This window comes from Panthera tigris, chromosome B4, assembly GCF_018350195.1.
Source record: "Panthera tigris isolate Pti1 chromosome B4, P.tigris_Pti1_mat1.1, whole genome shotgun sequence".
NCBI classification, from domain to species: Eukaryota; Metazoa; Chordata; class Mammalia; order Carnivora; family Felidae; genus Panthera; species Panthera tigris.
The window spans coordinates 47693134-47837312 of NC_056666.1; the positions used below are offsets into that span (position 1 = coordinate 47693134).

General features: G+C 38.1%; 2 protein-coding genes and 1 pseudogene across 2 annotated transcripts; 1 reads left to right on the plus strand and 2 right to left on the minus strand.

Annotated features, from left to right (window-relative positions):
- Positions 1–525: 525 nt before the first annotated feature.
- On the minus strand, positions 526–69165 carry GUCY2C (guanylate cyclase 2C). The gene is made up of 27 exons (XM_007082767.3): positions 68949–69165; positions 62369–62481; positions 60944–61008; positions 58170–58385; positions 56956–57077; positions 55173–55269; positions 53034–53151; positions 50720–50855; positions 44056–44141; positions 41509–41620; positions 34984–35065; positions 31527–31632; positions 28605–28667; positions 27962–28033; positions 27391–27495; positions 22751–22837; positions 21543–21675; positions 19358–19495; positions 18506–18594; positions 16726–16817; positions 13828–13986; positions 9705–9897; positions 8041–8215; positions 5468–5566; positions 3724–3818; positions 2209–2285; positions 526–1108 (listed from the first exon to the last, which is right to left on the minus strand). Exons 1-27 carry the CDS (start codon positions 69163–69165, stop codon positions 934–936), a joined length of 3222 nt encoding a protein of 1073 aa, XP_007082829.1. The 3' UTR covers positions 526–933.
- LOC122240688 lies at positions 11771–11887 on the plus strand (annotated as a pseudogene).
- A 74001-nt stretch (positions 69166–143166) lies between the features above and the next one.
- LOC102962813 (histone H4) lies at positions 143167–143496 on the minus strand. The gene has a single exon (XM_042991806.1). It carries the CDS (start codon positions 143476–143478, stop codon positions 143167–143169), a length of 312 nt encoding a protein of 103 aa, XP_042847740.1. The 5' UTR covers positions 143479–143496.
- Between the last annotated feature and the right edge of the window lie 683 nt (positions 143497–144179).

Consider the following 144179-nt stretch of genomic DNA (forward strand, 5'->3'; position numbering starts at 1 on the left):
AATCCTGCAATGAGAGAGAGAGAGAAAAGAACCGTTGGCTCAGTTGTGATCAGGTGACATTGGGTGTCACGTACTACTTGTATTGCAAGACATCTCTTGTTTATCAAGTTAAAACTTATTAGAAATGCTTGCTCATCTGGTAGAACACATGCAGAACAAGTTAGTCACAATCCAAGGTTTTACTGGACTTTGTGTTTACCGGGAAGTAACATTTGATCTTTGTCTCAGACCGGAGACAACTGTAGGTCCCGCCTCCCGTGGTAGAAGGCTAGATGTAAAATCACCTCATGTGGAGCAGGTGATACTAACATCAAGGTTTTTGGCCCCGAGCAACAGTGCTGGTTTTGCCTGACTTCAGTGCTGGGGAATTTAGCAAGCACAGTTTTTCAGCAAGCACAAGACGATGGCTGCAGCATTTCAGGGAAATGGCTGGAGCAGGTGGAAACACATTCACAGACTCAGTAAATTTTTAACTTTTATTCCTGCCTAACATGTAGCATACTTTCTGCAAAAATTATGAGTTAAATATAGTTTAATGGAGAAAAGTTATTTAAGATATAATTGTGACAATTTAAAAAACTTCTCTCATGAATACAGAAGGAAAATGAGTCAGTAAACAAAACAAAAACGAAAACAAAACAGATGAAGAACACAATCTCTTCAACCTAGAGATAGTACATCCATTCCTCTTCTTTCCCAGGTGGAAGCTCCCTGGAGTCACTGTTGAGGTCAGACTCCAGAGTAAAAGGTAATTTTTGTGCTGAGAGCGCACATCTGATTCATAGAGGCAAGTCTGTGTTCCAGACAGGGCAGCCAAGGCGAAGCAGAGTGTAGTATCTAAGTCTTCTATTGCATTAGGTCTCTGGGACACTTGAGGCCGCTGTCTAAGTGAGGCTGTACTTAATTTGCGGAGTCCTGGGACTTCATTTTGGTTTAAAAATGGGTGCTCTCCTTGTCTGTTGTGTTCAGCTGCAAGTATTCCAGAGTGCCTTTTTTGTAGCTGGCCACCCGTGTTGGTTTTCGGCTTCTTATCCCCGCCGCCTGTCTTTTCTGCAAAGAGTTGGCAATCATGTCGGAAAATTCGGCTTGCAAGCGCTGCTGATTCTCCCTGGAAAGAGAGTGGGGAGAAAAAATGGCACTTCTCAGCAATTCACACAGAATATTCCTTAGCTCCAGAACAATCAGTTCAGTTTACACAAAAGAATGCTTATTTTATCGAATTCTTATTCGGAATGCTTATTCTGCACCAAACACCGGGAGTCCGGAGAATACAGAATGAGCCTTGCTTTTGACAAGTTTAAAAGAGCTGCCATCCCTGCTCTGTGTAATTGGAGAAAGAGCAGAATATATTTTGAGCGGAAAATTATATTTCACCTTCAAACTGAAACAACACGCTGCTTGATTTGGAAGTGCAGTGAGGTTTACGCAAGCCACCGCAGGGAGGAGAAAAGAAGCCACGACAATGCAAGGCCCCTGCAACATAAGCCTGAGGACTTGGTCCCACACATCCTGCAGCGTGGCTCTTGTCTGAGGAAGGCTTAGAAGGGATGGTGGGTTTCAAGACTTTGAAATGGACCTGGGGCCCAGAAAAGATCTGGGTTGTTTTGGCTTCTCTTCAGGCTGGCCGTCTATGTGGGTCCAGCATCTAGGGGTCTGCAAGACAGAGTCTCTGTGCCATAGCAAAAGCCACGGTAACAGCTGTATGACTTATTGCAGCAACGAAATGTGCAACTGGATGGTCATTTGAGTCATCTTCAAGGGAACTGAAACCTGTTCGTTAGACCTGAAACCTCATCTTCCTCCTCTCTGGGAGAACCCAAGCTCCACATGAAAACGCAGAACCGCAGTCCTGGGGCTGGGAGAGGGCCCGTTTCCAGCAGCCCAGCAGAGAGCCGTTGGCAGCCGTAGAGAATAGGGTGCCTCTTTGCCCCAGCAATGCTCCACTCATGCCCGAACCTGTCATGCAGGAGGTGAGCGGTCAACTACCCTCTGTTCTGAGCATGCCTGAAACACCCCATTTCTGGCAGCCAGAGGGGGAGGTTTCTAAACTTCTCGTGTATGTAGTCCCTGGCCTCTTGTTCAATAGATCATTGCCACTAGCCAAGCTTTTTGCCCACAGTGAAATTCCTTGTATGTGGCACAGCTGTCAAAGCCAAGACTTCCACTCGCCTGTCTCCTCCCCACCACACCCACCCCCCAGCAGCTTACACAGTAGGAGGTGTTGGCAGGTTGTACTCCCGGTCCTTCACCCCCGTCAGCCAGTAGGTAGTCTCGGTTCCTCTTCCCTAGGGAGGCAAGCAAGGTGAGTGCCACGGAGGCCAGGGAGACAGGTCAGTTCCAGCCCGCCATTCTGACAAATAGTCATTTCCAAGAGACCTTTCCCTTCCATGTTTCTTATCACTGCCTACATTTCAGCACAGCACATGTTCCCGATGTGATTCTCATCCTCTCTAGACAGATCTTCATTTCCAAGTGCCTTTTTGAAAATAAGCCTCTCACCCCCTAGACATGTTTGTTTTTTCCAAAGAAGAGTTCTCTTTTTTTCCCAAAGACATTTCAAAATGTCACTACAGGAACATCGTAAGAAGTCTAAATTAAAAAAGAAGGAAATTGAGGTACAATCCTGCTTCACCAAGAAATTCAACTGGTTTTCATCACCTACATTTTCTTCTAGCCCTTTTCGCCACAAGATTTTGTCACAAAAACTAGCCCTTTGCTAGTTACCCACCTTAAGCTTAAAAAAAATTAAAAATCACTCATCTTTCAAGCCAGTAGTTTGCTGGCTGTGTTTGGACCACAGTAATCTAGACACCGCTTCTACTTGGGTGGCAATGTTCTGTATAGAAAGTGTATTTACGGAGGACTCAAAAAGTAAGTGTGATATTAGGACACGTCTACACGAAAGGAGGCTTTTCCAAGTTGCAGTCACAGTGTAAAGGCCAGAAGCACTGTGGCTCCTGGAGACAGATCATTTTAGAGTTGGTAGTTGGCTTCAGACCAATCGTGAAAAGATTCTAAGGACCTTTGAAAAGTGGCCTGAGAGCCAAGTGGAGACATCTGGTGGCTCTGGAGGGCAGCTGTTCTGAATGTGAGGAACATCGTGGAGAGGAGAGACGGGTGGTTCTCAAACTTTGGTGTACGACCGGATCACTGAGCACACTCATTAAAAATACAGGTTCCTGATCTACATCCACAGAGGGCCTTCCGCAGCAAGCCTGGTGGAGAGTCTGGGCATCTATATTTTAGAAAGCACCCAGATGACACTGGATCAGAAGTCTGGGGACCACAGCTGGTCCACAGCTTCAGAATGGTAAAGCAATTCCTGGAGAGGTGGTTTTAGAGAGAAGCAGCATCTTGCAGTGAAAGACTGGAAGTGAGTGAGGAGATGGGGGCTTTGACTTAAGTTAAATAAGTCCCGTCCCACACCTTAGCTCTCGGCTTTGCAGGAGGACTTGGGGACAAAAGTTGGATGCATGTGGAAGAAATGATGGTGACATTTTATAACATATTGGCCCTAGTTCAAAATATTTAAAGGGTTCTGAGTTCACATTCTTTGGTGGTGGCTTCTCCTACAGGGGATCATGGGTGATCACTCTGGGGAAGGCAGAAAAGGATTCTTCATCTTCATTGAAGATGACATTATTGACCACTGGATGTCCATTCTCCAAGGAGGTGGGCCAAAGTGAGTGCTTTTTCTGGGTCTTCTGCCTGCGGATCCCTTACCTTTAAATATGTTTCCCCTCTCACTTCATATAGGAACTGGCATTCAGTTCTCTTCAGGATGGCTATTGTGGAGCCGCTCACATGAATTCTCAAGGCTGGAAATGCAAAACTGATCAATGAAAATCTCAACCATTTTAAAGAATATTATACAAACACATTTGTTTCCACTTGATTCAGGACATTTGTTACAGATGTTCTTGACAGCTGAGATGGTTTAGTGAAAGAACACTTAAAAATACAATCAGTGAGATAAATATCACACATGGGATGAAAGAGGGTCTGGCACTGCTTTTTGGGGTGCTGAGTGACAGGGTTCCTCAGGTTGTGCTCCACAGGTTCTCACTCTAGCACAGAGAGGTAGCCCCTGCACCTTGTCTTGGGTTTAGTTTGTGGTACGGAACTTGACAGCTGGAATTTGGTTTTGGGTCCCTGTGTATAAGTTCTAATAACAGCTTAAGTGTGGGCAGCAAGGTAGAGACTCAGGAGGGAATTAGAGGGTCATGATTTTCTTAAGTTTTACCCTTTGAGGACACTATTATCCTTCTCATAAATAGTTGGTGAAGACATTCCCCGTTGTGGTCCACCATTGGTGCAGCACTTTCCCTCAATGGGTGCCACAGACAATGACAATAGTACGAATAATCACAATCCTATGTTGTCTGCCATGTATCAGAGGCTTAGCATACATCACATCAACTCCTTCCAGAAACCCTTCCAGCAAGCTTGGTATCCCATCCTCGATTTATTTCTTCAGCTTTCCGATGCCTAGAAAGATGAGGTAGATTCCTCCCCAGCTTAGATAATGACTTCTGTCATTATAATTATAACCAAATCCGTCTGGCCCCAACCTTATTCTTTCCTTTACACCATGATTTTCTAGTACAAATCAGTAGCAGGCTGTCGGTGGACTGCCCAAATACCACTCTACCACCTGTGTTTTTGTAAGTTCCACCCACGCCTATCAAAGCTTTCTTTCTCTCTTTTTTTAAATTGTATTTTTGAATACTTATTTATTTTTGAGAGAGAGCATGAGTGGGGGAGGGGCAGAGAGAGAAGGAGACACAGAATCTGAAGTAGGTTCCAGGCTCCGAGCTGTCAGCCCAGAGCCCGACGTGGGGCTCGAACCCATGAACCGTGAGATCATGACCTGAACCAAAGTCGGATGCATAACTGACTGAGCCATCCGGGCACCCCTCTTTCTCTCTTGTATATGTTTCTGTTACTATCGCTGTCACCAATATTTATGGAGCATCTACTGCATGTAGCTCATGGTGTCTCTGCCCTGCCAGGCAAATGCAATATAGGCTTTTGCATATAATAAATACTTACATTTTTCTTTACGAAAACCAATTCTTGGGAAAACTAAATTGGAATAGGAAAGTGAACCAGTGTATGCTCCATATCTAGCCCATTGAATCTTTTTTTTTTAACTTGCATGGATCTATGCTAACTTTCATAACTATTCCAAGTAGCGCATACCTGAATGCATTTCAAATGAACCAAAACTAATGAAATAGCCTACCACTTAGCTAAAAAGTAAGAATACAATAATTCTCAGTATATGGTAACAACAAAAGCAAATGCAGCAAGGACGGTATTGACACAGGCTCACGTCCAGTCATTGTGAAAGGTCATTCCTTCATCTCCCTTGTACTTTGTATGTCCCTATTGTGCATTTTATTTTGTAATTCCCCTCTGCTGGAAGCCACAAGCTTCCTCTAAGAAAAGCAATCTCCTTTCTTACGGAGGCCAGTGGATTCCATCCTAGAGGCTGTGTTGACGGTATCTCCAAATAGGCAATAACGAGGCATCTTGATTCCCACAACTCCAGCAGCACAGGGACCTGAAATGCACAGAAAGCAGGAAGTGGAAGCGGCAGAAATCACAGTGTGGAGTTAAGGTGGGTAAGCCTCTTTCTCAGGCACAGTGCCGAATCCTTCATTTTACGTAGAAGTGGATGGCAGTATGAAAAAGGAGCTGTGGCTTTTGTTTTAAATGGATGTATTCAATGAGGAAAATATGGTTGGAACAAGACAAGCTTCTAGAAGGTGTTCTGCCCTAGCACAGAAAAGTACATTTGCACAACACAAGAAGATATCCAGAGATCCAGGCTGCAAATGTGGGAAGTTGTTTTTAGTATTTTCAATAGAAGGCTCTCAGGAAGAATGGAGACTCTCCCACACCACACTTCCCTGAGCTCTGAAATGCTGGAGGGCCTGGTACACTGGAAGGCTCAATGGCCAAATTTTGTTTTAGTTTATTTTTATTTACTCAGAGTAGCATTTCTTGGCCTGGTGAGCCAATGATGGAGAACCCGGAAGACAAGGACTTGGCATAATCATCTCTGAGCACTTCACACGTCATGTGAAATGCAGTGGGATGGGGGTGGGGAGGGCTGTGGCACAAGGGCATCCTGACAAGAACAGAACCCAAGGCAAGACTGGGCACAGCAGGATGTTAGGCAGGGAAGAAGGGTTGTTCATGAAGCATTTGTGTGAAATGACTGAATGCAAGGAGTTACACATTTTAGAAGTTCAAGATGAATCTAGAAACCGCAAAACTGGATTTTTGGATAACGGTAGCTATTGATTTTCTAGTTGGCTTATTGGGTTTTGATCTGTATGAGTTCCTTTGTAGATTTATCCTACAAATTCTCTGACCACACACATTGAAAAAGAATAAAAATACTGGATCTTCCTTTGAGTGCCGAGCCCTTCTTTGAGGTTCAATGCAAAACAGCACAAAATAGCCAACCGAAAAACAAACAAAAACACACAAAAACAGAACAACCTACAGAAGGCAAGGAGCAACAGAGGCTGCGACTTGGTCAGGAGATCTCTGATCTGTGCCTTCGGTGTGCTAGGTCTAATTACAGGTGACTCTTCACTTCAGAAATGGAGTAGATAAAGCTGGGGAAGGGCCTGGTAGCAGGAAATTCCTGCAGATATTAAGTCTTGTTTTCAATTATCAGTATTTAACCGCAACCTCCTAATTTCTTAGGCCTAAACCTCTCCAGGTATGTGTGCCTAATATCTATTATCATTCCAGCCCAATGTGGTGGCATGTGGGCCCAGGCGCTGAGCTCAGACATTGAGTTGGTCACAGGGGAAAAGAGATTGGGCCAGGAACCAGACTTGGTTGACTTGGTTCAGTCAGCCTCCTTGACTTGATTCAGTCAGCCTCCTTGACTTGGTTCAGTCAGCCCTGCTGCTGTCCCTCAGGCCTGGCATTTGTGATGGGTCAGAAAAGGGACCCCGTGCTGTTGCTGGCTAGGGAAATGCTCGAGAAGTCCCCTCCTGTGTACACAGAAACATCCCTAATACATGGTTGTGGACATGATTGGGGAAGAGTGAACATGGCAGAAATTTTTAACTTCCATTTACTGTTACTTTGAGAATATCACTGGTTCATTACTAAATCAAGAAATATTTACTGCCAGGCTCTGTGCTAGGCACTGTGGATACAGGATGACATTCGCAAATGCAGTGGTCTGGTTCTTGCCACAGAGTCTGGAGTGATCTTGGGTTTTCTGTAATTTGAGTCTTCTGTGAGCCTTGGAGGGCAGAAAAAAGCAATGGCAAGAAAGTATAGGGAGGTGTGATTTAACACACGGAAAGACTGTTAATCATTTTAACTATTTAATGATGGAGTGAGTTGGCTTTGGAAACTGAGTTTTGAGGGACTCCTGGGATTATTCTAAAAGTAGCTGTATTATTACTTGTCTTGGAACGTATAAAGATAATTTGTGCCCGATAAAAGATTAATCCAGATGACTTCTGAGTCCTCTCCAACTATATTTTTCTATAACATTTATAGCTCATGTTCTCAAATCTCTACATTCCTGGCTGAGTATCTTTCATGGTCTTTGAAGTGATCCATGTACTTTCAGTACTACTGAGGGGGGTGAGGCAGACATAAATGCCTTTCATTATAGGAATTTTACCAGCTATTTTTTTCCCTGTAGATAATCTAATCCATGAAAGATACTCTAAAAGTTTAGTGGGAAAAAAATGTGCAGAAGTTGGGGGCAGGAGACGGAAGGGATGGGGAGGAAATAAATAATATATATGAGGACTTAGGAAGAAATCTGGAGGCTGTTACTTCAGTCTGTGGTTGGTGTTTAGCATTCCAGGAGTCAGAGGTGCTGTAAAAGGTGGTGTTCCCTAGAACTCTCAAAGGATTGTCTCATATCGGGATATGTAACGGGATGAACTTCATGTGAAAATCAATCACATCTTAAGACCCTTTATCCTTTCTTATTTAGTTGGTGCACAGAGGTTTATATGTTCCCATTTGCTACAATGCTTAACTCCATACCAGAATGAACGCCAATGCGAATCCATATTGGGAGACCGGGAAGATGCTCCAGCTCGAAGGTCCCCATGAAGCTGAGGATATCCAAGGCCATCTTGGCAATGTCTATTGCGTGCCTATTGCCATTCCTCTTAGGCAAACCACTGGCCACCATGTAGGCATCACCAATGGTTTCCACCTGTGGAAATGGTTTCTCATTAGTGATTCTATCCCTTCAAAAGGCACAAGAAATTAAAAACAAGTAGTTGACTACGTATCAAAACAAAAGCTTTTGAGAACCCAGTCAGAGCATAGCCCTGTACACTTTTTCTGGGACTAGTTCAAGACCAGATCTATGCAAATTTCTTCACGGTTTTATAGTCCAGTTAAATGAATGATAAGTAATTTTGACCATATGAGAGTACTTTATAATAACATAAGTAATCTAGATGTGGTAACAATTCTATAAAGTTTACATTATAATCTGAATGATGGCGTATAACATTTAATTACCAGAAAAGTCACCTTTAGTACTTAACATTTTATTTTTGATATCCTTTTGGACAAAAAAAAATTAATTGTAGTTTCCTCCAAGATGTAATGCACATTCTTATAGCATGGTGATTCTAAACACTTTTCTTGTAATAAGCAAATTTGTATCAGCAGTATCCTACCAACATTATTCTTTGTAAATGACCTCTCTTTTAATGTTATTGTCATGGTCATATAGTTCACATTTGTTGACTAGTTAACTTCTCTTTGCCAACCGTCTCTGCAAGGCATAACCATTTTCTGTCCAACAAGAACTGTTGTTAATATGGCTTTCTGGCCTACATAGGGTGAAGATGGGGCTAGGACAGACCCTAAAAGGGACACCCTCTATGTGGGTAATAACCATTATGACAGACTGTCACATGAGTGACCTTTAAACTTTACTTGTAAGGATACAGTATTTCAGGCATATGGTTTATTTCAATAGTCATCACAATAACCCACTGAGTTCGGTGTTATTATCATCCCGTTTTACAGATAGGTAAAATTAAATGTATTTTATGAGGTCGCAGTTAGGTAGGGCCAAGTGGGATTTGAATGAAGAGCTCTATTTCTAAAGTTATTTGCTCCATATGCTCTGCTACTTTTCCAACATGAAAATGGGGGAATTCAATTGTCCTTTACTCTTCTGACTCAGGCAGTATTAGCCCGAAACTGGTCAGCCCACTAGTCAGGTGACAGATCCAGTTCTGAACTTACAGGGTGTTCTCCCTGTTTTCCTTTAATCTTCTTTGAATGATGCTTGTTCTTTCAACAACAGCAACAACAACAACAACAAAAACAGATTCCTATTCTACTTGTTGTAACTCCAGTGTCTTCTCCGCTTCATTTGCAATCAGTCTAAACACTGTCCATTTCTTTAAAAGGTGATTTGAGAATACTAAATTTATTAGCTAAAATTCATTCCTGATGACCTTTATGTTGTTTCCTTCACAGTGCTTCTTAAAGTCATGTGGGCATTTTGACTTCTGACCCTTCTTATTCTTTCACTTCCCTTCACTTTTAGCTCGTGTTCAACCACAAATTCATTAAACCTTAGAGAGGATAAGAGCTGAGTAATAATAGGAACCAATCAACTCGGGCTCTGCTGACATGGGGTGGTACAATCATTTCAGCCTGGGAGGTCATGTGGTTACCTTGTACACATCGTGGTGATCAAGAATGTGGTCAAAACTCTTATAGATGTCATTGAGCATGTCCACCACTTCCATGGGGGTGCTGTATTTGCAGATGGTGGTAAAACCTACAATGTCACTGAAGTAGATTGTAACTTCCTCATACAATTCAGGCTCCACAATGCCTTTCTCCTTCAGAGACTTGACCACCAGCCTAGATGAGAAAGGGAAAAAAATGCCTTCAACTTCAGTAATTTTTTTTCTTATCTCGCATAAATCTGTGAGACAGTAGTAATTGTCCACAAAGCATCCTAGGATTTGGGATTTCCACTGAAAGGAGTGACTAGGAAGCAAAGATAGGCTGCACATACTGAATATAGGAATAGAATATATACATACACATATGATACATGTATTTGAACTCAGATGTATATATGCAGGTTTAGCATTAACTTAGTACTTGGCTATTAACCCTTATATGCATGTACATATAACTCTAGTACCTATGTAACCCTCATATGTATACATACTTGTCCACTTTTTACCACTTTGTTGATTGTCAGCTTCTTCTAGATGTTGCTCTACATCCAGAAGCTGAGGAGAGTGTGTTGTTAATGTAAGAGCTTAAATCACTACAGCTGTCAGATCTGGCTTTTTCATCAGAGCCAAGGGTTTTGCATCCCAAGCATATTTAACATGGTATTGTTTCATATCACTATAAAGGAACAATGCACTTAAAAATTAACTTTGATATGTTCTGAATGAGAACTTCTTTGATATATTTTTGGGTCCTTTAAAAAGCAAAGTCAGTCACCATGTAAACACATGTTAAAATTATGGCAAAACTGCAGAAGTCAAATAAAGCAACTTAGAATACCTCTGTTGCAGAGATAGAAGGAATGGTATATCAGACTCAGAATTAAGACAGAACCATAAGAAGGAACTGCACTTCCTTGATGTGCCAATTGCCTTTTCACTGAGAAAATGGAGTAGGACCGACATGAGGCTGGGTGCTCCCTGTCTGCCCTTGGGATGGCTCTGTAAAGGACTCAAGTATGGAACCATTAGAATAGAACATGGCTGCTGGGAGGTGCCATAGAGGTCACTGATAACCCTGAGGCTTAAAAAGTATGACTTTCACAAGGTCCCACAGCCAGTAATGGCAGAAGCAGTATTAGAACTCAGCAACATCCTCCCGCCTTTCAGTCTTTTTATTGCATGGCATCTCCTCCACGACCCAGACCTTGGATATTCATGGAGATGGGGATGATCTGGAAGCATGCCAATTGTGTCCAAATAGCAATGTCTTCCATTCCCCCAGAAAACAGCTCGTTAACCACAAGGACAGGCAACATTCCTTTTGAGAACCTCCAAAGCATCAAGGGAATTTTTTTCTATTGGTGTGATGACAAAGCCTGGGACCTTTAAGAAACACCCCTTTGGTGTGGCTGATTGGATTCTCAGAGGTCACTTCTGGGGTGGTTTTTCTTGACATGCCCAATATAAGGGTGCAAATTTTTTGAAGGATACATGAATGTAATCATAAAATTGGATATTTCACCGTTTTTGCCCTTCATATTACTGCTTATATCTGAAAAGTCATATAAGCTTGGGAAATAGTACGCAAAGAGAGGAACGAATGTTGGTAGATAAATGAAGGGCTGTGACTTAACACAGTGAGTTTTGGTAACAAGCTGTTGCTGACACAGATTAGCGAACACAGTAAATGTCTTAGAAAGGCCTCCCACAAGAAGAAAAAACTTCTATTTTAACATCTCAAAAGCCAAGAGGCACTGTTTAAGTAAGCAGTTAAGTAGAGTCTGGTTCCTACGTGCAGTCTTAGTTTATTGACAATCTTGCTGTCAATATTTCTTTTTGATTCTTCTAGGTATTGTTCATGTATATTTTAATTTTCTTTTACAAATATATTTTTACATAAATTACCAGACAGTTGCACTGGAATCATGGTGTACTGCAGCTAGTGAAGAGATCTGTGTTATATAACCTGTGGCAATCCGATAAAACATCTACCCCTGGAGATGAAAAGTAGAGCATAGGGAATATAGTCAATCCTATCGTAACAATATGTCTACGGCCATACCACCCTGAACGCGCCCGATCTCGTCTGATCTCGGAAGCTAAGCAGGGTCGGGCCTGGTTAGTACTTGGATGGGAGACCTCTCGTGACAATAACGCTGTATGGTGACAGGTGGTAACTTCGCTTACTGTGGTGAGCACGGAGTACTACACAGAATCTCAAATCACTCTGTCCTACACCTGACGCTGGTATAACATTGTACGTCAACTATACTCAAAAGTTAAAACTACCATCTAGTGATCAAAGTGGCACATTACAGCAAAGGTGAGATAAAAATCTGAGGCAGCGAGCCAGCCGTTTCAAATCATTTGAGTAACAGTATTGGTTAAAACCACGGATGATGACACCCTGGGAAAGGCAGCCAGATTGTCTGGATGTTGTTTTTGTTACAACTCAGCACTGAAGGCCAGGCAAGGAATTATGCATCTTAAACCTAGCATTTATGAAGCTCTGACAGAAATTGCAATCTCTGATGGGAATATTAAGGGCTCCAGCCTATTACCAGGGCACCATTTCCAGGCTATTCTTTGGCATTCTGAGGGCACACAGGTCCTGCAGTAGGCCTCCTTCAGGCACAGATGACTGAACAGAGCATGTTGGTAACTCCTACCCTCGTCACTCGGGTTTGTCAAAGAGAAACTGTTCTATTGAGAGAACAGCTCATACACTCTCAAAATCATCCTTTTACTAACATAGAGCTGATACTCTAAATGAAGCATGGGTTCAAAATAAAACAATAATGAACACAAGTTATATTTAAAAGTCATGGCTATTATGTATGATAATAACAGCCATGGACATTCCAGACTCTGGGCTAAGTACTTTATATCCTGAGCACTATTTCAGGAAATTCTTAGGGCTAGCCTGTGAGGTACAAAAGAAACTGAGGCTTAGATCATGTAGGTAATTGTCCAAGACTGTACATTGGTAGTCAGTGGTGGGAACACAGTTTGAATTCAGGCCTAGCTGACCTCAGCTTCCATGATTTCACCCAATGCTGGACTGTCTAGCTTAGGCTTCCTCTAACAAAAGTTTATTCTACTTGAACGAGAAGAGAACATTACCGCTCACTTGTGACAGTTAAGGGCCCCTTGGCCAAAGTCTGTTTTCTAGCTCCATATTTTAACTTCTTGCTTTTCTTAACATTTCTTTGTTATTATCTGAGTACTAACACTCACAAAACTTTAAGCTGTATAGGGATTTCAACCTTACTTCCTTTCTCTTTATGTCATGGCTGTGATACTGTTTCACAAAACAGACGCCAGCCCACAGATGCCTCTGTGATGAGGCATCTGATATGTGGCCCCCACCTCCTCCACTAATGACTGTTCCTACTCCTTGTAATTTGGCTTCTACTTTGAGGTGAAAAGAAGAAAAGAAATGGGTAGTTAGTGCCTACAAGTGCCTTATGGCTCACAGAATCCAGAGGAAAATTTTAATTTCCATTTTGAGATTAGGGAGAGACAGACAGTGACCTGCCACAGGTCCCAGACTTAGTAAAAGTGGCAAAGTGTTAGAACCTTGGCCGTGCTAACTCCACTGCCCATGCTCTTTCTGGGGCAACACACAGCCGCTTGCAAATAACTTTTTTGGGGGCGCCTGTGTGGCTCAGTGGGTTGAGTGTCCAACTTTGGCTCAGGTCACGTCATGGGTTTGTGGGTTCGAGCCCTGCGTCAGGCTCTGTGCTGACAGCTCAAGAGCCTGGAGCCTGCTTCAGATTCTGTATCTCCCTCTCCCTCTGCCCCTCTCCTGCTCACACCCTCTCTCTCAAAAATCAATAAACGTTAAAAACAAAATTTAAATTTAAAATAAAATAATCTTTTTCTTCTAGATATTTACAGTACAAACCAGAACAAGTCTTAGCAAGGTATGTGTATTTTTTTTAACCGAATAATCTGTTGAAGAATGTGCAAAAGGGAACAATCTTATGTAGATACAAGGGAAACAAAACAATACTAGAAGAAAATGCTGACGCTTTCAGCTATAAGAAAGAAGGCATGGCTGTGGAATCATGAGAAACTACACCAGCAAGAGGACCTGCCTTACCTTGGAAGCAACATAAAATTGAGTCTGTCAGCTCTGTCCCTCTCTGCCTTGTACAGCTGCGTCCTTTCCTCCACCAGATGTTCCAGGTTTCGAGAATACAGCTGTAGACGTCGGATCAAGGTGTCCATATAACTTTCATTTTTTTTGTCGTGAAATAGGCTGTAGGTAGTAATAAAGAGTTGCTACAAATTATTAAAGCATAAACATCCAGTAAAATAGTGGACAAATGTGATTAAAAAGTTATAAAGCAAAAAATAAAATAAAAACGGTCAACACACGTTAAAAAAAAATTAGCCTCAGGAGAAATTAAAGAAATAGAAAGAGACATAAGATATATTTTTAAAGTTTATTTATTTATTTTGAGAGAGAGAGAATCCCAAGAAGGCTCTGTGCTGTCAATGAGGAGCCAGACGCGGGGCTCAATCTCATAAACCGTGAGATCACTACCTGAGCTGAAACCAAGTCGGTCGCTTAACCGACTGAGCCGCCAAGGCGCCCCTAGAAATAGACACAAGATTTTTAAAAAAGAAAACCAAATGTTAGAGTAATGGTAATAGTGGAGGTAAGGAGGAAAAACATCCACTATGATCTTCCTGGAGGGCAGTGTGGCAAAATGTGTCACAAGCTTTAAAAGTACACACACTGATCAGTTCACCAGCACTTCTTCTAGGAACTAGCCACAGGAAACCACAAGAATGTGCTGAAAGGTAACTTCAGAAAAGTCACAGCAGTCTCTATAACAGCAAGTGTTTGAAAGTAACCCAAACGAGTAACAAAACGTAACGAAAATATTACGACACGAGGGAATATTCATGTGTTGTATAAAATACAAATTAGAACAGTTAAAGATACAGAAAGACGCTACCTCTATATTAGGTAGAAAAGTTGATAAAACAGCAAAAATTATAATTTTAATTTTTGAAAACCAGTAGCCATCTATTGATAAATAGGTGATGTTTTTCCTTTGTTTGCTTATTCCTATTTTCTAAAATTAAAAAATTTTAATAACGATTTACAATAAAGGGAGAATCTTTTTTTTTTTAAGGCGCTAGAGGTGATAAATACAAGTATAAGAGAAGGACTGAGAAAAGCAAAGCTGAGCCTTCTGTTTTCTCCTTAGAACAGAAAGCTTGGGTCCTCTGCTTTGGATTCTGTGTCTCCCTCTGCCAATCCCCCTCTCACATTCTCTTTCTCTCAAAAATAAACAAACATTAAAAAAAAAGAAAAAAGAAATGAAAAAAAAAAAAAAAAGAAAGACTGGGTCCTAAAGCACAAAACCTAACTCTGGATGATCTTGTTAGGCCAAGGACACTTCGACAAGATGCAAGCTTTCTTCGACGCTGGGACACATTGCAAGCCTTGGTGCAGAGCTCAGTCAGGAGGTACATTGTCTGTCTGTAAGGTTGTTCAGTATCGAGATAATGTTTATACCATCTACAGCACCATAGAAGGGGTTGAATAAATACTACTATTGCATTATTACAACAACGATTTAAGTTACCACTTCTGCCCTCAAGGAGAAGGAGGTGGGGAGGGATGTTTGTTAAAATTTCAATACAATTCTGAGTCTACCTCAGACCTACATAACTGGAAACCGCTAGGTCTGGGATTATGAAACAGTATTTTTTAACAAGTTCCCCAGGGAGTTCTCCTTGAAGCCACCAGTATAGAGTCTAGTTGGGTGAGGGAGCAGGTGTAAGGAATAAAGATAGATGATCTCCCTTTGTGATGCATTGATTCAATTAAAACAGTTTTCTCAACCCTGACTGCATATTCTAATCACCCAAGGAGCTATTATCAACCCCTATGCCAGCCTGCACCCCAGACCAATTACATCAGACTCTCTGGGGCAGGACTCAGGCACTGTTGTTGTTTTTTTTAACATTCCTGCCCCACCCCCTGCTGCCTGGTGATCTCAATGGGCAGCCAAGTTTGAAAACCACCCTATTAAAGGCTATGTATCAGGGGCCCAGTTTATCTTCATGAGTTTACATTTCACTTATCACATATACAGTCTCATCGGATCTTAGTAAAATGTCTGTGAAAAAATAAAAAAATGAGCAAGAATTACATCATTTGTTATTTTCTGCTCCTTCCACACAAATGACAGATTAGATGTACCCTTCAATGACCACTTTCATGATTTCACTTGACCTCATCTCAGCCCTGGGCTTTTAGGTTCAATAAGTATCTGAATCTTTGACTTAATGAGAAGTATGGAAAATAAGAGCTGGAAGGAATTGCAGAAATCATCCTATTCAAGTCCAGTTTTAATAAAAAGAAAATTGACATCCAGTTAGGGTAAGCACTTTGCCCAATGTCCTACAGCAAGCTATTATCAGACCCTCGTCTAGAAGCTGGATCTCCTAATCTCTTCACTGTTATTTTTTTCACTCTAACTGAAAACACGGAAAATCTAGAATTCAACCTTACTGGATAACTGTGTGCTTTTTTTGTTTTTTTTTTTAATTTTGGAAGCTGAATTAAAATCTGATTCATGGCACAAGGCTTAAGCACCTAGGGCCAAAGTTTCTGATTTTAAGAGCTTCTTGATCTTAAGAATGATCTAGTGGCTTTGCAAATACTCAGGACTCGTGCTAGACTTCTAATTACCTCCAGAAGGGTCAGGGAACTAGATTTTTAACAGACATATTTATGATCAGCCAGAGTTTATATATTAATCAGGCAAGTTTTGCCCTTGACTATTTAACTTTTCAAGTGATTATTCCCTGAGAAAATGGTCTGTTGGTCTCCATCTCATTTTAATTTTTTTGAGACAGGGTTTGCAGTCTGGGGTTTTTCATTAGAACAGGCATTCCATTCTGAGGTGCCACTGGATGTCAACTATTAATAGAAAAATCTGAAATAAGTGAGGAAAAGCAAAAATTTCAGCAATACCCAAATATCTTGGCCAACGTAGACTCAATTTTCTTGAAATCTGGTCTCTTCTCTGGATCTTCCTCCCAGCAGTTTTTTACAAGTAGATAGACCTGGAAGAAAGAAGGGGTTTGCTCAGGGGGTGGTATCCTCTCCTATTCTCTACCCTTGATGGGAGTAATTGAGGTAGGGACTATTTTTTTTTTTTAAGTTTTTTTACTTTGAGAGAGTGAGAGCCTGAATCCAGGGTGAGGGGCAGAGAGAGAGAGAGAGATGGGAGAAGAGAATGTGAAGCAGGTTCTACACTGTCCGTGAGGAGCCCCACGCAGGTCCGAAACCAAGAGTAGGCCACTTAACCCGCAGAGCCACCCAGGTGCCCCGAGGTAGGGAGTATTTTTAAAACATCTCAACTCTGACAATGAGGCTGAGATTGCTTAGTTCCCCTCAGTCTGTCTCCACACCACCTTGCCTCACCCGTCCCTTGGGCCCTAAATTAATGAAAAATGTGATATGGGTTTGGATGGGGCTGGACTGTCGGCAGAAAATGCTTTACAGAAGTTTGCAGGGTTTATGTGCAATGGGTATGAGGCAGTGACTCTAATGTGAATCTCTTCCGCAAGGGCTTCCAACCACAGCGACCAGCGGAATCACCCCGAGAGGTTTCCAGTTTCCTGTGCTCACGCTCCACCCCAGAAGATTCCAATTCCCAGCAGTCCCGACTTGTCTGAGTCAACCATGGTCTGGAATCAAACGATCCTACTGCTGACAAATCGTCAGAAGGTCCATAGTAACCTAGTGAAACCTCACAAGGCCTGTGCGTGTGTCATTCACCTCACTTCATCTCGTCACGTGAGCACTTGATCATCTCACATCATCACAAGAAGGATGAGCACAGTACAAAAGGATATTTTGAGAATGAGACCATGTTCACATAACTTCTATTACAGTATATTGTTATATTGTTACAGTTGTTCTAGTTTATTATTAGTTATTCTTGTCAGTCTCTGACTGTGCCTAATTTAGAAATTAAACTCTCTCAAAGGTATGTATGTCTAGGAAAAAGCCTAGTATATAGAGGGTTCAGTACTATCTGCAGTTTCAGGTATCCACCGGGGGTCTTGGAATGTATCCCCTGTAGATAAGGGGGGACGACTATATACTTTTCTATTATTTTCAGATGTGGGCATATTCATTTTTTAATCAGTAGGTGGTATTTATAAGCCTAAGAAGTATATGACATGGACATCTTGATCTTTTAGCTCCTAAAAATTGAGAGGGCGATATGTGCTTCAGAAGCCAGATCTTGAGTTGGAAGAGGTGGAAAAGGACATGGGGCTGATGATGGTGCCCAAAGAGAATGTCTGAGTCCTGGCCCCTGGATCCAGTGCATGTCACCTTATTTGGAAAAGAGGTTTGTGCAGATGTGATTCAGTAAAGGACCTTGCAATGGGAACATTATTGTGGACCACCTTGGTAGGCTCAGTGTAGTCTCATGAATCCTCATACAGGAGGGAGGTAGAGGGAGAATAGACAGAAAAGATGAAAATGGAACCATGGAGGCAGAGATTGGAGTGTTGTGGCCACAAATCAAGGGAAGTCAGTAGCCATCAGAAGCTTCTGGAAGAAGCAAGAAATGGATTCTTCCCTAGAGCCTCTGAAGGAAGCATGACCTTGTTGACAACTTATTTCAGACTTCTGGCCTCCAGAACTATAAGGCATAAATTTCTGTTGTTTCAATCCACCAAGTTGCTGGCAATTTGTTATGGCAACACACAAAACTCATGTAGGGAAATGCACTCACTTCCAGTTCTTTCTCCTCTGCCGTTTCCAAGAACAGATCTGGGCGGAAGGGTTTTACTCCATTGGAATTCTCTACTCTGAAAATCTTCTCTGATGGGATGAGAATTATGCAAATTACAAGAAAGAATACAGCATGAACAAATTTTAGCAGCAGCCAGACCCTGAATTGGTTCACCCACCCTGGATGGGTACCCAGTGAGAATATGGCAGAGAACAGGCAAGCACTCAAAGAATGAATGACCACCAGGCGAGGGGTCTTATACCCACTTATACCCAGGGGGTTATTAGCTTAAGTTAAGGTTACTAAGTCTCTGAAACTTAACTCGAATACCACTACCTTTAGTACGTTTCCTCCAAGAGTCTAGCCTGCCCTCTTTACATCCCTTAGACCCCCACCCTCCAGAGAGTTAAGACCTGGGACATAATAATTACACAGTAAGCAAGGGTTGGATGAATGGAAGGAAGCATTTCCCCCTTGAGAAGACCTGTGACAAAAACTTCTCTCAGTAAGAACTAAAATACAGATGTTGTGCCACTAGAGTGATGTAGCTCAGGTGTTAAACAGACACACATCTTTTCTTAGAATCAGAAAGGAAGGGGGGAGACTGTAAGGCAAGAGTCTTCAACCGACAATAACACTGACAGTAACGACACCTGGTATGTTATATGCTTTTCAGAGCATTCTAACATTCTTACTGTCAACCCCTCCAATACCCCTGTGTGACGTGCAGTGGAGATATGCCATTACTTCTGCGGATGAGGGGACTGAGCTGTGGTCACAAAGAGATGAGGGTCTTGGTCAGCCTAGAATGCAGGCTCCCAGAGAGGGCAGATGGTTGAGTCCAACTCTTACCATTCTCATCCCGGCAGCTCAACGTGTAGAAGGTTTCTCTCCGCAGGATGATCTCCTGGGCAATGATCCCGTAGCTGTACACATCTCCTTTCTGGGAGATGCTGGCCTGGCGGAGGTGCTCCGGGGCTGTCCACAGGTCTGTGAGTTCAGCATTGAGATTGCAAAGTTGAGGGAGCTGAGTGGCTCGTAGGTCTCCAACCTGTTTTTGTTCTTTAAGTCCCTATCCCATGCACCCTGAATATGAGTGGCCCTGAACTTAAACGTCCCAAACTTTTGAGGGGTTTATGCTAATGCTGGTGATAGGGAGAGAATGCACACTTGCCTCTTGAGCTGACTATATAATGCCAGGATTTGGGTGAGGTCACATGGCAATGTGGTCCCTAAAACTTCTAGAATCATAGTCCTGAAAACCCTCGAGCCTACCTAGAATAGCACTTGGTGTATAGGAGTGCTCAGCAAATATTTGTAGAACGACTACAGTAGAATATGAAAGGCTGAGGATTTAATAGCTTGTGGTACATATGGCATAAACCTACGAAAGCCTTCATAAATAAAAAATACATAAATTTATATTTTTATTATAAAATGTAAAATACGTATACTATATGTATATTATGCAATATGGAACATATTATGTATAACATATATGCATACCCATTGAAACACATTTAAACAAAGAGCCTATCAGTGATATTTTGCAGGTTGGACATACTCACAGCCTCCAAATCAGCTATTGGCCACAGATGTGTTTTCTTGTGTTCCCACAGTATTCTTGAAAAAATAATGCATACAGTTTTCTCGCATTTTACTCTGTGCCTGCTACTCATTAATGCTTCACACAAGTGAAGTGCTCCTGTGTTCTGTGCTTGGTTCCTATAGACACTTGGGTTTTGGACCCTATCACCTAACTTAAATAGTAACACCAAGGACATACATTCAATTTCTCTCCATCCCTTGCAAGTTTTCTAGGATCACCTAACTCCTTCTAAACTTTCTGAGATTTTCTTTTTCAATGAAAAAAATCTTTAAATTCATGTTTGAGGTATGATACACTTATGCTGAGGCACATTTCCCTTGTTTGGTTTTCCATCCAAATGTTCATTGCCTTTTTGAATTTATGTCTTGTTAATTTGTGTGATTTGTGATTCATATACAATTGATCCTTGTTGGTTTGGGGTAGAGGACAGGTAAGTGGATGAGCTTACGTTAAAACTTCAGGTAACTGACAGCACAGATTCGTAGGTATAACTGAGTGATGTTTAAGAGGATAGCATTTGATCGGCAATTTATCTGATTTTGTGTCGTGGTGAGTCATCTATTAAAGGAGACTTGTCCCACCACAGATGAACCATGCTTGACACATGGTAGGTCTTCATCAAGCACTTATTGGATTGAGTCCAATGTCATCCTACGCTTGATGTGACTGAAGAAGTAGGGGTGGAATTGTAATTTTACTTTTATTGAGAGAAAATGAAAGGATTGCAAAGTAGAATTAGAAATCGAATTTAGGTTTTTGGATCTAGGTGGTATTTTGAGGCTTTGTGGGAGTGCTAGATTTCTGAGGCTGTTTAACCCCGAGTTATAGTAAAGAATGGGTAAATGTTCAACATGAAAAGCTCTTTATACAAGATAAATCACTTTTCTTTGTGTTTCTCTTTTGGCCCTTATAACAATCCAGAAAGGGATATGTAAGAATATATTTTACTAATAAGAGTGTTTTTTTTTCCCATTATCATAATCACAGATAAATGAATGACAATTTGGAAATAGGTCTTCTGCCTTGTATTCTATCTTCTTGGGCAAATATCAGCCTCTGAGCCTCAATTCTGACTTATACAAAGGAAGAGAGTTAGACTAGATGATTTCTAAGGTCTCTCACTACCCTCACCTTCTCTATTTTTTCACCCTGTTCTGCTTCCACAGCCAGTAAGTTCTTCATGATTTCCTCACTGATATCAAGAAACAAATGAATGAAGGAAACCCACAGAAGAGATTTGTTCAACTCAAGAAGCACTTGTTGAAAACTGACAAAAACTGACAAGGGTGTAGTGCTGGAGAATGAGCCAGCTGTTTCCTCTTGTGGCTCCAAGTGTTCATTTTCTGATCAGTATCACCACTCCCTGACCACTTGTGAGAATTTTTTTTTTTAAGTGGGGAACTAGTAGAAATGTCATTCCTTACAGACCTTTTGTTGGAGGCAAAATGGAACTGCAGCCAAAATCAGTGATCTTTACCACCATTCTACTGTCTACCACACAGTTGGTGGATTTCAGACGGCCATGGACTTCGGTCTTACTGGAGTGCAGGTATGACATGCCCTGTAATTTTTCAGATGGCAGGGAAACAAAGAGATATGACACTCTTCAGCTGCTTGATTATTTTAAAGAAAGTAATAACATTTTGAAAGCATTTCAGCATGCAGACAGGATCACACCACTAGAATTTAAATTTAGTTCCATTAATTCTACTTTTAAAATATTGTTAATGCCCTAATACTTGCCTAAGCACTGCATCTTAAAAGGCAATTGTCTAAAGACTCTGGTTAAACAGTTATGCAGAATATGAAACAAAGGGTTGATTCTAATTTTTTAAAAAGTGTTTCTGCTTACCACTTAGTCTGTGATCTTGGGTGTATTTCTGGTTTTCTACCTCAATAAAAATACAGACTTGCCCTTCTGAAGGAAGGGGTAATTGAATTATGAAAGGGCAAGCCTCCCCAACCCCGACCCTTTTTTTTTGGTGTGGGGGGGTGGGGTGTGGTGCTGCTGTGCTTCCCTCTGGTGGCCAGAGGTGTCACTGCAGAAATTGGTCTTCAGCCTGGATCACAGGAGTGAAAAGTGGCAAAGAGGGTGGGTATCGTACAATACTTTTTAAAACCGATTCTGGTCCTAGATGACTTTCAGGCTATTTAAGGCTGTATCAAACAGCTCAATCTTGGGATTGACTTGTCTTCGTTCTTGAATGAGGCCGCTGGCAGCCACTTCCTTTTTCATATACTATCTGGGAATACACATGTCCAAATTCATTAGTGCCTTGAGCAAGAGGGTTGCCTGTCCTGAACTTTTTCTCTTAAAAAGATTGTTGTCTTGCCTGAAGCGTAATATGATTTTGATTTCCAGCAAGTCTATGAAAATGTGTACCCCAAGCTCAGAGCAGGAAAAACATAATAATAAAAAGTAATAGCTTGGATATCGAACATTTATTTATACCAAATATCACATGAAGTACGTGCATTATTTATGAAATCCTCACAACAACCCTCTGACATAGGTACTATTTTTATTATCATTTTATGGATAAAGAAACCAATGCTCAGAGAGGTTGAAAACTTGCTAGACCTGTTTTCCTATGTTTAATTTTCATAAATGTCTCTTTTGTTTGTAGGTCTCTTACCTTAGCAATGTCATACAAGACCGAGATCTTAAACTCCCAATCCATGAATGTACCATCAGGGTAGGAGATGGTGTCATTTAAAACTTCCTGAACAGCAGAAAAAGAAAAGGAAGAAATTGTTGGAAGGAAGGATCCTGTGGAGATTGTTATAGGCTAATAATGATCTTCTAATCATGAGGCCTGGGGCTCAGAAACAAACTGAAATGCCATTGTCCTGTTTTTCCTGAACATGTATTTCTTTCCTTTCCTATGAAACATCAGGTGGCTGTCACCATAACAAAATGAGCAGGAGATACTCATCGTATTCCAAATCCTGGTTCTTCCGCCAGACAGGGGGAAAGGAATGAGCAGACACCTGCCTGGAGAATGGGCTATCACAGGTTGTGGGCTGCAGGTTCTGTTTCTCCGAAATCACACTGGTGATTAGCAGGAATTGCTATTAGGGAATCTCGTCCTCTTTTTTCCCTCACGGGATCAATTGCGTCCATTGGCTGACAGCTCTGAGTTTTCTTTACATTTACCAAGTACTCTGTCAATAAGAGCGAGTTCTTGGATTTTGTGTGAATTGTACCACCTAGAAATTTGAACTTACTATTTTAACACGATGATGGTTCTATGAAGATGCAGGGTTGTAGCTAAGCAATAACTATTCTTCACAGTAAAACTCTAATAACCTAATAATAGTTTCCTGTTTGGGGAAAAAGCCCAATTTGACCTTTAGTTTTAACTCAGGAACTGTATTAATGATTTCCAGTGAAGGGTGTGTAGTCATTAATCATTTCAGATAAGGCTGGTTTAGCTGCGGCTATCAGGCCCGGTTAAGGGAGGGAAATTATGGGCAGACAGTCTCTGAAGTAATTCGTTCCCTTAGCACATGATATATTTTATATTTTTTATTTATTATCTCTTCTCCCTATGGAAATGTAAACTCTGTGATACTTTTTGTTCTGTATCTTCAATACCTAGTACAGTATCTGGCATATCTAGATGTTTCATGAGTATTTGTTGCATAAATGAATCAATTGTTCCTAAACAAGGTTAGCCAAGGTTGTTATATATTTAGAAGATGGGAAGCATATTGTCTTTTATCTAGGGAAACACTTGCCCATTTGTTTCCTTACAATAGTAGGTTCTAATGGGATTTGCCAGGGACTGAAGCCTGGGGGCAGGAGGGGGATGGGACTGTAAAGTTTGCCCTGGCACAGCCTTTGCTTTGAGATTCAAGACACAAAGGAGCAGTTTCCTGTAGAAGCTTCTGTCCAACATGATGCTAGAAGGGGGCCCCAGAGCACTCAGATAAATGAAGTTTCCTGTCTTACACCAGAGAGCCCAAAACACTATCTAAACATTGACTGGGCATGTTAGGGATTAAAAGGCCATGTGAAACCCTTTGACCAGGCCCTATTAATTGGTATTCTAAAATTTCCTTTCACTGAAATCGAATGATCAGATTTGGTCTAGGCTTCATATGAAAAACATTTCTTTTTGTTGTTGTTGGTTGTTTTAAAGTTTATTGATTTTGAGAGAGAGAGAGAGAGAGAGAGAGAGAGAGAGAGCGCACGTGTGCACATGTAAGCAGGGGAGGGGCAGAAAGAGAGGGAGAGAGAATCCCAAGCAGGCTCTGCACGGTCAATGTGGAGCCCAAGGCAGGCCTCAGTCTGCAATCATGACCTGTGCTGAAATCAAGAGTTGGACACTCAACCAGCTGAGCCACCCAGATGCCCTGCCCGGAAAAACATTTCTATAGATGGCTGCTGACTTATGATGGCTTGACTTGCATTTTTTTTTTTAACTTTACAATGGTGTGAAAATGATATGCATTCAGTAGAGATAATACTTCAAATTTTGAATTGGTATCTTTTCCCAGGCCTGGCAATTATGATGCTGGGTGGGCAGTGAGGCTCAGCTCCCAGTGAGCCACTGGATCAGGAGGGTAAACAACCAATATACTTACAACCATTCTGTGTCCAAACAACCACCCTGTTTTTTACTTTCAGTACAGTGTTCAGTAAGTTACATGAGATATTCAACACTGTTGTAAATAGGCTTTGTGTTAAAAGATTTTGCCCAACTGTAAGCTAATGTAAGTGTTCTGAGTGTGTTTAAGGTAGGCCAGGCTAAACTCTGCTGTTTGGTAGGTTAGGGGGATTAAATGCATTTTTGACTTAAAGATTTTTTTAACTTATGGCTTTATGGGGACATAAGCCCATTGTAAATTGAGGAAGATCTGTAATTTTGAAAGACTTGAGATTTTTATTATTAGGAATGTGTGTTTATTTTATATCAGCACCAATTTGAATGATAATTTTCAGCATCAATTACAATGATTATGAGTTTTCTATGACCTTTTGATATGATGCATTATAGTAATATTTTTTCCTTTCATAGAATTAATCCTATATGATTATATTATGGTTTTTATATACAACTGGCTTAGAGTTACTAGTATTTTATTTATATTTTTTCCATGTAATTTCATAAATGTAGTTAGTCTTTAATCATATTTTACTATCAACTTTATGCTACCTTGTTGAATGCTAAATAAATTTAGAAGATGTTCATTTTTCATTTAACATTGCAATAGTATTTACGTAGACAGTAAGGATTATTTTTTGAGGCTTAAAACAATTAAGCTGATCTGGTATTATCTGTAATGGAAATTATAATTTCTTGTATCATTATTGTCCTATTTAAGTTTTTGGTTTTTGAGTCAAATTTTCATGATTATATTGCCTCTGAAAATATTCCTTTTTTAAGATTTTATAATTTAAGTCAAATGAAGTATTCTTTTACAGCTGAAAATATCTTTTTCACAGCTTTATTTTTTATTCTCACTTTTTTGTATTTTTGTTTTAAAAGTTTTAATTAGAAGTATGAGAGGCTTTTATTTTATATTTTAAAAACCTAATGAATAAAATTCTACATTTTTTAAAAAAAATTTTTTCATGTTTTTATTTATTTTTGAGGCGGAGAGAGACAGAGAATGAGCAGGGGAGAGGCAGAGAGAGAGGGAGACACAGAATCCGAAACAGGCTCCAGGCTCTGAGCTGTCAGCACAGAGCCCGACGCGGGGCTCGAACTCACGGACCACGAGGTCACGACCTGAGCCGAAGTAGGACGCTTAACCGACTGAGCCACCCAGGCGTCTCTACATTTTTTAATAATAATTAATTTTATAAATTTCCTTTCGTTAGGCCATCGTTATTCTTTTAAATTTTGGCATTCAATACTTAAATTATTTTTTTTTAAGAGAAAATAGCACTTAGAGCTAGTATTTTTTTTCCCCTGGAGGATACATTTGAGTTTATGCCGTACATTTTGAAAGCTACTATTCTTTTAATTGAAGGCTATTGAAAAAAAATCTAAGTGATTAATTTAAAATTTTTATTATTTTAAAATTTTATTGTATTATGAATATTTAGATTTTTGAAGTTGCTACTGCACCCAAACTTGGTAGTTTGGCTTTGTTATAGGGAGGATATGGAGGTGATTAAGAAATACTGGGTCTGAAAGTAGCCCAAAGGCAGAGTGACCACACATCCTTCTTGATTGGATCCAATTGCTTTCTATATCTGCTATTCTGACCTAATTGTTACAGTACCCCTTTCCTTCTCAAAATATCGTGATAAATTATATGCTCATTTCAAGGCATTTCAAGGACCAAAAGCTCTCATAACATATGCCCAGACCGTGCACAAGGTGAGGTGCAAACATTTCAATGCTCTTTGAAGCAGTTGCCCTGGACTCCTTTCTGCTCCTGCCCATTTCCCATTTCTAGTCCTGTTTCTGCTTGAAACCTCACTTTGTTTCTTGTACTTAATGGTTCTGTGTATGCCTGCCCTTCTGGATGACCCAGTGATTTGATATTCGTAGCTTGATGCTTGGTTCTCCCTAAGAACTCATCCCTATCTTACTTTCTCTTTCTGCTGGACTTGCTCAGCCAGAATGCCCGGCCACATCTGGCAACACCTGGGCCAGTCTCAGTCTCTCCCAAGGGAGAGAAGGGCAGGAATTTAGAATGTAGCAGAACCAGGACTATGGACAAGTCTCTAATGCTTATTTGGTGCTATCATAAGGACTATCCATTTTTCTTTTAATGTTTATTTATTTTGAGAAAGAGAGGGAGAGTGTGTGTGAGGGGCAGAAGGGCAGAGCAAAGGAGAGAGAGGGAGAGTGAGGGAAAGAGAGAGAGAGAGAGAGAGAATCCTAAGGAGACTCCATACTGTCAGCGCAGAGCCTGACATGGGGCTCGAGCTCACGAACTGTGAGATCATGACCTGAGCTGAAATCAAGAGTCGGATGCTCAACTGACTGAGCCGCCGGGTGCCCCTCCATTTTTCTCTTAACACAAAAAGAAGTGTGTGAGTAAAATAAAGTGAATTTAGAAGTTATCACTCACTTTTCCACATCTGTTCTCTGTTTTTTCAAGTCTATGCTCTTGACTATTTTTGTGTTTTTTTTTTTTTTGTAAAATTGTAGTTAAGTTTGGTTGACAAAATCTAAGTGATCTAGTTAGTAAGCATATGGACGTAATAATTCTCTGATGTTGTTTCACGGGTAAACATTTAAAATTTCTATGAAATCTTTTTTTTCCCATACGGTGACCAGTTAGGAAATTGGAAATGATCGTGGCTCCTTACCCGGAGGGATCCTCTCTCACAGTACTCGATTACCCCAAAGATCATGGTATCAAGCTTCACGGTGCCGTAGAACTTGGTTAGGTTGTAATAGTCCATCTGAAGCAACTAAGATAACATGTTTATTTACAAAGCAAGTCAGGCAGGACGGAGCCCCACAGTACAAGTAATATGCTAATAAAACATGTCATGTTTTAGGTCTTTGGGAAGATGTATTGTTCTTGATACATTTGAATGTCAGTACATTTCTTACTGACGCTACATCGTACTCAACAGTTTTGCTTTTTTCAGCGAGGAGACTGGAATATGAACCTTTGACTATGCTCAAATCCTATCAGGGCCATTTTCCAGGACATGCTAATAGATTTCTAATATGTTTTATGCCATCAAACACCATTCTTCCACTTCTGCTGGTAGAATTTTCAACCAAGAGGAGTATAGTCACCCATTTCTTGGTCTGAGGGCTTATTTGTCACCATCCCCAATAACATCTTGTGCCACTGGAGACTTTGGTGCTTAGGCAAGATGGAGTGAGGTATTTCTCACTTAAGGATTTCAAGTAGGAGACACATACCTTGTTCAATTCTATCTTCTGTTTCTCAGTGAAATTGCCATCATTGTGCTTCAGATCCTTTAGAATCACTCGCTACAAAAATCAATTGAATTAAGGAGATAATGTTGTAGCATGACCACCAATATGCATATTATAATAATTTGCCGTGGGTCTATCTTCCCAGCATACTGTAAGCTCTTGGGAGCAGTGACTATTTTATTGATATTTATATCTCAGGTGCCCAGTGCCTGCCTTAGGCTCAGGTTTGAATGTTTCTTTAAGAATAACTAAATGAAAAGGGAGGGAGGGAGAAAGGGAGGAAAGAAGATATAGAAGTCCCACATGGGACTGTTGTATTCCCACTGCAATGCGCCAAAGTAGAACACTAGGGTAGTTTGGACTGCTCTGAACTCTTCTATTTTTTCTTTTCCTTCTTACACTCTATCACCTCTTAAAAATTCTATCTGTCTTTCAATTTTCCCACCATTGTGAGTTTGGTACCCTTGAAGCAGAGCCCTGCCCATCCCTGTGATAAGCTCCAAGAAGAGCCCCTTGGGCCAGCCCCCACCATTGCACTGCTACCATCAGGAGCCAGGGGAATGCTGGGCAGCAGGCCTGGAACATAGCCTATTGAGAGTTCAGAGAAGCAGAGGAGACTAGTCACCTTCTTGTCGTATTTGCACTGTCGGAGTCTCTGAATTGTGTCTCGTCTCTTGTCATCATCGATCTGCCACAAGAAAAGGCTAATTATTATAGAAACTTCGTATCTTGTCCCATCTACTACCAAAGGCAAAGTGACTCTACCAGGTGGGCCCTATCTATTGGTTCACAGCATGCTGGGCAGGCTCCCTGTCACTACTCACATTCACTCTCCAACAGGGTCTTCTTTCCAGGGATCTGTTTCTCAAGCTTAACTCTGGGTCCTCCACCCTTTACCTCTCTGCTTGTGGCCTACTGCAGCCAGGGATTTCCTTTGCTTCCTTCTCTTCTGGCCCATTCTACTGGGAACCTTGGCCTGTAGCTATAGACAGGTGCTCTTAGGGAAGTGTGTTGTGCACTTGAGTTGCAAACTCGTGCCTCAGGCCCAATTAGCAATGCAAGTGAGGATGCTGGGCTGGGGGTCTAAGGAGGGCAGCTCTGGGTTCAGCCTAGAGTTGCCAGATCATCGATTTGTCAAAAGAAGCTGGTAATGTGGATTCTCCTGTCCCATTCCAAAATTTTTATATTTGGAAACTAATTTGAAAAAATGTTAAATATTAAATGAACACACACACACACACACACACACACACACCCCTACAGGCTAGATATGGCTCTTGATCTGCCAGACTTCTGGTCCAAGGGCAGAAAAAAGATTGAAAACTATTGCCTCTTTCAATTTGGTTTCCATAAAAACCTGTGATGTATTATAATATTGGTTACAACCTATCTCATAGGACCTTTTGAAATGTGAAATAAAGTACATCAAATTCCAAGCATGATGCCTGGCACAATGTAGATTAATAAATGTCAGTTGTCTTCTCTTCCTCTTCTTATTTTACAAATGAGCTACATAAGGGTTAAATGGCACTAAGTGTCACATACGGACAGACAGCAGTATGTGAGCTTGCTGTCTGGTGTCATATTCTTTTTACTGAGCCCTTGATTAGGTCACTCAAACTATTTGAACCTTAGTAACTTATCTGGGAAATCCTAACTGACAGGGATACTGGGTATCAAATGCAATAAAGTTCGTGAAATTGTCTTACAAGCTTAAGTGTTTTATCCTCAAATGAATTATCATCATCTTCATCTTTTTTTTTTTTTTTTCATCTGTTACTCATCCCTTTGACTTTCCTGATTTCTCTTTTTGTCTGGCTACTTTGGTTTTTTCTTCCTTTCTGTTTTAGTACAGGAATGTGCTCTTTCTCATCCCGTCCCTTGGTCTTGTTTCCTTATCCCTGCCTTCAGCGCATATACAGGATTTGAACCACTGCCTGTGTGGTGGTGTGGCATTTTCCCCTCTTGCTGACTTTGGCTGACCACCTGGGGCTTTCTCCCGGCTCCATATGACTCACGGCACTGGAAGACCTCTCCTTACAGCCAGTTCCTGGCCGCCTGCTCCCCAGCCTTCCTGAAATTCAGAGTGACTCTGACTCCCCATGCCCTGAATCACCTCTATTCTGTCCCAAAGACTTACTGTCCCAAAGACTTACTCCTTAGCCAGATGAGTGGGCTAATCTGATTGAATTAACACATAAAAAATTCTGTAATGTCTGATGAGGGATGGATGGGTTATATTTCTAGGAATACTTACGCCTCAAGAAGACAGAGACACGATATTTTAGGCTTCGTCAAAAAGAACAAACATGAAGCGTGGGGTTTGAGACAGTGGGGGAGGCTTGTGAGGAGTGGAGGCATGGCTGGATGTGTGCAGAGGTGGGCCACGTGGCAGCCTGTGCTGGTGTCATGAGAAGCAGAGGAGTACTCACTCCTTCTAGAAGTCTCCTCTCCCCTCCGGGGGTCCTGCCAATTAGTCATTTAGGTCCAAAAATTCTCTCTTGGGAAGCCCAATAGTCTTATGATCGTCTGTACCTTTCTGTGAATTACTGCAAGGTGGATTTTATCCTGACACTTGCCTGCGACAGAGTGGTCTTTGCGAATAGAAGTTTTATGTGTGAGCTTCTGAATGCAACAGGAAGGATGTTCAGAGAAGGAGCATTACTGGAGGCAAGGGAGACCTAGTCCTCGTATAGTGTGAGGGGGTCCTAGCTCTCGGAGACAACATGCAGGAGCTGGGTGGAGTGACAAGAGCTGGTAGGGTGGCTCCAAGGACAAACCTGACCCGGCCCAAGGCTGAGGGACCCCACTCATCTCTTCACGTGGAGGTTCTGGGTCTCCTTCTTCTCTTAGTATGCTTTGGTATAAAAACTCTGATAAAAATATGGTCAAAGATAGGTTTTAGGATCTCAGCCTTCACAGTAAGATAGACTAGGTTCAAACTGTGGCCATGTTCCTGAAGTTAACCTGTTAACCTCACAGGACTTGGGCGAAGATGAAACGGGTCAATGCATCTGGCACAGGAGAAGTGCTCAGCATCAGCTCTTATTGGCAGTAATCCTGCTCATTAGCTGTGTGTGTTCTTGCACCTGTTTCCTAACCCCACATCGTTCAGTTCCCTCATCAGCAAAGTTATGATAAAGTTTAACTCTTGAGTTCCTTGTCAGAAACATTGTGGATGAGATAATATGGATCCAGCATTGACAGCACTCAAGGGGAGGCATTATTACTGGCTGCTGTGATATTTCCTGGCTGAGGGAGAGGGCAGGCAAATATCAGCAGAGGCCTCATTCTTCAGCAATGAGCAAGATAAGCCATACATCCTTAGGATGGGCAGAGTAGTAGCCAAGGTTACGTGGAACTCAAATTCTCTATCCTGACGTCTATGTTAGGGCAGTGGAGGATCAATGAAAACATGGGAAGCTGAGAATTAGAAAATGTCTAAGTTCTAGACTCTCCAACAAATGATCCCTGCTTGGCCCATTTCTTACCACACTACCAGTCTTGTCAAATATCTGGCAAGTTGCACTAGCTCTAGCTTTCATACCTTCAGGCTAACATGGTTGGTTTCATTGGTCTCCAGAGGAAAGATATTTTCAGGAGGAATGTGGGACCATTTTTTCTGACGAAGTTCATATTCTTTCTTATATTTTCTGTGAAAGGAATAGAACCAGTCAATAGGTTTTTTATTAACATTCATGCCATTTAGCTTCTGAACACTAAGAGAAATTTAGAACACTGATATTCTCAGGTAGATATACAGTGAGACAGGTTAGCCCCATGGTGTGACTCCATATTCTTTAGAGTGGTGAATTCTGGCTATTAGTGGAGCTATAAGGATTTCTGATGTGTTGCTCCCTTCCCTTCCCTTCCCTTCCCTTCCCTTCCCTTCCCTTCCCTTCCCTTCCCTTCCCCATTGCCCCTTCCCCATCTTCCCTTCCCCACCTCCCCTTCCCTTCTCTCCCCTTCCCTCCCCTCCTCTCCCCTCTCCTCAGGTCCTTCACTAAGGCAGCTCTTCACTATAATGAAGAATCTGAACTGATGATATGGAAACAGTAAGGAAAAACCAAAAAAAAAAAAAAAATTAAGCTTGAAAAGCAAAAATGGTAATTTTTAAGCCACCAGAGAATATACCAGATTCCTAAACAAGCCAGTTCCTCTTATGCATTTGTGCCTTTAAAAAATAAATGTATAAAGAAAATAGAAAAGCATAGAGAAAATGCAACATGCATTTCAGCATTCAAAATGTCACCTTTTTAAAGTGTTTCTCCCAGACAGTATAGATAAAGCAGAATTCTTGGGTTATAGGAAACACAACTTTTTGTAGATATTGACAAATTATTTCCCAAAGTGGTTACACCAGCTGACCCACCCATCATTAGAATTCCTGTTTCCTCCATATTCTTAACATTTGGTATTATTAAACTTTTTTTTTTTTTACCATTATGATGTATGTGAAATGGTATTTAATTGTTGCTTTGTGCTTCATTTTTTCAAAATATAAGCTTTTCTTTTTAGAAAAAAAAGGTGTTTATTTAATTTGAGAGAGAGAGCACATGCACACATGTAATCAGGGGAGGCACAGAGAGACAGGGAGAGAGAGAATCCCAAGCAGACTCTGTGCTGTCAGCATAGAGCCTGATGTGGGGCTCAAACTCACAAACCATGAGATCATGATGTGAGCTGAAATCAAGAGTCGGACGCTTAACTGACTGAGCCACCCAGGAATTCCCATTTTTTTTTGATTACTAGAGAGATTCAATGTCTTTTCAAACACTAGTTTATTGCTTATTTTAACTTTGTTGTATAGAAAGTTTAATTTTCATTATGGCCACATTCATTTTTTTTCTTCTGTAACTTACCTTAACTGAGAAATATTTTCCTAGTTGAGATCACAAAGTCATTTTCTATTAATTTCTTCTAAGTTTTGAAGTTTGAGTTTCACATTCAGGTCTTTATTCCATTTATAATCCATATGGAATGAACTCTATATCTGTGTATAGTTTCAGGTAGGATTTTAATTTCATTTTTTTTTAGGATTTTAATTTCATTTTTTCCATGTTGCAAGCCTACTGTGCCAGTATCATTTCCCAATTGACTTGTAATATCACCTCTATCGTATTCCAAGTTCCATTGCTTGCTGTGTCTGATTCTAGAATCTGAATTTTTTCCATTGAGCTATTTGTCCTTGAGTTTGTCTTTGCTTGTGGTCATTTGACAAACTTCTACTCACCTTCTTAACCTCATCCGTGTGCCCTTATTAATGTCCCCTAAGCAGAAATGATTATTTTCTCCCTATGCTTTTCTGAGTATTCCTCTATTAAGTACATATAAAATAGTATATTACTGACCAATGATTATGATCCTAAGACCTGGAGGCAAAGTAGTCTTATAGCCTTGAAGGCTCTCATCTCTGCATTCCCAAAGACTCTTGGGACCCAAGAGAGCCAACTGTCATCCATATTGAATCAGAGGATGCCATAAATCATTCACTACTTTTCTTGTATAGGCAGCTGTAATGGAGAACTATGTGAATAACATCTGTCTACCAGATCTCATTTGGACACATCACTGCTCTGGCCATTGGGAAACCCTATCTCTGCCTCCTGTGTTTAAAGAAAATGGAAAATGCCTGTTTCTGCACGTTATTGTCTCTTACCTTGTGATTTACCCCTATCTTAAGCTGACAATCATTTGGACTTGGTTTCTGAAGGACAACTGCCACATTGTGACCTTGCTATTGACTGGATTTATTATCTTCAAATTGTGGTTTCTGGTTACCTTCAACTAAATGACCACAATACACTGTATATGTGTATATACATCTCAAATTTGGGGTAATGCAGTTACAGGACTCAAATTCTGCCTTCAGGCTGAACAGAGAAATCTATTTCCTTTCCTGGAGAAAACTTTAACTGATATGGAACAGTTTGGATGCTCTCATGAGAAAGTATAGTGACACACATATCAACATGTGTGATACACAGAGAAAAATTGTTATCTGGTTCAGTTGGGAAATGGGGGTGATTCTGACAATATAATATGATGGAAAGTTTTGTGTGTTTAACATACACAGATTAAGAGGTAGTGTGATATTCAGTCATTCATTTATATATTCAACAAATATTTCTGAGTATATATTATGCCTCTGTCACTGTGCGGGGCAATCCATATGTCCAAATTGAGTAGACAACCATGGAACTGATGGTCAGAAGGCCTGACTGCTAGTCTTGGCCCTACATACTACCTGGTGGTATGATTAAAGACGAGGGGCGCCTGGGTGGCTCAGTCGGTTGAGCGTCCGACTTCAGCTCAGGTCACGATCTCGCGGTCCGTGAGTTCGAGCCCCGCGTCAGGCTCTGGGCTGATGGCCAGAGCCTGGAGCCTGCTTCCGATTCTGTGTCTCCCTCTCTCTCTGCCCCTCCCCCGTTCATGCTCTGTCTCTCTCTGTCTCAAAAATAAATAAATGTTAAAAAAAAATTTTTAAAGAAAAAAGACGAGCCATTAGGTTTTCTGGGTCCCTTTCCCCATGCGAAAACAGGAGGAGGTAGATGATTTCAAAGGACTCTTCCAGACTGAACATATAGAGACTTTGAAATTTCCCACAAAATGCCAATAAACAGCAGAATACCTGTCTCTACCTATAGAGTGCCCATTATATGGTTGTCACTATACACACCTTATTTCAAGTTCTCACAACAGTTCAGATGAGGATACCGAATCTAAGTAACACATCATAATGCACTCAAAATCACACAACTAGTAAGTCACAGAACTGAGCTAGATAGGAGTTCAGGTCCCTCTGACACCAAGCTGTAAGTGATCTATTCAGTACCATTCTGCCCGTGATGTGGTCTTTGATGCAGAATGCCTTCATGATCTTCGATCTGTCTAGAAACCTTCTTGTGAATGTACATTATCATTGATGGCATCAGACTTCTCCCTCTCCCGCTCCCTCCCTCTCTGGATGGTGAGCACAGTGAGACAAAGAGGGTGACAGGTACCTCAGCACCAGAAGAGCAATGAGGAGGAGCAGAACCACAGCTCCTGTGAGGGTGAAGACCGCAATCAACAGGGCTTGAGGGCCTGTGGCAGAAAAGGCAGTGAAAAAATGCATTAGTAAGGATCTTTGAAGAGCGAATAAAAACATTTCAAAGACTCTAGTTGTATAATCTGATTTGAGGAAAAGGAAAGGAGAAACTTTTAAAAAATATTGATCTTTTATTAATCTCTTCATTGGTAGTTCAGGTCCTGTATCTGTGGTCTCTGAAGAAAATTATCTGGAATGTGCCAAGGAAAGTGGTTTAATTCCAGCTATCCTTATAATCTGCTCACTGTACTTCTTATGGGAATCACCAAATGTTACAAGAACATAAAATAGTTTTCAGTGCAGAGATAATTTTGGTAGGAAGCCCACCTAATATCCTTGGAACTCCTATACCTAAGGAGGACTCATAGAGAAAGAGACAACTATTTTTTAAGAACAAGCACAAATCAGAAGAAAAGTCAGTCACTGTAGAATACCAAGTGACAGTGTTGCCTGCTGGTCCTTCCCAAGCACTACCAGGTCATTGAGGGAAGTCACTGAAGAATGTAAGTGACTTTATTTATTAGAACACTAGTTGTAGGTGGAGCTGTAAGGATGGAGGGATTTAAGAGACTCACAGAAGGGTAAGTGAAACCCAGGAAAATGTGGATCTAACCCAAGGAAGCATTGAAGCAGAATCTGAATCTACAAAGGAACAAGGCTTTATTGAGAAGGACAGCAGCAATAGTAAAACTGCAAGAAAGTCATGGTTCGTATATGCCACAATGGATTCAGTTCAAGAAGGGGAAATGGAATGGATTCTAACCAATAGAGTGCTATTTAGCTTTATATAAATAATGATGAAAATGTTTACTAATTTTCAACTTTCAGAATCAAATTGTAGGTAAATGGCAGAGGGCTTCATAGAGGTACAAAACAGATATTATCAACTATGAAAAATCAAAGAGAAATACAGGAGACTCTGGGAGATAAGAAGGAGGTAGAAGGAAGGATAGGGTCACTAGTTGAGAAGCAAGAAGTTTTGTATATAGTTGATAGAATAATACTAGAAACTTACGTGTATTAATTAAAACTACAAAGGCATCCAATAAATGAATTGACAAAAAATATATAGCTATATTGAGAAAAGGTTAGAAAAAAGTAGGGCTGGTGAAGATGAACCAAATCTTTCATCAGTACAAGAAATAAACAGATAACCTCTAATATTTATAAATCAAGAAAGATATTCATATTACTTAGAAATATGCAACAAAGTCAGAAGTGATTGAGAGACCAAAGTTGACAGAGACGGGACCAGGCACACTCACTTTCCACTATGAATATCTCTACTATTGGGTTTAAAAATCACATGAATGAATTTTTCGTCACTAAAATTTTCTCCGTGCTTTTTATAAGGGGTGGTGTTGAAGAATTTATGCTTTGCTGCTAATGTAAGATGTTGCCTCTGCTTGTTATCTTGTTTTCTGCTAAGGGAAAACCTACAACAAGTGAAAATTTGAGCGCTGGATTTCTGTTCTCATCAGGGAAGAAACTGATTAGTACTCTGGATTTGGAGTTGCAGTATGGGCATGTTTGACTGTGTGAATTCTGCTTATTACTGTGATCATCACTTCCCTCACCTAGCCACCACTGCCATTGCCATCACTCTCCAATTCCACACAAAAAACGAAGTCAACACAAGAAATACAATTCTACTCATCAATGATTCTACTCATCAGTCTACTAAGATTACACATCCCCCTAGACTAGAACATGAATTGGAGGGACTAGGGGGAGCTTCCGCTGGGTCATTGCCCATCTCAATTCCTATATGCCCCCTACAGTATGAACATCTCACTGCACCATATTTAAATATACTATATACTATTTAACTATAGCAGTTGTTAATTCAACATACTTTTCAGTTTTGCTTAAGTTAGTCAAGTCACAGTATTACATTAGTTCAAAGGTCAAGCTTCTGCTGCTGTGGTTATCACATTCTATTTAATTCCATTTACAGTGAAGGTAGAATGATTTTATAAGCCCACAGTCATATGATAGTTACAAAGAATCTTAGAGTTAGTTAACAGATGTCCTGATTTGAAGGAGGAAGAAACTAACACTTGGAGAAGTAAATTGACTGAAATTAACACAGGGTGGATTAGTGCTGAGTAGAAATGAATTTATAGTTATCTCATATTGTTCCTTCTTCCTTCCTTCCTTCCTTCCTTCCTTCCTTCCTTCCCTCCCTCCCTCCCTCCCTCTCCTCCCTTCCTCCCTCCATCTCTTCTAAGGCACTAAGTTGGGCAAGCAGACATGAATAAAGAATAGACCCTACACTCACACAGTATATGGTTTAAAAAGATGTGTAAACCAATAAGTGTGATATAAATTCTATGCTAGAAGTCTGGTGGGATTTGGGAAAGATCAATGGGAAGCTAAGAAAAAGCTTAGAAAATATGAAATTCAAATTAAATGTTGAAGATGAGTGGCTGCTTACCAGTTGTATGGAGGAGTGATACATTTTAATCAGAGCGAGTAGCATCACTGAAGACACAAGGGCACGAGGTTGCAAGACCACCTCCCACCATTTTTTTAAGGAAATAGGAGGAAGTTGAGGGAGTAGGGAAGGGATTTCAGGCAAGATGAAAGAAAGATAAGTCTGGAGAAGTAAGAAGATAAATGGACATTTTGTGCTGTAATAAGTCATTTAGACTTTATTCCATGGGTAAGGTAGAGCTGCCAATTGAGTGTTAGCAATAATGCAACAATATGACTGGATCCACGCTTTCATTCTGGTGGCACTGTTGGTTAGACTAGAGGTGGGCAGGAAGCAGGACTGAAGCAGGAAGTCAGGTGGATGTTATTGTAACCCAGGAGGCAGATGATGATGGTTTAGAACATTCCCTGGCATTAAGTAAATCTTTGTAGAATGAATGAAACCATAGTGATAGTGTTATCTCAGTTGAAACATTCTGACACTTAGTTGGCAGTTGTGTACCCAGATAAAAGACCAGATGAAATCTCTTTTACTATTTGAAAGATTGAATTACTTTATTTATAAAGTTTGAAGTTAAATGTAGTAACAGTTGAGTAATGAAAAGTTCTGGCTAACTGAATTTTCTGGCTAAATGAGGATGAAGTGAAGTTGCCCAGGATGATACAATGTCCCTGTAATATGAATATTTAATGTGATGTCTCTTAGGTAAATAATGAGAGTTCTCTCAAAAATTACTTTTTGAGAAGTTGAGCATTTTATAAAGCATAGATCCTTCTATTGAATAACCCAAATACCCCAAAACTCTTAAAGAAATATATTAAAAATACAAGCTGACATTGTTACCACAGGCTATAATTAAGGGAAAAGAAAAAATAGTTGTAACTCAAAAAGTTACAAAGGAAAGAAGTAAAGAGTTGCAAAAATCCATGAGAAAAGACATACATTTTAAAAGTTAAGTGTGGTTAAACCTAGGAAGCTTGCAGATGGTTCTAGAGATAATTTTAAAAAGCTTGCTCATGAAAAGAAATCAACTTTAAAAAGCAATGATAGTATGGTTTTACTTTTTCAAGATTGCTTTGGGTATATGGGGTCTTTTCTGCTTCCACACAAATTTTAACATTGTTTGGCCTACCTCTGTAAAAAAAGCTGTTGGTATTTTGACAGCGACTGCATTAAATGTATAGACTGCTTTGGGTAGTAAAGACATTTTAACAGTATTTGTTCTTCTAATCCATGAGCATGAAATGTCTTTCCATTTCTTTGTGTCATCTTGAATTTTGTCATCAGTATTTTAGAATTTTCAGAGTACAGATCTTTCACCTCTTTGGTTAAGTTTATTCCTAGGTATCTTATCTTATTATTTTGGGTAGGATTAAAGACCTAAATGTGAGACCGGAAACCACAAGAATCCTAGAAGAGAACTCAAGCAGTAACTTCTTTGACATCAGTCATAGCAACTTCTTTCTAGATATATCTCCTGAGGCAAGGGAAACAAAAGCAAAAATAATCTATTGGGACTATATGAAAATAAAAAGCTTCTGCACAGTGAAGAAAACAATCGACAAAACTAAAAGGCAACCCTACAGAATGGGGGGTGAGTATCCAAAATATATAAAGAACTTATAAAACACCCAAAAAACAATTAATCCAATTAAAACTGGACAGAAGACACAAACAGATATTTCTCCAAAGAAGACATCCAGACGGCCAACAGACACATGAAAAGATGCTCATCATTACTTATTATCAGGGAAATGCAAATCAAAACTATAATAAGATATCACTTCACATCTGTCAGAATGACTCAAGTCAAGAGCACAAGAAACAACAAATGTTGGTGAGGATGCGGAGAAAAAGGAACACTGATGCACTGTTGGTGGGAACGCAAACAGTATGAAAACAGTATGGAGGTTCCTCAAAAAGTTAAAAATAGGACTACTTTATGATCCAGCAATCACTTTACTGGGTGTTTACCCCCCAAAATATAAGAACACTAATTCAGAGGGATACATGCAGCCTTATGTTTATTGCACCATTATTTATAAGAGCCAAGATATGAAAGCAGCCCAAATGTCCATCAATTGATGAATGGATAAAGAAGTGGTATTTTACAAAGGAATATTTAGCCATCAAAAAGAATGAAATCTTGCCATTTCAATAACATGAATGAGGCTGGAGAGTATCATGCTAAATGAAATAAGTTAAGAAAAACAAATGTCATATGCTTTCACACATATGTAGAATTTAAGAAACAAAATGAAAAAGCAAAGGGAAAAAATGAGAGAGAGAGAGAGAGAGAGAAAGAAAGAAAGAAAGAAAGAAGAAAGAAAGAGACTCTTACTTATAGAGAACGATCTGATGGTTACCAGAGGGGAGAGACTGGGGATGGGTGAAATAGGTGATGGGGATTAAGGACAGCCCTTGTCATGATGAGCACAGGGTGATGTTGGAAGTGTGGAATTATTATACGGCACACCTGAAACTAATATAACACCGTATATTAACTGGAATCAAAATAAAAACTTTAAAAAAGAGCAATGATAACAGTAAATCTGAAGTCAGTTCGGGATTGTTTATTGTTTAGAAGAATAGGATCCCCACTTCCCACATCCTTCTTTGCTTTAGTCAACTGCATATGGCTACTGAATAAAAACACAGGGATCATTTTTAACCATATACGACTCATGGAACACAAGAGGACTAAAAATATAGCAAGAACTTTAACACAAGCAAGTGCATCAAAACACAACTTTTCTCTTTAAGTCCTATTGACCTCAGTTTCTGGTTATTAGAACAGGGCTGCGAGACAAATATTTATAGTTTATTCTTTAGTATTTAAAAATGGTAAATTAATACAGAGTCATGGGAAAAATTGGAAAATTAAGAAAAACATAAAATGGTCAAAAAAAAATTCTCCTAGGATCCTACTATTCAGAAGCTATCACTGTTAACATTTTAGCATATTTCTTTACAGTCTATTTCTAACATAGTTTTACAAAGAATAGAATCTTATTAAATAAAAATTTGTTCACTTTCCTGTTAATTTACCTTGTGAGTTTTCCCATGTCATTTAAAATTCTTTGTAAATATTTTAATTGGTTTATGATGTACCATTTATGAATGTATCACTTTTTTCTAAATTATTTTATACATTTATGAATGTATCACTTTTTCTAAATTATTTTATTAATTTTATTAATTCTAAATTATTATTATATTAATAATAAATTTAATAAAAAATTTATTATTATTATTATTTTTTGCATCTTGGGCATAAATATTTGTCCAAATTTAAACTTTTTTCCCTAAAAATAGATTAGTAATGTGAAATTACTTACTATTTATTGTAGTAATCCTTGGCTAAGCCAGACTGTCCTGAGACTTTGTTGCCCAGGAGATACTTAGCTGACCCTATACAGTGATGCCCAATGTCATATGGTCACATCGGAAGTTGCACGGGTGAAGTTATAGTCATGTTAGGGCTTTCCATGATATTATAGGATCTCATCTTAAGTAGATGGGTAATCATCATTATAACCCAAGTATATATCCTGTGAGGAAATGGGGGGAGACTTTTGAAGCCATGCTCACTGATGACTGACGGCTGCTGGCATCATGTGTTTCTTGCTGAAATATGTATACTTTGAGTTTATTGCAGTAAAACGGAGTAAGTGGCATTAAGAATATATGTCTTTGTGTTCACTTTGCCAGTTGTTGCAACTAATTTTCTATAGGTTAATTTTTGTCAGTGATTAGGTAGGACACATATTAAAGAGAGGTATAGCTAAATTAGAATAGGGATAGCTTCAGCATGTAATTAGAACTGTAATATCATTCATTGGGAAGGGAAGTCCACATTTTACAAGCCTAGCAAATCTAATTCAGACAACAGACAAAATAAACAAAAAAATAAAAGCAGGCTAATTGTATAAACCATAGAATGTGCTTACCTTACCAGAAAAGCCATTTCAGGGAAAGAAAATTCACCAAAGGATATCTTACCCTCGCCTGGGATATCATTAGGAAGTTTGTGGTTCTTCCAGATGAATGTGGGGGTTTCTTCCTTTGGAGTAGTCCTATTTACATGGGTGTCATAGGTCAATAGAACGTTGTACTGTGCCAGGGCATGAAAAAGAAGAAGGATGAACAGAAAAAGACATTTTAGAATGACTTCTGATGAGACTGTCCTGCCCATTGACATTTGAATTTCATAGTAACACTTCTCAATGAAACAAGGTAATGTTTTGCAGCCAGGAGCTTAGCTAGGTAGCATCCACTTATTGGTTCACAGCATGAAGGTAGCTTTAAGCCCCATGTGGGTCAATTATTTTGTTTCTTTATGATCATACATCGTATGAGTAACTCCTACCCAATATAGAATCTTTGCATCTTTAGAGAATTAGTTCAAGCCTCTCATTTTACGAATGTTAAAAGAGAGACCAAAAGAAATTAATGGCTAACTCTAAGTCACATGACAAGTGAAGCACCAATGTTTTGCACAATATTAAGTTGCTTTGAAAACAATATATTGAGAAAATGCATCACAGGTAAAATCCATTATCTATTTTGATATAGGTCAAGGGGCTCTGAAATAATGCTACATTTAAATTCTATCAATTACATAATTTTCAAATATCTTCTATCCTTTTGCTCTAATATGCTGTCTTGTACATGATACTAATTAGACTTCTAAAAGAAAAGGTTTTTTTTTCAAGCAATCCACCAATGGGATATATTAATATATCCTTACAATATTGCTGCATATATTGAGTCGGTTTTGTAAAAGACATCTGAAAAATGACCATCTTTCTAAATTCAACACCATTCCCTCAAAACTTTCTGGACAAAAGTTTTATATCTTTAGAAATATACTTTTAATTTTTTTAATGTTTATTTATTTTTGACAGAGAGAGAGACAGAGCATGAGCAGTAGAAATATACTTTTAACTTGAAAGTATGATCTATAATTGCATATATTGAGGATAGTAAATATCCTAACATTCGGGTACAGTACATTGACTTTCTATTGAGGCTTTCTCTGGATATAGAATAGCTTATCTATATCTCTGTGTTTTGAGAATTAATCCCTGGTTGCCTGTATATACATATTATACAGCACAACTGCTGGCACTAGATTATTGGAAAATTCAACTAGATTTACCTTTATTGAAAAATTCAGCTAGATTTTCCTTCAGAGAGAGTAAGTGTACAGAATATTTTTTATACTGAAGAGCAGTTATGAGGATGATATAGGATCGTCATGTATTTGCTTCTCTCCAAAGGAATCATTAGGTGCAAATGACTTAGAGGGGAGTATAGTTATCTTTGTAGTTACTATAATAACTGGAGCATTGGTGACACTTTTCTAAAGGTACTCCCATGAAATGTATGTGAAATATAGCATTATATTAAAGGTTTATATAGTAACTGTAAACTATGGAGTAGTTTTCTGAAATGCCGCCCTCAAATTTCTGGTTTAACTTTCTCAATCTGGACATCTTTTCTCTAGCTTTCCATATTTCCCATTACAGATATCTTTTACAAGGGGGGGGGTGGTCAACATATATGCCAAATGTATGACTTAAAGATGCCATAATGATCACATTGTAAAATTACATGAAAAAATGAATAACTCTTTGTCTTAGATTCCTAGTTATGTGAGGACACAATGTCTTAAAGAAAAAAAAAATACTTTCTACTGACCATTTGGTTGGCTAGAACAGTGGCTTTCATAGTTTGCGATGGGCACAATTTTGGGTGACATACAGATAGGTGTTTTGATTTTAAATTAAATGCTGATCAGCCATTAATTATATTCCAGATAAGAAGCTAAGCAAGCACTGGAAACATGGAAAAGTAAGACCCATTCCCTTTCTTTAAAGAACCTACATGGGGGTGCCTGGGTGGCTCAGTTGGTTAAGCTTCTCACTCTTGATTTTGGCTCAGGTCATGATCTCATGGTTTGTGAGACTGAGCCCTATGCTGTGCTGACAGGGTGGAGCCTGTTTGAGATTCTTTCTATGAATCTCTCTGCTCCTTCCTCTGCTCCCTTTCAAAACAAATAAACTTTAAAAAATAAAGAACCTATATGTAGGTGAGGAGAAAAGATACATGTAATGTGAATAAAAACATGACATTATAGGATGGCTTGTGCCAGAAATATTGCACAATTAGTGATTTTTATGAGTTCAGATGGAGAGAACAGGGAATGTTTCATTGAAATTTTTAGCTGTGGAAATGAATAAACAATTCTTAGGACAGAAGTGTCATCCTATCATTGATATCCCATCAACAGTCTGGTATTTATATCAATATATTCTGGCTAAGTATCTTATATAGAGTCAATAGAGTATGGATATTCTAAATAAGGTCTATGGGTCAAAATGCTTAAAGAATAGTCTCAAGTAGGGCATAATTGTGAATTTGAAAAAAATAACTTGCAGATTTTTAAACACAACTTCTCTAATTCCTTTTCTATCACTTGCCTTGTAGTTATCCTTCCTCTCCTAGTCACTTCACCCCAAATTCCTGATAAGAAGTCAGACATACTTTGTTGGTATCCACGGAGGTATACAGAAGCATCATAGTGTTGTCAATATCCCCACAGTTGTCCAAAGTCACAGGACCCGCATGCCCTAGGGTAAAATCAGGAAAAGTTAGAGGTTATTTTTGACTTTTTGACAGAAGGTATGAAATAGGTTCAAATTGCTCTATTTTACTGAAAGATTGTCTTAATGAGCTAATCAGAAGGAATCTCCATTGGCTCCTAGCCCTGAGATCTCTGATGGATATTTATTTTAATGTTTATTGATTTGAGAGAGAGAGAGAGAGAGGCGGGGGGGGGGGAGAGAGAGAAAGAAAGCATGAACAGAGGAGGGGCAGAGAAAGAGAACCCCAGGCAGGCTCCATGCTGTCAGCACAGAGCCCAATGTGGTGCATGAACTCAAAAACCATGAGATCATGACCTGAGCTGAAATCAAGAGTTGGATGCTTAACCGACTGAGCCACCCAGGCACCCCTCTCTGATGGATATTTTTGAGAGAAATGCTAATTAGTATTTAGTTAGAAGGGAATTTTTTTTAATTGCATTTAGGATGAAATAAAATATAATCAGCCAATAAATCCTTCTAATTATTAGTGAAAAGCTTTTGCTAAGAATATTTACTAACGTAGTGAAAATTTCTCATATACCATGTGATTTCCTGTATTATCATATTATTAACTTCACATGTCCAGTTTTCAACAAAAATATCACAAGGCATAGTAGGAAACTGAAAAGTGTGGCCCAAATCAAAAGAAAAAAATAAATAAGCCAGCAGAAACTAACTCTGAAAAAGACCTGATGGTGGATTTAATAGACAAATGCTTTAAAACACTTGTCTTAAAGATGTTCAAAGAATTTAAGGAAGAGATACATAAAGCCAGGAGAATAATGTATGAACAAAATGGAAATAGCAATAAAGAGAAGGAAAACCTAAAAAGGAAACCAAAAGCAAATCCCAAAACTGAAAAGTACAATCACTGTAATGAAAAATTCACTAAGGAAATTCAAATGCAGATCTGAGCAGGTAGAAGAAAGAATCAGTGAACTTGAAGACAGGACAATGAAAATTATTAAGTCTGCAGAACAGAAAAAAAAATTGAAATGAACAGAGCCTAAGGGACCTGTGCAACACCATCAAACAGACCACCATATGCATTGTGGAAGTGCCAGAAGAAGAAGAAGAGAGAGAAAGGGGTAGAGAAAGGGGTAGAGTCTAATCAAACTGACAAAAGCCAAAGACAGAATTTCGAAAGCAGCAAGAGAGAAGTGATTTATCACATCCAAGAGATACTCAATAAGGTTTTTGGCAGACTTCTCATTAGATGCTTTGAAGGCCAGAAGGTAGTGGGCTGATCAAAATGCCAAAAGAAAACCTTTCATCCAAGAATCCTTTATCCAATGAATCTGTCTGTCAAAAGTGAGGGTGAAAGTAAGACATCCCAAGATAAACAAAAGAGTTTGTAACCACTAGAACTTGATCTGCAAGAAATGTTAAAGGGAGTCCCATAGGTTGAAATGAAAGGACACTGTACAATAACTCAAAGCCATATGAAGAAATAAAGATCTCAATAAATGCAAATGCATGGGCAATTATAACATTTAGCATTATTATAACAATGGTGTGTAATTCCACTTTTTATTTTCTACATGATTTAAGGGATGAATGTGTTTTTAAAAATTAGTCCCCAAACTAGCATTATTATAACTGGTTTATAACGCTACATTTTGTTTTTGACATAATTTAGGACACTAATGCTTAAAATATCCACAGTTTATATTTTTGGACACACATGTATAAAGATGTAATTTTGCAACATCAATGTCTGAAAAAGGTGGGGATGGAAGTATTAAAGCTATAGAGTTTTTTTCAAACTTTATGTATTTATTTTGAGAGAGAGAGAGAGAGAGCACTCAAGCTGGAGAGGGGCAGAAAGAGAGGGAGAGAGAGAATTCCAAGCAGGCTCTGTGCTGTCAGCACAGAGCCCGATGTGGGGCTCGACCCTACAAACTGTCAGATCATGACCCAAGCCGAAATCAAGAGTTAGATGCTTAACTGACTGAGCCACCCAGGTACCCCTAAAACTGTAGAGTTTTTTAAAAATGTGATTGAAGTTAAACTGGTATAAAGTCAAATTAGAATGTAATAATCTTAGAGTGTTAACCATAATACCTATGGCAACCACAAAGGAAATAGTTAAAGAATATAAATAAAAAAATAAGACAGGAATTCAAACATTTCACTACAAAATAAATCAACTAAACACAGAAGAAGAAAATAATGCAGAAAATGAGAAACAAAAAAAAAAAAACAAAAACAAATGAGAAACAAAAAAACAAACAAATCTCTTCTTCTCAGTAATTACTTTAAATATAAAATAGATTTTATTTTGATTGGAGAATCAAAGATAGAGATTTGAAGACTGTATTTTTAAAAAAATGATTCTATATGATATCTATAAAAGACTCATTTTAGATCCAAAAACATAAATAGTTTGAAAGAGAAACAATGGAAAAGGATATTCTATGCAAATAGTAACTGAAAGAGAGTGGCGGTGGATATACTAATATCAGACAAAATAGACTTTAAATTAAAAATTTTATAAGAGAAAAAGGATAGTGTATATTAATAAAGGTTTCAATACAGCAAGAAGATATAACAATTATAAACATCTATGCACTTAATAACAGACTACCAATATACATGAAGCAAAAATTGGCAGAATTGAACAAAGAAATGGACAGTTCTACAATAATAGTTGAAAATTTCAATACTCCACTTTTTAAAAAATTTGTTTATTTTGAGAGAGAGGGAAGGAGGGGCAGAGATAGAGGGAGAAAGAGAATCCCAAGCAGGCTCTGCACTGTCATCACAGAGCCCAGTGTAGGGCTTGGACACACAAACTGTGAGATCATGAACTGAAGTGAAATCAAAAGTCAGACGCTTAACTGACTGAGCCACCCAGGTGCCCCTCAATATTCCACTTTCAATGATGGATAGAATAACAAGACAAAAGAAGTTTGGAAATAGAAGACTTGAACAAATACATCAACTAGATCCAATAGACAAACACAGAACAATATAATACACATTGTCTACCCGACAATAGAATACACATTATTCTTAAATGCACATAAGGCATTTTCCAGGATAGATCATATGTTAGGCCACGATTAAGTCTGAATAGATTTAAAGCGATAGATGTTTTACAAAATATCTTCTCTGACCATAAAGTCAGACTTCAATAATAGAAGGAAAGCTGGAAAATTCACCAATTTGTGGACATAAAAAAATCACTCTCTTAAACAATTAATGGATCAAAGAAGAAATCACAAAGGAAAAGTTTGAAAACCTAAAGACAAATACAAATGAAAACATAAAATACCAAAGCTATGGGACACAGCAAGAGCAGTGCTAAGGGGGGAATTTATAGATGTAAATGTTCACACTAAAAAACAAAAACATATGCAAATCAAAAATCTAACTTTACAACTTAAGAAACCAGAAAAAGAAGAACAAACTTAACCCAAAGCTAGCAGAAGGAAGGAAATTATAAAGATTAAAGTAGAGGTAAATGAAATGCAGAAGAGAAAAACAACAGAAAAAAGTCAATGAAACTAAAAGTTGGTTCTTCAAAAACAGCAACAAAATTGACAAACTTTTAGCTAAGTAGATAAGAAAATGACTCAAATTACGAAAATAAAACATGAAAGTTGGGGACCTTATCAATTCTACAAAAAAAAATTATTATAAGCAATTCTATAGCAACAAATTGGATACCTTAGATTAAATGGGCAAATTTCTAGAAACATAAAACTTACCATGACTAAACCATGAAGAAATAGAAAATTTGAATAGATCTATAAGTAGTAAGGAGATTGAATCAGTAATCAAAAATCTCCTGACCAAACAGAAAAAAAAAAAATCTGGATCTAATTGCTTTATTGATCAATTCTACAAACATTTAAAGAATAATTAACACCAATACTTCTCAAATTCAAACTTAAAAAAAAAAACCTGAAGAGGAGGAAACATTCCCTAACTCATTCTATATGGCCAGATATCTGATATCAAAGCCAGAAAATGACACTAAGAAATGAAAACTATATCAATATTCCTAATAAACACTGATTTAAAAGTCCTCAACAAAATACTGGCAAACAGAATTCAGCAGCATATTAAAAGAAATATACACTAGGACCAAGTAAGATTTATTCCTTGAATGCAAGGATAGCTCAACATATAAAAGTTGAGAAAGTTGATATATTATATTGATAATATACCACAAATAACAGAATGAAGGAAAAAATGCATGACCTTATCAATCTGATGAAAAGAAAGCATTTTACAAAATTAAATACTTTTCATGATAAAACATAACAAACTAGGAATAGAAGGAAACTATCTCAACATAATAAAATCCATCTATGAAGAACCCATAACCACATCATACTTGATGGTGACAGACTGAAAGCTTTTCCTGTAAGATCAGGAACAAAGCAAGGATTCCCATTCTTGCCACTTTTATTAAACGTAGTACTAGAATACCTAGCCAGAGCACTTAGGCAAGAAAGAAAGAAATATAAGTATCCAAATTGGAAAGGAAGAAGTGAAGTTATCTCTAATCGCAGATGATAAGACCTTATATGTTGAAAATTTTCAATATTCCACAAAAAACTGTTAAAACTAATAAAAGAGCAAAGTAGCAGGATAAAAAGTCAACAGTCAAAACTCAGTTGCATTTTTATACAGTAACAATGAACATTCAGAAAAGGATATTAAGAATACAATTCCAGTGGCAGTTACAGGCTTCCATTTATGGAATGAATAGGTCATACCGAAAAACGTTACAGGAAATATAGTCAATGTATAGTCAAAGGTATAGAGAATATGGTCATTGGTACTGTAATAGCGTTGTATGGTAACAGATGGTAGGCATACTTGTGGCAAGCATAGCATAAAGTATAGACTTGTGGAATCACCATGTTATATGGCTGAAACTAAGGTAACATTGTGTGTCAACTATATTTCAATAAAAAAGAATACAATTCCATTTATGATAGTATCAAAAAGAATAAAATACTTAAGAATTTACTTAACCAAGGTGAAAGACTTGTACAAAAAAAAACCTCCAAAACATTTCTGCAAAAAATTAGATATTAATAAATGGAAACTTCCCATGTTTATGTAATAGAAGAATTAATATCATTAAGAAATCGGTATTACCCAAAGCAGCCTATAAATTTAATGCAATCCCTGTCAAAATCTCAATAATTTTTTTTGCAGAAATAGGAAAAGCCATCTTAAAATTCATATGGAATTTCAAGAGATGCTAAATAGCCAAAACAATTGAAAAAGAAGAACAAAGCTGAAGGACTCACGTCTTAATGTCAAAACTTACTACAAAGCTACAGTAATCAATAGTATGGTATTGGCATAAACTCGGATGTATACACAAATGGAATGGAATAGGATGTTCAGAAATAAACCCTTACATATATGGTCAAATAATTTTCACTAAGGGTGACAAGACCATTCAATGGGGGGAAAGAGTCTTTTCAGCAAATGGTGCTGGGAAAATTAGATATCCACATAGCTCAAAATCCATCCTGACTTAAATGTAAGGCCTACAACTATAAAACTTAGAAGAAAACACAGAGCAAAAGTTTCATGACATTAGATTTGGCAGTGATTTCTTAGATATGATACCAAAGGCAAAGGCAACCAGTGAAAAATTAGGCACACTGGACTTCATGAAGATTTAAAAACTTTGTGCATGAAGACATTATCAACAGAGTAAAAAGGCAACTCACAATATAGGAGAAAATATTTGCAAATCATATATCTGATTCACTATTAATAGCTAGACAAAAAAAAAAACAATTCAAAAAGGAGCAAAAAGACTGAAGAGACAATTTCTAAAGAACATATGCAAACATACACATTATCAACAGAGTAAAAAGGCAACTCACAAAATAGGAGAAAATATTTGCAAATCATACATCTGATTAGCTATTAATATCCAGACAAAAAACCCAAACAATTCAATTCAAAAAGGGGCAAAGGACTGAAGACACATTTTCTAAAGAACATATACAAATGGCCAATAAGGCCAATAAGCACATGAAAAGGTGCTTGATATTGCTAATCATTAGGGAAATGTAAATCAAAATTACAATAAGATGCTACTTCACACTCAGGAACATGTGTTGGGAGCTTTGGGATGGTGTTGTTATGAGAGGTTATGGTAGTTTGAGTGGTGACACAGGGTCCCAGATCCCTAAATGATAGAAAGGAGATATGGAAGGACCAAAATCAAATGGCAGAGATTTCTCTTCTCCCTAGTCTCTAAGCATTTTCGGGACATCACTGACCAAAATGCCCTGTGATGAGCCTGTTATAAATACAAAGTCCAAGCCATTTGCCCTTTCTTTGGGATTGAAAAATTCTGAAATCCTAAAGCATCACCTGGGGTCCAAGATATTGAGAACAGCAACCCCAAAATTTATGCAGTGATGTTTGCCTCCAAGTTCAAAGTTATTTAGCTGTTGATCCATCTATTGCCAAACCCCCTCTTTGTTTCCCTAAGTCCATCCACAAAGCCCATATTTCTCCAGCTTTCTGTAAAGTGTAAGTTTTGTTGCTGTTGTTTGCTCTTAGGAGACCAGTACCTTCAAAAGTGAGGTTCTTGAAGGCATGAGCAAATTTGGGGGTGGTAATAGCTTCTCCATTTTCAAGAAATATCTTCAGCATGTGTCCAAAGAGTAAGATTCCATTCAAGTAGGCAAGAGCAAAGCCATTTTTTGCCTGAATGAGAAAGAAAAATCTTTTGAGTCCCAAAAAAGAGATTCTGGTCTTGAACCTGGAACAAAACATTCTTGGGGTCAGCAGAGTAACCGGAAAGGTAAAGGCATATTAGGAGAATTATAGGGATGGTAGTAAAAGTAATCTTTTGGAAAATATGTCCTTGAACCAGGGTTCTTTTATTATCCTTGTGTCAAAATTTTGCATTTCCTTGGGATCAATAAACCTGAAACACTTCCTTTAGGGAGGTACTTCCTTCCCATGATGGTGAAATCTATTATTTCAACCAGGAAGAACAACAGACAACATTTTCATAATTCTTATGGGATTTTATACAGAAAAAAATGCTTGCTTGTACTTTAATGTTTTCACAGAGAGTAAAAGAGAACAACAGTAAAAACAATTCCCTGCCCTTCAGTACCCTGAATAGAACAGGAAGAGTTTTGATTGGATACCAATGAACCTGCTTTAGAAACGATTCTCGACAGTTGCGATCTTCACAGAGTTGGGCTATGGATTAAAAGTCTTGTGCCCCCTGAGACTAAGTGAATTCTGTCAGCTTGGGCATTTTGGACTGTCCACCTGTTAAGAATCACACTTTCAACAGAGCCTAGAAGCTGCGTGAGTGATATCTGAATATTACACACAGAAGTGCATTTGCTGGAAAATATAAAGAGAAAAAATAAAACGCCTCTCATTGGTTTCAGTGTCTTTTGCTGAAATCATCATTTGATGAGATAAAAAGAATCCAGTTAAGACCCAATCCCCGGGGGGTCTGGGTGGCTCAGTAGGTTAAGCATCCGACTTTGGCTCAGGTTATGATCTCGTGGTCCATGAGTTCAAGCCCTGCATCAGGCTCTGTGTTGACAGCTCAGAGTCTGGAGCCTGCTTCAGATTCTGTGTCTCCCTCTCTCTCTTCTCCCCACTCTGCTTATGCTCTGTCTCTGTCTCTCTCAAAAATTAAAATAAAGATTAAAAAAAATTAAAAAAAAAACCCCAACTTCCAAAGTGGTTGCAGCTCCAAATTTTTGCAGCATTGTGAAAAAGAGGGTTTAGAATTTCTAGTCTAGGAAAAAACCGTTGTACTCCCCAAGGTACCCAACTTCCCTTATAGCTCTTCAGGTCTGGCCCATGGCTTGCCATCCCAAGGTTGTTCAGGGTCCTCGGGACTGCTTCTTCCCTCTTCTTCCCAGTCCTAACCTGCTCTCAACTGACTCTGAGGGCAGAATACATTTGATGAATTTAATCAAGCTAAGGTATAGTGACTGACAAGGCCTAATGGAGTATTAGGGTCAGGGGCCCCTGTATTATAATAAGGTGGCCATGATTTAATGTCCAATTGGAGGTTTTCTTTTCTTTCTTTCTTCCTTTCTTTCTTTCTCTCTTTCTCTCTTTCTTTCTTTCTTTCTTTCTTTCTTTCTTTCTTTTTTTTCTGGAATCAGTGCTAAACCAGATGAAATGCTGGATAAGAGGAATAAACATGACTCTCCTGGACAAATTTAAACAATGGCCAACTTAATTATAATAGAGGACAATGTCTTAACCTAGGAATATATATCTTTAAAGGTAGAATTTTGATATTGGCCCCAGCGGAAAGTTGCTTTAGGTACATTGTTTAGTTTCTACCTTCCCTAAGTTAGTGGGGCTTCTTCCTGTCTTCCCACATTGTCACTTCCATTCCAATATTACAGAGTGTGCATTGTCGTGCTGGTCCAAAGCCCAGCACAGTGACCTATAGTAAGAGAGGTTTTTTTTTTGTTTGTTTGTTTGTTTGTTTTAATTAAAAAAATTTTTTAAAATGTTTTTATTTATTTTTGAGACAGAGAGAGGCAGAGCATGAGCAGGGGAGGGGCAGAGAGAGAGGGAGACACAGAATCCGAAACAGGCTCCAGGCTCTGCGCTGTCAGCACAGAGCCCAACGCGGGGCTTGAACTCACAGACTGTGAGATCATGACCTGAGCCGAAGCCGGACGCTTAACCGACTGAGCCACCCAGGCGCCCCTATAGTAAGAGTTTTAATATCAGTAATCCTGCTATTGCATGTAGTTGGTCTCAGTTAATATCTGTTGAGTGAATGAGAGTAAAAAAAAAAATTGCTTACTTTAGAATTTGGGTCCTGCATAGGAGAATAATATATTACCCTTGACAAAGAAAAGAATAGTATATACCCATGAAACTTACCCATGATAAACTTTTGGAGAAAGAGCTATTTGAGGTGGAATTCTCAGGATGCAATGTCAGGACAAGGACATTTTTCATATAGTCTGGGGCGGTGACATTATCCGCAAAGTATACGTTACTGTATTAAGAAGCACAAGTTCCTCATGAAAATTAGGTTCCTCCAAAACCAGATATGGAGCTTCCACAATTCCCACAAACTATAGCATCAGCCTAGAAATAGTTTAAAACATTTTTTTCCAGTAGCCTGAAAAACTTTCTGCTTTCCCCCAGATAGGTTTATTTTCTCCTAACATGCTAAGTTGAGTAAGAGGGCTTAGGCAGCTGTCATTCACATACACAAGTGGAAAGGAAGATCAGAACACAGATACCTCTTTGAAGGAGTTTTTTAGGCTCTGGACATGCGAGCTAGGGCTCACTTTCAAGGCTTACTGACCTTTGGTTTATGTGTGGAGTCTTTCTTTTCTTTAAGAAAGACTAAACATTTTCTCTAACACTGTCAGCTCCTTGATATTAGTGTATTGATCCTCGTATCCTCAGCTCCTAGGTGATATTTGGCACATTGTGGACCCTCAATACTGTCTGAGATTGTGCTGCAAGTCGTATGGTTTCTAAGCTTCCAAATCATTTGAATGTTTTAATATGCAAAGAATCTAACATGTTGGAACTGCTATAACTAAGATGACCATCATTTACTATTCAAACGGTAGGTGAACACATCTATGCACTGAGGACTAGGTTGAATATTTTCCTCATATTATCACATCTAATCCTAAGAGCACTCCTATGAAGTGAGTATCTTTATTCTCAGTTTACAAATGAGAAGATTTAATCTCAAGATTAAGTAATACCCAAGAGTCAAATGAACCACAAGTGTCAGAATTAGAATTTGAGACCAAGTTATGTCTATTTTCAAATGAAGCTCATGATCTACCAAAAACATAGCCAGGTGTCCTTAAAGACCAGTGACAAAGGAAGGCCTACACTTTTGCCCTGGGTTGAGGATTCGCTGATAGTAAAATCACACCAGCTTGGCTACATTGAGAACTCCTACCACAGAGCAAAGCAACTGCCAGAGCAGCTGTCGATGTGGTTGTAGGAGTGAAATGTTGATAACTTTGTCCTCTTTCCTGTATTTTGCAACTAAAAGGCTAAGTTGATTGATAAGACTATCTTCGTGAACAAATAGTAGTCAAACAGACCTGCAGTCCCTATGTTTCCTTCCTCTTAACACTGTGACACGTACATTTAGTGTGGGTGAAATGACTAGGCAAATATGGGAAATATGCAGTGCAGTAACATTGTCTAGGCTAAGTACAGACAGGTAATGATTAATGGTGCAGGCAGATAAGTGATGTCATACGATCTAGCTGATGGGGCAAGAAGCACAGGTGTACCGGTGACAACTTCTATAAGTTTAATCTGACTCAGATACTACCTTGGCAAGGTTTGTAGGGTCTCCAACCATATTAGAAGATGAGTGGTAAAATATAACACTGCATATTATTTATATTTGAATTTAAAAAATAAAAATTGAGAAAGAAAGAAAGAAAGAACAGTATCTCTGTACTACATTTATGTTTTAAAGAAAAAAGAAAGAAAGAAAGTATCTATCCTCCAGAATTTTCTCTCCTTTGCTCTAGAGAATTACAGAGAATAAAATTGCCACCCATGACTAAACCACACAGGGCAGAGAAGCAGTCATTTAATTGGAACTTTCCTCTTACAAAGGTGGCAAAGGATAAGTCATCTAGGATCAAAGGCCATTAGCAAAAGAAAGCAGAGATATGTCCCACATTCCTGAAAATAATGCTATTGGATTGGGTTATTAGTTGATTTATCACGGCCTGGAAAGACCTTAAAATCAGGCTGGGGACCAAGATCCTTGTAGATGAATGGACATGTAGATTTAACGGGTCATGAAATTTCTGTATTTAGACATGATAGTGATATCAAAGATATGCATATCTGCTAAGGTTACAATCAATTAAACAAAAATGAGGCTGTGATGCAAGAATGAAACTTGATCATACCGAATCCCATGTAAGTCAGTGCAAAACCAGAGAAAAGAGAATGTCTCTTCTGGAAATCCTGGGAGTATTTCCTTTCTGAAAAGAGAATTCTTTCCAATATTACACCTACTTGAATAGATCCACTAGAATAATCACAATATCTTCAGCCACTGCCCGGTCACCCTTGAGGGAGTTGATCGTGTCTGGTGTACCACACACAACAATCACTAGAGAAGAGACAGCAAAACAAGGAGAGAAATACACAATGGTCTACATTCAAACACATGGGAACCAGGCGCCTGAATCTGAACCCAGTAAGTCTGTGCTACATTTATGTTTCAAGGTTAACACCAATTCCTCAATTACTCTCTCCCTTGCTTTTTTCTGTTTACAGTCATAGAGTCTGAGTAGAGCTGCATGGAATCTTAAAAAGAATCCTCTAGTCCATTCCCTTAACTTTATTGATTTAAAGAGCCTGGAAGACAAGATGTTAAAGGGTTAAAGAACTAGTAGATGGCAGAGCTCTAATATGCAAGTTTATGAATCCAGCTCAGTGTTTATTCCATTATACCAGGTTACAGGAGTTACATAAACTATTTTCATTGATAAGTGCACCTCACCAATTGTTAAGTGCTTCAAAAAGTTATAGAAAAATTAATGGGTGAATTTATGTCATGTTCCTGAACAAGCCCATGTTCCTTGGGCTTTGCTTGTAGCTTCTTAACTCAGAACTCAGTCTTAGTGATTTCAGTGGCAGGGTTCAATCTGTTCTGTGAGCTCTCGTACTCATTGGAATCAGATTTCCCAAATGCATGACTCTATGAGAAAGAGGAGTTGGGGTACATTGGATCTTTTTATATACTATGTTGTCCAATAAACTCCTTAGAGACATGAATACTTCTTTTTAGGGACATCTATACTTCTTTCTCCCCACATCTTGCCAATGATTTGTACATGGAGGGTTCTGATTATGGCAAATACTTAAATAATGACAGTAGATGATGATTTGAGTGATGCTAGGAATTCTTACCACACAAGCACGTTCCCTCATAAGAAATGTCCACAGTTGATCCCTTTGCTTCTGATTTATTCTTATTTGTAAAGAGAATTCTTGGAAAGTGAAACAAATCACCTCACAGCTTAGTGAGCATGATTTTATCCCACATTTGACCTGTCACTGGGAGATCACTAGGCATGTGGGATATACATTAGAGGAAAATGAGATGATATGCTAACCTTGTAGTTTTGCTTTAGGCCAGATAATCAGTAAACATATCCTCTTGGTCATCAGGGGACCAGGGTTCAGAATGTGTGAGGATTAGTCATAAATCCAATAATAGATTAGATTGAGGTGAATTTAAAAAGCAGTTTATCGGGGCACCTGGGTGGCTCTGTCTGTTAAGCGTCCGACTTCAGCTCAGGTCATGATCTCACAGTCCGTGAGTTTGAGCCCCTCATCGGGCTCTGTGCTGATGGCTCAGAGCCTGGAGACTGCTCCAGATTCTGTGTCTCCCTCCCTCTCTCTCTGCCCCTCCCCTGCTCATGCTCTCTCTCTGTCTCAAAAATAAATTTAAAAAAACATTAAAAAATAAATAAATAAAAAGCAGTTTATCGATGGTGGGTCATGATATCATTTTGGTTTATACAAGCTAGACTTTAGCATCATTATTACTTTCATGATGCTAATGTATTTATTCAACACTACTTTTCTCCTTTCTCTCATAGGAAAAGGTTTTAATCGGCAGAAGGACCAATATAATGGAGTTGCATGCAACTGCCGATCTCCCCAGATAAACAAAATATATAGAGGTAATGATGATAACTCTGTACTCGTAGATTTGGCAAAATGACTCTTAAAGATGTAGTAGTAGTGAGGAAGAAGTTGGCAAAAAATTATCTCCATGTCCCCTTACCATTGCTTTTCCTGTTCTGGTTCATTAAGATATCCTGAAACTGGTCATTTCCCCTCAACATATCCTTGAAGCTAAGTTCCTGAGAAAAATAGGAAACTCCAGCCTCCAGAGCATTGAGGTACCTAGAACAGAGAAAAGAGAAACTCTAAGAAACAAGTTTGGTTTCTGCATGACCTTCCATGTTGTTTGCTCATTGTTTACAGATCTGTTGTGGGACTTGTTCATCTAAACTTCATTTCCACAATCAACGCAACAGATGATACACATCATGATATCAATAGTTTGGATGGTGGGATCTAGTTTGGTAAAGATATAAGGATAAGTTTTAGGGCATCTTCATGTATATATACAAATAGGAGACATTTGGTGGGTTGTTTATAATAGCTTCCTGCTATCTGCAGAAGGAAGGCTACTTTGTTCTATAAACCCCATTATCACAGATAAGTTGAAACCTTTGAGTCGACAGTGCAAAAATTCAGAGTTGATAGGAATCATTTATCTTCCCAATGAAATGGACCTTTATGGGCTCTAAGCTTACCTCGAAATTTCCAGGAAGAGGCCTTAAGGTTGACTTTTTAGGTCCCTAGATGTGCATTCCCAGTGGTACCCTTACTATTCCACATACTTCGGTGGAGAGAGACTGCAGAAGCAAGCACCATCGTGGTGGTGTAGACAGTAACACAACCAAAAGATTCCTTCTGCCACCTGTGCTGGAGTTGTGTGAACCTTGTAATTTTATTTTAGCAATGGTGCCTGATATCCTGCTCTCCTCCCGCTCCACTTATTCCTCTGAGCGATCGTGAGACAAATTATTTCTAACTAGCTGTAGGTATTGGCAGAATGCATATTCTCTGGTATCACATCTTTCACAGTAATGTGAAAGCAGTAACCATTGTTTTTCACTTTCCTTATCTGTAAAATGGAACTTGTACTTGTTTTCCTTTCTTTAGAGGATTTACTATAGGGGATCAATAAAAGTAATGTGAAAGTACTTTGAAAGCTAGAGTGCTGCAAATGTGATACATGTTGATTGTATTTATACCATGTTTCCTTTGGCCCTTTTGCGTTTATTTGTGTGTTAGAAAGTGGGCTGGTGTCCATTCCCAGTGCTGCTTCAGATGGAAGGTGCATCTGATAATAACCGGATGGCCTGCCAGGATTCTGTGGCCTCTCTCTATGGCAAGTACCAGAAGCATATTAATGGTCCTGCTCACCAGAAACAGTCCTCAGTCTCGGTGCCATTTTTGAAAACATACGCAGTGTTCCAAGAAAAATTTTTGAATGGCAAATTATTGGCCTTCCAAAAGTTAACCAAGAAGTATATCAGCTTCCTAGCTGGAGACAGCAGCCTGGTTAAAGTCTCTTTGTAGTCACAAGATAATCCAAAACTCCCAGCTGAAATCATGGGATAGTTCAAATCTGTGTCAAGGCTATGCCAAGAAGTGAGAAAGAAACAAACATCAGGATTAACTTCAGTAGCACAAATACAATCCCTCTTTAAACTGTTTCAAACTGTTTCCTGTGGTTGGTTATAAGCGGTAAGAATGAAATAGGGTCACTCAAGCAGGTTTCTAACTTAAATAGGTGTCCCTCCCACACAGGTAAATTTTAAAACGTTTATTGAGCATATGTTATGTTTTAAGATACTCTGCATATTTTCATGTATAATGTGGCTTGGTTCCAATTTATTCTAAAAGGAGGGGGTGGTCATAACATCGGGGCTGGGACATATGGCCTTTGGGGAGTAGGGCTAAGAAAACAGAGGATGGGCCATCATCAGGGCCTTGACATATGCCAGAAATGCTGGTCCCCTTGGCTCTTTGCCTGGCTGACTCTCATTCATGCATCGGGTCCTGGATTAAAGATCCCTTCAGCCATCAGAAAAACCTTTCACTGACACCTGCGACCAGGTAATTTTTGGGTCAGTATGTGTTTACTATCTGCCTCCTCCACTAGACTGCAAGCTCCATGAAGGCACAGATCACGTCTGGCTTATGCACCTCCATATCTCCAGTCTGCCTGGGTCATATGTGCACCGTCAATGTGCACTTGATAAAGGAAGGAAAACAAAACCTCCCTTTCATCTTGAGCGCTAGGTGTCCTGCTTGCACTTAAACTCCCTATGTTCACAGTCAAATGTATCTTTTCTTTTCATTTTTCAAAACCTTTCTTCATTTCTTTTAGTGTTTTTTGAACACTTTCCATCCCTCACTCTGACATCCAATCAGGTATCAAATCAGTTGTCAGTTATTCTACCCTTAAATATCTTTAAAGGCTCTCCTTCCTTTCCAGGTCAACTGTTTGCATGCTAATTCAGCTCTCCTCCTCCCCTGATGACTTTCCCCATCAGTGTCTCCTGTGTGCTCTAGTCTTTCCTGTACACTGTTATCACTTATTCTTCCCGAAGTTGAGCTGCTTCTTATGGCACTTCCCCGCACCATCTAAGTTGTTTCTGATGCAAATCTAATTAAATCTGCTTCCCTCGCCTGGAACTTGTGACCTCCCCAATAGAGCCCTACTTAATTTTTCTAGTTTTATCTGTTATCCCCCTACTCATCTCTTGCACACTGGTTGATACTGACTTTCACAAAATGTCTACACTTCTCTGCTTCTTTGCTTTTACACCCACTTACCCTCTGCCTGGCTGGGATCCTTAACTCCTCATCTCTACTCATTAAAATCTCACCTATGCTTCAACACTCAACTTGTATTCCATCTCCTTCAAGAAATCCTTCCCCTCTTGAGCTAAACTCTTCCAACCAGAGGGAGCTCCTTTCTTCTCTGAACCCCACAGCTTCTTGTTTGTGTTTCTTCAATTAAGCTTATTATACTCTGCCTTGTACTGGTTACCAATGCTCTTGTTGTCTTCTCTATTTTACTGGGCAGGGGGCTGTGTTTTACTTAATTTCTCTACTCAGACAAAACCAAAGTGCTTCTTTGCACACAAAAGGTTTCATAAATAGTCAATCAATTTTCCTACTCCTCCTTTCCTTCTGAGCACATTCTATGGCAAAGCAACAAGTGGTCAGATTAGATGACGACTGGGAATGAATGGAAGAAGAATCTGTATTTGCCTGTATTTTAGTAGGGAAGATGAGCTGAGAATGTGCTTCCGTGGCATGCAGTGGGTGTGAACATCTCAGAGTATTTGTACAGCTGGTAGGAGGTGTCAGAGGCAGACTTTGCAACAGAAATTTCAGAAATTTAATGTGACCTTCCAAAATCTATTGCATGGGGGTCCTTTAGTGTAGTTTTCTCTGTGTAGACAAAGGTGATCCTTGATTCAGGGGAAGACTGAACAGATGAAACACAGGCAAAGAAGAGGGCTTTAGATTTAGGGAAGGTGTGATCCGGCAGAACAAAATGTTTCATGGTGGCGAGAATTACACTGAGTAAAATGAATGGAAGAATGAGGGTGATTTTCGCCAAGGCAGAAAAATGTTTTTATTATAGAATATATTGGAAGTGTTTTTTTTCCCTAAGCTGAAAAAGGCACTGTGCAAGGTACTTTAATATGTTAATTATATAATCCTCAGTGCTGTGAATTGAGTACCTTTCTACTTCCCTTATTCTGAGGACCTAAGGATAGAACCAAGCCCTGCTAATGCCCAGGGTGTTGTACTTTCCTGTGTGTTTCCTCTGCTCATACTTTAGTAAAGATTTCCTTCATTAACTCCTCAAATTATCCAAGTTAATTGTCTTCTCTGTTCCCTGTCAGGACTCTTTTTACCTATACCATGTTGCCTCTCAGGCTCAGATGTTAGTAACTGGATGTGAATAGCTACTGTCCTTCACCTCATGGTAAGCAAAGGTAGAGCTACCTGGACAAGGGAATGACACTTACAGAGAAGTAGAAAAATGTGAGGGTTCCAACACCTCTGATTGTGTTGCCTTGACTAGACTTCTGTTTGATAAATCATTTAAATAGTGATACCATGTCCTGACTTCAACTTACGGTGGCACTAAAACAACAAACCAAACTACTTACTACATCTGGAAGGTGGAATATGTACACGAGGGCCCCACAAGGACACAGCCCATCTGTTTTTTATTCTGTAGGGGAAAAAAAGAAAAAGAAAACTCAGTCTCTGAAATAAAAGCAATGAGTAAATGGACAGGAAAGAAGTGGCAATGAAAAAGGCCTCTAGAAGGTTAGAAAGTAGGCCTCTCAAGAAAGGAGCAACTCATGGTGCCTTGGGTTGGGCACGGGACACTAAGGGATAAAGAAATCTGAGAAAGAGAAGGTGCTGCAGGTGGAAGGAAGGGTATTCTGCTGAAGGTAAGAAGGATGAAGGTGAACCTGGGTTCTTTGTCAAGAGGAGGATGCAGGGCGGGATAGGAAGGACTGATAGACTGTACCATGAGACATACCTGTGGGCCAGACTGAGGAGAGGCTAGATTTGGAGGCGCTTTGGGGGATGAGGGCAAGTTTTACTTTTAGGGAGGGCTATGAAACAGGGCTAAAGAGAACAAAATGCAGTGTGACCAGTTGGGTGACTATAGATCGTGTCTTGCACTATTTATCAAGAGGAACGTGATTAGGAACATCCCATCCCTAGTCTTAGAAAACCAGGGTATGCCTCCCTCTCAAGAGGTGGAAGGAAGAAATGCACACTCCTAGCATCATAAAGTGGAGTTTGTTAAACTCCCCTCGCTCATCCCTGGCCCTCCCAAGATTGAGAATGACTGCTGTCATCAACCACTCTTCCCCATGTGAGTCTACCTGTCTGGTTGGTGTAATGCTATCGATTAAAGATTTAGAGCCATGGTTCTATGTCCAGTGCTCTGCTTCTAGAACCTTTCCCTGGGTTTCTGGTAGTAAAAAGGTCTTCTCACACACCTTGCGGCCTCTGGAGAGGTTAGGACATTCTTTTGCTCCATAAAGCCCGGGCTGAGGTGGGGAGTTAGGAGGAGGGAGTAGGCAAGAATCTTTCCCCTCCCATTTCCACCCTTTAACGTTACAGTTACTACTTTAAAATTAGGTTTCAGATTCAGCTCTTAAGCAATTAACCCGTGACTGCATCTACGGTTATGACCTGAAACAGAGACCTCTGGTACAGGGCTTTAGAATCCCTCAGGTATTTCCCGAGGGACACAGAAGAAAACCAATTAATGCCAACATTCACATTTTTAAAAGGTTTTGGAAACAATTTAAAACAAAATAAGTCCCCTCCATAACACTGAAAGTGTAGAGCTAGAACACAGTAGATTCTCCCGACTTTCCTGTATTCCCAGAGGGCCCTCATCTCTTGGGAAATATACGGGGATAAAGTCAGATTACCCTGTCTCCAAAACACTCAGCTATGTGGCTAGAGATGACATAAGAAATGCTCACAGACGGGTGCTCAAGTCTCACACCGTGATCTCCCTGTACTAAGAGGTGTGAGCTACACCTACAAAAGCATTTACTTACTGAAATTTCCCTGAGTAGGTCAAGACCTTCACAGGTGCTACTCCGGCAGTCACTTGACTTGTAAATCAAACTATTCGAATAGATAAAGGTAGCATTCACAGTCACATTTATGCCTGTTATCCAGAAATGAGGGAAAAGAGAAAACATGTTATTTTTCGGTAGTTTATAGCCATGAGATTTACCTTTTGTCAGCTGATCCCAGGAAAAAAATGGATATGCATCTTCAGGCCCAGGAATATTTGAGTTCTGAGTTCTTATATCACTACCTGTCACTTCTTTCCTCTCTCTGTCTCTTTTATTTCTGCCTCTCTGTCTCTGTCTCTCTGTCTCTCTCTCAACAGCTTTATTGAGGTATAATTTACCCTCCATAAATGCCACCCATTTTAAGTGTACAATTGAATGATTTTTAGTAAATGTGTATTTGTGCAACCATCCCACAACCCAGCTTGACAACATTTTCATTACGTTCAAGGCTCTCCTCTTTTCACAACTGCAGACTCAGCAAGTTTCCTATACAGTTCTGGAGAGTGTTAGGAAAACAAAAATGTAGCCACTACAATATCTGTTCTTTCATGTTCCAAGGTGCTTGTTCTGTTTCCTGCCAATGTGCACACTGGAACCTCTGTGCTCTGTCCCCAAAGCCAAAGTGAACTGTGTACATCATGGTCTAGGATCTTGGGATAACAGATCGCCTTCAGATCAAGGCAAGAGCCTTGGTAATATCCCTTGGTATTGCTAGATACCATATTTTGGACGAGAATAAAAAGACAGCGGAACCATGTGACCAAGCTCTATCCCTTACATTTTGTCTCCTTCCGATAAAAAATATTCCACAGGAATGTTTGATTCCTAAGAGAGGCATCCTAATAGTGCCAAGCCCTTATACAGGAAGTCTGGAAACCTCAGCTGCTAGTTATACTGCTGGTTGCAGGGAGTGACGTTCTGAGTGTTCTTGCACCAGCCATTTGAATTTCTCTAACTTGGTTCCCTCAAATGTAAAATGGGATTAAAACCAGAATTATCAAATGTAATAATGTTGATACTTTTAAAAGAGTAAAGCATGTCAACAACAGAAGTTATTGTTCTTCTGAACATCCGAATAAGAATGTTTATTTAAAAAAAAAATATTTATTTTGAGAGAGAGAGGGAATAAGTGGGGGAGGGGCAGAGAGAGAAGGCTAGACGGAATCTCAAGCAGGCTCCACACTCAGCATGGAGCCCAGTGCGGGGCTCAACTGGAGAGATCATGACCTGAACCGAAATTAAGAGTCTGCTGCTTAACTGGCTGAGCCACCCAAGCACTCCCCAAATAAGAATATTTTTAAAGACAGAGACCTGTTCTTTCAAAGAATGAAAGTATCTTTGCATGTCTATAGCCACCTCAGAGGTGGGTCTAAGACTAGGAAGCATTTTACTTCTTGTCTTTTTTTTTGGGTGCGGGGAGGGTTAATTCAAGAACACTTTCCTGAGACTGTTCAGTAAGAGATCTAAATAAGAGTTGCCAAGTAGGAGAGGTCAATGTAATAAGACCAAAGAAAATTAATAGAAGAGGTGGGACCAGTGAGGGATTTAATAGCAACTAACACTTGCGAATAGCCATATGCCAGTCGTAATACTGCACATTTTACACCCTTTTTGTTACCTAATTCTTACAGCGGTAGGGAGCATATGGGGTCAATGAAACCAGGAAAATAGTATGAGTGAGGCTGTTGGGGACCCAGAAGAAAAGGAGAGGGCATGTGGGCACCAGGAGAAAATAGGGCTTGAGCCTGTCTTAGAAAGCAGCAAGAGGACTCAGGGAGTAAAGTGCAGTCTTGTACACAGTCACATGATGAAAACAGGGCTTTCAGAAGACGACCACACCTGCAGCTGTTAATGTATACATTAGCTCCTCCTCCTCAACCTCTGTGAGGGCTCTGCTCCCTCTTGCCACCATGAGGAGCACTGAAGATGACTCACTTAAAAATCCTACTGTCCAGGCAGCCCATGCTGGATGGGCACGGCAAAACCCAAGTATAAATCCTGCACAGGACCTAGGAGAAGGGAAATTCACATCCACTGAGTGTGATCTCAGACAAATGACTTCATCTATGGGGCCCCGGTTCCTCATCCATTGGTTGGTAGAACAGAACTGGATGATCTCTGTCACTAGATGCCTAGCATCAGGCTGTGTTTTTCGGCATGCATTATTTCAATCCTTAATCCTCCCCTGAATCCTATGAGGTTAATTGATATTTTGTCTTCCTAGTTTAAAAATCAGAAAATGGAGGTCTGGAGAGGTAGACTAACTTGCTTAGGGGGACACAGCTGGGGTTCTGAACCTAGGACGGTCTGATTCCAGAATCTGATATGCTATAGAATAGCAGTTTGCAAAGTGTAGACCATAGACTCCAGAGATAACCTGCAGGAGGGCCAGGAGGCCAAAGCTATTCTCATAAGCGTATTAAGACCTTCTTTGTTTTTTCCACTCTCCTCTTACGAGCATATAGTAGAGTTTTCCAGAGGCTACATAATATGTATTATTGCAACAGATTAAATGTAGAAGTAGATATGAGAATCCAGCCATTTTTTTTATTAAGGCTGACATTAAAGATGTACAAAAGTATAAATCAATACCATTTTCCCCACTATTTTTGTTTTTTTGGTTTGAGAAATACAGGTTTTCTTTAATAAGAAATTTTATTTTATGTTACCAGATAAAGTGTTTCTAATTATTTTAAGTGAATCAATAAACAACTATTTACAACATTTCTCAGCCTTAATTTCCAATATAGTAACTGTCGATACATGTAACCATGTAAACAAAACTCCACAGAGCTCACAATTATTTTTAAGAGCATAAAGAGGTCTTGAAATCAAAAAGTTTGAGAGCCACTTCTGTAGAACATGCTGTACAGTATGCTGCTGCCTCTCAACATTTTATGGCTAAGTGAAAACTGTGTTTGCTTTTGTTTTTTAATTTGGTAGAGGAAGAGGAGGATCTCTTCCTCTTTATCTCCCCAAATCCCAAGTGATTTCTCAAGAAAATACTGAAAAATTTTCAGACAACATAGTGACGTCATATCGAAGCTCAACTTTTAAACTTAACAATTCCCAAACCCAAGTGCTGTTTCTCATCTTTCTCCTGCCTGCACCTCTACCCCAGCATGATATCTCAGGGCTGGGAAGATGGATGGAATGCCAAGGCATACAGAGTAATCTCAGAACCTTTGTCTTCTACCTAGGGCTTTGAGGAAGGAGTTGGACCAAAGGGAATCTGAATATAGGTGCTGGAGCCTAGGAAAGCGGCCCCCTTGGCACATGAGATCATTTGGAGGGTATGAACTGGGTGTGCTTAGCCATGAAACATACATCCTTGAGAAGGTGATGTCCTAAGGCGGAAGGAGTCTCTTTTTGCATGTTGTCTATCAAATCCCAGGTATTCTTCAAAACTCACAGACATTTCCTAAGCACTAGGAAAAAATATTGTTTTCTTACGTTTGGACATCACCCACAACATTTGAGCTCTTAATTTTCTTCAGTTTAGCCCTTAAGTATATGTCTTAGAATTTCCCCCAAATAATAATGCTCAGTATGTTTAGAACATGAACCTATCTTTCCATCACAACCTGTACTTCTTGAGTTTCTCATGCATGAACATCCATCTAACAAAATGCATCATTAAATACAAAACTCTGGGCATCACTGTTTATTCTTTCATCCCCCTCAAAATTGTCCTCTCATTTAATCTATTCAGCCACGTCACCACTCATCCATTCATGACTCTATTATATATGAGTATATGTATTATACATATAATATATATGGTTTTTATTTTAGAGTGAGTGCACACAAGCAAGGGAGAAGGACACAGGAAGAGGGAGAGAGAGAGAGAGAGAGAGAGAGAGAGAGAGAGAGAGACAGTCTTAAGCAGCCTCCACACTCAGCCAAGAGCCAGATGCAGGGCTCGATCCCACAACCCTGGGATCATGACCTGAACCAAAATCAAGAACTGGACGCTCAACCAACTGAGCCACCCAGGCGCTCCATGAATCTATTTTATAAATGAGATGAGTAGAACTTAGAATAAATAACTCACTTGATAAAGTGTTTATAATTAAACTAGTGATAGGTGGATCAGGAATTCAAATTCAGGTTATATGAGTCCAGAGATCAAAATCTTACCACTATACTACACTCTTTATTTTATATCCTGGTAACTTGTTCAGGTAACAGTGGCAACAGCACAGTAATAACACAACTTTAACATCCTCAACAAAAACGACAACAGGGATGACAATAAAACCACCGCTACTTATTGAATTCCTAATTATGTTTCAGTCTGTGTACTGGGTACTTTATATGAATTTCCTCATTTAATTCATACCATATCCACACGAGGTAACTACTATCTATCGGGATTTTATAGCTAAGGGGATTGAGGCTCAGAAAACTTAAGTAATTTGCTCCAGGTCACTGATGATAAATGGTTGGACACAAAACTGGAATATGAACAAAGAGCTGTCTGGTTCCAAATCTCTGCTTCTCACCATCGTGTTTCACTGGCTCATTTTAATGAGAAAGTTAGTTCATGGTGGGTAAAGATTATACAGCGTCCAGACAGCTGGAACCAGACAGATAGGGGTTGGAATTTCGTATCAAATAGACAGCCTGTATGACTTCAGCAAAGTTATGAAGCTTCCACTGTGAAACCGTGTCAATAATGCCAATCTTACACAGCTGTGGTGACAAAGGACGCTATATATCTTACCTGGGACATGATGGGTACTCAATAAACAAGGAAGCCAAGGCTCAGAGAGACTAAGGGAAAAAGCTCACCCAGGGTCACAAAAAGAGAAAGGTCTGGGGCCAGGACTCCAATACAGGTCCCCAGAATTCAAATCAAATTTTCTTTCCATGATGCCACAGTCTTGGTAAATAAGGGGATTTTATTAAATCCTTCTAGTTCCATTACAGCTCTAGATCAGATCTAGCTATTTACATCTGAACTGGTCTCGGACAAGATTGAAGAAATGTATACTGCACAGCAAAAAGGTATCACAGATATGTGATACATGATACCTCTTGCTATATTACCAAAGAATTTTACTGTATTTTTCATGGTCATATGAATTTTATTTGTGACAACTTCTTGGAACACACACATCCAGTCTAGGAACAGAAAGGTACAGCATAAAGCTTAAATAACATCCATAGACAGTTGTGCAGCCTTCGGCAGAGGTACCAAACATATATATACCTTGTGTTGGCCACATGGGGAGGAGAGCATGAACCTAATGAACCGGTGCAGCTTGGGCACTAGAAAAGAGCTTATTAGCACAGAGTTTTACATGGAGAAAATCAAGACATACCCTCTTTAGAACCATAAGTAAACATTAAGACGTATGAAATAGTCCTTGACTCAGTAATTATACTTTCGGCAATCTAGTCTCAAAGAATGGAAAAAACTGTATATTTGAAAATGCTTATTGTAGTAATTTTAAATAACCATGAGAAATTAAAAACAATGGGAAATCAAACAGTAGGGAATAACTGGATGATTTGGGAGGATATCTACTCCAAAGAATATTACATATCCACTCACATCACATAAAGATTATGCAGTTATAGGAAAGTCATTTGCAGAATAATGTGAAGTAAAATCGGGATAGAAAATTGTTTCTTTTTTTTTTTTAATAATTTTTTTAGTTTTGGTTTATCTTTTTTTTTTAAAGTTTATTTATTTATTTAGAGAGCATGAGTGGGGGAGGGGCCAAGAGAGAGAGGGAGAGACAGAATCTCAAGCAGACTCCCAGCATGGAGCCTGATGTGGGCATGAACTGTGAGACCACGATCTGAGCTGAAACCAGGAGTTGGAAGCTTAACCACCTGAGCCATCCAAGCACCCCTAGAAAATTGTTTGTACGCCATAGTGATCCTAATCGTGTTCTTAAAAACAAGAACCTGAGAGCATATGAAAGACACTGGAGATATCCAGGCGGCTGAAAATGATCAGGGGTGATTTTTTCTCTTTATTCTACATATTTTATCTAATGCTATAAAGTTTATTTTAATAATTAATAGATACAATGAAGAACTGTAACACTGAATTTGGTTGCAAATTTACTGGACTATGTCTTATGTAATAGCCAGCCGAGATGTCAAGAGTGAACAGATGGATTAAAAATCCCAGAAATAGATGCAGCATCTGTCTGAATTTAACTCTCTTAATTCATGTTCTTGACCGGTAACCCTGTGAACTCTCAGGTCCAGATCAAATATTGCCTCTGAAGAGTTACAGAAAGGAACATGATGCCTCCCTGAAACGGAGCCATCAATCCAGTTGCGTGTGGGGCATTTCACTGCTGGGAACATCTGGCATTCTCTGGACTGGGGTCATTCCAAGAGCAGGGTGAATTATGACGGAGCATAACGCAGTAGGACTTAAATCCTTCTCTCTGAGGACCTACTGCCTTGCAATAGAAAGGGGTTGTCTGACAAGCCCGTAGAGGAGAGTGGGTGATTAGGCAAAGAATGCAAGCGACCCTTTGACCCCAGAGGGGTAACAGGGAGGAGGTGGATCCTGTGACCATATTCTTACCGGCATTGAGCAGACGCTGTCTCACTATTTGCACTCCCTCATTCACCGCTTCTTTCAAGGTATCCAAGGTCTCTGGGAAGGCCGAGTTGTTCATCATCAGGACGCTGATCTCATAGCTGCCATTGTTGCAGTTCTGACTGATCTGGGAGGTCCAGAACATCAGCCCTGGATGGAGGAGCAGTGACCACAAAACTAAGCCCAGCAGTGTCATCTTCATGACTTTGCTTACCTCAGAACCATACTCCTTGTGCTTGCTTGTTTTACTCTGCACTTTGAGGGAGGCAGGAACTCTGGCTAGACAGCCTCTAGCTGGGTCCCTCAGTCCACTCTTCCCCACGTTCCTTTCTGATCATGCCCCACTGGTCACGTGGCCCATGGGACACAGCCTGCCTGCCAGCAATTAGCAGCTACATTATGGTAGGAGATAAACCAAAGTTCACTTTGTGTGTTTGCTCACAGAAAGGCCAGAGTTATAAACAGGGAGATTACCTGGGCCTCACCCAATAAAAATACATCAATTTGTGACACATCACTGGGAAGAGGAAAAAGGGGAAGAGGGAAGTATAGTATATACATAAAAAGATTTGTAAAATGAAAAATAAAGGTCAAAGGGCTTAAGGATATAGTGGACTATGTGGTGTTTAGGTTATACCTGCACACTGGAACTGAATCCTCAATTAGAAGAACTGTTTCAATCACCCAGTCAGCAACTATTTGTTGAGATTTGACGGGGTGTTAGGCATTAGCAAAGCACTAGGTATACAGCTATAAGTGGTGTGAATATATTAGTGTCCTCATGGAACATGCATTCTGGCAACGAAGACACACATTAAATAAATAATTGTGATGTCTGACTCTTGATTTCAGCTCAGGTCATGATCCCAGGGTCATGGGATTGAGCCTCACATGGGGCTTTGCATTGAGTGTGGAGCCCACTTAGGATTCTCTCCCTCCCTCTGCCCCTCTGCCAGGCTCATGGGCTCTGTCTCTAAAATTAAAAAAATTGAAAAATAAAAAAAAATTATGAATAAACTCAACCATGGAAAAAAGTACAGAGTGCTGTGTGGCACATGGCAGATTAATATAACCTATTCTAGAAAGTTGAGGAAGCTTCCCTGAGAAAGTGTCTTTGAGCTACCCAGAAGGATGAACTGAAGTTAGCTGAATGGAAAGAGAAGAGAAGGAGTGTGGGAGGCAGGGGAACAGCTTTTGTAAAGGCCCAGGGGTGGGAAGTGACATGAATGTTTGTGGAACTGAGAGAGACACAGCATGGTTGGAGTGGAGAGAGCTAGGCGTCTAGTGGCAATAAAGGTTGACAATGGAGGAGACAGGGGTAGGCCATGGGGTTTCCTATATGCCATCAGGATTTGGAACTTCACACTAATGGTCAAGAAAGGAACATGATCAGATGAATTTTGTAAAGACTACTTAAGCTGCCATGGAACGAATGACTTAGAGAGAGTGGGGACACGTAGCAAATCAGGAGGGTATTTCTGTGGTCCGAATGAGAGGTAAAGGAGACCCAGATGAGGGCAGTGGCAGTGGATATGTGGGTTCAAGAGGTATCTAAGAGGTAAAATAGATGAGACTTGACATTTTATTGGATTTGGGGCATTAGAGAGTGGGAGAAGTCAAGGGTGACCCCTGAGATGCTCAGTTGGGTAGATGGGAAAGCTGTTTACTAAACTCTAGAATTCTGGAAGAGCAGCAGGGTTAATGAAGAAGATCATGACTTCTGTTTTTGGACATGTTGATTTTAGGAGCCTGTGTAGGTGTGGGAATAGCCAGGATTTGGGGGGAAGAGGACCTGGATCTAAATGGAGATTTGGAAATAGAGATATAGTATGACTAACCAAATAATGTCATTATTTACATCATTGGCTTGATGACCACTTCAGGCAAAATTTCTGTTTTAAACTTAAAGTGAGTGACATCAACAAGATGGAGGGCTAGGGGCCCCAGCTTTCATCCTTCCTGGAAAACAACAAATTAACAACTGCCCACTGATGAAAATAGCTCTGGGAGAGCTTTGGAGTACAATGAAGATGCAGTGACCCAGTGGAGCACAAAAACCAAGATGGCCCCACAGGAAAACACAAGCATTTTATGTGTGTCATTCCATCCCTCGGTCTGGCACTGCACCACACCAACAGGGATCCCCATTGGCCATGACCTCCCACTGTGGGGCAAGAAGGGCAAGAGGACCCTTACCACTGCAGTTTTTGCCACTGAGGATCTCTATAGTCTTTGCCAACACTGACTCCAGCTGACAGAGTTGCCTCGGGTACGTGCTGATGTGCTTTCTTTGAGAAGGAGACGCTGGTGCACCTTCTTGGACTGGAGACACTGCACCATCCTGCTCCAGTGCCTCAGTGCCTGGAGCCCAGACCAAGAGGGATCTTGTCGGCCAAGACTTCCCCTGTGGGGTAGAAGGAGAGCGGGAGGAGGCTAGCAGCCCCTGCCATCAAGGACTGCGGCAGATCCTGCCGCTGCCACATACACCTGCAGTTTTGGTGCCAAGGGTGCTTACAGTCTTCACCAACACTGACCTCAGCTGACAGAATTACCTGCTTTAAAAATTTTTTTTTTAAATGTTTGCTTATTTTTGAGAGAGAGAGAGACAGAGCATGGGAGGGGAGGGACAGAAAAAGAGGGAGACGCGTAATCTGAAGCAGGCTCCAGGCTCTGAGCTGTCAGCACAGAGTCCTACGCGGGTGACAAACCCACAGATCGCAAGATCATGACCTGAGCCAAAGTTAGACGCTTAACCAACTGAGCCGCCCAGGTGCCCCCAGAATTACCTGTTTTTAATGAGTACATGATATAAAAAGAAGCACTCTGACTATAAGAACACAAAATGTAGGGAGAGGAGAATAAAAGTATAAAGTTTTTGTATCCAAATAAAATTAAAATAAATCAAGAAAGAGAGGGAAAAATAAAAGCAAAGCACTACCAAAAAAAGCATCAACTAGCAAAGAAGAAAAAAAGAGAGGAAGAGAGGTACAAAACAGGAGCAAAGCAACAGAAAACAAAGAACAAAATGGCAATAGCAAATCCTCTCATATCAGTAATTACTTTAAGTGTAAATGCACTAAACTCACCAATCAAAAGCATAGAGTGGCTGGCTAAACAGATAAAAAAAACAAAACAAAACCCAAAACACCTATTAACACACTATGTACAAGAGATTTGCTTTAGATTTAAAGACACAGGCTGAACGTGAAGAAATGGGAAAAGATATCCCATGCAAATGGTAACCAAGAGAAAGAAGGGGGGCTATGCTTACATCAAACAAAATATACACAGAAGGACATCATATAACATACAAGGATCAATTCAACAGGAAAATATAACAATTATAAATATATATGCACCAACATGAGAGCACTTACATATATAAAGCAAATACCAATACATCTGAAGGAAGAAATTGACAACAACTGCCAAATTGACAACAATACAGAAACAGTTGGGGACTTCAACACTCCACTTACAATAATGGATAAAAATGTCCAGACAAAAAAAAAATCAATTTAAAAAGCAGCTGATTTGAACAATACTACAGAACAAGTGGATTTAGCAGACATATACAGAACTTTGCATCCAATAGCAGAAAAATCCATATGCTTCTAAAGTGCACAAGGTTCATTTTCCAGGATATATCACATGTTACATCACAAAATAAGTCTTAACAATTTTAAGAAGATTAAAACTATTCCAAGAATTTTTTCTGACCACAGCAGAATAAAACTAGACATCAATAACAGCAAAATAAATGCATACATACATGCATTCATAAATAAATAAATAAATAAATAAATAACAGAAAATTAATGAATATGTGGAAATGAAACAACACATTTTTAAATAACTCTTGGGTAAAAGTGGAAATGATAAAAGAACTTAAAAAGTATTTTGAAACAAACAAACAAAAATGAAACCTATACCAAAACTTTAGGGATGGGGCAGAAGCGTTGTTAAAGGGGAAATTTGTAGCAATGAATATCTACATTAAAAAAGATCTCAAATCAACAGTCTCATTCTATACATCAAGAAACTAGAAGAGAAGAACAAACTAAACCAAATTTTGCAGACAGAACAAAGTATTAAAGATTAGAGGAGAAATAAGTCAAATAGGAAGTTAAAAAAATCAATAAAACTAATAATTGTTTTTTTAAAAAAAAATTTTTTTTTAACGTTTATTTATTTTTGAGACAGAGAGACAGAGCATGAACGGAGGAGGGTCAGAGAGAGGGAGACACAGAATCTGAAACAGGCTCCAGGCTCTGAGCTGTGAGCACAGAGCCCGATGCGGGGCTCGAACTCACAGACCGCGAGATCATGACCTGAGCCGAAGTCGGCCGCTTAACCGACTGAGCCACCCAGGCGCCCCAATAATTGGTTTTTTGAAAAGATAAAATTGACAAACTCTCTTAGCTAAGGAAACAAGAGAAAAGACCCATATAAATAAAATAAGAAGTGAAAGAGTGGGCATTACAAAGGATATCTCAGAAATAACAAAGATCATAAGGGACAATTATACACAATTATACATGAACAAATTGGGTAACCTAGAAGAATTGCATACATTTATAGAAACATACAACTATCCAAAACTGAATGAAGAAAAAAATTAAAAGCCTGAAAGAAATAACAAATAAAGAGATTGAATCAGCAATTGAAAACCCCAACAAAGAAGCCCAGGACCAGGTATCTTCATGGGTAAATTCCACCAAGTATTCAAAGAAGAATTAATACCAATCCTTTTTAAACTCCTTCAAAAAACAGAAAATGAGGGAACACTTCCAAACTCATTTTATGAGTTTAGCATCATCCTAATACCAAAACCAGATAAAGAGATCAAAAAAGAAAATTATTGGCCAATATTCCTGATGAACATAGGTGAAAAATCCTCAATAAAATAAGCAAACTGAGTTCAATATCATAAAAGGATCATACCCCATGATCAAATGGAATTTATCTCTGAGATGCAAGGATAGTTCAATATATTCAAATCAATGTGATATACCACATTACCAAATGAAAGGAAAAAAAATATGATCATCTCAATAGATGTAGGAAAAGCATTTGACAAAGTACACCAATTCATGACTAAAATTCTCAATAAAACAGGGAAAGGGAAGCCTACCTCAACACAATAAAGGCCATCTATGAAAATCCCACAGCTAACATATTCAATAGGGAAAACCTGAAAGCTTTCCCTTGAAGATACAAGGCAAGAATGCCCACTCTTGCCACTTTTTTTCAGAATAGCAATGGAAGTCCTACAAAGAGCCATTAGGCAAGAAAAGGAAAGAAAAGGCATCTGTAAAAGGAAAAACTCCCTTGTATTTCTCCTTTACTTGCACAGTACTCCCATACTTCACTTCATCTGACACCAGATCTGTGAGTTTTCCATACATCAAGCAATTCTCTAATATCAGATAGGTGCCCTATAATTTAATTCAATTCTGGCACTGTCTATCTGGAGAGAGCATCAGATTCCACAGGTTAAAAGCTCAACCCCACAAGACTGCTGCCCCAACTTCATATACCAGTCATAAGTCCCATGTTGTCACCTGTAATCCTGGCCAACTAGCTATAAATTGGGGTTCTCATAACCCTTTCCTTCGGTTTGATAATTCGCTAGAATGACTCACAGTACCCAGGGAAACACTTACATTTACTGATTTATTATATAATAAAGAATATGACAAAGGATACGGATGAACAGCCAGATGAAGGGATACATAGGAGAGGTCTGAAAGTGTCCTCAGTGCAAGAGCTTCTGTCCCCATGGAGTTGGGTTGCACCACCTAATTCACATGTAGATGTGTTTACCAACACAGACACTCTCCTAACCCTATACTTTGGGGATTTTTATGGAGGTTTCATCGCAAGTTCATTAACTCAATTTCCAGTCCCTCTCCCCTTCCCAGAGGATGGGGATTGGGAAAAAAAGTTCCAAGCTTCTAATCATGGTTTTGCTTGGTCTGTTTGGTATCAGCCCCCATCCTGAAGCTGTTCAGGAGCCCACAAAGAATTGTTTCATTAGAACAAAAGCCACTCTTATCACCCAGGAAATTCAAAGTATTTTGGAGCTCTGTGTCAGGAACCAGGGGATAAAGATCAATATATATACACTATTAATGCACAACATCCAAATCAGAAAGGAGGAAGTAAAATGATCTTTGTTTGTAGATGACCTGATCATATTTCTAGAAAACCCTAAAGACTAAAAAAAATAAACAAACAAACCAAACATCAGAACCAAGAAATTAACTCAGTAAAGTTGCAGAACACAAAATCAACATACAAAAATAAGTTGCATTTTTATACACAAATAAGAAACTATCTGAAAAGAAAATTAAGAAACAACCCCATTCATAATAGCAACTAAAATAATGAAATACTTAGGAGTAAACATAAACAAAGAGGTGAACAATTTGTACACTGAAATTATAAAACATTGATGAAGGAAATTACAGAGACACACATAAATGGAAAGACATCCCATGTTCATGAATTGAAAGAATTAATATTGTGAAAATGTCCATACTACCCAAATTATCTACAGATTCAATGTAATCCCTATCAAAATCTCAATGGCATTCTTTAAAGAAATAGAAAAGCAATCCTAAAATTCATATGAAACAACATAAGAGTAAATAGCTAAAGCAATCTTGAGAAAGAACAGAGTTGGAGACATCATACTTCCTGAATTAAAAATATATTACAAAGCTATAGTCATCAAAACAGTGTAGTACTGGCATAAAACTATCTTTATAGACCAACGGAACCCAATAGACAACCGAGAAATAAATTCATGCAACTGCCATCAATTGATCATTGACGAGGGTGCCAAGAACATACAATGGGGAAAGGATGTGTCTTCAGTAAGTGGTGTTGGGAAACTGGATTCCTACCCATAAAGAATGAAATTGGAACCTTACCTCACATCATCTCCAAAAATAAACTCAAAGTGGATTAAAGACTTAAATGTAAGACCTGAAATTGTAAACCTACTAGAAGAAAACATAGGGGAAAAAAAATCTTTGAATTGGTCTAGATAATGATTGTTTGGATGTGACACCAGAAGCACAGGCAACAAAAGCAAAAATACATAAGTGGGATTGTATCAAACTAAAATGCTTTTGCATAGGTAAGGAAATAACAGAGGGAAGAGGAAACTTATAGAATGGGAGAAATGCTTGCAAACCATATTGTCTGATAAGAGGTTGCTATCCAAAATACATAAAGAACTCCTAAAACTCAATAGCAATAAATATAAAATAATAAAATTAAATAAAATTAAAAGCCAGATTAGAAAGAGATCAGGCTGCCATTCATCCACAGAAGGCTGGCTTTGAGTAAACTGAAACAAGATGCTCTCAGTGGACTCTGCAAAGCAGAGGGGGCCAAAGGCTTGGTCCTCAATCTCCCCCAGAAGTGCTAGCCCAATGACGGGAATTTACTGTATTCATCATTCAGCCCTGACTCCGTATCTCCTTGTCTACAGTTGGCAGTTTTTCTCTATGACAGGATAAATGGATTAAAAATATTAAATCACATCTAAAAACTGTAGGCAAACAATCTGAATATAGAGTGCTTTAAAAAAGGCATAAAAATGGCTACCAGGGGCACCTGGGTGGCTCAGTCGGTTAAGCGTCTGACTTTGACTCAGGTCATGATCTCACGGTTTGAGGGTTTGAGCCCCACCTTGGGCTTTGCACTGACAGTGTAGAACCTGATGGGAATTCACTCTCTCCCTCTCTCTCTGCCCCTCCCCCACTCATGCTTTCTCTCTCTCAAAATAAATAAATTTGTTTAAAAAAATGGCTAACAGTTATAAGGTTCCCAACATTACTAATCAGGGAGATGCAAATCAAAATCACATTGAGATTCCACTTCACATCTTTATAAATGGCTACCACCAAAAAGTCAAAAGGTAACAAGTGTTGGGAAGAATGTGGAGAAAAAGGGAATGCTTGTAAACTGTTGATGGGAATGGAAATTGGTACAGTCATGAGAATTGGTATAGAGCTTCCTCAAAAAATTAAAAGTAGAAATACTTGATGATCCAGCAATCCCAGCTCTGGGTATATATCCAAAGGAAATGAAATCAGCATCTCAAAGGGATAGTTGCACTACCATGTTCTTTGCAGCATTAGTCATAATAGCTAAGATATGGAAATGACCTAAATGTCCATCGATGCATGAATGGATAAAGAAAATGTGATAACACACACACACACACACACACACACACACACGTGAGTATATATATGTGTATATATATATATATATGTATACACATATATACACACACATATATATACATATATATACACACATATATGTATGTATACACACATATACATATATTATTACATTATACATTTATATATAAATAAATGTATAAATGTGTATGTATATATACACACACAATGGAATATTATTCAGACATAGGAAAGAAGGAAATCCTGCCATTTGCAATAGTACAGATGAACTTAGAGGATGTCATGCTGAGTGAAATAAGCCAGACACGGAAAGACAAATACATGAACTCACTTATATGTGTAATCTAAAATAGTCAAACTCATAGAAGCAGAGAGTAGGATGGTGTTTTCCAGGGACCAAGGGAAGGGGGAAATGAGGAGCTCTTGGTTGGGAAACACAAAGTCCCAGTTATCCAACATGAACAAGTCTTGAAGATCTAATGTACAGCAATGTAACTACAGTTAACAATATAGTATTGTATACTAGAAGTGTGCTAAGAAGATAAATCTTTTAAGTGTTCTCACCATACATACACACACACACACACACACACACACACACACACGCCCACACACAAAGAAAGAAAATGATTATTACGTGTGGTGACGGATATGTTAACTAGCTTGATTGTAGTGATGACTTCACAATGATATATCAAAACACCACGTTGTAAACTTTAAATACATATACTTCTTATTTGTTAACTATACCTCAATAAAGCTGGGGAAAAAAACTTCAAGTTTTGAAAAGTAAGTGTTAACTAGCACTTCTGTAACTTTTCACCAGAAGTAACACTATTTACAGTTTAAAAGTCACCAAATATAATATGTGAATTGCTGACAAATTCAAAGTAGTGGTGAGCTTCCCCCCTCCAAAATTTTTTTTTTATAAAATCTGAAGTGTAGGTAACTTCAGGTAAATGGAGTGGTCCTCTAGTCGAGCTGATGATACCTTAGCACTGGGAGTTAATCCCTATTGCACAGGCTTATAGGGAGCATGGACTTCCTCCAGACATGGCTTGAGAGAGATCCTGTGAGCGATTATGAGAAGAATGTCTTCAGACCTCCTTGGACAGGACAGGGATTGCCTGGGGTAACACTCTGGTTCCCTTGAGTTAGCCTAGCTAGTTCCACTGTTCATCCCGGGTAAAATAAGAAATGCATTTTGGGTACTCAATGAACCAAACCTCAATAGAAGGGATTAGAAAAAACTGAATGGTTCAGTAGTCATGATTTTCATCATTTTATAGGAGACTGGAACCCAAAGGTTAGGCTGGTTCTAGAAATCTACTCAGTTATTGAAAACAACCAATAGTTATGCTTCCCTTACCAGAGGCAGAGGGAAGAAATAAGAGTGGTAACCAGAAGAGGGTAGGGTTATGGGAGGATCTATTCATGGAACAATAAATGAGGGAGAACAACCAGGACTTCAGCACTTGACAGTGGCTGACAAAGAGGGATGAAGGGTACCATGGCTGGATGGTGTCTGCCTCAAAGAAACAGGGGTCGTTTTTTTTTTTTAAAGTTAAATTATGAAGTAGTGCATGTAAAGGCATATCTGTAATGAATATATACAAATTAAAAGAATGATAAAATTGGGGCACCTGGATGGCTCAGTTGGTTGAGCGTCTGACTGCTAGTTTGGGCTCAGGCCATGATCTCATAGTTCGTGAGATCAAGCCCTGCATTGGGCTACACGCTCACAGTGTGGAGCCTGCTTGGAATTCTCTCTCTCCCTTTCTCTCTGCCCCTCCCCCACTTGCTCTGTCTATCTAAATAAATAAATAAACTTAAAAAAATAAGAAAAAGAATAATAAAATGAATATTTGTTTTAATCTACGTTATAGCGTAAAATACAAGATATTACTAAGGACTTTGCACCTGTGTGTACCCCATCCCTAAGATATCACCCCACCTAATCCCAGGATAGCCAGGAGATGGTAGCGAAGAGCCCATGAAGACATCGAAGATATTGAGGCATTTGTTGATCATGGCATATCAGTATGGGGATTGAAAAAAATGCTGGAGAAGATAAAACACCAAAGGCTCATGTTGGTGGGATGGCTGATGTGGAACAGGACAAGTTCAATCTTGGTGTCTCCTGGAGGGGTGATACTCTGACTTCACAGAAGTCAGCTTTGATTATTTTGTGGGGTGGGGTAGGTGGTGGTGCGTGACTCAAAGAGGTCAGGAGTGGGTATTCCCTGTTGGCCTAGTGGATGTCAGGAAGAACGGAACACCGGGCTGCAGAGAGGCACATGGCCACCACAAGGGTGATTAACCCTTGCTACAGGTAACGATTTTATATGTTGCACATTTGGTAGCCAAGCTTGGACTCAACAGTGGTTTTCTAACTGTTAATTTGTTGCGACTGCTACTTCCTGCGGTAGCAGAAAGCGTAGACTTTCTGCTTTCATTTAATTTGGTCTGGAAATGGTAAACGTGAAATTAAGCCAGGCCAGGGGTGTGGATGAGGTAGATAACTGCCTGGTGCTTTTAATTCAGATATGAAGCCAGAAGGTACATGCAGTTCTGGGAATCCTCTGATTATGGCATGTAACCAGGAAAGGACTTCCAAATGTGAAGACCCAAGATAATTGCCCTTCCCGGATCCTAAAACTAATAATAGCATGTAGATCATAACTAAAGGGAGGCAGGTTTGCTGGGAGAGTTTCAAGGGTCAAAAGCAAATAATAAAACACCTGAGATGGCCGATTTAAAGACACACTCCTCAACAAAACCTCTCAGAGGAGGAAGGCAAATTAGTCCACATGTGAAGGGGTGAGTGAACAAGCTGCTTGCATGGGCCGGCCACTCTTTCATTTCTAGCAATACTTTGGGTCTCCTTGCACACTTCCTAATAAGCTCCCCTTCTCCCTTTCGAGCCTGGAGGAGCCCTGCATCTCTGTGCCCCACAGCAGCCTGAGGCTTTCTCTGCCTTGTTTTCTGTCTCATGGAGATGGAAAAATGAGTTTTTCAAAAAGAATTTTACCAACTAAGGGAACTAAAACGTGAATTTTTTTTGTCTTTTTTTCACTAAGCACAAAGTTAGAAATTCTGACCTGGATTTATTGAGGAAAAATGGCTACAGTGAAGTCTTTCTTTTAACTGATGACTAAATGGACTCCTCAGATAAACTGAAACTAAAAAAAATTGCTGTGGCAAGACTGCTATAAAACACTGAGGAATAACATAAAAAATATAAAAATAGTCTTCCCTTAGACACTTTGTCAATTGTCTTCAGACGGCAAACACCAAAAATAGTAGAAAATACTCTAGGGGTTTGGTTTACTTAAGAAAGCTGATTCAGAGCTCCATGCAGGGGACTCTGCTCAAAGAAAATTCCTTGGCCTAACATTACCCAAGTGGTGAATAAATGAAAATGAATATGCTTTGACATAAAATTAAAAATTTAAGGTGTAAGTATATAATTTTTAATGATTCCTGCCTTCTCCAATTTTTTTTTCCTGCACAGCAAATACTTCCTGGTCCTATTCACAAGGGATAACAGAATGCAGGAGGATTCCAGTAACTAAAAGGCTAGGAGGTTTTGTTGAGTACTCGGATAGTTTTGGATATACAAACCTTCTGAGTTAAGCATAGAGAAATATAAACTGCTTTGCATAATATAATGAGGGAAATTTGAAGTTCCCAGGGCCAATCCAGGAGGTGGAGAGTGAGGAGGAACCATGGAAAGAAAAGAGGGAAAGAGGAACCAGAAGATGGCAAGAGGCTGGAAGCAACATAGAAAGAAATGGCTAGTGAGAAAGCCTAGTGCGATGGGGCTGAAGACTTTTCAGAACAAAGATGTACAGGGGAGCCTGGGTGGCTCAAGTCAGTTAAGCTGAGGTCATGATCTCACGGTTGGTGAGTTTGAGCCCTGCTTTGGGCTCTCCACTGACAGCGCGGAGCCTGCTTTGGATCCTCTGTCTTCCTCTCTCTTTGCCCCTCCCCCACTCATTCTCTCTCCCTCTGTCTCTCTCTCTCTTTCTCTCTCTCTCCCTCTCTCAAATAAACACTTAAAAAGAATAACAAAGGTGTATAAAATAGAGGTTGCTTGTATTTTCTTTGAGGAAAGGATGCCTTATTCTATCCATACAACCAATATTCACTGAGGGTTCTCTCAGCTGTTTTCAGCACTGGAGCTATTGCATGACTGAACAAATGTCTGCTTTTGTGATAACTGTATTCTACTAGAATACAACCGATGCAACTGGTTAAACTCTTCCCGAACCTTCAGTCAAGTCTGTGCCATAGACAGCTTGCCCAGTTTGTGGGAATTACGGAAAGGTGCTTGGCTCTGCGGCCAGAGTGATGGGGTAAGAACAGAAACAGGATGGTTAGATGATCTGCAGGTGCAGGAGTCTGAAGTCAAAGATGATCACAGCTCAAGACTTCAGGATTTCATGAAATATTCGGGAGGAATTTTGGACTTTCGACAAGTATGAGATTCAGAATAATCTCATCTAGATCACATGGTAGGGTGACCCTACTGATAACCTGAATCACTATTGTAGACTAGGGCTGCATATCCAAATCTAGCACCCGTGCCTGGGATGCTTCAGGCTGACCAGTTTGTCTCTCCTTCCATGGAGTCTTCCCCCTTCCCCATTCTAAGAGAAACTCTGTTTAATCCTTGAGTAATGTCTTCCTCTTCTGCCTCCCCAAGCCCATTTTGTACCGTATTCCTCTGTGCTCAGGAAGGACTGGAATAGGTTGTTATATTCCTGCCAGGGGTAGTTAGAAATCTGTTAAATTTCCTCATGACCCCTGGATTTGCATCTCTGTCCTGGGGGCTGTGTTTGTATACTAAGGGAGGTAAGTGTTGGAGACAGCAGTAGTGTATCTCAGCTATAATAAAGTCCTCTGTGTCTGCAAACAGCTTGATTTGTCTTCTCTTACCTCAAACACAACCAAAGAAAAAAAGGCACGGTCCATTATCTAGAATTCCAAAGAGGGGTTAATGGGGCTGATGTTTTAATCCTGAAAAAGGAACTGTATTTTTCTATAGAGAAGTCAAATATTACTCGTTTTTTCTCCCCTCGGGTGGCTGAGGGATTACTTCCTCATTGTTATATAGGTTAAAATAATAGCTTGAGAAAGAAGGAAAGAAGAGAGTGCTCAAATCCCTGAAGTGTAAACTCCTAATGAACAGAGACTGCCAGTTTCATTTATTGGTGCCTCCTTAGCAGGTAGTTGGAAAGGCAGGAAAAGCATTGAAAGAACAGAATGGTATATCTGAGGTAAAGAAGAGCTTCTCTGAGTTCCAGGAAGTAGCTTGATATTGTTAAACAAAAAACCACAAAACTTGCAGCTGGATTTTGAATCTTGTTTTGGTTATGTGCTATGCATCTGAACTTGGGCAGATTACCCACATTTGCTGATCTTTGTTTTTCTCATTCCTAAAATAAATTTAATTTCTCTTCTAGCAAATAAGCCCAAGCTGCAACCCTTGTTGGAGTTTGGACGTGGATAGGTAGGCCAGATGATTGATGGGGTTTGCCCAAACAATATCCACTTACCTGGTGTTGAAGAGCCATGTTGAAGGGAATTCCTTCCCAGGGACACTGCCAAGCTTTGAAATGTAGAGCTTAGTTGCCATATTACTCAAATCCGTTTCTGGTCTGGCCCAGAATGCATGTTTTATTTCAGGGGAGAAAAAGGCCTGGAATGAAAAAGTGAAACAGTGTGGCAAAGCGCTTAGTAGAATATTAAGTCACAGATATCATTGCCTAGTGGCCCTCGAATAGACTCCATCACCGAAAGGGGAGGGATGCTATTCCCCACTTGGTCGAAGATTGGCACCCTGCTCTGGCACCTTAAGGATCCTGCATGGTTGTGTCAGGGCCTGCTGGAGCTGTGGAAGCACCCAGAGAGGGACTTCTGTGTACTAGCAAATTGCACCTGCTAGAGGGCAGAACCCTCACGCACCATGGGTCTGTAGCAGCACCCAGCACAAGCAGGCTTATTGGACAATATGCAAGACATGACCAGCAACTTTTAGAAACACTCACAGGAGCAATAATAAGTAAAAATTCAGCTACTGTTGCTGTGAACTTTGCAGATTCCAGTGTGGAGACGTGTGGGTTAATTAAAATGGTATTAGGAAGTTCTTGTCACACGCTCAGTACTCAATAGCTGTTATTGTTGTTCCTCTATGCCTTCTCCAAGTGGCAGAATTGATTGCTCCTACCTTTATGCTGCTTTTGTGCGCAGTAGGTATTTCTCCTCTAACTTCAGTTAAAACCGTATTTAACTGGGCTGCCTACAGGGCTCAGTCAGTTGAGCGTCTGACTCTTGATTTCTGCTCGGGTCATGATCCCAGGATTGTGGGATTGAGCCCGATGTCAGGCTCTGCAGTGAGCATAGAGTCTGTTAAGATTTTCTCTGTCTCCCTCTCTCTCTCCCCACTCCATCTCCCTCTCTGTCTCCCTCTCTCCCCCTCTGTCCCTCTCCCCTGCTCATGCACCTTCTCTCTCTCTAAAAATAAAAAAAAAATTTTTTTTAATTGTACTTAAATGCAATTAACTGAAAATGTTAAGCATATGCCAACTTTACTATATTAGAAAAGAATGGCAGTGGGAAGAAATTCCAGTTGTATCCAAGACACTACGGTAGAGCTGAACATGATTTAGAAATTATCCCTAAAACAAATTTATGGAAATCTACCGGAGGAACAAAAGTTTAAACTACATCTATTTAGATATACTTCCTTATTGTCTGCAGTATATTTAAAGTGGACCCAAAGGATATGTGTGAAAGAACGAAACAGAAGTTATGAAATGTAGAGTGGTAGATATTTCTTTTCATGTTATATATGAGGAAAAATTAATTTGCCAAATGTTTAAGATTTGGCAAAATTATTTGAAGGATGACCAAGTGTCTGAGGAAATAGGATTGGATTTAAAGTGATAACAGAAGATCAAGGGGGAAAAGTGTCTTCTTAATCCTTCAAGAATGTAAAAATTAGTTGCCCAGTGACACAACATATCAAATTTGTTAAATGGAACCATGTTGCACACATATCATTTTTCTTTTTTTTTGTTGTTAATGTTTATTTATTTTTGAGAGCGAGAGAGAGGCAGAACGTGAGCAGGGGAGGGGCAAAGAGAGGGAGACACAGAATCTGAAGCAGGCTCCAGGCTCCAAGCTGTCAGCGCAGAGCCCAACGCGGGGCTTGAACCCACAGACCATGAGATCATGACCTGAGCCGAAGTCAGACGCTTAACCGACTGAGCCACCCAGGCACCCCACATATCATTTTTCTTTTAAAACTGGAAAGAAGTGGGGCGCCTGGGTGGCTCAGTCAGTTGAGTGTCTGACTCTTGATTTCGGCTCAGGTCATGATCACAGGGTCGTGGAATCAAGCCCCATGTTGGGACCCATGCTGAGCTTGGATCCTACTTATGATTCTCTCTTCTCTCTCGGCCCCTCTCCCCTGCTTAAGTGAACTCTCTCTAAAAACCAAAACCAAAACCAAAAACAAAAAACAACCCTCCCCAAAAAAAACAAAACCAAATACAAAAAAATTTCAGAGAACTTTTATAGTTTTGCTACCGGAATAAAAGATCAGTTTTGACTTCAAAGTTCTGTTTGTTTGTTTTTTTAATTTCAGAGCCAAGATTCTTTTCGCTCAGATCTCAAACAAACATCCTTATTAGACTTTTAAACTCTCAGAGATCTAGATAGTGACTGAATGACCCTGATAACTAAGGGTGTAAAATAAACAGTAAGAAAGAAGCCAAGCCCATTTACAGCTGGCACCCACAACATTCCTGTGAAATAAAAAGCAAGAGTGTTTAAGGTGTTCGCCAGAGAAACAGAAGTTGAGACAACGAAACAAAGTACAAAACTGCAGATATGTCTGGAAAGAAAACACAATCATTCTGAAGATGTGAATGTGAAAGTTAGTAAGAATCCTTGGCAAAAATTTAGAAAGCTTTAAGGGTAGATTGAAACATAAGCATGGAATTAGCAGGAGTGACAACAATGACACAAGAGGTTGACATTTTATCATGAGAAAATGGAGGAAGTCAGATCAAGTTTCTGGTGTCAATTTTCTTGGTGTTACTTATTGCTATATAACTGTCACTCAGGATATGTGTGGTACGGCTGATGGAAACTTGAGTGTAATTATAAACTAATTTGAGATACACATTTCAAATTCCCCTGGTCCAAGTTGAAAGTTTTCTGAAATGGTGTACTCAGATGAAGAGAAAGAAATTCCCAAATTGGAACATTTGAAAAGCATGGTGAAGGATGGAGAGGGTTGAGGGCTTAGGATAGAAGCTCAGGAAAGACCAAAAGAAAAAAAAAAGGATGAAAATACGGAGGTCTGAGTGGAGGACAGAGTTGGACTTCATCCACCAGTTTTGCCTCCTTTGCTGCTAAGTGTTCACTTAATAAATTTCCTTATGTGAGGGCCACGCGTGGCTCAGTCGATTAAACACCCAACTTTGGCTCAGGTCATGATTTCACAGTTTCTGAGTTCAAGCCCTGCTGTCAGCTCAGAGCCTGGAACCTGCTTTGAATTCTGTGTCTCTGTCTCTCTCTGCCCCTCCCCCGCTCGCAATCTCTCTCTCTCTCAAAAAAATAAACATTAAAAAAATAATAAATAAATTTCCATATATTAGGCAGACAACAAACAGCATATCTATAATAACTATTAGTATAGTTTGGTGCCTTGATCTGTGCTGAGGTTACAGTAGTCTTACCTACCCTTGCTTTTGAGCTATTAACACTAATGTCAACAAAAGAGAAAAGAGGAAAGGGAAATGACATCTTGGTATTATTATGAAAACGGTTTTGCCTTTGCTGACCCCTTAAAGTGTCTGGTGGGCCCTTATCCAAATGCACCAGACTTTGAGAACCACTACTCTACGGGATAATCATCTTGCCACATTGCAGATCTCACCTCTTATCACTCTCTGCCTTGGTGAGAAAGTTCCACCCACTGAAGGGTATTTGCATTAGCTGTTCCCTTGCCTACAACTCTCCAACTCTCCGTAGGATGGTGTCCTTACTGTTATCAGATTTCTGCTCAAATGGCACCTCCTAGAGGCATTTCTTTTGATTGCTTAGTTTAAAAAACATCTCTTTCCCCTATTCATTCTCTATTACATTACCTTGCTTTCTTTTCTTTATAAAAGTTATCATTTAATATTGTCTTGTTAGTTAATTAATTAAGTCCCCCCATTAGAATTTAATTTCTATGAATTCAAGGAACACACTTACTCATTTCTGTATCTCCATCTCCTAAAACAATATAGTCAAAATTCAATAAATATTTATTAAATAAATAGATTTTTAAGAGGATCTTGATGAATTAAAAGAAAAGGTGGATTTGGCAGTAATGTGAAAAGTGCAAAGCCTTATCTGGTGGTTTATTATAGTTTTCGGTATTAATTTCCTGATGACCATAATCTTCTGAAAGTTATCTCCGATTTTTAAATATTATTATAATCAGACTTTAATATTTTTTTCTTTTTTTTCAACTTTTTTATTTTTTTTATTTTTTTATTTTTGGGACAGAGAGAGACAGAGCATGAACGGGGGAGGGGCAGAGAGAGAGGGAGACACAGAATCGGAAACAGGCTTCAGGCTCCGAGCCATCAGCCCAGAGCCTGACGCGGGGCTCGAACTCACAGACCGCGAGATCGTGACCTGGCTGAAGTCGGACGCTTAACCGACTGCGCCACCCAGGCGCCCCTAATCAGACTTTAATATTGCCTCTAAACCAATATAGAACTTGTATTCTTCTATTTTCCCCTTCTCATTATTACACTTGAGTGAAGTGCAAACTATTTTAGGATTTAGATGAAGCAGCTAGAAAGACAATATAATCCTCCTTACTTGTTAAAAAAAAAAAAGTTAATTTCTTCCATAGTGTCTTTAGGTGATAGTGTAAAGTTTAAAAACTATGAACATGATCAACATGGGGATTTTTGAAATCCTTACAATAATGAGACTTCTTATTCAGGAACATGGTAAGTCTGTCCCTTTACTTGACATCTTTATTGATGTATCTAAACGAAGTTTTACGATTACATACATAAGAATAGTGTACATTATTTATAAGAATTATTCATAACTCCTGTATTTTTATACATGTTTGTTATTATAAGTAAATTATAAGTTGTACTTTTTTAATGTTTATTTATTTTTGAGAGAGAGAGACGCACACACACACAAAGTGCAAGCAGGGGAGGGGCAGAGAGAGAGGAAGACACAGAATCCAAAGCACGCTCCAGGTTCCGAGCTGTCAGCACAGAGCCCGACGTGGGCTCGAACTCACGGACCTCGAGATCATGACCTGAGCCAAAGTTGGATGCCCAACCAACTGAGCCACCCAGGTGCCCTTAAGTTGTATTTTTTAAATCTGTAATTATTTATGGATAGAAATGAAAAGGTTTTTGTATTGATCTTGTATCTGACAACCTGCTAAACTCTTTTATTACATACTAATAATGTAGTAGATAAAATAAATTTTCAGTATAGGAAAACATTATTTACTAAATGATATTTTTCTCCTTTTTCTTTTTTTAAATGTTTATTTATTTTGAAAGAGAGATAGAGAGAGAGCAGGGAGAGGCGGAAAGAGAGGGAGACAAAGAATCCCAAGCAGGCTCGACACTGTCAGCACAGAGCCCAATGCAAACCATGAAGTCATGACCTGAGCTGAAACCAAGAGTCTAATGCTTTATGGCTTAACCAATTGAGCAACCCAGGTGCCCCTTTATTGTGTTGTTTTAAACAGGAGTAGGGAGACTGTGCATTTTAGTTTGCTTAGGTGGAAAGGTAAGACTGTTTTTATATTATTCCCCCTCCTTTCTTATTTCCTGTTTTCAACTAACAGTAAATATCTTGTTATGTTTCTTATTTTGAAGATAATGCTTTTTAACATTTTACCAGTAAGTGTGATATTCACTCTAAGGATTTGGTTTTGATGTTATTCAGATTCTTTTATGTTAGTGACATTTCCTTCTATTTCAAGTTTTCCAAGTTTTTCATCATAAAAGAATGCTTTAATTGTATTGTTTTTCTGCATCTACTGAGATGATCAAATGCCTTTCTACTTTTATTTTTATTTTATTTTATTTTATTTTATTTTATTTTATTTTATTTTATTTACTTCTTTGTGTTTTTTAAGGGGGGGGGGGAGAGAGAGAGAGAGAGCATCCCAAGCTCCATGCTGAGCGTGGAGCCTGACATGTGGCTTGATTCCATGACTCTGGGATCGTGACCTGAGCTGAAATCAAGAGTCCAACACTCAACTGACTGAGCCACCCAGATGTCCCTACTTTTATTTTTTAACGAGAAAATTATATTAGCATATTTTATCATGCATTCCTGTAATATACTCCACTTGGTCATGATATATTTATTTTTTTATTTATACGTCGCTGGATTTGGTTTGCTAATATTTATTTGGATTTTTGGATTTTGGATTTTTGCAGTATGTCTTGAGTAATATTGGCCTGTAATTTACCTTCATTCCTTTGTCTGGTTTGGATGCCAAGGTTGTACTAATCCCATAACATGCGTTGAAGACTTATTATTTCTTTTTCTATTCTTTGAAAGAGTTGTATAAAGCTGGAATGATCTGTTTTTAATTGTTCATAGAGGGTGTTTTGTAAAACAGATACAAAAATGTAAAAATTATAAAGGGAAAGCTAGAATGTTATGTAAGTGGAGATATACAGTATATATATAAGCTTTTGGGATTGTTTTTTTTTTTTTTTTTTCTATCAGCTTAATTCTCTGGAGATTCCCGCAGGTTGTTGTATACATTAGTTTCTTCTTCTTATTGCTGAGCATGGTATAAATGTACCATAATTTGTTTAACCATTTGTCTATTTAAAGATATCTGCATCGTTCCAGTTTTAGACTATCATAAGAAAAGCTGCTATGAACAATCATGTACAGGTTTTTTTGTGCATACCAATTTTCATTTCTCTGGGATAAATGTCAATGAGTACAACTGCTGGGTAGCATGATATTTGTATATTTCATTTTGTAAGAAACTGCCAAGCTGTTTCTAGAATGGCTATACCATTTTATAGTCCCATCAACAACGTACCAGTGATCCAATTTCTCTGCATCCTCACCAGCATTCACTGTTCCCACTATTTTTAGTTTTAGCCATTCTAACTGGTATGTAGTAATAGCTCACTGTTGCTTTAATTTTCATCTCCCTAATAGCTATAGATGTTGAACATCTTTTCCTATGTACATTTTCCATTTGCATATCTTTGGTGAAATGTCTGTTCATGTCTTTTGCCCATGACCTAATTGTATTATCTATAATTTTACAGTTGAATTTTGAGATTTCTTTATATATTTTCATATATTACTCTCCTGTCAAATACGTGGTTTGCAAATATTTTCCCCATTCTGTAGCTTTTTCTTTTCATCCTCTTTAAAAGTATCTCTCACAGAAAAAAGTTTTAAATTTGATTAAGTCCAGTTTATGGAACTTTTCTTTTATGGATAACACTTTGTGTTGTGTCTAAGATCTCTTTGCCTAGCTGTAGATCCCAAAGATTTTCCCTTATGTTTTTTTCTAATAGTTTTATAGTTTTAAATTTATGCTTAAGTTGATGATCCATTTTGAGTTAATTTTTTTATAAGTGCCACTGAGATAGAGCATCATGATGTTCATTCATTCATTCAATCATTCATTCATCATTCATTTGCCTATGATTGTCCAATTGCTCCCATACCATTTGTTGAAAAGGCTGTGTTTCCTCCATTGTATTGCTTTGCATTATTTCCAAAAATCATATTTGTGTAGGTTTATTTCTGGATTCTCTGTTTGGTTATAGTGATGGATGGATTTGTTTCTACCTGTGACAAACAGTCTTGATGACTGCACTTATATAATAAATCTTGAAATTGCATAGACTGATTCTTCCTTCCTTTTTTCTTTTTTTAAAAATTGTTTTAGCTATTGTACTCTTTTATCTCTCCACATAAAATTTAAGGTAATATTGTTTATGCCTTCAGAAAGTCTTGCTAATATTTTGATAGAAATATTGGGGAGGACTGATACTTTTAAGACGTTGCATCTTCCAATCCATGAATACATGTCTCTCCATTTACTTAGATCTTACTTGATTTCTTTCATTAGAGTTTTGTAGTTTTCAGTCCACAAGGAATATGTGTGCTTTGTTAGATTTACACCAAAGTATTTATGTTTTGAGTGATTATGAGCAGTATTGTAATTTAAAGTTTAATCTGTTTTTTTCTCTTCACCTTTCAGAGCCTTCTTTTGTTTGTTTTATATATAATGTCCAAGGTTTTTGGTGTACTTACCAGGGAACAAGTACATTCTATCCTATCTTCCTGGAACTGAAAGTCTACCATTGAATTTTGTCTTTAATTTTCTTCCTTTACCTCATGACTATATTGGTTCCCAGATCCTCAGTTCATAGCTTGCCCAGGTGGGAAAGCCAGATAATTTTTCCCCACTGGGCCAGCTCATTTTTATATGGCACTCAAATAACTGAGCAATAAACAGTTAATGACCTGATACGGCAGGAGCTGCTGTCCAGTTTCGTGAGGGAAAAAGGAAGGTGGTTAGCCTTAAGTGTTGTTATTGGCCCAGTGCAAAGCTGTTCTGTGTGTATGAGAGTTAAAGAAAAGAAAGGGAATAATGAGGAAAGTGTACAATACATATTTATCTGTATACCTTCTCTACACTACGGAAGGAACACTTGAATTGTGAATAATGCAAGTCTCTTATTCTGTCAAGAAGTTCTATTATTTAGTCTAATTTATATATGAAACAGAAAACCAATTTCGTGTCAACGGTGTAACAATAATGCAACAACTAGAAGACAAAAGGAAAAAGAAGACAACTTCATAAGTAGGTATCTAACTTTCTGTACGTTTTTTCCAGAATCAAATTAAGGTAGGTGATGAAAGCTTTGATTTCATAGCACAATGCTTTGTGGAAAGTTACTTAAATAATTTATACCTAGAACTACTTATTAACTGTCAAAACAACCCAGTCAAGGCAAGAATAAACCTAGCTTAGTGTACGTAAAAAATGATGGATTCATAATAAACGAAGTTTACTATACTCAAATGAGATACCAATTAGAGGTTAGCTTGTGGAAATATTTAATACATAGTCAACTGCCACAAAAGTGTCTCATTTTTCACTGTAACGTGGCACACTTTCTTTCTCTTTCTGTTGGCAGCAGAAGAAAGCTGAAAAGGATGTGGTAATAGTAAATACCATAAAAAAATATAAGAGAAAGGTTGCTGGCAAGACTCCCAACTGCTGGGAGAAGGAAGAAAATGACAGAAGTTTAAAAGCACCCATTTAAATTTCATCTCTCTGTTGCTAAAGATACCTATAATGACCTTAAGTCCCTTCCCTTTTCCGCCCAGAAGCATAATTTGTTCCGGGATCTGCTGATTCTGAACATGAGCTTCTGGGGAGGCATGGCTCCTGCCCCGTTCCAGGGGTGACCCCTGAGTGGCTGATTGAGCTGTGTTATCATTACTTGTTATCATTACTTGAGGCCCGGCCATGTGATACAATTTTGGCCAATGAGATATGTGGGGAGGTCTTTCAGGGACCTCGCCAAAGTTTTCTTTGCGCTTAAAGAAGAGTAGGAGGGAAACGATGGTCTCTCTGTGACTCCGGACATCAGCCCGTCCAGGTGACATACCTGGACCTGCCACAGCCATCTCACCACTGCCTGAGATGAAGCCAGCACTGATGATGCCACTGCACCACCGACCCCAGTGCCACTGTACCTTCGTATGTCATGTTATGTCAGGTGCTTACTTCCTTATTGTTTAAGATACTTTGACTTGGGTGTTCTTACCAATTGACTCAGTTTCCAAACCTACTTTGCTTCAATACAGGAGGCTGTGGTATATGCAACAAGTAAATCAGCTGTAGGCAGAGGAGCCAGTAGGTGAGTTAAGAGAACACTATGTTATTGCTAGAGAGCAGTAACACTGGGAACTCTTTCTTGGTGGCGGAATATTATGTTGCTTTTTTCCTTTTTAACTTAAGTTTTTAATCTTCTAGAATCCCCTCTTCATTTATTCATCCATCCATTCATGAATTCATTCGTTCACTCACTCACTCACTCATCCATTATTCATCCAATATATATCAACAACAAGGAAGATCCTGGTGGCCATTCCAACATTTTAAATAATTTTCAGAATGTTCAAACTCTTCTTATTTTCCAGGGCCAGGAAACAAAGGGCCATGGACACATAAGCCGCATTTTCTAAAATGATCTCCCCACATTTTTCTCCAAATCAAAAGAGGATATATTTTCCATCTTAAACAAGAATCTGGGCACTGGGGTGACTTAGTTGGTTAAGTGTCTGACTCTTGATTTTGGACCAGGTCATGATCTCATGGTGGGGGGATCAAGCCCCCTCCCCCCAAACAGGCTCTGTGCTGGGCATAGAGTTTGCCTGAGATTCTCTCTCTCCCTCTCCCTCTGCCCCTCCCTTGCTTGTACTCTCTCTCTCTCAGAAAAACTTCCTTTTGTTTTAATGGAGTATCAAACTAATAATCAAACACTAATAAAGTGTTCTTGCAAGTTTTTAGCATTTAGAGGATTTGCCTGTTCTGACTGCTGATTCAATCCTCTGATTGAACTGTGTTATTCTGATAGATCTCAGTCACATTTCATATAGCTTAAAAAGAAACACTACTTTAAACTAACAGGATACATATTTATAGAAAAGATAGTTGTGTGTAAAAAATTTACGTTGGTTAAAAGAAGAAAATAAAAATTCTCTAAAATCTTGCCATAAAAAGATAAACACCATTAAGATTTAAGTGTACGTAAGATTTTTCCATACAGAAACACATATAAATACATATTTTTCTATCAATAGAGTACTTATCTAAATACACACACGATTTTGAACCTGTTTTCACTTGGTAAATTGCAAACATTTAAAAATTTATATATCTATAAATATATCTCTATATATGTACCTAAATACATATATATGTATATATATTTAGCTATATATGTGTATATATATATAATTTTGTAAATATATATAAATTTGTACATTTATATGTATATAAATATATATCCATATACCTCTATCATTTTCAGGGGTTGAAAATTACTTATTTAACTGATTCCTTGTTATTGGAAATTTAAATTGCTTCCAATTTTTCACTATTATGTATGCTCCAGATCCTATTTGTTTTTCTGACCTCACATGTACACTCTTCACCTTGCCCTCTGTGTGCCGAATGCATTGTACTTTCATCAATTTCTTAAATACTCTCTTTCTTCAATAAAAAGTAACTCTGGGAGGGTAGAAACAGCATTGTTCTTTTGTTCATCCCAAGAGCTCTCCATATTTACTAATAGCACATAAATATGACTTTTCTTCCATGCCATATCACATGAGAAATAGCACACCTGAAATGTAGCTGCTTATATAGTCTGTTACCCCACTTAGCTCAACCCTCAAATCGCTGTATAAGACTAAGGTTGCCTTGACTAACACCAACAGACACTAATTATTATCATCACCCTTGCTGCAATTGCCGATGAATATCGTTTTTTCTTTTCATGTGTTTTGCCACAGTTAATTAATCCTGATCTACCTCGGTAGTAAACTTACCTTTTTGATAATCCACGAATTATGGGGAAAATATAAGTGACATTTTTGTTGATGTTGGTACAGTATCAGTTTATGTGTCACTCAGTTGCAACTAAATTAGGTATAAATTTTTGAATAACGTCCTTTATTTGTTGATTAAAAGTAGTCCTACACTTTGATGTTGAAGAGAGAAGAAAGTCCTACACTATAAATTTTTGAATAACGTCCTTTATTTGTTGATTAAAAGTAGTCCTACACTTTGATGTTGAAGAGAGAAGAAAGTCCTACACCGGTTTTTATAGGTAATATAAACAATTTCGCATGAAGTGTCAATATAATACAATGAAAGTAATTGTGGAAATTCCCTTCATAATTTCCATTTCTTCCCTCGATTACATTGATATTTAATGTGAAATTATTTGCGTTACCAAGTTAATGTTAAATTAAAATCTGGATTTAATATCTGGGGTTCAATGGGCCATCTTTCTCAGATGGACTCTCCAACCAGAATTATAGCCTCTTACAGATTTTCGTGGCAAAAGTCTGCGCTGTCGATGGCTGAAATATAGTTGACAACACGTAGTGAGCCCAAATGTACCATCTGACATGGGTCATCCTCCAATTCTGTTTGAATGCAAGAACCTTCGTAGATTCATCTATGGCTCCTTCAGAGGATCTGGAGTCACTGAAGGTGCTGAGCTGTGAAGTTATTTGACCCTGGGACAGAATCACGTTGATGCAGCTCTTCTAATTTCATTATATTCTAATTCTTGAATATACATCGTATCTCCAAATCAGTGAAAACAAAAAAAGGTAAACATACGGTCCTTCTAGAATTCAAAACTTGGATTCATACCTGGGATTTAATGTGGCACAATATTCACATTAATCTCCGACTTGGGGCACCTGGGGGGCTCAGTCGGTCAAGCGTCTATCTGACTCTGGCTCAGGTCACGACCTTGCGGTTCAAGCCCTGCATCGGGCTCTGTGCTGACAGCTCAGAGCCTGGAGCCTGCTTCAGATTCTGTGTCTCCGTCTCTCTCTGCCCCTCTCCTGCTCACGCTCTGTCTGTCTCTCTCTCAAAAATAAATAAACATTAAAAAAATTAATCTCCAGCTAGAATCATAGATTGCTTCATTTATTTCTTCCTGGCAACAATCTCTTTGTTTGCTGAGTAACAAATTTTGCTGGAAAGGCCAAATCCACCATTCAACAGGAAATTAGTCTCTTAATAGGTCAGAATATACATAACTTTACCAAAGACGATGGCTTTTTGAAAAGATCTAGACAGATTCAAGGTATTGGACTGGGTTGTATCTACCCTATGAGGCAGTACTGGAGATACTTCTGAAATATTAAATATGCAGATAATTAATGACCAGAGGAAATTAAAATTCATTGTAAAGAGTTCACAGATAACAATAAAAGGGAAATTTTATATACTTCTGGGTAATTACTACATCACTCTCATTTAAATCATGAATTGTTATGTTTCTCCAAGTGGATCTTTTTTAAAAAGTTAACAAAGTAATATGAGTGTATGGTAGCAAATCAAATAGGAAAAAAAAAATCTTATGTTGCTGCTTTGCAAATTGAGACTGTTATTGCCTCTTTCACTGCCTCTATGCTTCCTGCGTATCTTTCACTTCATCTGTGTAAAAGTTACATTGTCAAGATTGCTAATCTGTCTCTTCTATGCTGCAATAACAAAGACTCACTGTATCACTACTATAAGAATCTAGGTTCCAGTATCAATTTTGCAGGAAACCACCTGCCTTATGGATACAAATGGGATTATCTACATTCCTCACATTACTCGAGCTTAAGATACATGAAAAGGTAAATTTTATGGTTACATAGAGTTGACATACCTAGCTTACATCTAGAGCTGGTACTACATATTTATTTTTTCATTCTAGAAAAAGTTACAGTATTTAATTATATGATATCAACTGTTTGGATTATTTTGGCCGAATTAATTAATTATTTCAATCAAATTACCGGTAAATCTTATGAAATGCTCATGTTAACTTCATTCTTTTTACCTCAAGGAAGGGTTCCCTTTTAGCACATTGAAACATCAACTTAAATACATTAAATGTTCATTTGAGAATAGCGTATCTGTTTCCATATACCTAGATGATACAGATATCTTTGTCTACAGTTGATTCTCCAAACTACAATGAGAGAAAAGAACTACTGCTGCATGGGCATAAACCGATATAAACACTTACTGAGTTATTTAGTTGTTATTTTTGAAGCTTAAAGTTTCGATCTTTACCTGGAATTTGTTTTGCCATTGTAAGCGGGTGAGTGTCCAGGCTGAACAACAGCTCCTTTTCTCTTCATGACCCATTCTTCTCAGTTGGTGGATGACACAATGGCCACAGCCCAAGGGAAACCCAGATCCGTGATCCACCAGGGTTCAGTCTCTTTTGGGGTCTGAATACAAGGGATTTTATCAAAGTCACTCATGAAAGATCCATCAATAGCTTGTCAGGATATATCAAAGGATCACAGAGATTGTTGGGTAGATGTTTCCCCCGAGATAGTATTGGACCTGAAATGCCAAAGTATAGCCAAAATGAGCTATACACCAAAAGAAAAGTGCAATGTACTGCTGGCAGAATGGGAAGTGACTTTTTTTTAAGGGGAAGTAATGGGGAAAAATATTTCCATTTCTTGAAAAGTTGATATATAAACTATACCTCATATCTATTGATCTGGCTAAAATGTACCATTGTTACTATTATGAATTCAAACTACCAGTCATCTCCTGATTCTCTACAAATGGCTTCATGCAAAAGAGAATTGATTCCCATGATTCATATTTAGATTCCAAGTTTTAAATTAATTCTGTTGTCAGAATATGGCTTGGGACGAATGGCAATTTTAATGGTTTTCTACATTGCTTCTGATTTTTCCTATTTATAGTATAAACAAGGGAAAGAAAGGTGATATTTTATGTGATCTTTATTTCTATTGCCTTCTTTACATATTTATTTTTCTGATCATTAACCACGGTACTGTTATAGAAATGGACTTAACATTAAAGGTTATTTTAGTCAAAGAAAAGATTTATTACATTATAAAGGTATGTTCACTGAGTATTTTTAATCCTAAGATAATTTTGACTTCTAGGGATAAGAAATTAAATAGATAAAGAAAGACAATCACTAAATGAGAGGTTTAGATCTTGTTTGTAAAATGAAGTGTGGTCTTTGATGCAGAAGTACAAAATGAGTTAACTTAATTTTTTTTCTGATTTTACTAATTTTATATTAAAAGTTAATATATGAATTCATGGCTACTCAGTGCAGCATCTATGGATGAAAAAATAAAAATAAACTTTTACCCCTTCCTAAATACCACCCCTCTTCTCAAAGTAGAAATGACTAATAGTTAAATTCTTTCAGGTCTTTTTTATATTTATATTTAGGTATTTTTCTATTTACCCTTATTTCCACTTTCTACCCGTAATTCCCTTTCTAATTATGCCAAGAATTTTTTTTCCCTGAGGGAACAATACCATATTCAAAAACTTGGCAGTATATTTACTTAGCAAGCAGATGTATTAGATGGATGCTACCTTTGTATGTATCAATATTCAAGCTACTTAGACAAAGTAGGATAATTGTATACAATAAATTATTTTTAGTCAGTGGTATCTTAAATCATTTTGAAGTGTTCTAGTAAGTGAATTGATCTGCCAAAATAATGGATCAGTCTTTAACAAAATGTGTATAGTTAAAAAAGGAAAATAAAAAAGGTATTTTTCTATTTACCCTTATTTCCACTTTCTACCCGTAATTCCCTTTCTAATTATGCCAAGAATTTTTTTTCCCTGAGGGAACAATACCATATTCAAAAACTTGGCAGTATATTTACTTAGCAAGCAGATGTATTAGATGGATGCTACCTTTGTATGTATCAATATTCAAGCTACTTAGACAAAGTAGGATAATTGTATACAATAAATTATTTTTAGTCAGTGGTATCTTAAATCATTTTGAAGTGTTCTAGTAAGTGAATTGATCTGCCAAAATAATGGATCAGTCTTTAACAAAATGTGTATAGTTAAAAAAGGAAAATAAAAATGGTGATGATAATAACTTGAAAAATGTTCCAAGTAAAGCCAAATAGTCAAGTTGAACATAAGTAAAATATCTTTTTTTTTTTGCTCTTTATGGTTTATTTGCAGCAAAACATCTTCCCAGTCCCTCTAAACTTTGTTAACAATATGATTTATAGTTCTTTTGGTAATTAATTTATCAATTAGGTTTTGTTTTATAGTTTTTAAATAAGAAACATAAGCATAAAAAGTAAATATCTCATTGTTTGTTGGCATTTATTTAAGCAACATGAACTAAGGAAATAAACTAATACAGGGAATCTATGAGAAATTTTTCCCTTCACTCAAATATGAGAAGTCCTAGGTTCACATAATCTTTAACAAAAATAAATCGACAAGTGGAAAATATAAAACAAGAAAGAAAATACTGAATAAATAAGACAACAGAGGAAATGGACAGTGAAGAGAAATGAAACAATACTCTGAGGAAGATTATGAGGTCAGAGTCGCAGCATCGTTAGATATTTCAATTTCCATATTATTTAATATGAAGAATGTTGTCCTCCCTTCTGTATTTCATGATATAATGAAATAACTGAATAAAAATAATGAAATGTCATGGGGCGCCTGGGTGGCTCAATAGGTTAAGCGTCTGACTCTTGGTTTCAGCTCAGGTCATGATTTCATGGTTCATGAGTTCAAGCCCCCCTATCAGGCTCTGCACTGAAGGCATGGAGCCTGCTTGGGATTCTGTCTCCCTCTCTGTGTCCCTCCCTTGCTCACTATCTCTCTATCTCCCCAGAATAAATAAACTTAAAAAAATAAATGAAATGTCCTATTAATCAGGAAAATATATGTAACACCCACTGACCCATGTGGCTTTTGATATAGGCAAAACTGGGCATGGACCAAAGACTTGCATCTCACACAAAGTTGAGGATATGTTTCTTACCTGGAGTGTTGACAATCACATATCTTCCTCTCATTCTCCCACATCTAACAGATTCTAATTTTCCAGGTTCTACAGAGTTAATGATAGCATATCTGAAGAGAAAAAAGTTAATTTCAGGCTTGATTTTGTTAGTGTGATCAAAGAAATCACATAAATTAAATTAGAAATCAATGAAGTGTCAATAAAATACTTTGAAATCAGATGTTCTATTCTTTCCTTATCAGGTAGTTGGAAAGCAATGACTGAATTCATAACAGTTATTGTGACTGTTATGGCAATTTTACAGTCAGCATTGGTTTTCTGGCATTGATAGCTTCACTTTTCTCCAGCTACATTTTATAAATGATGTCCATTGTCTTCACTTCTTTGGTAAGTTATTTTACTACGAAAAAAAATCACTGATACTTGTTACTTTGCAACATCTTTCTATACATACATAAATTATTTCTACAAAATGTCAGATGTTATTTTTAGCATGAATTTTTACAAAATAAACTCAATAATAAACATATAGTTTGTTCCAAATCCCCTAACAAACTTCCTTCTGCAGTTTGGGGGGATTGTATTAAATGTATAGAATAATCTATAATAATTTGTTTGTTTATAGTATCAGATATTTTTGAAAAAGATCAAGGTACATCATTTAAAGTATTCAAATCATTCAAGTATTTGAGAGGTCCTAGGTTGGTATAGTTTTGAGTTGATGTCCCTCCATAAATTTAATTTAAAAATATCCATGTTCAATATATTTTGTATTAATTTTCTCCCAAGTATTAAAATTATTTGTTGCTGTTGAAAATGGGATTTTTTCTCTTATTTATGCTTTCATTATATGTTCCAATTGATTATTATTTATATCCAACAACATATTACTTATTGTATTTTAATTTTTAACAAGTCAGAATATTGAATGATCTTATTTTTCCTAGTTGTTTTTAACTTGATTCCTTTGGTTTTGTAGATTTACAATGACATAATCTGAAAAGTTACTTTGCCTTCTTCCTTGCAGAATTTTATGTCTCTAATTCATATCACCTGGCTAATTGCATAGACTAGTAATTTCAGACACTGTTAAGTAACAATTGGTGATTTAAGTAACATGTATTTTGTTTTAGTTTTCTTCCCAGTATTTAAACTTCAGACAAAGAGACAATTTTTAAAGCAGCTAGAGAAAAGAATTCTCACATACAAGGGAAATGCCATAGGGCTTTTCAGTGGATTTCTCAGCAGAAATCTTTCAGGCCAGGAAAGAGTGTGATGATATAATCAAAGTGCTGAAAGATAAAACCTGCCAAACAAGAATAGTTTACATAGCAAAGTTGTCCTTCAAAAATGAAGGAGAGATAAAGACTCTTGAGATACACACAAAACGGGAGAATTTATGATCACTAGACCAGCCTTACAAGAAATACTGAAAGCAGTCCTTAAAGCTGAAATATAAAATACATTGGTAAAGGTAAGTATAACATTAAATTTAGAATATTTTAATACTGTAATATAATAGTATGTTAATCACTTAACTTTAGTATGAAGATCAAAAAACAAAAGTATTAAAAATAACTATAGCTACAATAATTTGTTAATGGACACACAATATAAAATAATGTAAGTTGTGGGCACTTGGGTGGTTCAGTCAGCTAAGTGTCCGACTTTGGCTCAGGTCATGATCTCACAGTTTGTGGGTTCGAGCCCCATGTCAGGCTCTGTGATGACAGCTGGGAGCCTGGAGCCTGCTTCTGATTCTGTGTCTCCCTCTCCACCCCTCCCCTGCTCACACTCTGTCTCTCTCTGTGTCTCAAAAATAAATAAATATAAAAAAAATTAAAGAAATATACGTTGTGACAACAAAAAAAAAATATGCAGGGAGAAGTAAAAGAGAATAATTTTTGTAAGTAATCAAAGTTACATCATTATTTGCTTAAAATAGACTATTTATCTATGTTATGTTATGATGTTAAAATGGTATGTAAACCCTATGAATCACAAAGCAAAAACCTACAGTAGGTACAAAAGATAAAGAGAAGGTAATCAAAGCATATTGCTATAGAAAATCATCAATTCACAAAGAATGACAAGAAGAGAAGAAAACGAAACAAAGGAACTGGAAAACTAATAAGATGTCACTAGTAAGTCCTTACAAATTGATAATTACTTTAAATGTAAATGAATTGGTTTCTCTAATCCAAAGAGTGGCTAAAAAGATTACAATGACAAAAAAAAAAAAAGGCCAACTATATTCTGCCTATAAGAGACTCACTTCAGCTTTAAAAACACACAGACTCAAAGTGAAGGGATGGAAAAAATATTCCATATAAATATTCCAAATAAAAGAGAAAAGAGATAGCTATACTTCTCTTAGACCAAATAGACTTTAGGTCAAAAACTCAAACAAGAGAAAAAGGTCACTGTATAATGATAAAGGGGTCAATTCACAAGGGGACTTGACAACTGTAAACACATATGCATACAACATTGGAACACCTAAATATATTAAGAAAATGCCAACAGATTGGCAAATGCCAACAGCAGATTTGAAGGGAGAAGTAGCCAACAATACAGTAATAGTAGGGGACTTCAATACCCCACCTTTAATAATGAACAGATCATCCAGGAAGAAAATCAATAAGGAGACACTGGACTTGAACTATACTTTAGACCAAATGAATCTAACGGATAAATATAGAAGATTCCATCCAACAGCATTCTCCAGGACAGATGATGTTATGTCAGAAAACAGGTCATAGCAAATTTAAAGATTCAAGTCATTCCAAGTATCTTCTCCAACCGCAATAGTATGGAACTAGAAATAAATAACAGAAAGAAAACTGGAAAACTCATAAATATGTGTAAGTTGCTCATTCCTAAGCAACCTATGGGCCAAAGAAGAAATCAAAAGGAAAATCATAAATATTTTGAATCAAATGAAAGTGGAAACACAAATGAAAGTGGAAATACCAAAACTTATAGATACAGCAAAAGCTGATCGAAGGGTGAAGTTTATAGCAATAAATGCCTATTTTTAAAAAAGAAAGATCTCAAATCAACAAACTATCTTTACACCTCTAGAAACTAGGAAAAGAAAAAGAAACTAAACCCAAATTTAGCAGAAGGAAGGGAATAACAAAGATTAAAAAATAGAAAAGATCATTGAAAGTAAGAGTTGGTTTTTGGAAAAGAAAAATAGAATTGACAATTTTAGCTAGGCTAAATAAGAAAAAAAAATGAAGTAAAATTAGAGAGAGGAGGTATTACAACTGATACTGCAGAAATACAAAAGATTGTAAGAGACCATTATGAACATTATACACCAACAGATTGGATAACCTTGAAGAAAAGGATAAATTACTAGAAACATACAACCTAGCAAGACTGAATCAGGAAGAAATAGAAAATCTGAACAGACCAAGAGCAAGTAAGGAGATTAAATCAGTAGCCATAAACCTCCCAAGAAAGAAAAGCCCCGGATCAGATGATTTCACTGGTGAATTCTAAGAAACATGTGAAGTACTAATACCAATCGTCACACTCTTCCAGAAAATCGAAGAGGAGGGAACACTCCCAGACTCACAAAGCCAGCATTACCCTGACACCAAAGCCAGATAAGGGCACTACAAGAAAAGAAAACTGAAGGCTAATATTCCTGGTGAATCCAGAGGCAAAAATTTTCAACAAAATACTAACAAACCAACAGTACATTAAATGAATCATACACCATGATCGAGTGAGATTTATCCCTCGCATGAAAGTATGGTTCAATACATGCAAATCAATAAATATAATATACCACATTAATAGAATGAAAAATAAAAAGTCACCTTAGGATCATCTCAACAGATGCAGAAAAAGCATTTGACAAAATTCAACATCTTTTCATGGTTAAAACTCTCAACAAATTTGATATAAACAGACCGCAACATGATAAAGGCCATATACGACAAGCTTATGGCTAACATTATACCATGGTGAAAGCTGAAAGCTCTTCTTCTAAGATCAGGAACAAGACAAGGGTGCCCACTTTCACCAATTTTATTCAACATAGTACTGGAATTTCTAGCTAGAGCAATTAGGTAAGAAACAGGAATAAAAGGCATCCAAACTGGAAAGGAAACAAAGTAATATTCTTTCAGTTTGCAGATGATATGATCTTATATAAAGAAAACTCCTAAAGGCTCCACCAAAAAACTGTTAGAACTAATAAACAAATTCAGGAAAGTTGCAGGACACAAAATCAACATACAAAAACCAGTTGCATGTCCGTGCACTAACAACAAACTATCTGCAAAGGATATAAAGAATAAAAAAAAAAAAAAAAGGATATAAAGAATATAATCCTATTTATAGTGGCATCAAAAACAATAAAATACTTAGGAATAAATTTAATCAAGGAAGCAAAAGATCTATACCCTTAAAACTATAAAACACTGATGAAAGAAATTAAAAAATGATGTAAATGGAAAGATATCGTTTTGTTGGATCAAAAGAATTAATATTGTTAAAATATGCATTCTACCCCAAATCTTCTATAGATTCAATGCAATCAAAATTCCAATGGCACTTTTTCACAGACATAGAAAAAAAAAAAATATATATATATATCCCAAAATTTGTATAGAACAACAAAAGACCTCAAATAGCAAAAGCAGGAGGTATCACACTTCCTGATTTCAAACTATATTACAAAGCAATAGTAATCCAAACAGTATGGTACTGGAATAAAAACCAATGCATTGGCCAAACAAACAGAACTAAGAGCACAGATTTGATGCATGTATCATCAACCAATATTTGAAAAGGGAATCAAGAATACTTGATGGAGAAAGATTAGTCTCTTCAATAAATGGTGCTGGGAAAACTGGATATTCACAGGAAAAATAACGAACTTGACCCCTATCTCGCACCACACACAAAAATTAAGATGGATTAAAGACTTTAATGTAAGACCTGATAATGTAAAACTTTTAGAATAAAACAGAGAGAAAAGGCTCCTTGACATTGGTCTTGGCAATGATTTTTGGATGTGACACCAAAACCACAAGTGACAAAAGCAAAATAAACATCAAACTACAAAGCTTCTGCACAGAAAAAAATAAAATAAAGTCAGTCAATCAAGAAAGAAAATGAAAAGGCCATCTATAGAATGAAAATATTTACAAAAAAGTTATCTGATAAGGGACTGGTATCCAAAATACATAAAGAACTCTTACAGCTTAATAGCAAAAAAATAAAACCCCAAATAATCCATTTATAAAACAGGGGGGGGGAACCTGAAAAGACATTTTTCTAAAGAAGATATCCAAATGTCTAACAGGTACATGAGAAGATGTTGAACATCACTAACCATCAGGGAAATGAAGATCAAAACCATAATGAGATACCACCTTATGCCTGTTAGAATGGCTAGTATCAAAAAAACAAGAGATAACAAGGGTTGGCAAGGATGTGGAGAAAAGGGCATACTTGTGCTCTGTTGGTTGGAATATAAATTGGGGAAGCCACATAGAAAACAGCATGGAAGTTCTTTAAAATATTCAAAATAGAATTACCATATTATTGTGACTTTATTAAATTGATGTCTGTTAAGTACAGCCCTGGGATGTCAGATGGTGAGCTATGGTTCCACAAAAACCACAGAGAATTAAAACAGAATACTACTCACAGGTTTCAGGGAAAACACAGCATGCCTCGAGGGGCCACATGGGAAGTCAAGGCCTGGTGTAGGCAGAGAGTGGCAGAACCTAGGGCACTTGCTTACAGAAAGATCCTGGTCTAAGGCCAGATTGGTCGATTCAAACCACAAGAGTAGGGTTTTGGTTAGCTTTGCAGGGGTTTTATCTAAGGAGCACATAAAGGAAAGGCCCCAGGAAGAGGAGAGATTTTTATCACAAGGCCATTGAGGAAAGTCACCATAGGAACTTACATTTACTTACGACTGCCCGCTGCTATCTGAGGCAGAAACTTGCATGAGGAACTAATGTCAGTTTAAGGCCTCTGCAGTCTGCCTGGCCAAACAAGATGGATGCCCAGGCAGCAATATTATGGAGTAGACTAGCTAACCTCTTGATATATGTAATTCAGCAATCCTATTTCTGGGTATGCATCCAAAGAACATGAAATCACTATCTCAAAGAAACATCTACACTCCCATGTTCACTGTAGCATTATTCACAATACCCAAAACATGGAAACAACCTAAGCTGCCACTGATGAATGAGTGGGTAAGGAAAATACCTACAATGGAATATTATTCAGCCATAAAAACAAGGAAATCCTGCTATTTGTGACACATGGATGGATACTGAGGAAATGATGCAGAAGGAAATAAGTCAGGGAGAGAAAGACAAATACTGTTTCACCTCATTTATATGTAGAACCTAAAAAGGCCAAACTCATAACAATACAGAGTAGAATGGAGGTTGCCAAAGGCTGGGTGTCAGAGAAATGGGGAGATGTTGGTCAAAGGGTATAATCTTCTAGTTTTAGATGATAAGATCTGGGGATCTAGTGCACAGCATGATTACAGTTCTCGATACTGTATTATAGACTTGAAAGTTGCTAAGAGAATATAACTTAAATGTTCTCACTATTTTAAAAAAAGGTAATTATGAGAGGTGATGGATGTATTAAGTAACTTTTTGTGGTAATCATTTTATTTATTTTGTTTTATTTTTAAATGTTTTATTTATTTTTGAGAGACAGAGAGAAAGAGAGAGAGAGAAAGAGAGTGAGAGAATGTGAATGGGGGAAGGGCAGAGAGAGACAGGGATGGAGGATCCAAAATGGGTTCCGTGCTGAGCGGACAGCCTGATGGGGGGCTCGAACTCACGAACTGTGAGATCATGACCTGAGCCAAAGTTGGATGCTTAGCCAAACTGAGCCACCCAGGTGCCCCTTTGTGGTAATCATTTTACAATGTATACATGTACCAAATAATCACACTGTACATGTTAAACTTACATAGTGTTACAGTTCGGTTCTATCTCAATAAACCTTGGTTAACAAAAATCTATTAAAAGTAGCTGATTTGTGATGAGCTACCAAGAGATCTGGGTGGAAGGGCCACTTACTATATCTTTTTATAAAAAAAAATTTTTAACATGATCATGTATGAAATTTTCCAAACAAAAAACATTACATAAACATAGTAGGCAAAATAATATTTTATATATGAGTGACGGAAAAGATACTTTAACTCAACCAGTGACTACAATATTAAAGAAGAAAGTAGCATTTAAACATATGAGTTGAAAGATTCTACTATTGCTTACTTTAAAAATAAAGTTTAACAAAAAAAATTTTCATTAGGTCAGTGACCCTCCAAAATATTGATTCAATCATTTTTGAAAAATAAGTTTCCTTAAATACCTAAGATTTAACTTCTCCCAGTTACCAGGTGAGTCTCCAATCAGTCATGGCTTTATTAGTCTCCTCCTGACAGCAGTCCCTTAGGTTGATAATCACACTGTTTCCTGTCTCTGTAGATCCCAGATCTACCACCTACCAGGGGTCAGCCTCCAGTCACATTTGAATATAGGAGCCCTTGTCAAAGTTACTTGCTGGAGACCCATCCACTGCTTTCTTGGGTTCCCAAAGATCTTGTGGTGCTGGACTGAGTGGCTGGCTTCCATTTCGATAGGACTGAATCTGAGAAAAAGACAAGCAATGTGAGAATATCATCTAGTTGTATCATGAACTCATTATTCTTATGCAACCCAGTGTTGATGCCAATACACTCTGATATATACCATGAATAACAGGCAAAATAGTTACTTGGACCCAACAGATTCTCACTGAGCTCCCTGAATATGGGAGCCATCTATCTTCCTACTTTATTTTCTCTTTCGCAGAGAACCAATCAAGGGGACAAATGAAACACTCTGCTGTAGTTCATTACTCTTAGGCACTTCAGCCCCGTATGTGGAACAAAGTTTCCAAATTTTTTAAAGATCAGGCCAAATACAATGTTTTGTAGGTTTAAGAGACTTCTAAATGGATGTGAAGTTCAAAAAGGGAGAAATAAAAGAGGTGGAATATAGTGGCCACAAAGATATAGCAGTATATACAAAATAACACATTTTACAAAATAAAGTTCAAATGATATTGTGTTGAATCTCAATTGTTTTGAAAAATAATGAAATTGAAAATGTTTCGGAGGAAGAAAGCATAGAAACCAATAGAACTTTCTTCTCCATTGGGAAGAAACTGGGGATCTTCAGATCTGGGAGTCAAAAAGCTTCCAGTACCTTCTTCTACTAGCCCTGGCCCAATGACTTGCACTTCACAAAAAGTCAAAAGCTTTCCTTTCCCCTGAATGGTCAGAGTTACATGTTGCTCACTCATTCCCCTAGAGGTGAGACATTGTTCTCTCAGGACTGAGGCAAAAATGGTCATACCTGAAAGGAAAATCGTATTATCTTCATCCATAATGGCTATGACCACATTTTGATTTAGGCTTCTGGATTTGTGTGAAATAATGATTGTCTTCTCTTGCTTCTCTCAATATCTTTCTTAATTTGTTTCAATTCATGGGCAACAGAGAAACTATTCAGACTTGCTATCAATAATATGAATCAATTCAATAGGCTGTCTTCAAATATAATTATTGATTTGTCTTTCACAGAGGCCCTCAGTCTATCACAGATTTTTCCAAGACGGGTATGCTCATTGCTGATATTCTTTCTTGCTTCCAAAACTGTAAATCCTCTGCTGTACAAAGCTACACTCATAATCACAAACAAGATGCTTTCACTATTTTCTGCCTTATTTATGATTTTCTAAAATGATACCTACCATTCATCTAACTCTTGAACTTTCAGTTGTTTCAACATCAATTACATATTTTTATGCCTCCTAAGCTTCCAGTTTCAGAAAAAAGTGGCTAGCTACTTTCTTCCGAGTATACTTTGGACTTAGTGCTATTGTAATTCTTATATATACTGTATGTAGGTGTATATGTGTGTGTGTGTGTGTAGAGTATAGTATAGTATTTCCATACTTGCACATTGTTAATTACACCCAAATGCTAAATCATGTCTTTTGAGGAAATTACTAATATTGGTTTGAATGGAAGGGAAAGTTACAAAACAGGATTTAAATGTAACAAAAATATGAGTAAATTATAATTACTGGAAACACTCAAAATTCATGTAATTTCATAAGAAAACCATAAATCGTTTTCTACTTAAGATATATCTTAAGAATGAAGTTGAAGTCCAAACCTGAAATTTTAGGTACCATTTGGTACCAAATTCTCCGACTAGAATTCATGGCTCCATTGAGTGCCTCATGATAGTAGTCCCTTAAGGTGGTAATCATTACCACCTCCAGTTTTTGTGGATCCCAGATCCACCTGGAGTCCATCTTCTATAGTGATTAAAAACAGTTCTTGACAAAATCAGTTTCTGGAGACCCATCCACTGCTTTCTTAGGGGGATCCCAAGGGACTGTTGGTGCTGACCTGGGTGGCTGATTTCAATTTTGAAAGAACTGGGTGTGGGAAGAAGAGACATGGAATGTCATCCTATAGGATGTAGCACGAATTTGGTACAATTGCATAATCAAGAGTTCACTCTATCACAGTCTAACACATCCCATGAAAACTGGGGAGATGTTAAACCTAGCCCATCCTGTTCTTATTTGATTTATTTAAAGTGAAACCATTCTGCCATTTCTACATCTTAATCTCATTCAAAACAAATTTCTACAATATATTCCCATTCAATTCTAAATTTTAAAAAACATAAAATTTAATGTTCTGAACACTTATGCCCCATGTTCTTGTGTAACAAAAAAAGCACAGCTGAGTGAAGGTCAAATGCATACTCTCGAAATAGAAGCCTACATAAAATAATTCCCTACACTATCAAATTCAAATCAAACCTCCTAAATAGCATTGTGGTAAACCTCAATTGCTTCAGAGACTGGAATAAGCCGAAAATATTTACAGACACACACAGAGGCATACTGACCAAAGTAATTTCCTTGTTCTTCAGGGCTCCCTGAGGGGAAAGAAATGGCATTCTCAGAACTGAGTTCCAAAGGGCTTCCAGCATATTCTGCTGTCCTGTGACCCATTGGTTGTTTTGCACTTCACAAAACAACAGAAGCCCTGTTCTCCCCTTAATGATCACATTCACGTATCCTCCTTTCTTTCCTCCACAGTTGAAAGCCTCTGTTTCCCCAGGGCTCAGGAAAGAAATGGTTGACACCTGAACGTAAAACTGCATTGTCACCATGGATAATTCTTAAATGATTACTTTGGCCTGGATTATTTGTTTATGCTCTTTGACAATGTTAATTAATAATTGTGTTTCCTCTGCCATTTCAAATATTATTTTTTTATTTTATTTCAATTTACTCATTAGGCACACAGAAATATTCCCAGACCATCTGTCAAAAATATGGTTCAATTCAGAACACTCTTTTTTAAATTTTTAATTTTTTTCTTTTTTTAAGTGTTTATTTATTTTGAGAGGGGGCTAGGGGCAGAAGGAGAGAGAGAGGAATCCCAAGCAAGGTTCCATGCTCAGTGTGGATCCTGACGAGGGACTCAATCCCACAACCCTGGGATTATGATCTGAGTTGAAATAAGGAGTCAGTCACTCAACCAATTGAGCCACCCAGGCGCCCCCAGAACACTCTTTTAAAATAGTTATTGGTTGTATTTTTCCGGCAAGTTCATGGACTGTCAAGTATTTTGAAGAAAATTCTATTCATCCCTAATCCTTTTTTCCCTTATTTATAGATTTATAAAGACTTCACTGCAAAAGAACCAATTCATAGTCAAATAATTACTTAGAAACTTTCTGCACTTTTAATCTTGTTTACGAGTTTCCAGACTGCATAACCATTACTCATTTAGTCCTTGAAAGTTTAATCTGCTTTCAAGCCAAGCACACATTTTTTAACTTCTCTGAAAGTCAGTAATTGATATTATCAGACACAGTTGTTGCCAAATCTTTCTGCTGTATACCACTATGACAGTTCTCATGTTTTTTATATTCTTTAATTTTTTATACATTAGCTTTTTGTCATTAACTGAAATCTAGAGAAAAGAATGCTTTATTCAGCTTTATAGCCTCTGTTACTAGGACAGTCTCTTAAATACAAGAGTTCAATAATATTTTAGAGAAAGTACCTATATTAGTAAAATAAAACATATAGGAACTGATTTTAAATGTAACTTGATGAAATTTATTTCTATGAATACTCCAAAATTTTTTTTGCTTTTATTTTTGCAAAGCCCATAAATGTTTAAGTTCCCTGTTTTAATTTAAGATGAATTCCAAGAATAAAATCTTATCTATTGCTAAGATTTTCCTTCCCTTTGGTAGGTGCTCTCCAATCAGATTCACAGCTTCCCTTGATCTCCTCATGAGAGCAATTTCTTCATTTGAAAATCACCATCATTTGCATTGTCTTTGTGGATCCCAGATCTCCCATCTACCAGTGTCAATCTCTCACCATGTTTGAGTACAAGAACCTTTGTCAGAGTAATTTTCTGGAGACCTATCCATTGACTTCTCAGGGGACCCCAAGAGATTCTCAGTCCTAGACTGGTAACTGGTTTGATTTTGATGGAATTGGATGTAAGCATATAAAAGATGATGCAAACAAATTTCAGTTAAAATGCAGACTTCATGTCTATACATGAAATGTAATCAATGAATGACTCTGGTCACTACATACAGTTATGACACCAAATTTGATACTCTGGAAACTGTGTCAAGAGTTGAAGAGTGAGAGATATTTTTGTTTGCAGGGGAAAGACTGAGAGATAAACTGATAGCTCTATCCAAATAGGTTTAGGGTATTTCTTTCATTGAAAGTCAGTGCGACAGAATTAGAATTAGAAGAAATGTTTTCAACATACAAATGTGAAAATTTAGGTCACCACAGAGAAAAACTTATATTTTTAATCATGAGCTCTAGCCCATAAAGACATATTATGCCTCAAAACATTGCATATTTACCTTATCTATAAATATTCAGATAGAAGCTAGTGGCTATTTCTTGGAGATAGGGAGAAAATATCACTACATTACAAAATCTGCTAAACTGGAAAAACTGTAAGTATCCATATAACTTTAAAATTTGAAGATTTTTGCAAATTCAATTTTATGTTTTATTTCAATCTTTAAATTTTAAATTGGTGTCAGTTTCTTGGAAGGTCAGTCATATTATAACTATGAAATCATTGTGTTGATTGATTTTTCATGTGAATTGACTGTTTTTTAATATGTAATTTTTTTTAAATACAAAAAAATCCTTCGTAAATGAAGTTTTGAAAACCTTGAGATTCATAGACACTATCTTGCTATTTAAAAGTGCATTAATAGGGCACCTGGGTCGCTCAGTCGGTTAAGCAACCGACTCTTGACTTCGGCTCAGGTCATGATCTCATGGTTCGTGAGTTCAGGCCCCTGCATCGAGCCCTGTGCTGACAGTGTGGAGCCTGCTTGGGATTCTGTCTCCTTCTCTCTCTGCCCCTCACCCGTTTGCTCTCTATCTCTCTCTCAAATAAAAATAAAAACTTAAAAAAAAAGTAGATTAATAAATCTTCAAATCATTTAACAAAAAAAAAAAATTAGAGGATTCTTTGATGAGATATATTTTCAAAGCTTGGTATCTACCAAACAATATCAGATTCATTGTAAACCTTTGGTGTGAACACAGATCTGCCTCTTCACTATTTAACAGAATATAAGCCTATAATCAGTAAAGACTAAAGTTGAGAACTCATCAGTAGGCCTGTGAACTGGTTAGATATTGAGACAATTACATATTCCATGTACAAGGTTATGGATTTTAATCTTGAAATCCAACTGCCTAGTTCAATTCTTGGCTGTACTACATAAGACTTTAGTGGGGATTAAATAAATTAAGATTTGTAAAGTACTAAGAACAGTGTCTTGCACATAATAAATATCATATTAAGTAGTTTTGCTTTTTTTTTTTTTTTTTTTTGAAATACAATTAGGAGCGCCTGGGTGGCTCAGTTGGTTGAGCATCTGACTTTGGCTCAGGTCATGATCTCAAGGCTTGTGAATTTGAGCCTCGCATGGGGCTCGATGCTGTCAGCACAGAGCCTACTTCAGATTTTCTGCATCTCTCTCTGCTTCGTCCCCACTTGTGCTCTCTCTCTCAAAAATAAATCTTTTAAAAAAATACAATTAAAAAATAAAACTTCCTGTTTGATACTAATAGAAAACTTGTCAGCAGAAATTTTTAATGGAAATGGGGTCAGAGCAATTTTTGGGTTCATTTAGATCATATTTCACACTATCTTTATTTCACTCTATTAATTAAGAACAGTTAAATAGGGGATCTGAGTGAAAGGCAGCTACCAACTGGATGAGCAAGATGCGTAGATGTTTCTACCTGAATCAAAGGGTTAATTCTATCAAGCAATCTGTATGGTCCCCAAAAGAACTATGTTATTTCTTTACAAAAAATTATATGGATTAGGTTTTTAAAGACTGAATCACAGAAACTATTAAAACTCCTCAAATTAATTAGAATCTCCACACTTTACCATTCACTGGGCCAAAAATAAATTCTTTCCTCTTAAAACTGCAGTTAGCATCTATCTAGTAGAGACAAACTGTTGGAAGAAAATATACTTAATGTCATAATCAACAGCAACACATTTTAAAATATTTTAACTATAATTTTTAAAGGTGGTTTATGACTCATTATTTATGCTTATTGTAGAAAATTGGAAAATATAGGAAAAGTATAAAGAAGAAGTAAAAATTTCGACCTAATGCTACTCCTCAGAAAAAATAAACTTTAACATTCAGTGGATTTTTATGTAACTTTTTTCCTATGCTTATTTTTATGATTTCACTTGAAATCATACTATGTGCCCAATTTTTCATATGGCCTTTTTAATCTGAAACTATAACTATCTGGTTATTAATAATAATGATAAAAATTTCATAACTATTTAACTATTGCAGTTTATTCTATGAAGCACTATAATTTATTTATCATTTTCCTTAATGTAGTATTTAGATGGTCTTTTTTTTTTTTCTTTTTAAAAGACTGCTGCAGAAAAATTATAACATGTGGAGAAAAGCTTCTACCTGTATTTTGGATCCTTTCCCTACAGCCGATCCCCAAAACTAGAATATTTAAGGCTTGTGATGTTCATTACAAATTTTAGTTGTGACTCAGTTAAAGAGATTTCCTGTCATATGATTAATATTTCATGTGATCTAACTAATAATTAGAACCTTAAAATACAGCTAATAGTTTTTATTATGTGATTTCTGCTTTGACATGTGAATTCTGTCTTCTTTATACTTAAGGAATCAGCTTCCCAGGTTGGAAGGAGATATGTTCACAAGTCTAATCAGACTTAATATCTGTTATTAAATTATTTAGAGGAATCAGATTTAATATTTCCACAAATTTCTATTAATTATCCAAAGAAACCTAAAAGAGGAAGACTAAATCATGGCAGGATATGAAGAGAGAAAGTGGAATGGATGATTTGGGCTCCCAATGTCTTCATTTAAATATATTTGGATAGATTATGATACTGATAAGAAAGTCAATAATAATAAAGATAACGGGGAGGATAAACAGCATCATCTTTACCCTGACATTCATAATCAACAAAGCATTTCCTAAAAGAGCACTGTGCTCTCTTAACTGCAGTAACCAGCTTGGGCTCTGATTATATGAATAATTATATGCATGATTGCACGTACTTTGGACTTTAAATGGTATTTATGAAAGATTTCATAGTCAACAAAAATGGGAAATGAGAAGAGTAATAAATTTTGATCATAAAAATGCAACAATCTGGCTTCTGTTAAATCAGTGTGAAATAAGAGGATTCGCTGATGAGATGGTGACAGCTGTCACCATCCATTGCTAAGTGACCAATAAAAGCTTTAGAAATGTGCTTCATTCTCATCACAGATCCTTCCTCTGAAAGAAGAGCAAGACCTTGATGTAAAATCTACTGGTGAGACAACTACTCAACGATTTTCATTAGTTTCTATTTAAATTAGCAGAAGTGTGGACATCTCTAACGTGGTCAAACCTACAATCTGTTTGGAGCAGAAATCAAAACTTCTGACCAGAAGTTTAAAAAAAGGTAAAGGGAAAAACAAATTCCTTAAGAATTCAACAAATTGAGGAGGGAATTAAAATATTTATGAAACATGATTCATTTTAAAAATGAGAAGTACAGATGTTGTGTGAGGGTACAAACTTGGAATGAGTATTTACAAGCCCTAGAGGTCTAAGGCACAGTATAGTGAATGTGGACAATATTGTATTATAATCATCAAACTTGATAAGAGACTGGTACTTAAGTACTCCAACCACTAAAAAAGATAATATGCAACATAATTGAGGTGCTAACTGCATTAACTTGTGCCTTAAATTACACAATATGTCAAATATATTTGTATAAAGTGGCATTTTTGAAAAAAGAAAAGAAAATGAAGAGTAATAATTCCATTAGTAGAGGAAGAAAGCAAGCGGTAGAGGGAGAAAGAATATAGAAGTGGTGTAAGGAAGAAGATTCTTTGCCAGCCCCCTATCCAAGAGGATAAGATTCAAACCCCATCCTTTGGAAATGAATTTTGCCGCTGACTTGAAAATGTTGCTTAACGAATTCCTAAAATTGCAAGTGAAAACAACACTTCTATGTGAAACATACTGTGGTAAAGTCTTTTTGACAACAGCTAACATTTGAATCACAAGTAATGTCAAGCTGCTCTATAAACTTTACATGTTGTCAAAGGTAAACACAAGAAGATTGCAACAGATATATGTTTTCGAACTAAAATTACGGTTCTAAATAGCGTTTTTTTTCCTGATCTCGACGTAAATGCGAAGGAAATTTCCATATTTCAAACTCCATTTAATCATGCAATTGAGGAGTGTCCACCTTTACTTCAACTGGAAGTGATTAATGCAGTGATATGCTGAAAGGCAAAAGATGCCATCCAAATGATGAGTGTGCTCAACTAAAATCATATGCTTGTGAGTTAATACCTGTATTTGGTGTATCTATGTGAAAAGTAAATTCTCAAAATTGAAATATATAAAATTTTAAAACACACTAGCCTTAACCGATGAACATTCACAATTAACTTTGATGAGAATATTGACCTTGAACCCCAAATAAGCAAAAGGTTATCTCCCTTGTTCCAGAATTCCATTCTTCTCCTAAGTAGCATACACTATCAAAATATTTTAATCCATTGTTATTATATTATCTTTTGAATTTCATTAATAAAAAATTGTGGAAATTTATTTTTTCTTTTTATATGAATATTTACATAATATCCTTGATTTTTATTCTTATTCACCCTTCATATCCTGAAATAGGTACTATCTGGACCTTCCCAAAAGTTTGTCAATCCCTAATATAAATTATAGTCATACTGTCATTATAGTGTAATTCTCTTATCAAGTATACGCATTGGGGTGCCTGGCTGGTTCAGCCAGTAGAGCATATGACTCTTGATCTCAGGGTTTTGAGTTCAAGCCCCATGTTGGGTGTGGAGCCTAGTTAAAAAAAAAAAAAGTATGTGCATTGATTCTAGTATTAAACATGAACATATTGCTAATCTAGTCATTGTCAAGAGATTGATAATTTCTAGTGATTATCCTTCTATGTTCCTTGTATTTCTATGAATATTTTATGCAGAGACCAGGAGTTATACCTATAGCTATTTAAACCTTATTTAGTAAACATTTGCTATTTTATTATTTTATTTTTATTTTTTAAGAGTATACAACTCTTGGGGCGCCTGGGTGGCGCAGTCGGTTAAGCGTCCGACTTCAGCCAGGTCACGATCTCGTGGTCCGTGAGTTCGAGCCCCGCGTCAGGCTCTGGGCTGATGGCTCGGAGCCTGGAGCCTGTTTCCGATTCTGTGTCTCCCTCTCTCTCTGCCCCTCCCCCGTTCATGCTCTGTCTCTCTCTGTCCCAAAAATAAATAAAAAACGTTGAAAAAAAAAATTAAAAAAAAAAAAAAGAGTATACAACTCTTTTAATGTTTATTTATTTTTGAGAGAAAGAGATAGAGTGCAAGCAGGGGAGAGAGAGTGGGAGACCAGAATCTGAAACAGGCTCCAGGTTCTAAACTGTCAGCACAGAGCCCAACGTGGGGCTTGAACTCTGGAACCACGAGACCTCAGTCTGAGCTTAGGTTGGATGCTTAACTGACTGAGCCACCCAGGTGCCACAATATTTATTATTTTAAATAATGATATAATTAAATTATTTTTCCTGCCAAACAATATGTACAAATTTTTACATTAAAAATGAAGGCATGGGGTGCCTGGGTGGCTCAGTCAGTTAAGTGTCCGACTTCAGCTTGGGTCATGATCTCACAGTTCGTGAGTTCGAGCCCCTCGTCAGACTCTGTGCCAACAGCTCAAAGCCTGGAGTCTGCTTCGGATTCTGTGTCTCCCTCTCTCTCTGCCCCTCCCCTGCTTGCACTCTATCTCTCTCTCAAAAAATAAATAAACATTAAAAAACATTTTTTAAATAAAAAAAAGAAATGAAGGCATAACATTGATACAGGATAGAATGGAGATGCAGTAGCCTAAACAACTAGAACAGTAGAGAATAGAATAAAATATACTTGAAAAAATTTTGCAAGTTTTAAATAAAAATAAATGGAAGTTATATTTTGATGTGACAAAGCAAAACCAAAAATCTATCTTTTGTGTTAAGAAAAATAAAGTTTATAATACTAAGACACATTTTCAGCAAATACATAGTGAAGCTGACAAGTTACTTCCTCTCAAAAGTTAAAAAGAATTGATAAAATTTGTCTGCTAGAACTAGAATTAAATGTGAAAAGGTTTTAAAAAATAATTTTAAAAGAATCCAAGCTTTTAACTTTAGCCAACTATAAAATAGCTCTTTTTTTTTTAAGTTTATTTATTTATTTATTTCTGAGAGAGACAGAGTATGAGCGAGGGAGGGGCAGAGAGAGAGAGACACAGAATCTAAAGCAGGTTCCACGTTCCAAGCTGTCAGCACAGAGTGCACTGCGACTCGAACCTATGAATCAGGAAATCATGACCTGAGCCAAAGTCAGACATCTAATGGACTGAGCCACCCAGGCGCCCCTAAAATAGCTTGGTTCTTACACACACACAAAATAATTTTTAGATTAAGAAATTGGAAAATATGTTATTTCAATTATGAAAACTTTGTTAGAAAATTATGAGAAAAAGACTTTAAAAAAGATATTTGACAAAAAGTTGAAGATTTCAATTAAGCCAAACAATTGCCCATGGAATGCAAGACCTCTATAACACCAAAGATCAACTGATTCAAACTTTGAAAAGCTGCAGGAACTTGTCTTTAGCTTCTTATCTGTAGGTGAGCCATGTGATGTAAAAAGCACTGCCAAATTAACATTCGATGTGTATTTCTCAAAGGACATCCATATTTATGAAGAAAGGTGGTCAATTTATGGCTTAAATGGAACTCATAGCAGAGATTTTTTTTAAGTTTATTGATTTATTTTGAGAGAGAGAGAGAGAGAGAGAGAGAGAGAGAGAGAGAGAGCAATTGGGGGGGAGGCAGAGAGACAGGGAGAGAGAGAAAAGCCCAAGTAGGTTCCATGCTGTCAAAGTGGAGCCCAACGCAGGACTTGATCTCAGGAACCGTAAGATCATGACCTGAGCCGAAACCAAGATTTGGATGCTTAACTGACTGAGCCACCCGGCAGCCCCAAGATATTTTTAATTTCATATGTCTGCCAAAGAATTTTTGATATGAAATATTAGTTTCTATCACAACAGAGGATGCTCCAACTCTGTTAAGCCAAAAGTCTTGATTTATTGAAATTTTAAGACAAGAAACATGTTTCCCTTCCTGCTTTGTTTCTACCTGTGATGCATACTGAAAACATATATGCCCCAGTTTTCTGAAGCAAACTATGAAAATTGCCATAGATGCATTTAACATTATTCAGGGAATATGTGCAAATGCTATGAGCCATCAAATTGTTTTGGAATTACTGAAAGAAATAGAAGACAATGAATTTAATCATCTTGTGTTCTTCACCAGTGTTTGTTGGTTAAATTGTGGAAGAGTTGTACAAGGATTAACTGCACTGTTAATTCCAATTCAATGTTTTTCTTGAAAGAAAAGGAATGCTTGGCAAATATTCAAAATCCAAACATAAAACTTGGAAGTCTGATCTATGTTTTTTACTGCTATATCACATTGCCTATGAATGAGCTAGATTTGAAGTTATAAGAAAGAAAAAGCTTGTCTATGAACTAGCTAGACAAGTACAAGAACATATGTTGAAATTGAGTCTTTGCATAATGTAAATCAATAATAATGATTTTATATACTATTTAACATAAATCAATAAGAAGAAGCTTTAAACTATGATTCAGAACACTATGAAAATTAACTATAAAAATTACAAGAAATATTTGAAGGATACCTTGTGGATATTTGTAAATTAAGAGTTGATTTTCAATTTATTCAGTATTTCTTTCAATTCAATGTTAGTAATAGTGGGTTAACAGAGGAGTTAGTGAATTTACTTCTTTTGGATGCAAGTAGTTTTTAAACCGATATGTTTTTCTTTAAAGTTATATCAATTTTGGGGGCACCCAGGTGGCTCAGTCAGTTAAGATTCTGACTTCGGCTTAGGTCATGATCTCATGGTTCATGAGTTTGAGCCCCGCATCGGGCTCTGTGAGGACAGCTCAGAGCCTGGAGCCTGCTTTGGATTCTGTGTCTCCCTCTCTCTGCCCTTCCCCTGCTCATGCTCTGTCTGTCTCTCTCTCTCTCTCTCTCTCTCAAAAATAAATAAACATTAAAAAAATTAAAATAAATAAATAAGTATTAAAAAATTATCAAATTTTTTAAAAGATGAACAAGTGTTTTCAATATAAAAGCACATGATAAACGAACAATTCTTGGCACTGGATTCAGTTATTGGAGAATTGTTAAGTTTGGAACTTGGATATGTGAAACTATGTTTTTCTTTGGTTGTTAAATTCAACCTTCTTATTTTTATTTATTTATTTCTAATTTTATTTATTTATTTATTTATTTATTTATTTATTTATTTATTTATATTTGAGCCAAAATCAAGAGTTGGTTGCCCAACCAACTGAGCCACCCAGGCACCCCAAAACGCAGACTCTTAACTATAGAGAACAAATTGATGGTTACCAGAGGGGGGGCGGTGGATGGGGCGGTGGGTGAAATAGGTGATGGGGTTTGTTATGATGAGCACAGGGTGATGTATGGAATTGTTGAATCATTATATTGTACACCTGAAGCTAATAAAACACTATGGTAACTCTACTGGAATTAAAGAAAAAAGAATAAGAGGGATAAGGAGTGCATTTGTACCATTTTCAACAATGAGGAGAGGATTTTTAATAATATTATTACAAAGTAACTGACTGTGTTTTCCCATAGAAGCACATATACTGCTTATTAGCTTATTTTCTTATAGAAATAAAACAGTGGACAATAATGAAACTTCAGCACTTGGTTAAAATGTTTCTCTAGAAGAAACAACCTTTAAAAAAAGTGTAAACCCTAATTCCTCACTGTGGACACTTTGTGATCACCTCATTTATTTTCCTAATGAATAATTTGTTTCTTTCAGATGTGTTACAGTCTCTACCCTAAAGTCCAGAAGAACACAGACCTTCCCAGGTCAAGAATGAAAGAAACAGGTGACCATCACCATGCCCACTGGCCCAGAATTTTTTAACTCTGTAGAATTTAGTCACCAGGTGGTGCATTGTTAGACACTCCTTGACCCCTCTCCCTCTGGATTTGGACAGGGACGACTTGGTGAGTATATTTTTGTATTTTCTTTTCTTCCACAAATTTGGGGGCATGCAGGGGAATTCATCCCTCCTCGGTTTTTATTGTGTATCTTTTTTCTATTTGTCCTTCTATTCCTATTCAGTCTATTCTCCAGGCTCCTCTTCATCTCCCTCCTTTTAGATGTCAAGATTCCAAATTTCCTTGCACAGCTAGCTTGTCTTTTCATTGTGTTCCCACTCAGCAATTTCCCTGGGCAATTTCATACCTTTTCATGGTTCCGCCCACCACCCCTCACCATGGATTCTGTCTCTATTGAGGATTCAGACCTATCGTAGCAACAAAACTAAATTTCTTACCTAACCATCGTCTCCTCTTAAATTTCCACAGTCACCCAATCCTCAATGTTTAAAACTGAATTCATAATTTTCACCACAGATTTAATCTTCCTCCTTGTTTCCTGCAGGGCAGAAATTTGAGATTTATCCCATCCCCATTCCTCCCTCTTTTCTCCACCTGGGATGTCTAGCGTCCATGTTGAACTTTCTAAGAATACATCGCCTCCTCTTATGATTTCCAATTTTAATCATTGGATTAAATTTAGGGGCAGCTAAATTAAATTAAATAAATGTGCTGAGCACATTATCTGGCCTACTTTGACCCTCACAACAACCCTACAAAATAGACGTATTATTCACAAGATGTTAATAAACTTGACAAAGGACATAAAGCTAGTAGGTTGAGGAACCTCCATTTGAATCCACATGAGTTTTATTTCTCACTTCCATTAGCTCTTTTTGGTAAAGGAAGAAAAAGTGACTTTCAAAGTAACCAGTTGCTAGATTCAGTTAACTGATTGTCTTCAAAACAGTTTATGTGTTGTGTGGAGCCAGCCATAAACTAATGGAGAGCCGAGCTGCTCCAGAGAACTGTTAATGCTATCGTGGGAACCACGTATGCGATTTCAAACTTTCTCCTAGCCATGTTAAGAAGTGAAAAAGAAACAGGTGACAGTAATTTTAAGAACGTATCTTATTTAACCCAACGTGTCACCGTTTTATCATTTCAACACTTATCCAGTACAAAAATTACCAAGATGTTTCACATTCACATCAAACACAAACACCTAGTGCTTGAAATCTCTTGTGTATTTTACATTTACAGCCCACCTCAGCCAGGATGCTAACTTTTCCATTTACTTGCTCTGTATGTAGATTCCATAAAATATATAGCTCAAAACTAGTTTAATGGGGCACCTGGGTGGCTCAGTCGGTTAAGCGTTTTGACTCTTTGTTTGAGCTCAGGTCATGATTTCTCAGTGGGTGGGATCGAGCCCTGGGTCAGGCTCTGCACTGACAGCATAGAGTCCCCTTGGGAGCTCTCTCTTTCCCTCTCTCTCCCCTCCCTGCTCGTGCTCACTCTCACCCTCTCATTCTTTCAAAATAAACAAATAAACTAAAAAAAAAAAAAAAAAAAAGAGTCTGTGTTTTGGTTTGTCTCTGTTTTTCTTTGTTCATTTGTTGCCCAAATTCCACATTTGAGTGAAATCATATGGTATGTGTCTTTCTCTGGCTGATAAACTCCTACTCTGCCATTTTCCCCAGAAGTCTATTCCTCTGATTCTTTAACACATCTCTGTCTTTTGCTTCTTTTTTTTTTTTTTTTAATTTTTTTTTTAACGTTTATTTATTTTTGGGACAGAGAGAGACAGAGCATGAACAGGGGAGGGGCAGAGAGAGAGGGAGACACAGAATCAGAAGCAGGCTCCAGGCTCTGAGCCATCAGCCCAGAGCCCGACGCGGGGCTCGAACCCACGGACAGCGAGATCATGACCTGAGCCGAAGTCGGATGCTTAACTGACTGAGCCACCCAGGCGCCCGTCTTTTGCTTTTTGATGTGTTCCATCAATATTTTTTCAACAAATGCCATCTTAGTTCAAACCTTTATCACCTCATGTGGTTACAAACAGCAGCTTTTGAATTGGTTTGCTAACGTCCTCTAACGTCAGCTTCATTTGTACACAGCTACCTGTATCACTTTTCAAAAATGTAATTAGATTAAATAATCAAAGCAAAATGTATCATTTATAATATGGCTGCTAATTTGCTGAATTCCAGTTATCATAATGTCATTTCTTAAAATAAAGAAATATAGTATGGACATTTGGAAAACCTGAATTGAAGTCCCTGTGATTTATATATGACCTTGAAGAAATTGCTTAACTTCTGGGCTTTAGTTCCCTCATTTGTAACATAAATTGGTATATATGATCTCTGAAACTTCTCAATTCTGATTTTGAACAAAGTTTTACTAGTCTGCAGGCATTCAGGTCTTTGCATTGTACTCCACATTGTATTTCCTGAGACGTTTTCTCACTCATCAATGATTAAGGAACATTAATCAGTGACAGGCATTATGTTAGACTCTACGTATAGCTAAATTCTCTGCCCAGAGAAACAGGACAGAGCCATCTACCTAAATATTTGTACTACATCAGTACATAATCAAGGCCATACTAGGGGATTTATATACAGCACAATGGAAGGGGGAATGATAAGAAACAAAATCTAACTCTGCCTAGGGAAGCTAAATAAAGAGGATAGGAAACCTTAAGAGAAAATTACAGATATAAGAAGAAAAAAAGAAATGAAAAGCAAAGAGGTCATTGATGACCATAGAATGGAAAAATTCAATGAAGTATTAAATAGAAATCCTACTAAAGTAGGTTGAAAATTAAATATAAACTATTAGGGGCACCTTGGTGGCTCAGTCTGTTGAATGTCCAACTTCAGCTCAGGTCATGATCTAATGGTTTGTGAATTCCAGCCCTGTATCGGGTTTACTGTTGTCAGCACAGAGCCTGCTTCAGGTCCTCTGTCCCCCTTTCTCTCCTTCTGCCCCTCCCCCCATTCACACACTCTCTCGAAAATGAATAAACATTTATAAAAAACCTATAAACTACTAGTTAATGCATTGAGTTAAGTCGATATGCTTATCTCTCTTCCTTCTTCATACTTTTGAAAAAAAAAAAAAAAGGGTACAAACCTCCACAGAAAAACAATAAGGAGAACACAGCTGATCAGACAAATCAACAACATTGGGAAGGTCAAAAGATACAAACTTCCACCTATAAAACAAATAATTGTGGGGATATAACGTACAGCATGGTGGCCATAGCTAGTAATACTGTAGTGAATATTTGAAAGTTGTTAAGAGAGTAGACCTTAAAAGTTCTCATCACAAGAAAAAAAAATTTATAACTATGTTAACTAGACTTATTCTGGTAATCATTTCATAATATATACAAATATTGAATCATTATGTTGTACACCTGAAAGTAATATAATATTATGTGACAATTATACTCCAATAAAAAAAGCGAGCAAGGGAACTTACATATGAGACTTGTCCTGGTGGCTGCAAGACAAGTAGCTCTTTACGTTTGCCTACCAGAATCTTGAAAGTTTATACAAAGGCCTTAATGTGTTCAGTCACATAACCAGTCCACATGGTCTCAACAATACATTACTCTCTCAAGGCTGTGTCCTTGAAATGGCTGCTAGGATAGGGATAGTAGGTAGAATGTACATTCCAAGGACAGGGGAAGGAGTAGGGAGACTTCAGTTGCCTGAAGTCAGTGGGCAGTCATGTCCTCTTGGTGACTTCCTCTAACAAGTGTTTTCGAAAAAAATTACACCTTTTTTTTTTTAATTTTTTTTTTTTAACGTTTATTTATTTTAGAGACAGAGAGAGACAGAGCATGAACGGGGGAGGGGCAGAGAGAGAGGGAGACACAGAATCGGAAGCAGGCTCCAGGCTCTGAGCCATCAGCCCAGAGCCAGACACGGGGCTCGAACTCACGGACCATGAGATCGTGACCTGAGCCAAAGTCGGATGCTTAACTGACTGAACCACCCAGGCGCCCCAAAAATTACACCTTTAGATCCTATGATATGTTTAAATACATTGGGACACACTTTGATTTCTTTTTTGTTTTTAATGTTTATTTACTTTTGAGAGAGAGAGAGACAGACAGAGTGTGAGTGGAGGAGGAGCAGAGAGAGAGGGAGACACAGAATCCGAAGCAGGCTCCAGGCTCCGAGCTATCAGCGCAGAGCCCAATGCGGGGCTTGAACACAAGAACTGTGAGATCATGACCTGAGTGGAAGTCAGATGCTTAACCAACTGAGCCACCCAGGTGCCCCGAGACAGAGTTTGATTTCTGTGGGGAAATGTGGGGATCAACCACGACAGGTAATTTTTAACTCCAAGGAAAGAAAAAATTTGTCCAAGAAATGTAATCATAGAGTATATGGCTCAGTTAGGAATAATGTTAATGTATGTATAATAATGTAACTACTTGAATACTAACAACCAAAGAATTTTAAATAATTATACTTGATGGATGGGGGTCAGAAAAGTTTATGAGTAGGTAGGAGGGAGGGATATGTGAATTCTCCTCCTCCATGGTAGGAAGTGAATAGGTAACATCCTAAACTTAAAAGTTTAGATACAGCAGTATTAGCATGTTATTTAGAAATACAGAGATGTCACCAGAAGAAAAAGCTGATTTCTGGAAAGCAGAAATTGGGGGGAAGAGAGGAACAGCAGGGGATTTCTGCTTTCCAATATACATTTTATGGAACAATTACATTTTAAAACTAAATAAATGTTTTATTTTGATTAAAAAGTTAAAATTAACTTACAAAAATAAACATTGACTAAGAGTAAATGGAGAATTTCTGCTGAAATAAGTTTGCATATTCCCAGTAATCTTCCAGATTCCAAGAAAGCATAGAAAATAAAAAATTAGGGGCGCCTGGGTGGCTCAGTAAGTTAAGCATCCAACTTCAGCTCAGGCCACGATCTCACAGTTCAAGGGTTCGAGCCCCGCATCAGGTGCTGTGCTGACAGTTCAGAGCCTGGAGCCTGCTTCGGATTCTGTGTCTCCCTCTCTCTCTGCCCCTGCCCCGCTCACACTCGGTCTCTCTCTCAAAAATAAATAAATATTTTTTAAAATTTTTAAAAAGAAAAGAAAAATTAAACAACAGTTTTAAAAAGAGCTAAAGAACAAATGACAATCATAAAAAACTGGTAATTGCAAATACGGTTCCAGGACCTAGAGAGATAAATTTGAGAGTCAGCTTTATATAAGTGGTAATTTAATCCACTAAGTTGAACAAACTCATTTTAGGCTGAATAATGAATGAGAGGAAAATGAGCCTTTCTGCTAGAAACAGACTCAAGATCCAAAAACTCAAATACTAGGCTAGGGGTGGCATGAAAGGGGAGGTGCGAAGTCCCTAGTGCCTCGCATCTGGTGAGAAACTAGAACCATGAAAAGGGTCACCAAGAGGGGACCTTCTCACTTTCGAAAGAATGCCTGAAAAGAATCATGGCACCTGCTGGGGAAAGTGGCCTGTGTCAAGTCTTGCTCAGAGAGGGAAGAGAGAAAGTGTCAGCCTCCATACTGGACCAGGGCACATTGGCCATTTTTGTTTGTTTGTTTGTTTGTTTTAGTAGGCTTCACTCCAATGGGGAGCCGGACTCAGGGCTTGAACTCATGACCCTGAAATGAAGAACTGAGCTGAGATCAAGAGTCAGACGCTTAACTGACTGAGCTACCCAGGAGGCTCGAAAATTTTTTTCTTTTCTTTTTTCAAGTAAGCTCTACACACTCAGAGTGGGGTTTGAACTCACAACCCCAAGATCAAGAGTCACATGCTTTATCAGCTAAGCCAGCTAGGTGCCCATGTGTAAGATGTGCAATATCTCTACAGAGCATTAAACATAGGCTACCAATTCAGGACCTGGGACTGAACTGAGAAGCCCAGTCAGTGATGTGTATATAACCTTAAAATTATCAGAGATATGGTAAAATTAAACAGTGTATTGAATCACTGACCCAGAATGCCAGGGAGATAAGAAGATGCTGAATCAAGTAGCTTTGGGCCATGAGGGACTGACTGACTGTCCCCATGAGGGACACTTTGTTAGGGGTAAATAACGCAAGCTCCATAGCTCCATTGCCATGATTCAAATCTTGAGTCTGCCCTTTACTGACTATGTGACTTTGGGCCAGTTTTGCTACCTGCCCAAGTCTCAGTTTGCTTAGTTTTCTAAATAAAAATAGCATCTACTTCATAGGATTTTTGTAAACCATCCTTAGAAAAGAGTAGGCAGTCAAATGACATATCTGATAAAAGTTTAGTATCCAAAATATATAAAGAACTTATCAGCTCAACACCAGAAAAAAACAAATAATCCAATTAAATGGGCCAAAGATGTGAACAGACATTTCTCTAAAGAAGACATATAGGTGACCAACAGACACATGAAAAGATGCTCGATGTCACTCATCATCAGGGAAATACAAGTCTAAACCACAATGAGATATCACCAGACACGTGTCAGAATGGCTAAAATCAAGAAGACAAGAAAGAAGTGTTGGCGAGGATGTGGGGAAAAAGGAACACTCGTGTGCTACTGGTAGGACTGCAAACTGATACAGCCACTCTGGAAAACAGTGTAGAAGTTCCTCAAAAAACTAAAAGTAGACTTACCATATGATACAGGGTCGCCTGGGTGGCTCAGATGGATGAGTGTCCAACACCTGATTTCGGCTCAAGCCATGATCTCGCGGTTTGTGGGTTCGAGCCCCACATCAGGCTCTGTGTTGACAGTGCAGAGCCTGCTTAGGATCCTCTCTCTCTCCTTCTCTTTCGAAAATAAATAAATAAACTTTATTAAAGAAATATTACCATATGATCCAGTTATTCCAGTACTGGACATTTACCCAAAGAATGCAAAAACACTAATTTGAAAAGATATGTGCAGCCCATGTTTATTGCAGCATTATAGCCAAATTATGGAGCAGCCAAGTGTCCATCAATAGATGAATGGATAAAGAAGACATGGTGTGTGTGTGTGTGTGTGTGTGTGTGTGTGTGTGTGTGTAATGGAATATTACTTAGTCATAAAAAGGAATGAAATCTTGCCATTTGTAATAATATGAATAAATCTAGAGGGTATAATGATATGTGAAAAGTCAGTCAGAGAAAGACAAATACCATGTGATTTCACTCATATGTGGAGTTTAAGAAACAATACAAACAGGGGCGCCTGTGTGGCTCAGTCTGTTAAGTTGGCTTAGGACATGATCTCACGGTTCATGGGTTCAAGCCCTGTGTCAGGTTCTGTGCTGACAGCTCAGAGCCTGGAGCCTGCTTTGGATTCTGTGTCTCCCTCTCTCTCTGCTCCTCCCCTGCTCATGCTCTGTCTCTCTCAAAAATAAAATAAACATAAGAAAACCAAAGTGGGAGGCATCACAATCCCAGACTGTAGCTTCTACTACAAAGCTGTAATCATCAAGACAGTATGGTATTGGCACAAAAATGACACATAGACCAATGGAACAGAATAGAGAACCCAGCATTGGACCCATAAATGTATGGCCAACTAATCTTTGACAAAGCAGGAAAGAGTATGCAATGGAAAAAAAGTCTCTTTAGCAAATAGTGGTGGGAGAACTGGACAGCAACATGCAGAAAAATGAAACTAGACCGCTTTCTTACACCATTCACAAAAATAAACTCAAAACAGATGAAAGACCTAAATGTGAGACAGGAAACTATCAAAACCCTAGAAGAGGAAGCAGGCAACAACCTCTTTGACCTCAGCCGCAGCAATTTCTTGCTTGACACACCTCCCAAGGCAAGGGAATTAAAAGCAAAAGTGAACTACTGGGACCTCATCAAGATAAAAAGCTTCTGCACTGCAAAGGAAACAATCAACAAAACTAAAAAGCAACATGGAATGGGAAAAGATATTTGCAAGTGACATATTGGATAAAGGGTTAGTATCCAAAATCTATAAAGAATCAACACCTGAAAAACAAATAATCCAGTGAAGAAATGGGCAGAAGACATGAATAGAAACTTTTCCAAAGAAGACATCCAGATGGCCAACAGACACATGAAAAGATGCTCAACATTACTCATCATTAGGGAAATACAAATCAAAACCACACTGAGATACCACCTCACACAGGTCAGAGTGGCTAAAACTAACAACTCAGGAAAACAGATGCTGGTGAGGATGTGGAGAAACGGGAACCCTCTAGCACTGTTGGTAGGAATTCGAACTTGTGCAGCAGTTCTGGAAAACAGTGTGAGGTTCCTCAAAAAATTAAAACTAGAACTACCCTATGACCCAGTAATAGCACTACTAGGAATTTATCCAAAGGATACAGGAGTGCTGATTCATAGGAGCATATGTACCCCAATGTTTATAGCAGCGCTTTCAACAATAGCCAAATTATGGAAAAAGCCTAAATGTCCATCAACTGATGAATGGATAAAGATGTGGTTTATATATACAATGGAATACTACTTGGCAATGAGAAAGAATGAAATCATGCCATTTGCAGCAATGTGGATGGACTGGAAGGTATTATGCTAATTAAATAAGTCAGTCAGAGAAAGACAGATATCATATGTTTTCACTCATATGTGGATCTTAAGAAACTTATCAGAAGACCATGGGGGAAGGTAAGGGTAAAAAAAATAGTTACAAACAGAGAGGGAGGGAGGCAAACCATAAGAGACTCTTAAATACAGAGAACAAACTGAGGGCTGATGGGGGGGGGGGGTGTGGAGACGGGAAAATGGGTGATGGGCATTGAGGAGAGCACTTGCTGGGATGAGCACCGGGTGTTGTATGTAAGTGATGAACCACAGGAATCCACCCCCAAAACCAAGAGCACACTTCACACACTGTATGCTAGCCAATTTGACAACAAATTATATTTAAAAAAATAAATAAACATGAAATTTTTTTTTAAAAAAGAAACAATAGAAACAAAGAAAAAAAAAGAGACAAACCAAAAAACAAACTGTTAACTATAGAGAACAAACTGATGGTTACTAGAAGGGAGATGGGGAGGGGAGGTGAAATAGGTAATGGGGGTTAAGAAAGGCACTTGTGATGAGCATCATGTGTTGTATGGAAGTGTTGAATCACTATATTGTACACCTGAAACTAATTTTGCACTGTATGTTAACTACATTGAAATTAAAATTTAAAAATCTTTTATTATACTTTCTTTGGATTAATTCCATTTTTCCTAATATTTTAAGTTGAATACTTAGCTCATTAATTGTCACTCTTTTTTTCTCATGAAGAAACTTATGTATAAATATTTCAGCCTATAAATTTTCCTCTAAGTAGTACTTTGGATGCATTTCAGCTATGCTTTGTTCTCTATACGGTACAACTATCTTTATAAAGGGTAAAATGGAACAGGCCGCTTTCTAGATTAAAATCTTTTATTGATTTTCAATTACACTTACAAGAAAACCCCCAATCTTTTTGGAGCTAGTGTGCCACCCTCTCCAGCCTCATCCTGTCCCACTCTCTTCCTCCTTCATGGCGGCTTAGCCACACCAGCTTCCACTCTTTCTTAGATGTGCCACATTCTTTCCCCTTAAGTCTCATTTCTGTTCTTTAGCACTAGGCTTAACTGCTATATCCATGAGAAGTCCCTAACCACTCTAAGTTAGCTCCCTAAGTCCACAGGGAAATAGTCTTTATCACATCCCTTATCTCCTTCATAACATTTATCACAATTGTATATATTTATGTTTAGTAACGTGGTTTTTTTCTGTCTTTCCAACTAAATTGTAACTTGCATGAGGAAATAGCTAGCAAACAGACTGAAATTAATGGAGTAATAATAGTAACATTAATTGCATAGAATATCAACACTATAACAAGGCATGTGAATACTGAGATTAAATACATACTTTTTCTTAAATTATTGAAGACTGTTCAAGTTATCTAAATCTGTTATAATAGAGATAACATATATAGTAGAGATAACATATATAATAGAGATAAAAATGGATTTTTTGCCCCAAGAATATTTTTTTTTCTGAAAGATTAAATTCTGCTATCATTGTCTGGGATTCCACTTGCCACCATCATCGGATGAGGCACCAACCAGAACCATAGATCCTTCTTATCCTTCTTTCTAGTCAGAGCACCAAACTGTTGGTTGGTGATGGCCATAGAGTCCACAGTGGAGGCCACATGCAAATCCACCAACCTCCACAGACCCACTTCCTGCTGTGTTCAGTCAAGCCCTTGTTATAGTCAAGAAAGGACCACTGACAGCTTTCTCAGGCTTGGAGACTTTTTTTCCAGATATTACAAGATATATAAAGGTAGCCATAAGCTAAGATATGCAATATCATGTGATTATTTCACACCATGGAATTATCTCTAACTTTTGTACTTTTGCCTTGTCTATAGATGATACTTTTGAGGATTTATTTAAAGGTCAAGTGTTGATGGCTCATATATATTAAAGGAATTTATTAAGTAGCAAAAGTCCTTGAGACACAGAGAGAATACTTAAAACTTGAATCAAAATCTCTGAAAGAACTAGAAAAAGATGATAGACTGTGTAAAAACTATCGTTGAAATATTAAAAATAACAGAGGAAGAAAAGAAAATAGAAAAGAAATTTGCCATATTCTATTCAATGAACAAAGTACTAAGGAACAAAAAAAAATACATGAAATATACAATTTAAGCGATGATGTTTTAACTTTTGAATAAAGTAATTTTTATTTTTAGTAAAATGTGAAAAACCGTATGTTATTACCATGATCACTTAAAGTTATTGACATATTTTATATTATTTTCCAAGATTTGATACAATCAATCAATATATATTTTATTTTACTAAAAACTTACAGACAACTGACCAAAAACCTGGCTCATGTGGTGTATACTAGAAGCAGTAAAATTGTTTGGCAAATACATTGAAACACGTCCAAATACATACAAAAGTTACAACTGTTCTTTGATAAGTCTCCTTAGATGATATTTAAAATGTGGATAGTTATCAGGCCATTTCAGTTTAAAATTTTTCATGAGAGAGAGCCAAAGCATAAGAGACCCTTAAAAACTGAGAACAAACTGAGGGTTGATGGGGGGTGGGAGGGAGGGGAGGGGAGGTGATTGGTATTGAAGAGGGCATCTTTTGGGATGAGCACTGGGTGCTGTATGGAAACCAATTTGACGATAAATTTCATATATTAAAAAATAAAAAAAAATTATTCATGAGAGAAGCATCACAAAGCAGAAAATGAATGTCCTCAAATACATCCGTATGTCGTAGTCCCTGTCTCCCCTTTTCAGCCCCTCGTTGATGACTGTGCATCAGGAGTCTGGGGACTGTCGTGCTATCAAGTGAACTCATCCTCCAGGCCCTCAGCCTTTGTCTAATCTGCTCTCCTGCCTTTGCTCCACCCACTTCACCTTGTGAATGGTACCACCAGGGGTGCCCTGCCAAGTGTGAGAATCCCTCTACCATCTCTTCACCACCTTTACCTGACTATCACCAGGTCCAGTCAAATCTAGCTTGTTAATGTAGCATTAATTTACCCTTTCGCATCCATTTTCCACCCTTCCTTCCCTGGTTCTTACCTTTCTCTTGGGTGATGACATCATATTTACTGCAGTAACCTCCCATCTTGACACTCTCAAATTCACTTGTGATTGCTTCCCAAAGGATCTTTTTAAAAGACACATTTGACTAGAGGACCCTCTCTGATTATTCATAAATAACTTGCAAATTATTTCAGCTGAAAACCCAAATTTCTTAACCGTCATGATATAGCCTTTCCTGTACTAGTCCAGTCGCTCAGGTCCCACCATTGGAGACTAGATTGGAGACAGAGTACATATCCTCTAGAATATTTTTCCTCACTCTTCCCAGCAAAATGTATTATGCTTTGTGCTTCTGAATAGCTGTACTTTTTTCATATTTCTGGAGTCATATTTCTAAAACAGTTTAGTAAGTACTCATTTTTATAATATATAATGTTACAGACCCTGAGACCCATGACTTTGTTTCCCTGGAGTCTAAGATCATGCTTGCCACACATGAAATGCACAATCAGGGTGTAAATTATAATGTATTGCAAGAATGATAGCCCCACCCCTTCTTCTCTTCCTCTGAGTCAGTACCTGGGATTTTCCCAGACCTGAACACTGCAGTGCAGTTTCCGGCAATGGTATATGGCAATGAAACATCATAACAATGGCATTATTTCATTATCAGGAACTATTTTCCAAACAATAATCATAAGTCTCCCCACAGTTTTCTAAATAATTTATTTTTAGATAGATATACATTAAAGGTTTATTTTTTGATATTCTATCAGTTCTGTCTTTAAATATTCCAAAGGATTAAGCACTTAGGTGTGTTGGGAATGGCAGGGATGAATTCCCTAGTGGAATATAAATTTGGTAAATTACAGAGTGGTCATATAACCTGTATCATCATGCCTTCAAGTTTGCTTTTGATTTTTCAGTAAGCCTCTCATAAAAAACAAAGCTTTAATCGTACTATATTGAACAGCCTCATCCCAGACCTCTGTAGATTTCATGGCATTACCCCCCAAAATTGTATGGCTGTAGTACCTCCATTGACTCCACTGATAAGCCACAAGTCCTCTTTTAAGATTTCCTGTAAACAATCTGCCCATGAACAAACACCTCTTTGTTTTAGAGGAAATTTATTTTTTAAATATTTATTTATTTATTTATTTATTTATTTTAAGTTTATTTATCTCAAAGAGAGAGAGAGAGAGAACACGAGCAGGGGAAGGGCAGAGAGAGAGGGAGAGCAGGCTCGGTGCTATCAGCACAGAGTCTGGGGCAGGGCTTGATCTCAGGAACCAGGAGATCATGACCTGAGATGAAACCAAGAGTTGGTCTCTCAACCAACTGCACCATTCAGGTGCCCCTAGAGGAAATTTCTTGAGTCAATATGCACAAGTATTATTCTTCATTATTTAGCCACGTCCCATTAAGTTCTGTTTTACTTAGGTGAGAAGACAGATCAGTGTTAAAGAACATTTTTGATTTTCCTACAGCTTCACTCGACTAAAAATGAAGCATACATACATACACACCTGAATCTAGTCAGGAAAGAATGCTCTCTTCTGATCAAGAATACCCGTCCTCATTGGACTATCATAATAGTAAGGAATTATTTTGTATTGCATTAATAAGCCTCTAAATGTTTTGGATTCGTTCAGTATCAACATTTGTAATAGAAAATGTTATTCACAGTTTTAATTTATCATAAGGGGCAGTTTGGAGGAAGAAAATAATGTGCTAATTTGGAAAGTGCACTTGTGAATAATATTATCCATTTAAACCAGATAAAAGAAGACAAGATGGATGGAATGTTGAAAAACACTCGCATTTGAAAAGATGAGCAAGGAAATAAAGATAATAAAAGAGATTGCACAAAAGTAGAGAATACTAACATGCTTGTGAAAGACAAAAGACTCATGTTTCCAGAAAAAGACAATTGTTAACTGTGCAAAATGCTACAGGCAAAGCAAACCAAAGCATTCCTATCCCCTGCTTCTCAGGCACACCTACTCTTCCTTTCGTCACGATTACACAGCCACATGGAAAAATAAGATTTTTGATGTGACTCCCTGAAATGTTCCACCTTTCCCTTTATCCCTTTCGTAAGATTAAATGTTCTAAGACCCCCACACCTACTCAAATCAAACACATAATTTGCTATTTGGAGGGGCAAATATTTTATTGAATTCTGAGGTCAAAACACTAACCAATATTTATTATATTCACATAACTCAATATCAGGTTTCAGGTCTTATGGCTTTTTAGTTAAAACTGTGTAATTTTTAAAGTCTATAAGAATGTTCAAATTTTGGTTTTCTTCAAAACTAAAATAAAGTGGTGCTTAGGTGGCTCAGTCAGTTGTGTCCGACTCTTGATTTCAGCTCAGGTCATGACCTCACAATTCATGAGATTGAACTCTGCACTGACATTTTGGAGCCTGCTTGGGATTCTCTGTCTCTGTCTCTGTCTCTGTCCCTCCCCTGTTTGTCCTCTCGCACTCTCTCTCTCTCTCTCTCTCAAAATAAATAAACATTTAAAAAATTAAAATAAAAAGGAAAAGGAGAAATTGGAAAAATATAGATGAAAAAATTGGCATACCAGTGATCATATTTCTAATATGTAAAATGATTCTTTAAAACGATTTCAAAATCGGTGTTTCAACAAACCCCGAAAATTCACAAAAAGGAAAATCCAAATGACCTATCGATATCTGAACAAGTAGTCAATCTTTCCATAATAATTCATTTATTAATCCAACAAATACTTACCGAGACATATTTTGCATCTTTTTCAGATGAAAAAGCAGAATACCATTTTTCATATGAAACAATGGTAGTTCTAAAAATATGATACTATTCAGGGTTGATAAGAGTGTGGAGAAATGGGCACTTCTAAATCTCCCATTTAGATATGGGAGAGTTTCAAAGGGGTGTAGTATTTCTCCATGGCAGGGAGCCACATATTTCAAAAGTCGTGCACTTTCATTCACCTAGAAATTCTACCCCTAGGTAGAATTTATTTAAGTAAATAATCAGATATGTTCATAGGATTTATGTGCAACAATATTTATTGCAGCATTATTTATAATAGCTCCCAAAGGAAACAAACAAAATGTCAAATGGTGAGAAATTGGTTAAATAAATCATGGTGTGTTTGTACAACATTTAATAAAAGTCATTTGGAAAAATAGTTAATGGCAAATATTCTTGATATGTTGACAAGTTTAAAAAGCAAATATTAAACTAATATATATGCTATCATCCTGATTTTCTGATTGTTTATAAATGTTTAAAAGTACCCCCAAATATAATATAGTTACATGTGAATATAATATTTGCACATAATACTATAATATAAACTAAAACGTTGACAGTGATGACCTCTGAAGGCAGGACTCAGGAGAGTTTTTAAAAATGTGTTTCCTCATCCCCAAAGGCAAGGGAATTAAAAGCAAAAATGAACTACTGGGACCTTATGAAGATAAAAAGCTTCTGCACAGCAAAGGAAACAACCAACAAAACTAAAAGGCAACCAACGGAATGGGAAAAGATATTTGCAAATGACATATCGGACAAAGGGCTAGTATCCAAAATCTATAAAGAGCTCACCAAACCCCACACCCGAAAAACGAATAATCCAGTGAAGAAATGGGCAGAAAACATGAATAGACACTTCTCTAAAGAAGACATCTGGATGGCCAACAGGCACATGAAAAGATGCTCAACGTCACTCCTCATCAGGGAAATACAAATCAAAACCACACTCAGATATCACCTCACGCCAGTCAGAGTCGCCAAAATGAACAAATCAGGAGACTATAGATGCTGGCGAGGATGTGGAGAAACAGGAACTCTCTGGCACTGTTGGTGGGAATGCAAATTGGTGCAGCCACTCTGGAAAACAGTGTGGAGGTTCCTCACAAAATTAAAAATAGATCTACCCTATGACCCAGCAATAGCACTGCTAGGAATTTAGCCAAGGGTTACAGGAGTACTGATGCATAGGGGCACTTGTACCCCAATGTTTATAGCAGCACTCTCAACAATAGCCAAATTATGGAAAGAGCCTAAATGTCCATCAACTGATGAATGGATAAAGAAATTGTGGTTTATATACACAATGGAGTACTACGTGGCAATGAGAAAAAATGAAATATGGCCCTTTGTAGCAACATGGATGGAACCGGAGAGTGTTATGCTAAGTGAAATAAGCCATACAGAGAAAGACAGATACCATATGGTTTCACTCTTATGTGGATCCTGAGAAACTAACAGAAACCCATGGGGGAGGGGAAGGAAAAAAAAAAAAAGAGGTTAGAGTGGAAGAGAGCCAAAGCATAAGAGACTGTTAAAAACTGAGAACAAACTGAGGGTTGATGGGGGGTGGGAGGGAGGGGAGGGTGGGTGATGGGTATTGAGGAGGGCACCTTTTGGGATGAGCACTGGGTGTTGTATGGAAACCAATTTGACAATAAACTTCATATATTGAAAAAATTAAAAAAATTAAAAAAATAAAAAATAAAAAAAATAAAAATGTGTTTCCTTTAAAAAATAAATGTGTTTCCTTTGCTTTTTCTCTATATCCTATTGTTTCCCTATTAAATAAGCACTGTTTTTATAATAAGAAAAAAAGTTACAAAATTGGATTTTTATAATTAGCTCTTTGATAACCTAAGAGTAGTTTCAGTATAGTGTGAGGGTGAAGGTTTTTAAATTTGGTTAAGTAGTGATTTGAAGAAGTAGAGGCAATCAATATAGGCTGTATCTCAGAACACTTGGCATTTAAGTGCAGGAAAAGATCCAAGGTTAGGTTTAGAGGGAAGTCAGGTTGAGGACAAAGGAGATGGAGAAATATATATATATGTACTATATATACTTATATATTATATATATATACACTTATATATTATATAGTATATATATTATATATAGTATATATATAGTATATATATAATATATATATTATATAGTATATCTACCCTATGACCCAGCAATTATATATATATATATTATATAGTATATATAATATATATATAATTATATAGTATATAATATATATATATTATATATATATAATATATATATATTATTATATAGTATATATATAATATATATATACTATATATTATTATATATTATATATATTATATATATAATATAATAATATATATATTATTATATAGTATATATATTATTATATAGTATATAATATATATATTATATATATATTTATCATATATATCATATATATATAATACCTATTTAGGGTAAAGAGAAAAAGACAGTGGAGGAAAACATTCGTACATAGATTAAGGTAATTTACAGATATAATATCATTATTTACCCATGTAACTTTACATATAGGTATAAGTTAAGAGAAGAAAAATGCAAAATAGTATGCTATATAAAACATGTGTAAATATGACAAAATATTAGGTTGTATTAGTCAAGATTCTCCAGAGGAACAGAACCCATAGAATATATATGTATACACACACACACACACACACACACACACACACACATGCATATACAAAGACAAGTTTTATCTATCCATATATATATATATATATATATATATAGAGAGAGAGAGAGAGAGAGAGGTTATATGTAAAAATTATATATATTATGAAATTTACATTATAATTATTATAATGTAATATATAGTATCATAAATATTAATTATATTATATTAATTATATTATATTAATTATATTATATTAATTATATTAATTATATTATATTATATTATATTATATTATATTATATTATATTATATTATATTATAAATTAGAGAGAGAGAGAGAAATTTATTTTAAGAAACTGGCTTACATGATTATGCAGGCTGGCAAGTTCAAAATCTTAAGGGTCGGCCAGCAGACTGGAGACTCAAGAAGGTCTGATGTTGCAGTTCAAGCTCAAAGACCTGTCTGCTGGCAGAATTCAGGCAGTCTTTGTTCTATTAAGACCTTCAAATGATTGCCCACATTATGGGCAAAGTCTACTGATTTAAATGCTAATCTCATCCACAAAAAAATCATCCTCACAGAAACATCCAAAATAACATTTGGTCAAATTTCTTGACCCTATCAAGTTGACACTTAAAATTATCATCACAAAGGTACTGATGAAAAATGAAAATAGTTCGGCCCGGTAGCAAGATTGCTAGTTTTTCTTAATACTGTCTTTAAATTTGTTACAGTAAAGGTTAGGCATAATTTATTAACAATGAACTCATGCTGTTCAAAACTCAGAAGGGCTTCAACTTTTATAATGCCTAATCTTCAACCACATTAACAATTATGAGGTCATTATACTCTCTATACATTATCACTGACTCCTAGAATTCTTATCAAACACCAGTATACAATTACATTCCTAACCTAATTTGAGCATGTCCCATCAACATTTACAGAGTGGAAACATCTAATTACAAATATAGAAGTATATGGGACACTAGTATAAATATGTGGCAATTATATCTTTTGGGAAGCAGAGGTCATGCAGCCTGGGTTTTAGGCATAATGTTACCACTAACTGGCTACAGCAATTTGAATAATTATTCAAGGGACATGAGTCTGCCAAACTACAAAAAACAAGAGTGACACTTGCACACTAGCCTTAAAGAGGTGTTTTAAGGAATAGATGAAATAATAGATTTTGCTTTGAAAATATAAAGAGGTCCAAAATGAAATAAATATTTCTACAGTGATTTAGGGAAAATTAAAGAGGAATCAAAAAGGTGTCAGAGAGGAACAGATTTTACTTTCAGTCCCTCATAAGCTAATCAGAACTTCCAAACAAGGTCAGGCCTAAAAGGACACAAGTCATTGGTTAAGGGATGGGGAATGAGTAGATGTTTATCATCATAATGGTAACATCCAGCATTTAGTAAATGTATAATAAGTGTTAGGCAAACTGCCATATATTGCCTATATTATCCCTTTTAACCGTCATAAAATCCTGAGAGCTGTTATTGCCATGTTATAGATGTGGAAAGTGAAACTCAGATTTGTTAAGGGACTTACCCAAAGCCACTACATGTGGCATGATGCTTCCTGAAATTTTCCCGTTGCTCTAGGCTCATGACAAGGGGGCCCCTCTGGATTCCAGGTTTTATAGTGGGAAGTTAAAGTACAAACCATCCCCTCCCCACTCCACATCTATTGAGCTTAGAGCTAGTCAGCCATGGAGAAAGGAAAAGTTTTTTATACTGAATAAGAGATTGAAACTTTAAGTAGATTTGACTTTTAATAACTGAGACAGTGACCAAAACGTAATGGAATCTTTTCAAGATATCATGAGGTTAAAGGAGAGATCTGATAGAGAATGGATGAAGTTTTCACATTTGTCTCCTGAGTTGAGAATATTCAATAAACCAGTTACATTTGAGGGTGGGAAATGGAGCAGTTATCCAGGATCCTTCAAGAACCTCCACATAGACATAAATATGTATACGGGGTTCATCAAACAATTCCAAACACAAACTGGGATGGGAGAGATACTGCCAATATAGACATAAGAATAGCCAATGGAAAATACTTAAAGATACACATATTACGAACAGAAATTATCTGTGGATTATAGTATTTATAAGGATGTCAGATGTTGGGTGAATCTTCTTTTGTTGTCCCAGAATTCATAACTAGGGTCCAAGCTGTGGATAAAGAGGCATCATGCACCTCAAATTCCAAAGACAGAATTGCAATCAGACATTGCCTTTCCAGGCTTACTAAAAGGAGGCAGAATCAGTTCCACCGCCATGAGCCGCTGCTTCCGTGGGAAGATAAGGATAATCACAGCTGTGAGTTATCAGTCCAGAGAGGCATTTGACAGCTCTTTTCTCCTCCTTCCTTAGGGGAGACTGAATGAAGAGAATTAATCTCCTATTCTGGACAGACATATCCACAGGCACTAGACTGTTTTGCCAGCAGCCACCTAAGCAAGAGAAAAGAGAATGGACACAGATGGTAAAGCTGAGAGAAGGGATGGCAGCAGTTATTACCTTTGGGCCACAACCTGGAATGTAACCAAATTACTTTCTTTCTCTGACCACTGAATTTAGAAACCACTGCAAAAATCGTATTTCATCAAATATTTAAGCAAGACTATTCCCTGGAAGAATTTAAATGTTAATGATTACCTATAGAATCCTTATCTCCCTTCTGGGTCTCCCACTATAAATCAGGGACTCTTCTTTCAAAGAAACAGTTGGCAGGTCTAATTGAGGAAATGAAATCCCTTTACACCCTTACCCCTTACATGTGAAATGTAAGTCACATAAGAGATACAGACAAAGCTATTTGGGGAAGGTATATATAACCTATAGATAATATCATATATAGTAGAGTAGTGTCAATGATACATTCTTCCCACTTGTAATATACACATACACATGTGCATGTGTATATGTATCCTTTCCATATGCACTATATAACCTTCCCATTAATCCTCTGGTCATATCATGCTTGTGAAAATTCATTTCAAAGTAAAATACTTAAAAATATTGATTTCATTACTAAAGTATTTATACTTGTAGAAAACTCGGAAAATACAGCAATATCTAAAGATGAAAATTAAAATAATCATAAACCTCTACTCATTAATAACTACTGTTAACATGTTGGTAAAGGGAAAGATTAATTGTAGTATTTTACTATATCAATATTGTGCTCTATGTAGTTTTATATCCCACTTTTAAATTCTTACTTATACACATATTTGTGCTTCCTTATTTGTGCTTACAAATAAAAGACTTGGAAATAAGTGTTTCTGAATGTAGAATACTAGCAATTATAGCTATGATAACATTAGATGCATGAAAAATGAAAGGTTTCCAGATCAAAAAAGAGAGCTTAGAAATTGAGTGATATATAAAGTATTTAACAAATGGTTACAGGTAATAGTCACTGGCTGATCAGAAGGGAAACCAGGCACAACAGTCAGCTTGTCTCCACACTCGTGTGTCTGGGCTGAGTATTACTCCTGCATAAGAGGAGACAAAGCCTTGAGAAGCCAAATAAACAAATGTCACACTGATATTTGGCAACAAGATCACAATTACCATCTAAGACCCAATTTCCTGTCCAGGGTTTTTCGTACTTATCAGGTTGCCTCCTTATATGAAAGCTATCTGAAATGTATAAAGTGCTATTTAAATGTACATTCTAATTAATACTATCAATACAGTTAAACAAATACACAGAGATTAGTACACAGGACCAATGAAATATCCAACAGTAGGAGGTCCCCAATATACCAGGCCTGGGAACTACTGTGACCTTTGTTCATGACATTTGTTCCCTAAGCTTGGTGTGGCATTCCCCTTCTAATACCATCTGACCTTTGAAGACAGCCCTACACCTGACAAAATTTGTTCTGTACACCAACAGCACCTCATTCATACCCCTCTGTTAGAGTAAACCACATGTGTACCACCCTCCCGATGTCTACTCAGAAAATAGAAACTTCTTGATAGCAGACACGTGCTTATTTATCTCTGAATCTTCAAACCTTAACAGTACTTGGAACAAAGGAGGCATTAAATATTCAAAAACCAGAAGAGATCACTTTGCTAATTTCAACAGCATCCCGTTCACATTTAAGGGAGGCATTACAGAGAAGTTTTAAGTTCTTTAACAAACATTTGTAGTAGGCATTTTAATTTTTTTAATGTTTTATTTACTTTTGAGAGGGAGAGAGAGTGTGTGAGCCAGGGGAGAGGGAGAGAGAGAGAGAGAGAGAGAGAGAGAGAGAGAGAGAGACACACACAGAATCCGAAGCAGGTTCCAGGCTCTGAGCTGTCAGCACAGAGCCCCATGCGGGGCTCAAACTCATGAACTGTGAGATCATGACCTGAGCGGAAGTTGGCGGCTTAACTGACTGAGCCACCCGGAGGCCCCTGCAGTAAGGCATTTTATTAGTCAACTTCAGAAAAATCTCAGTTCCAATTTCAGATACTTTGCTGTATTCTCAAATCATGTGACCCAGTTTGGGTTTGGAAAACATGATTACTTTAGGACTGCTAGTACTACCATAGGACTCATACAGACAAATATAAAGATTTCCTGTGCTCCAATAATTTGGTTATATTTTATAAAGAGCATAAGACATGAGCAAAAATAGCTATGTTCCAAGGGAGAACGTGAATTCTGTTAGGCAGTTAGGAAGAAATAAGGCCATCACCAAAAATACAAGCAAAAAAAAAAAAAAAAAAAAAAAAAATTAAGCAATTCCTAGTAAGCTAAATACTTAAGGAATAGATATATTGAACTGCCATACAAATACTTATATCCATGACCCACTGGGGTCCTAATCTTCACCCTAATATTTGATTCATGTTAAATTGGAGCTTTAATAGCTACATTATCTATCTACCACCTACTTACATTCACCCTTTCACGGTCAACAAATACAGAGGCACCAAAGTGTGCCAGACTTTGGTGTTTCTTTTAAGTAACTCAGTTTTTTTCATTTGCATTACAGAAAGTTGAGCTTCTGGGACTGTCTCAGTGCCCTAGAAATTTAATTAATACCAGAATCACGAACACACTTCAGTCTTTATGGAGTAGGGGAAAATACTTAGAAGTGAAATATCAGCAAATAGGGCCAAGAGGCCTCCATGGCAGAAGCAGTGTCATATAAAGGTAAGGCCGAAGGGTGCAGGATCTAACAGGGTTGGGTTCAATTCTTGCCTCCAATTCTTACTCCCCCATTATCAGTTTCCTCATCTGTAAAATAGCAATAAATACTTCATAAGTTTGCTGGGGAATCAAACGCAGTAATGGGACACAAAGTGTTCCAAAGCGCCTGACCCCCAATAATTGGTATAATGCCAGATTCCTTTTGGAGAATACTAGAAATGTTTCCAAGTGAGCTCCGTTCCCGCCTCGCCCCACTGGCGGCCCCTGCCGGCCAGCACAAAGACGGGTCCCCAGGGTCCTGATCCTACAGTCGCCTGGGGAAAGCGCCCTCAAACAGGCCGCCCCTTGCTTCGGGTTTCCAGGCCACACCGCGGAATCACTGGGCAGGACCCGCGATTACACAGCTACCTCGCCCCCACCATTTCCACCGAATTTATCAGAACGCGGGCCTCCGTCCATCTCCCACCCACAGCCCCGCCGATGGCTCAGAAAAGGGCTTTTACTCTAACAGCTAGGGCTTATCTCCTTCTGAACAGCAGCATGATGCCGCCCCGCACCCCTGGCCGCACTGCCGGCTAACTCCTGAATCTCCACGGCCAGGGGTCAGAGCACCACCGCCAGGCATTCGGGCCGGGATGCTCACCCGCTCCATGCCGCTAACTGCAGCTGGCCACTGGCCGAGGCCGCGAGCCTTGGCCCCGCCTTCGACTTCGCCCGCGCTTGGCCGCCTTTATTCAGCGTCGGCACTGGGTCACCTCCTACTCAAACGTCAGCAAAGAAAATATTCACAGAAGGCGGCACTACTGCGCGCCACACTAGAACCGCACTTAGCACTTTCAGCGCTATCTGCACTTCCGCGTTCTCAGGAGCCAGGCAACCTTGCCGCACTGACGAGGACCCGTCCCCTCTGACGCGTGGTCCCCAGACCCAATCGGAGGCAGCACCAACTAGCCCTAATTTGCATAGAATTCTGTATATAGGCTCAGGGATAGAGGCCTCGACCGCTTACAAGCCAACCGCCACATCTAAAACGTGGTTTTTCTGCAGTGGAGATGCCTCCTTCCCTCAAATGGAACCCGAAGTCACCTCAGGAGCCCAGTGTGTATGTGTACCATAGAACGAGGTCTGCACCCGGTACCGCACGCCCCACACTACATCCTATGCGAGCGGCGCTGGGCCCCTACTGCAAGCACTAACCGCCCACACCTCTCCCCGGAAGCCCAAAGCCCGCCGCCTGCAACCCGCAGCTACCCTCCGGGACAGGTACTTTCAGGGCACCGGGCTGGATTTCATCCAATGCACCGATCTGCGTCTAGATTGCACATTCACACAGTAAGTGCAAAGTGTTCGCTCTTTTCTTGACGTCCTGGGGGCCCTTAAAAGGGCCTTTAGAAATGTGGAGATAAGCCGCCGGGACTGCTCAGCCCCCGAAGCCATACAACGTGCGGCCCTGGCGTTTCAACGCGTACACCACGTCCATTGCCGTGACTGTCTTGCGCTTGGCGTGCTCCGTGTAAGTCACTGCATCGCGGATCACGTTCTCCAGAAATACTTTAAGCACTCCCCGGGTCTCCTCATAGATGAGTCCCGAAATGCGCTTGACACCCCCTCGGCGGGCCAGCCGGCGGATGGCGGGCTTCGTAATACCCTGGATGTTGTCCCGTAAGACCTTCCGGTGGCGCTTGGCGCCTCCTTTTCCCAGCCCTTTGCCGCCTTTCCCGCGACCAGACATCCTTTCAGTACGCAAAAACCTGAAAGCCGAAGAGCAAGAAACTAGGGGTACGAGACTGGAGACCAAGCTTTATAGTGCCTGGTGGCGGACCTGTTTGAAAACCTCAAGCAAGTGGGCGGAGCTCTAGGCGCGAAGGGACTTTTTTTTTCCACCCTCCCAAAATGAGGGAGGGAGCTGTGAGGAGAAGGAGCTGACTTTCGTTGTTTGCTTTCTTGGGAAAGCTTTTTGGTACTTTTACTGTAAAATTGAGGAAAGACTCATTGGTATTTCGTTTTCTCAACGCTTGAATAAAAATAGGCCAGATTTATGCGCGCTGGCTTCCTCTCCCCAGCTCCTCCCTCCCGTGTCCCCCCTATACCCATTCTCGCGCGCGATTTCTAGGAATGCTTACTTTAATAACAGCATTCCCAGACTAACATGAAAAATAAATAGTAGCCGGGAATGCATTATATCTTGTTAGATTTCAAAGCAATTAGCTTTACACCTTTTCATCTGTGGATCTTTTTCAAGTCACTAGTGGGAGGCAGAGGAGATTTTTTAATACTTTTTTCTCATTTGTGACCCACGCAAAGAAAGAATTAAAATTGTTTCAAAAAAGATCTTATCCCCTCCTCCCTCCTCCCAGACTTTTCCTTATCACTGCTTGTGCGCCCTTCACAGATTATTCTGCCTCCTCTGCCCTCTTCCCCAACCCCGCGCAC

Bases quoted from the DNA above. Each gene is read 5' to 3' on its own strand.
- GUCY2C (XM_007082767.3), bottom strand. From the start codon at position 69,165: ATGAAGATGACACTGCTGGGCTTAGTTTTGTGGTCACTGCTCCTCCAT. The intron at 31,633-34,983 runs GTACCTGTCACC...TTCCTTTCACAG, and splicing joins ATTGCTCTTCTGGTGCTGAG to AAAATATAAGAAAGAATATG. The intron at 28,034-28,604 runs GTGACTAGTCTC...TGATTTTTGTAG, and splicing joins AGTGCAAATACGACAAGAAG to CGAGTGATTCTAAAGGATCT.
- LOC102962813 (XM_042991806.1), bottom strand. From the start codon at position 143,478: ATGTCTGGTCGCGGGAAAGGCGGCAAAGGGCTGGGAAAAGGAGGCGCC.